The 130,262-nt window shown below is 32.8% G+C and overlaps 10 protein-coding genes, 1 long non-coding RNA gene and 2 pseudogenes across 16 annotated transcripts in view; 6 read left to right on the top strand and 7 right to left on the bottom strand.

The window, feature by feature from the left end:
- The first annotated feature begins 14,807 nt into the window (after positions 1-14,807).
- Positions 14,808-15,791, top strand: LOC105162967 (1-aminocyclopropane-1-carboxylate oxidase 5 pseudogene; annotated as a pseudogene).
- Positions 15,792-20,850: 5,059 nt separating this feature from the next.
- LOC105162916 (1-aminocyclopropane-1-carboxylate oxidase 5-like) lies at positions 20,851-22,414 on the bottom strand. The gene is made up of 3 exons (XM_020693975.2): positions 22,208-22,414; positions 21,901-22,133; positions 20,851-21,671 (listed from the first exon to the last, which is right to left on the bottom strand). The coding sequence occupies exons 1-3, from the start codon at positions 22,307-22,309 to the stop codon at positions 21,065-21,067; spliced, it is 942 nt and encodes a 313-aa protein (XP_020549634.1). The 5' UTR covers positions 22,310-22,414; the 3' UTR covers positions 20,851-21,064.
- A 12,718-nt stretch (positions 22,415-35,132) lies between these two features.
- On the bottom strand, positions 35,133-36,673 carry LOC105162918 (1-aminocyclopropane-1-carboxylate oxidase 5-like). The gene is made up of 3 exons (XM_020694004.2): positions 36,493-36,673; positions 36,186-36,418; positions 35,133-35,955 (listed from the first exon to the last, which is right to left on the bottom strand). Exons 1-3 carry the CDS (start codon positions 36,592-36,594, stop codon positions 35,349-35,351), a joined length of 942 nt encoding a protein of 313 aa, XP_020549663.2. The 5' UTR covers positions 36,595-36,673; the 3' UTR covers positions 35,133-35,348.
- Positions 36,674-41,478: 4,805 nt separating this feature from the next.
- LOC105162919 (1-aminocyclopropane-1-carboxylate oxidase 5-like) lies at positions 41,479-43,023 on the bottom strand (annotated as a pseudogene). The gene is made up of 3 exons (XR_016065642.1): positions 42,829-43,023; positions 42,520-42,752; positions 41,479-42,290 (listed from the first exon to the last, which is right to left on the bottom strand). The product of XR_016065642.1 is annotated as a 1-aminocyclopropane-1-carboxylate oxidase 5-like (transcript).
- Positions 43,024-54,331: 11,308 nt separating this feature from the next.
- LOC105162920 (1-aminocyclopropane-1-carboxylate oxidase 5) lies at positions 54,332-55,876 on the top strand. The gene is made up of 3 exons (XM_011081093.3): positions 54,332-54,519; positions 54,596-54,828; positions 55,059-55,876. The coding sequence occupies exons 1-3, from the start codon at positions 54,418-54,420 to the stop codon at positions 55,663-55,665; spliced, it is 942 nt and encodes a 313-aa protein (XP_011079395.1). The 5' UTR covers positions 54,332-54,417; the 3' UTR covers positions 55,666-55,876.
- A 7,708-nt stretch (positions 55,877-63,584) lies between these two features.
- LOC148787979 (1-aminocyclopropane-1-carboxylate oxidase 5-like) lies at positions 63,585-65,132 on the top strand. The gene is made up of 3 exons (XM_088880207.1): positions 63,585-63,775; positions 63,852-64,084; positions 64,315-65,132. The coding sequence occupies exons 1-3, from the start codon at positions 63,674-63,676 to the stop codon at positions 64,919-64,921; spliced, it is 942 nt and encodes a 313-aa protein (XP_088736333.1). The 5' UTR covers positions 63,585-63,673; the 3' UTR covers positions 64,922-65,132.
- Positions 65,133-72,841: 7,709 nt separating this feature from the next.
- On the top strand, positions 72,842-74,386 carry LOC105162921 (1-aminocyclopropane-1-carboxylate oxidase 5-like). The gene is made up of 3 exons (XM_011081095.3): positions 72,842-73,029; positions 73,106-73,338; positions 73,569-74,386. Exons 1-3 carry the CDS (start codon positions 72,928-72,930, stop codon positions 74,173-74,175), a joined length of 942 nt encoding a protein of 313 aa, XP_011079397.2. The 5' UTR covers positions 72,842-72,927; the 3' UTR covers positions 74,176-74,386.
- Positions 74,387-77,832: 3,446 nt separating this feature from the next.
- LOC105162922 (1-aminocyclopropane-1-carboxylate oxidase 5-like) lies at positions 77,833-79,387 on the bottom strand. Its single transcript, XM_088880604.1, has 3 exons — positions 79,195-79,387; positions 78,886-79,118; positions 77,833-78,655 (listed from the first exon to the last, which is right to left on the bottom strand). Exons 1-3 carry the CDS (start codon positions 79,294-79,296, stop codon positions 78,049-78,051), a joined length of 942 nt encoding a protein of 313 aa, XP_088736730.1. The 5' UTR covers positions 79,297-79,387; the 3' UTR covers positions 77,833-78,048.
- A 1,117-nt stretch (positions 79,388-80,504) lies between these two features.
- Positions 80,505-85,227, bottom strand: LOC105162923 (uncharacterized). Its single transcript, XM_011081096.3, has 4 exons — positions 84,330-85,227; positions 81,916-81,986; positions 80,979-81,465; positions 80,505-80,895 (listed from the first exon to the last, which is right to left on the bottom strand). The coding sequence occupies exons 1-4, from the start codon at positions 84,453-84,455 to the stop codon at positions 80,701-80,703; spliced, it is 879 nt and encodes a 292-aa protein (XP_011079398.1). The 5' UTR covers positions 84,456-85,227; the 3' UTR covers positions 80,505-80,700.
- A 3,500-nt stretch (positions 85,228-88,727) lies between these two features.
- LOC105162925 (nucleoid-associated protein At4g30620, chloroplastic) lies at positions 88,728-98,410 on the top strand. 5 transcript variants are annotated; one of them, XR_016065469.1, is made up of 8 exons: positions 88,728-88,948; positions 90,679-90,837; positions 91,295-91,391; positions 91,488-91,527; positions 94,321-94,392; positions 94,826-94,882; positions 94,985-95,124; positions 98,166-98,410. XR_016065469.1 is itself a non-coding variant. In XM_088880455.1 (7 exons), the coding sequence occupies exons 1-7, from the start codon at positions 88,894-88,896 to the stop codon at positions 95,060-95,062; spliced, it is 558 nt and encodes a 185-aa protein (XP_088736581.1). In that variant the 5' UTR covers positions 88,729-88,893; the 3' UTR covers positions 95,063-95,289. The 5 variants fall into 5 exon arrangements, 1 of the variants encoding a protein (XP_088736581.1); XR_016065470.1 differs by having other exon boundaries at positions 98,122-98,410; XR_016065472.1 differs by lacking the exon at positions 98,166-98,410 and adding an exon at positions 97,716-97,927.
- BRS1 (alpha/beta-Hydrolases superfamily protein) lies at positions 95,868-103,431 on the bottom strand. The gene is made up of 9 exons (XM_011081097.3): positions 102,923-103,431; positions 98,406-98,513; positions 98,148-98,243; positions 97,935-98,027; positions 97,753-97,838; positions 97,258-97,658; positions 97,032-97,127; positions 96,280-96,385; positions 95,868-96,192 (listed from the first exon to the last, which is right to left on the bottom strand). The coding sequence occupies exons 1-9, from the start codon at positions 103,179-103,181 to the stop codon at positions 96,049-96,051; spliced, it is 1,389 nt and encodes a 462-aa protein (XP_011079399.1). The 5' UTR covers positions 103,182-103,431; the 3' UTR covers positions 95,868-96,048.
- Positions 103,432-126,555: 23,124 nt separating this feature from the next.
- LOC110011982 (uncharacterized) lies at positions 126,556-127,726 on the top strand. Its single transcript, XR_002287072.2, has 2 exons — positions 126,556-127,346; positions 127,442-127,726. It is a non-coding gene; the product is annotated as an uncharacterized LOC110011982 (long non-coding RNA).
- A 230-nt stretch (positions 127,727-127,956) lies between these two features.
- LOC105162926 (uncharacterized) overlaps positions 127,957-130,262 on the bottom strand; it is a 3,551-nt gene continuing 1,245 nt past the window's right edge. Inside the window, exon 4 of the mRNA XM_011081100.3 lies at positions 127,957-128,551. Within this exon, the coding sequence (XP_011079402.2) occupies positions 128,161-128,551 (391 nt within the window). The 3' untranslated portion in view covers positions 127,957-128,160. The remainder of the gene's footprint in view (positions 128,552-130,262) is intronic.

The raw sequence follows: 130,262 nt of genomic DNA, 5'->3' as shown, positions 1-130,262 counted from the left end.
TTTTAGTCCAACCATGCCATGAGATCACGTATAGGTGAAATTAGCTTCCTTACTACATTATTGCAGATGGAAGGCATGGAATAATAAGCCTTTATTTATTTTCATTTTTACTGTCTAATATTTAACTTGGTTTAATCAAGTGAGAGTTATTTATTTATATGATCGAGACCTCATCCAATTTTAGTATTTTGCATGCATAATATTCTAAATACTAAAAGCATTAATAGAAATGCATCCCACGCAAAAATAAAAACGTAGCACATCCCTGTTGGATGATCACAAATCCAAATACCTGTGCGACCCACTAAGCCCGCAGTGGATCTATGGTTAGTCTAAGTGTGAGCATACACTATTACAAGCTTTTTAACCCATTAACATGCAATGATCCTTGTAACACCTTTTTATTTTTTCGTCTCCATCGTGGGCTCCATCCTTTAGACCTCTTCTCCGAAGATCTCATTGGCCAAACCATGGCCCTCTCCATATGCCTTCACGTTTGAATTTGCTCTTTATCATTATTATAAAAAATAAGAAAATCTCTCTATAACCTATTACACTCATTACAATTTAAAAAAAAATTCGAATCAGCAGTTTAGGGGAGTACATAAATAGGGATAAATCAAGCCTTAAAAATTTTAGGCTGAAAACAAAGAGATAAGAAATAAGAGGCGCACATGCTCCAACCCAACAGAAAATAAACCATCAAAAAAGTCCAATGGACTTCATGATCATCCATGTTAATCCAATTAACATATAAGCATGAAATATTTCAAATAATCACACCAACATATAACGCAAACCATACAGTACATAATAATTAAGCATGAAATATTTCAAATAATCACACCAACATATAACGCAAACCATACAGTACATAATAATATCTAATATCTTATATTAATTACACATCCAATCTAAGAAATATATAAAATAATGCAACTTAATTATGGACATACGTGCAACCTATGCAAATACTAATCTTATTTGAAAAATCAATTCAAATTAATTTTAGTAATTTAATTTTGAAAAATACCAAATCTCAACCAAAATTAACTATTTTAAAAAAATAAGCAAAATATCAAAAAAAATAAAAATTTTGAAAAAATAGAGAAAATCGGTCAAGGCCGGCCGATAGCCAGGCATGAGTGTGCATAGGTGGATGAGCATGCATGATTCTTGCCATGCCCACGCTCTAGCCACTGCCCGCGTGCCAGCCACCCGGCAGGTAGCGACTGTTTTATGTGTTTTTCGAGTTTTTTTTTTCCTGCAAATTCTGAAACAACAAAAAACAATAAAATTTCAAAAATTTCAAATTTTAAAAAATTTCTCATGCCCCGAATTAAATGAAAAATTAAAACATATAAACCCTAGATTTAAATATGAAATTAAGCACACGAATCATGCTTCCAGAGTTGATAAAAACATCTAAAAATGCCGATTCATGCAATACATGTTAAGTTTTAGGCCTAGACACCAAACCAGGCTCTGATACAACTTGAAGGGAGCAGGTCGACCCAGGAACTGCTGAAAAAGAGCGAAAAATTAAAAATTAAGGATTTATCCATATAAAATCTTAATCAAGGGTTGTACCCTTGATCTTTCCTCGCATCCAGTGTACAATATAAAATAAAACACGACGTTAGAACCCTAAGAAAAAAAGAGATGCAAAAATATAAATAGAAATTTACCCTCATCATTTTTCTTGTACGGCTGCAAGAGTTGACTCCTCTCCTTCTCTGAACCCGTTCACTTAGAGGGTTGAAGTGTAGAGCCCTTCAAAAGATAGTCCACATCAGATCGTGAGAAGATGGATCTAACCCTCTTGCTAGAAAGTATTAGATCCGGCGGAAGAAATCAAAACCATTTTGCATAATAGATTAGTGTAAACGATTTCTTCTTGTTCCCAACTTGAATCTAATTCAAGGAGAACTCAAAGTCCATAGAAATGGGGAAAATTTGCATAAGCTTATGTTGCAAAAAGAGAGAGAGAAAGAGCCTTTGTTGACATGGTGTTATGGTGTGCTTAAAAGACCAAGTCTTTAATACTCCCACACACCTAATATTTGGATTGGGCTTGTTTTAAATTGTCCAACAAATTACATCATGCCTAATAATAATCTATTGGGTTTATTATTTAATCTAATTAAATAAAATACCAAATAAAAAACCCAAGTGAAAATTTAATTAGTCCAACTAATTTAATTAAGCTATCTCCATTATTTAATGAGTTCAATTGGTTAATTAAACAAGCCCATCTAGCAATTAATTAATGAGTCCAATCCAAAAATTAATAGCTCAAGCATATTTTAAATTAATCCTAATTTAAAAAGTTGAGCCCAAAAATTTAATTAATCCAATCAATTAATTTGTTGGGTTATCCATTCAATGGATTATCCCAAATAGATGATCCAATCATTTATTTTCTCCATAAATTAATTTAATTAATTTCCTCCTTCCCACCTCACAAAGCCCTTTTCACTTAGTTTTCGACTTTTCGGTAATATCTTAGTGGATGAATTAGTAGTTGTTGTTCTTTTTTCATTAGTACCTTCAGTAGTTCCTATCCATGTCATGTTTCTTGGGTTATTTACAATTATCAGTACCCAACCAAAGAGCGACTGCGGTTATCCCTATCCCATAGGTACAGAATCAATAGAAAATATTTTGTTCTATATGAATCAATCTTATAACATTCGTTTCCGATACCTCCCAAGGAAAATGTCGAATTGGATCCCAAATTGATGGGTTAGTGTGAGCTTATCCATGCAGTTATGCACTCTTCGAGTAGGAATCCATTTTCTGAAAGTTGATATCTATCTACTGTGATGTATGTAAAATATGACAAATGTGGAGTGTTTCTATTGATCGGTCATATAGGCCAAGTTGGACATCCAATTGCTTCGATTTGAATTATTTGGAGAATGCCTTATACATATATCAAAAAGATGGCCAGTCAAACATATTTTATTTCTCAATTCAATAGAAGCAAATAGCAACAAATAAAAAACAGCGAAATGAAGAAGAAAAGGAACCCACAATTGGAAGAAATCTTGGCCGTGTGCCAGCATATTTTGAAAACTCCGGCATTTTTCACTTTTTTGGGATCACCACATCCAAGCCACATGGCTGCTGCGCCCGGAGTAGAACATTTGCTGATTCTAGGGCTTTAAGCCTGGTTTCCAAAATTACATCGAGCCTCACGTTTTCCATTAAGCGTGCATCAGTTTAGCGGCGGGGGATTACTAAGTTTTCTCCAAAGTATTGTAATTTCCTCGATCTTCCAAAAGACGACTTTCTAAGTTTCAGTATGAGTAATCAAACGGGATCTAAATAGAACACCTTTCAGGAGTATCAATACCGTGACATGAATCGTAAATGCATGGATTTGATGTACCAAAAAATCAATGGTTCCTAACGGAATAGGTAATAAAGCCACTTTGTCGCCCGTTGCTACAAAATCACCACCCACAGGTAAAGCACTGTTTTGGTGTGGGCCGCGAGAGCAGTACCAAATCAAGGCAAACTCTGAATACTAGATATGACCTCAAAATAATAAGGGTCAAAGTCGGTCAGTGAGACGATGGGGGATAAGCTTTATCGTCGAGAGGGAAAGAACCCGGGCTAGAACAGAACTCGGGTGAAAAGAAACTTTTTACAAATAGTTGGAGTCCGGACACGAGGTCAAATATTAAGAATGAATCATAGTTCAAATATTTCTTAATCTAGTTCATATAGTTTGTGTTCCGGCAAAGTAGAACCATCTCTATCGTGGTGACAGACCTATTCTCTATACTATCAATAGAATCAATTATAACACACCCTTCATGGGCGAAATTATAGAAGATATCCTTTAAGATCAAACAATTCCATTGAATTGAGTATGATTGTATGTGTGATAGTGTTTTCAAGGATAGAGGCTAAGTCATAAAGCTATAAGTAATACAAGGGGCGTAGCATGTAAGTTTCAGTAAGAAATAAGAAATTACTAGATTCGAGCATCCCCGTTTTGGTCAGAACAAATGTACTAATTCTTTGATTCCAGTTAATAAGAGGAATCTTGAACTAAAAGATAGACCTTAGAAGCTAAAAAAGGGTATCCTGAGCAATTGCAATAATTGAGTTCATTGATATTCCTGGTAAGCCCGTCAGCAACTTCCTTTAGTGGAACTGGTGGCTATCTAGGTCAATTGAATCTTAACCAGTTTCTTATTTGTTCAAAGCTAGTCCCACTCGACTATCAAGCAAAGTGCTAAAGCTTTTTTTCTCTGCCTTTGGACACGAATGGATCTAACTTTTACTCAAGAGTGACTCGCTATAAATAATGATGGAATTTTCCAACTCTTGTCTTTAAACATCAGCATAAAAGAATGACATTCATAATAAATTCTCCTCATGCTAATAAAACTGAGTATCCGTGCTTTCCTATTTTACACTTGTGAAGATTATTTGCTTTTCCTCATTGTCCTTTGATCATAAATCGGTACGTACTTTCTCCATTTTAACTTTCAGTGATGCCACAAGACTTTACTCATACATGTTTGTGGGCTTATTCATGAGAGTAGTCTCTTACTTTTTGTCACATAACACGTTCTCATGCACATGCATAGGTACACATTCTCTTGACTTCTAGCTTTTTTGTGCTTTGTTTAATTCTTTTTCCTCAAAGATGGACTTCGAGGATCGTACCGAACCGTTCCAAGCGTTGTTATCCGAAATGGCGAGGACAATATCAAGGTAAAAGGCACCACCTAATGCATTCATGAGCTGGCCAGCGCCATCCATCTTTCCATGTCTCAATATTTCTCCAAATCTTTGCACATCCACGAGTGGTCTGAAGAGGTGAGAGAGACACGCTTCACCCTTGTTCAACGCTTCTTCTCAAACTAATGTATTGTTGTTGAAAGTCTTCCCTACACGGCATCAAGGCCGATACCGAATTATCTCTTTCAAATTGTCACATTGCTACTACCGAGACTTCATGGAGGACTCTGCAATCCAACTATAGCGAAGTATCCTTTTACACTAATTATTAGGAGTGGCCGAAGACATGCTAGGCCACCATGCAAACATCCTTCATGCCACTAAGATCCATGCAGTTGCGCATGCATCTCTTTTAACATACGTCTGCAACAAACATGCTTGAAACCTTCTTTTAGGACTTTGCGGGACATCCGTAGACTTTGCGGCCTGCTTGTACGTAAGGAGTTTTACGATGAGGCCATCCCTTCCTCCAAGGACTTGCTAGGCGGCGAAACATGTAAGCCTTACGTTCTATGAAGCTGCAAATATTTGCTCTTCGCTTACCACTATCTTCCCAAAGACTCAGGTGAAGCCCTCATTTCTTATTAGGTCGCCTTTTGGTTCAAGGGACCTCTCCACTATGCAACACCTCTCTAATTCTAGTGGTGATGTTGATACTTCCAATCTACCTCGCTGCAAGGACCGTGACGAGCTTTTTACTATACTGTAAATCCCCAACAGCATACTAGACGAGATCTATGTGGCAACTTTTCTCTTGTGTTGGTTATGTAGTTTGTCCTTCGACACAACAAAGCTGCCAAGGTACTTGCTTCGACTTTCAAAGTTGCAACTAGAATGGCTTATGGTGAATGTTTTTCTTTGGCTATCCCATTTTGGCGAATATTTACAAGGCTTTAGGAACATGTATACTTCATCCGACTTGTTCGAGTCTTTAGCCGTCTTCCCTATCCACTATGTGTATGGCTAGATTAAACAGTATTTCGAAACTCACTTTTCCCTCAAACTTGAACCTATCAGAGCTCAAATGGTGATGCAGGGGAGAACGTGGCCAGACATTTTGAACCAACCGAGGTGCGTGATCCATTTCAATGCATCAACCCTTCAAGACTTTTGAATGTTCATTTTCATCATCTAGGCACGAGTTTGGTGGTAGACAACACAAACATATCTTGAGGTAACTTTTCATAGTTTTGCACTCCAGCTACCTAACGCTTCGGATCGGAGTGGAATCCATTATTAAAGCTTACAATCTCCACCACTTTAGTCTTTAGTTTTGTTTCTGCCAAGACGTCCTTGGGAGTTTGAAGAAGGAGATTTTGACTTGCAGCTTGGAGGAATTTGGACGACTTAGGCAATCCTGCATTTTATCAAGTACCTCATCTAAATTCTTAATACCGAACAACGTTTCTTCATTTCCCCAAGTCATGAAGGAGTATGTGGATTGGTGGGCCAAGTGCAATAGGACTCCTTTAGAGAACAATAAAGGAGTCTTTTTTAAACTCAATCATCCTCCGGATTTGGAGAATGGATCTAAAGATAATCGAGCGGTATCGATTTTTTAGGCTGGTACGACAAAACCTATTGGACCCACTTCCAAAAGGAGATATAATGTGGTTGTAGACACTCTTGTTACCACTTTGTCAAAAATAATGGAGTAAATTAATACTTGATTTTCTCGTGCAATGAAGACAACACCTGCTCCCGCTCTGGCGGATCTTGCCGCCCCGTCAAAGAACATTGTCCATGTCAGAAGGATTTCAACAGAAAACACTTCATCGTCTAGAAAGTCATCGGATATCTCCTATTCAGCTGGCATAGGGTGGTCAACTAAGAAGTTGGATTGAACGCAATGAACCACTTTGCCAATATTCTTCCAAAGAGCACAAGTCTTGACATCACAAACTTGACTAGATCAACCTAAGATATAAGTCCTATGACGTAACCCATGAAATAATGCCTCAACTTCTTGATGATATAGAACATAGCCAAGCAAACACTCCAAATGGATGAGTACTTCAACTCATTTTCAGTCAAAGTTCTTATGACGTCCATAGAATTTTCTATATAATTGAGAGACTAACTGTTAATTATTAAAATAATTTAAATTTAGGTATAAATAAATCATAGGTTCAAATTTTAATATACTAAAACTTGAACGGAGAAAATTTGAGCTCACTATAATATTTGAGAGCAAACTATATTAATTAAGAAATTAGATGGGATGTAATTAAAACTTTTATAAAAGTTTAAATTTAAAAAAATAATAATAATCAAAAAGGGGGAAATTGGCAAGTGGGTTGCCAACCCACCGCTCACACCACCTTTCAATATAAATATATATATATATATATATATATTACTGATAGGGCTGGCCCAATGAATTACGGTCCAAGAACAAGTTAAAGAGCCCAATGCGCCACCCCCTGTGCATGGCCATGATAATAGAAAAAGCCCATTGCATACAGCCCAGCGCGTTCATCCCAAACACGCATAGCTGGCCCAGTCCTCATACACACTTCACTGCTTGAGGCTTGCATGGCACACACATGGGCCCTCTATGTAGGCTCTCCTGGCTGTCAAACAGTACACGTGGCAGGAAGGCCTGGCATTCAGCAAACTCCTTGCGCACTAGGTGTCCGTCCCCGCCTTGGACACACCTTCTCACGCAAATAATCCTATCCATTTGCCACAGGAATATGGAGCATTATTAGTTCCATGGTAGAGAAGGATACTCTTCTATAAATAGGGGATTCATCCCTAGGCGGAGGGATACCTTCACCCAACAGAAATTTGCTTGCTACTCTACCACGCTTCTACTGCATTCATATACATGATTTATTTTTATTGCTCTATCATTACATCTTATTCTTTTAATGCTTATCATTATTTTGAATTATTATTCTTCAAACTCAGTACTAATTTGGGCGTCACAGTGCTAACGTTTTATTTTGTAGGTCTCGTTCTTTCGAATTCTGCTTTAAGCAATCCAGGCCCCACGCTTAAGTCGGAGTTTGCTGGACTCGTGTTGAAATGGCACGCATCAACTGGCGCTCCATGAAGACCCCCAACAATCCTACTAACAAGCAGAAGACCGTGGAGACACACGGCAGCAATCAACCTTTGCAGGTTGTTCGGACACCTCTTTGACACCAGTAGGAGGGTCCATCCCATCCTTTCCAGCTCTGATACTGCCTCCCAAGGCGACGAAACCGTTGGTCGACCTTCCAAGGCAAAGTACCTCATCGGATATTACATCAGGCGAGCTTTCTCCATCCTTGTTGGGTTCAATCCATCAAGTAGTCGCAGCGATTGTTCGGGAACAAATGGCGATAATGGTACCTGCTCACTTAGCCCCTGCGCTGGGAGTTGGTACCATACAAGGAGGATTAGAAGGACGCCCCCTAAAAGAAGGAGTCGTTGTAACGAGGGCCCCACCTACTAAGGTATAAGGGCTCCCTCCAGCAATTCCCCCAGATGTTCCCCAACAGTGGTTGGCTCGATTGGTGTCCTTCAAAAGGGCCTCCAGGATGTGCAGCATCAGATAGTAGGAATTCCAGGAGAAGAACAATAGGGTGTCCCATTCACAGACACCGTGATAGCGGACGAGTTTCCTGCAAATTGTCGTACCGCCACTATCGTTGAGTATCATGGGTCGACTGACCCCTAAGAACATCTTTTGTGTTTTGAGAACTCAACTCTAGTGCACAGGTATATGGACGGGATCAAATGTCGAGTTTTCGCAACTACCTTCGCCCGAGCCATTTAGCAATGGTTTTACCAGCAATAGGGAGCTTCCAGGAGTTTAGATCTCTATTCCTGCACCAGTTCGCTAGTAGTTAGAAACTTAGGAAAACGGAGCTTAGCCTCTTCGCCTTGCGCCAAAGGGATAACGAGCCATTGAGGGAGTACCTTCGAAGGTTCAACTCTGCGATATTGGAAGTACCCTCAGCCACACAAGAAGTGAAGGCCAGCGCTTTCTCGCAAGGCCTCTTGGATGGGGACTTTTTCAAATTCTTGGCCAAGAAACCTGTTTCAAAATTTGATATCCTCTTGGTTTGAGAAGCCAAGTATATTAACATGGAAAAGAAAGAAAGCCGGGGAGAAAAGAGGAAGGAGGCTAGGAAGGAGACCCTCTTCAAGAAATAATTCACTGAATTTAAGGACAAGAAGACACCCATCCACAGGATCCATGCTGTTTACACTCGTCTCACAGTGCCTATTACTCAAGGCCTCATGGAAATTGAAGGAAAAAGCCTGCTCTCCCGCCCCCGATTGTGAAGTGAGAAACCTCAACGTCCTAAATCCGACAAGTTTTGTCGATTTCACAATGATTACGGTCATACTACTGAAGAATGCGGGTACTTAAAAAGGAAGGCTCATCCAAACGGGTACCTCTTGGAGTACGTCTATTGGGAAAAAGCCTGGAAAACAGGACCCTATATAAAACAAGAGGCGAACCAAGGAAAAGAAGTGAAGATCTTACCTTCGGAGTCTTCACTCAATAAAGAGCTTACAAATATCTTTGCAGGAAAACCTTAAGCCAACGACCCTCTCACGAAGGGGGTCATACAAATGATCGTAGGACGACTGCATGGAGACGATTCCCAATATGCTAGAAAAAACACAAGTCAGAGAAGTGCATAGCACAACCACAAAGGAAGTTTGGGATATCGGTGCTATGGAGGATGCCCCCCTCATTCAGTTTGAAAGGGCGGAACGTTAGGTTCCTAAAACCCCACAACGATGCTCTAGTCATCACCGCGTTATTAGCCAATTACGAAGTGGGACACATCTTCATATATTTGGGAAGTTCTGTGGACATATTATTTGGAGGGACATACAACCAAATGCAGCTAGAAGACACCCCTCTACAAATATTGAACACCTCCCTTCACGGATTTGCAGGGGAGGTAGTCCACCCAAGAATCATAGACTCACTCCCTCTGACTTTAGGCACTAGTGCTACTAGGAGAACGTGTCTGTTAAAATTCCTGGTGGTGGATACCCCTTCGGCCAATAATGTCATTCTAGGAAGGCTCACCTCAACACCTTCCAAGCCGTGATATCCACCTACCACACGAAAATCAAATTCCCTACGTCAAGACGAGTGGGAGAAGTATAAGGGGACCCTCTCCAATCTCGTAAATGCTATGCGGAAGCTGTACGCAGGGGACAAAAGAGGAGTATGGATGAAGATCCTAAGGAGGCACCCTCCACCCAACGCGATAAAGGGGTACCTCCCAGCAAACGTGAAAAAAGAGACAGTGAAATGAGTGAAAATGAGAAGAAACCCTCCAAGGTCCAGCCAATCAAAGAACTGATGAATATCAAGATTATACTTAAAGCTCCAGAAAAAGTCACACCTATTGGTTCTCAATTAAAAAAAGCAACACGCAAAGAGATAATCAAATGCCTACATCGTAACACAGACATTTTCTCATGGTCTCCTCAAGACTTAGTAGGGATCGACCATAATGTCATAGCCCACCATCTTAACATTGATGCTCGTATGAAGCCAGTAAAACAAAAGAAGAGGCATTTGGACCTAAGAAAGACAAGGTTATCCAGCCAGAAGTAGACAAACAACTGGCAGTTCACCATATCGAGGAAATACAATTCCCGAACCTATTCAACATGGTGTTAGTACCTAAGCCTAGAGGGAAATGGCGAATGTGCATCGACTTCAAAGACCTCAACAAGGTCTGCCCTAAACATTTTTATCGTCTTCCTCGAATTGACCATTTCGTGGACTCCACGTCTGGATGTGGACTCTTAAGCATGATAGACGCCTCACAATGGTACATCAAATAATGTTGGCTCATGAAGACCTAAAAAGAGTAGTTTCATTACATCCGCTGGGACCTTTTGCTACGTGGCCATGCCATTTGGCCTAAAGAATGCCGGAGCCACTTACCAACACTTGGTGGACAAAATATTCCTTCCTCAACTCAAAAGAAACATGAAAGTGTATGTAGATGACATACTTGTAAAAAATAAAGAAACCTAGGATCACGCGGCAGACCTGGAGAGACGTTTACCGTCTTAAGAAATACTGGTGAAGCTCAACCCCAGTAAATGCGCATTTGTAGCGAAAGGAGGGTGCTTCTTGGGATTCTTACCCAGAAGGGATTGAAGCCAATCCCCTTAAAATCAAAGTTATTTTGACATGAAGGCTCCTTCCAACATCAACGAGATACAAAGACTAAGAGGGAGGGTGGCTGCATTAAGCTCTTTTATCTCTAAATCGGCAGAAAAAAGCCTGTCTTTCGTCAAAGTTTTCTGAAAGGCGAAAGATTTCAACTGGGATGACTCCTGCGAACAATCCTTTGAGGGTTTCAAGCAATACCTATCAGAGAGCTCCTCCTATTGGTGAAGCCTTCCCTAGAAGACACTCTTTATGTATACCTGTCAACCACTCCTTAAGCAATCAGTTCTGTACTGATTCGAGAAGAGGAAGGAAAATAAATGTTGATCTATTACAGCTTAAGAAACCGGTCAACAATTTCCATTGAGGTTCGCTTCTTCGAGTAAAGTGGGCTTCTCACAGCGAATAATTGATTGTGAGAAGACTACTCTCTTCGAACAATGGAGATGGCTTCTTCTAGTATAGGCAAGTATGAAATTTAGGACTTAGGGTTAATTTGTCTCAAAAAACTAAGATAGTTTTTTGAGTTTTTTTTCATTTCTATTTGGGGGGAAGAAATTTTAATTTTGGAGTCTATTTTATCCTTTTACTACAATTAAAAAATATTATTAGAAAAATCTCAGAAAACAATATAGTTTGATTCACCTTCTTTTTTATTATACAAAATGATTTTTTTAGTATCAAAATACAATCATAGCAAAGAATTGAAACGACAATTGTTTTAATTAAAATTATTGTTGTGTATCGAAATCCATAGTAAAAAGCAAAATTTTTGTTACGGGATATTTCTCCATGGTTGATGGAGAGGAGACGGTTGATGGTTTGGCCCAAATTGATCGTTGTTGTGAAGAGTGGGGTTTCTTTCAAGTATTTGTAGTAATAACAACGACTTCTTATTATACTGAAAAATTATTTTAAAAGAATGGTGTAGGTTTGATATTAGGATTTGAGAGACAAAAATCACTGTTTATTGTCAAATTATATCTAGTTTATACATAACTATGAATATATATATATAAATATCGTATGTTTAATGTTATATTTTTAAAAGATAAAAAACACTGTTCATTATCAAATAATGTCTCTTTTATATTATATTTATATATATAAGTGCGTGTATATATATCATATATAGAAAGTTGAAAAATAAAAAATGCACAGTTAAGGTATAAAAAATAAAAAAATAAAAATATTGGGTATATTTTGTCTTGTCTGTGGAAATGCTCAAAAACGAAGCCAAACATGAGGAGGGTATTTATATTTTTATGCTATTTGTATTATTCTATTTGTTAAACCCTCAACAAATCAGAGTGGCGCAGCGGAAGCGTGGTGGGCCCATAACCCACAGGTCCCAGGATCGAAACCTGGCTCTGATACGGAGCGGCTTCCTTACTAATTCTTCTTTTCATTTTGGCATATTTCCAGAAAAGTTTTCAGCAACCCTTTGTGGCAACTGGGGAAGTAGCTCAAATGGTAGAGTTTCAATTTTAAGTTGTGTGATTGAGAATCTCCGAGGAGTAGTGTACTAAAATTGCAAAATTTTGAAAATACGATGGAGTATATATCTTTGCCATCTTGATCTTTGGATGTCCTGAAAATGCCATTCTTGCTAAATTGTAGGACCAAAAGTTCAATTTGACCAATTCAATGATCTATTTAGAGCATTTTTTAACCAAATAAATATGTACATATATTCAACTCTTGAATAATATTACACGAACAAGAACCAACATTTGACCATCACTCCAACATCCAATAAGGGATTTAAATTATTTTTGTTAAATAAATCAATCACGACTATATTAGAGATATCAATCATTAACAATTAGTATAAATTGCGGTGACATCCTCTAAGGGGTGTTAGCATAATATTTTTTAGGGTGTGTTTCTGTATAATCTTAGAGAAATGGGCACATGGCCTTGTTAACCAAGGCACTTGCTAACCTCATTAACCCCCAAACAAGAGGTTTCGGATGGGTACATGGTCTTGTTCCCAAATATAACACCAATTGATGTGGTTTGCGAGATATTGTCCGCTCTGATATCTTGAAAAATCATAGTTTTGTATAGAAAAGATGCCTTGCTAACGAAAAGACACTTTTGGGACATATAAATCACTCAAATTTCTCGTCTACAACTGATGTGGGATGCATGCCTACATAATCAACCCCAAGACAAAGGCCCCAAATGATGTGGCTTGCATCTTAATCGAGTGTTTTTGTATTTCTATTTTTGAAACTTCTTAAATTAAGTGGATTTAAGCGAAAAGTTGTAAACAACTCCCTACCAACTTGTGCAATTTATAGGTAAAATTGTGAATGTTAAGTTGTTTTTCCAACCTCAACTTTTTTTGACTTTTAATCTTTATTTTCAAATTAACACTCCCAACTTTTATTACTACTTGACTTATAAATTCTTTTATAACTTATTTTCATTACAAAAATAAAAGCAATTGCAAATACCCTTGACATTATTTCTACTTAAACTTTAAATATTGTGGATTATGAGAACAACGTCCATTGGTGCAAAGTAATGCAATTTACTTTGGACCTTTTGCAATGGGCGAATGGCAATACCCCGTAATATTGAAAATGAGCACATTATCCCCTTATAAAAAAAATATTATAATTTACCCCCCTATACTTCTTAAAATGAAGCAATTTACCTCTTTATATAAGGAGGTAAATTGCTTCATTTTAAAAATTATAGGGGGATAAATTATTGTATTTTAAAAAATATAGGGAAGTAAATCGCTATTTATTTTTTTATAAGAGAGTAATTTGCTCATTTGCGATATCGTAAGGGGATTGATTGCATTTTTTTCCCTTTTGCAATCATTGAAAGTCCACATTAATTCAAAATTTACTGCAACATTTGAGTGTAATAGAACAGAACTCAAATCCATGTTCAGCCATCCTGGACATTATCTCTTGTATTATATTTCTCAAGTAAATTAATGCATTGAGAGTACGTAGAGTATCTGTGTCAGCATTAAGCACTTGTGTTGGATAGGAATTGAATCATATTTTTTAAGGCAAGATGCATGAATATCAACCAAATTTGCACAACTTTATTGAAAATCAAATTCGATTGTCAAAAGTATCTTAATTTAAACTTACGAACTCGAGTTTAAAGAAATTAAAAATGAATATATATATGAGATTATAATATGTATTTGTCATAAATAATTATTATAAATTATTTATAAATAATTCAATAGCCATTGTAATTAATCTTCAAATACAACAACGTATTTCATCTGTTCGCTCAAAAACATAAAATAAAATAAAAACTCATCAAACGAATAACGAATTCAGTGGCTTCTACAAATCATCACTATTTATGATTTTTCTTGTTTATTATGGTAGGCCAAATAGGTACACAGGAGTGGCACCCCACAGACCTATTAGGAAGGAATGCAGCCCTGTAGCTGACTTCCTATCACTATGAGTCAAGATTTAAATTTATGAAATTAATACACAAGTCAGGACGTATGTTTAATTCTATCTTCAATTATAACTATGATAATGCTCGACCCTAACCGTTAAATCATAATGATGGGTCGTTATTAAATTTACGGATAGGGCCAAGGAAAGTGATAATAATAATAGTAATAATGACCCATTTTACTAGCACCAAGGAGAAAAAGATTTTTGGTCTCAATCATGCAAGATGACATAATATATGACAGTAAGATGTATTTATTACCTTAATTAAGGTTTTGTGTCACAGTCCATTTCCTTGAGGTTTAAAATTTATAATTTTGAAGGAAAAATATATAAGTATATATAAAATTTAATGAATTTACTTCCAAGATGACGGAAAATATACTATATTGCTTCTATATAAATAGGCCTCGAGACGAGCTATTGAGCACCATATCAGCACACTAGCAATAAGTGGAAAGGGTTTAATAGTGTACTTAAAATTGGTTAATTTTCTTTGATTTATAATTAATGGAGATTCCAGTTGTTGATTTCTCAAAGATTGATGGAAAAGAGAGGGCCGACACTCTGGCTTTGATTGACCATTACAGTAAAGAGTGGGGATTCTTTCACGTATTCATTGTGATTAAATGGCTTATTATTTTACTGAACGTCATATTTTTTAATTGATTTTTTATAATGGCAGCTAATCAACCACGACATCTCTGAGGAGCTCCTGGACAAAGTGAAGAAGGTGGCGACTGAATGCTACAAGCGGGAAAGGGAGGCTGGTTTCAAGAACTCAAAACCAGTACAATTGTTGAATGAACTGGCGGACAAGAAGAGTGATGAGAAAATAGAGAATGTGGATTGAGAGGATGTGTTCCTACTTTCAGATGAAAATGATGATGAGTGGCCGTCAAAAACTGTTTGTTTCAAGTTATAAAAAAATTTGTTCTAATTATTTTCTATGAGTTTTACTTTCATAATAACTTTTGTTTAACAAATGAATGTTTCTATATATTTTAGTCACTTACAGATGGAAACTTCTGGAAAAAATTTAATTAGTCCATTGTAGTCCACATAAATGTTTGACAACCGGAATGAAGCATTGTAGAAACTTGTATTCAAATATTCTATTTTGGATGCAACCAAATATCCATAAAATAAATTTATTTTTTAAAAAACGTGAACATCTTCATGCAAACATGAAATTGAAGCATAAGTTAAGTACTTAACTAATTATATTTGTTTACGACAAGGAAACTATGAAAGAATACAGAGGTGAACTAAAAAAACTAGGGCACAAAGTTATGGAAGTAATGGACGAGAATTTAGGCTTGCCAAAACGCTACATTAAGAATGCTTTTGATGATTGAGTAGACAATGCAGCCTTTTTTGGCACTAAGGTCAGCCATTATCCACCATATACTTGGTTGCTCGAACCAAGAGGGCATTAGATTTTGAAACGGGGCCTTGTGAGAAGGTGTTGGCCTTCACTTTTTGTGTGGCGAAGGGTTACTCCAGGGCCGCAGAGTGGAACCTTTGAAGGTACTCCCTTTATGGCTTATTATCCCTTTGGCACATGACGAAGAGGCTGAGCTTCGTTTTCCTATTTTTCCAGCTACTAGTGAACTGGTGCAGGAACAAAGATCTAAACTCCTGGAAGCTTCCTATTGCTCCCGGGGCAGCTGGCTAAACCACTACTGCGAGGCTCGAGGGAAGGTAGTTATGAAAACTCGACATTTGATCCCATCTGTATACCTGTGCAGCAAAGCTGCATTTTTAGAACTCGAAAGATGTTTTTGGGTGTCAGTAGACCCATCATACTCAACGATACCAAGGGTACGACAATTCGTAGGAAGCTCATCCTCCATCACAGCGTCTCTGAAGGGGACACCCTATTGTTCTTCTCCTGGAATTCCTGCTATCTGATGTTGCACATCCTAGAGGCCCTTTGAAGACGTTGCAATCAAGCCAGCCAATGTTGGGGAACCTCTGTACTGCAGTAGGCCGACCCCCTGTTACAGTAACTCCTTTTGGGGGACTTCCTTCTAATCCTCCTTGTAGGGTACCTGCTTCCAGCGCAGGGGCTGAGCGAGCAGGTACCATTATCGCCATTTGTGCCTAAATGGTCGCTGCAATTGCTTGTTGGATTGCACCCAGCAAGGTTGGGAAAAGTTCACCTAATGTAGTATCCAAGGAGGTGTTTCGCCTTTGAGGGTCGAACATGGTTCAGTCACCCTGGGAGGCAGTATCGGAGCTGGAAAGGATGGGGCGGACCCTCCTATTGGTGTCAGAGAGGCTCCCATAACAACCTGCAAAGGCTGATTGCTGTCGGATGTCTCCACGGTATTCTACTTGTTAGCAGGATTGTTGGGGTTCTCCATGGTATCTCACGCCTTTAATTAATGTCGGCTCTTTAACTTGTTCTTGGGCTGTAATTCGTTGGGCCACCCACATTAGTAATATATATATTAAAAGTTGTGGTGAGGCTGTGGGTTGGGTACCTGCTTGCCAATTTCCCCCTTTCTATATTATTATTATTATTTTTTTAAATTCAAACTTTTTTAAAAATTTTCATTATAATGAGCTCCAATTTACTCCTTTCAAGTTTTAATATATTATAATTTGAACCTATGATTTATTTATAATTAAATCTAAATTTTTTTAATAATTAACAATTAGTCTCTCAATTATATATAAAATTCTATGGACGTTACAAGAACTTAACTGAAAATGAGTTGCAATACTCACCAGTTGAAAGAGTCTGCTTGGCGATGTTTTATGTCATCTAGAAGTTGAGGCATTATTTCAAAGGGTGGACATATATCTTGGGCTGATCTAGTCAAGTTTATGATCTCAAGACTAGTGCTCTTATTGGCAAAGTGTTCCATCGTGTTTGATATAGGGTCCATTGTGTTCAAACAATATGAGATAGAATATATACCCCAAAAGATGGTCAAATAACAAGCTCGCACCAACTTCTTAGTTGACCACCCTATGCTAGTTGAATGGGAGATATCCCACGAATTTTTAGATGATGACGTGTTTTCTGTTGAAATCTTTCTGACATGGACAATGTTCTTTGACGGGGTGGCGTGATCTAACGGAGCGGGAACAGGTGTTGTCGTCATTGCATGAGAAAAGCAAGTATTAACTTACTCCATCATTTTCGTAGGACAAAGTAGTAACAAGAGTATCTACAACCACATTATGTTTCCTTTTGGAAGTGGTTGCAACAGAGTTTGTTGCACCAGTCTCAACAGCCTGCATCACTCGATTATCTTTAAATCCATTCTCCAAATCCAGAGGATAATTGAGTTTAAAAAAGACTCTTGTATTGTTCTATAAAGGAGTGCTATTGCTCTTGGCCCACCAATCCACATACTCCTTCATAACTAGGGGAAATGAAGAAACGTTGTTGGGTATGAAGAGTTTACATGAGGAACCTGATAAAATGCAGGATTGCCTAAGCGTTAGGTAGTTGAAGTGCAAAACTACGATAAGGTACTTGAAGATATGTTTGTGTCGTTTACCACCAAACTCTTGCCTTGATGATAAAAATGAACATTTAGAAGTCTCGAAAAGTTAATGCATTGAAATGGATCATGCAGCTTGGTTGGTTCAAAATGTCTGGCCATGTTCTCGAAGCATGATTCATGTGCTTAATTTCATATCTAGATTTAAGGTTTATATGTTTTAATTTTTGTATTTAATTATGTGCATGAGAATTTTTTTAAAATTTGAAATTTTTGAAATTTAATTGTTTTTTATTGTTCTAGAATTTGCAAAAAAACAAAACAAAACAAAAAGTCGAAAAACACATTAGACAGTCACTACCTATCGGGTGGCTGGCACGCGGCGGCAGCTAGAGCGTGGGTGTGGCAAGCATCACGTGCGCATCCACCTAAGCGCACTCACACCTGGCTGTCGGTCGACCCTGACCGATGTTTCCTATTTTTTCAAATTTTTTATTTTTGTCTGAATATTCTGCTTATTTTTCCAAAATAATTAATTTTGGTCGAGATTTGGTATTTTTCAAAATTAAATTACTAAAATTAATTTGAATTGATTTTTCAAGTAAGAATTAATTTTTGAATAGGTCGCATATGTCCATAATTAAGTTGCATTATTTTACATATTTCTTGGATTGGATGTGTAATTAATTTAATATATTAGATATTATTATCTAACGTATGGTTTGCGTTATATGTTGGTGCATGATTATTTGAAATATTTTATGTTTATATGTTAATTGGATTAACATGGATGATCACAAAGCCTTTTAGACTTTTTGGATGGTTTATTTTTTGTTGGGTTCGGGCATGCGTGCCTGTTATTTCTTATCTTTTCATTTTTAGCCTAAAATATTTAAGGCTTGATTCATCCCTATTTATGTACTCCCCTCAACTGTTGATTGGGATTTCTTTTTACGTTGTAATGAGTGTAACATATTAGAGGTAGGTTTTCTTTTATTTTTTGTAATAATGGTAAAGAGCAAACCCAGAAGATGAAGGCGCATGGAGCAGGCCATGGGTTGGCCAACAGAGATCCATGAAGAACAGGTGTGAAGGATGGAGCCCACGAAGAAAATGAAAAAATAAAGAGGTGTTACTAATGACAAGATATAGAAATATTAAATGAAGGATAAAATTGAAAGTTATATATTTTCTTTTATTAACATCAATATTTTCTATCCAAACTCTGATGTAAAAATGAATTCGTATTTTTAGAGAAAGTTTACGTGTAATTGACCCTTTAATGTAAATAGTAGTGATTAGTCATGTTCTACTTTCTTAATTAATAATAATGATCTCCTTGTCTCGATTTGTGGCTTTTTTTTTTTCTTTTTCCTATAGTGAAAATAAGGATCAAATATATTATTAATGTATCTTAATGTTAATAGATCATGAATTAATAATTATCTATATATAATTTATAATATTCAACTGTTAATAATTAATCACTACAATAAATCAGTGTACTGATGACAAGATATCAAATGAAATTAAAATTTTAAATTGTTACTAAAATTATATATTATATCTATTGATAATAATTTTGATCTTGTCATAATATAATCATTATGGTGAAGAATTTTGCATTAAATTATTGCCATTGACAATTTATAGTAACGACTTAGTGAAAACAACAAGGGTATCGATATTCCTAAACTCATTCAAAATACATATTTGATACAATTTAGAATTACGAATACCAATTCAGTCACAATTTAATATTCATGTACATATGTAGCTATAACTCCTGACTCAAAATGACACTGCTGACCCGCCTACAAGTCTTACAACTGCATACGATCTAACATCAATATAATAAATGAGTCGCTGCGATCAATCCCTTGAAAAAAAAAACGTGGCAAAGAATGAGCTGTCAACTCAGTAAGTATAGCTAACTAACTTCTATATATATTTATATACACATATGCCACGTACAATAAAAGACCAATTACATGCAATGATTCTAATCAACCAATATTTGTTATGTAATTACAAAGCACTCAATGCCCATAGTCATGCAAAACCAATACGAGAATTGAACATCAACCACAACATAATATTTGATGTTATCGTTATTTTCTTAGGGCCCTACTTAACCAAATTAGAGTGTATCACTCAATGGCATTTGCCGGCAATCACACAGCACATAGCTTGTGACCATATCACCACTGATACCACACAACACACAGCTCGTATGGTATCTCACCATTTGATATCTCATCATCAATCATACCACACAGCTCGTATTATAATACATACCATATATCGTTGTATTATTTATTGTCGATATTATGCTAAAGTATGTGAATAATAAATTAAGAAAAATAAATATATAAAAATATTCAACAACATATATTATAGAATTATAACTAATTTAACATTTTAAAATCATAAATTATAGAACTAAAATTGTCAGTGCGTTACTTACAGAATCACGGGTTATTTGCTACATTAATAGCCATTATAAAAATATTTCGTGGCTTTTAGCCTCAACAAATGGTTTAAACATCCTGGCAAAACCTACAACAATTCACGAGTTGATAATTTTTGCAGCCTATTGGAATCTTATTATTATTTATATTACTTTTCTTTAGTGTTACTTATTGTTTAATACAGAGTATTTTAGTCATATATAATTAAATTAAAATGATGAAAATTTTCTAATTATATGCCCTTTTACAAGATATAAATATAGATTGATACATAGGAAAACATAATAATGTTAATGATGGTAATAGAACAAATAATATAATAGATATTATGAAAATAACATAAATAACTTTATGTGTATGACATATTAATGTTCGAAGAGAAAATATTAATACTCAATAATTAGTTAGCTATAAGAATTTTTCGAATTGGTTGATATAAATATAAATAGATCTTTTAGAAGCTAATTAATAATAATTTTAATTTACTTTTTTCTTAAAACAATTAATGAATTCTACGAATTATGTCATTCAAGAAAATATAGCAATAATTCAAATTACATCCAAGAAAAAAAAAAGATTAGGCACTTTATTTATTTCGATATCATTCATAGACGTACAACCGAAGAAGCATACGCTCAAATAAAGCATTTTGCTACAAGGACAAACCCAAACACATCTCATAACACAAACACACACAAGTGCGCACACACACACATTGCATCATTTCTCAACACACATGCCTAAAGTCTCATGCAACATCCCATCAATTGTTTTAGACTCTTACACAGCTTTTACAGCTTGGAACCTTGGTTCTTTAGGTTGGAATTTTTGTTTAAGATAAACGGACATGTAGTCCCCAAATACAAACTTTGGATACTTGGCAGCGTCGCTCGTCTTGTTGTCCACTTTGGGACCGAGCAGTTGTGGAGCAGGTGCTATGGTTGCCTTGAGTGATGGATTGTAGAATGAAGCAATTGACCTTCTTTGTCCATCCGTTTGGGGCACAACCCGATGTAAAATACTCTTGTACCTCCCATTGCTCAAAACTTCAATCTGATCACCTGTATTAATGACTATAGAATTTTTCAAAGGTTGCACATCAGTCCAAACCCCATCTTTCAACATTTGAAGGCCTTTCACCTCATCATCTTGGAAGAGCAAGACGACGCCCCCAGCATCAGTGTGGGCTCGGAGAGCATTTACTTTCTCTGGGTGGGGGCACGGTGGATAGTGGCTCACCTTGGTGCCAAAAAATGCAGTATTGTTTACTCCACCATCAAAAGCATTCTTGATGTAGCCTTTTGGCAAGCCTAAATTCTCATCCATTATTTCCATGACTTTATGTCCTAATTTCTTCAGCTCAGTTCTGTATTCCTTCATGGTTTCTCTATTGTAAGAAACATAATTAGTTAAACAATTAGCAAAAAATTTCATTTGATGAATGCATGGACTTGTTCCTACTCTGAAAACATTCAGTTTATTGTTTGCATATGTTATCTTGGTTCCATATATTTTCATATCAACCAAAACTAAGTTATTCAAAATTATTCATATGTAAACAAAAACTATTATTAAAGTAATCTCATGGAGCATAATTAAAATAAAGTTGTGCTTACATGAAACCAGGGGTTTTTGATGGCCACTCAGCATCATTCTCATCCGAGAGCAGAAAAACATCCTCCCAATCCACATTCTCTATTTTCTCATCACTATTCTTTCCTAGCAGTTCATTTAGCAACTGGACTGGTTTTGAGTTCTTGAAACCTGCCTCCCTTTCTAGCTTATAGCATTCAGTGGCCACCTTCTTCACCCTGTCCAGGAGGTCCTCAGAGATCCCGTGATTGATTAACTGTGAAAATCAAGAAACAATTTAGTCAGCATACCATATAGTAAAATAGCAAGCTACTATTGTCATTTGAGTACCTGAAAGAATCCCCACTCTTGACAATAATGATCAATTAGAGCCAGAGTATCGGCTCTCTCCTTTCCATCAACCTTTGAAAAATCAACAACTGGAATCCCCATTATTTATAATTCAAAGAAAATTACTAACTTAAGTACACAATTAAGGACTTTCTCTTATTGCCAGTGTACTGATGTGGTGCTCAATAGCAAATCTCTGGACCTATTTATATATGAGCGATTTCGAATTACAAATGTTTTTATTTGTTTCTTCCTCAAAATTATGAAAATTTTAATCCTTAAATACGGATATGGAAAGTGACACCAAACGTTAATTAAGCTAATGCATCTTATCATCATTAAACCAATTGTTTAATCCATACTAATTACGCATTTTAAAGGATTCTTATTGGGTTCATATTCATGCATCATGTCTTAAATAATGATTCAATTCCCATCCAACAGAATTTCGTAATGCTGACACAGATGATGTATACATACTCTCAATGAGAATTAAAGACAAACATGTCCAGAGTGGCTGAACATAGATTTGATATTATGCTCTTCTTCTTTCTCTTTTTGGATTGTCTTTGCACTAAAATAAAATTGCTTTAGTTTGGACCAATGGATTTGATTCTTACACCCAATTTTATGTTTTATTTAGAAAAAGAATGGTCCCAATTTATTGGACCGTACAATCAATCATAGAAGGGAAGAAAGATCATTTCGGTCCTTTAAGTTTTTATGCGATTAATTTTAGTTCTTTAAGTATACGCATTTTCAATTTAATCCTATAACTTTTAAAATGGCTTAAATCGGGACCACAGATGGATGTTTGGACATTTTTACCCTTGAGCAGATTTTAAAGTGCTATTTTAGTCCATTTACGTTAAAATTTTAATTTTCACACATGCTCACCTACAATGGTATCAAAGCCTAGATTTATTTAAAAAATATATGATTATATTATATTTTAATATTATTTATCCACTAATGGAGGAGACTCTTTGAGAGAAAATGGAACCGAACGAAAGTTCGAGTTACTCTGAAAACAGGGAATATTTCCAAATTTTGGAAATACAAAGAAGAGAATTTCTCATGGAAATTCTTGACAAGTGTTACCACGGTCCCAAGAGGATTGATCCAAGACTTCTCATGCCAGAAGATGAACAAGAATGGCTAAGAAATTTTAAAGTTCGACAAATACTATAAGGGAACGCAGTGAGGTGTTTACTCTCCACTGAACACCATGGTAGAATCCCAGCCAGGAGAAACGGAACGGGTAAATTCCTACATAATTTCAGTTCTAAAAATTATGATTAAAGGAACTAACTGAAAAGAACTTGGACGGGGTACATCAAAGATCTCCCAAGATTTGAGGGAGATACAAAAGACAGTTCAAAACTATGGACATAGGTTAATTCACATACTTATGAAAATATAATCTTTGAACGAGAAGGTGGACGAAGTTTTTAAGATCCTTACCGATCTAAAGAAGAACCTTACAGATCTGAAGGCAGAAACTGCAGATCTAAAGAAGAACCAAAGAGAGAACCCTGAGACATCAAAATCCACAAAAGAGCGAATTAGGGGCGCCCTTGGAACAATACCTCTTCTACACCAGAAGGGGAAGGCCACAGAGATTTCAAAGCCAAAGTCCAAAGAAGATCTGATTATTGCATCTATCAGATCTATAAAATAATGGAGGTAAAGAGAGAAGATCTATCATATCTACAAGAATTGGCGGAATCCTTCTCCCAACTCGGGATTGTGTAATTAGTCAATATCCAAATAAATGAAATCACTCCAGCACTACCACCACCGGAGGGAAGAAAATGTTCTAATGATCCTCCACAGGATCAACCGATGAGATAAAGTGCGGATTTTCACACTAATGTCACTCCAACATGTGTGGGAACCAGGCTAAAGGAAAATCCAAAGAGAGTGCCTGAAAATACACCTTGGGCAAGGACCATGCTCCAGCCCTTACATCCATATGGCGCTATACTGAACCTGGATATTATCAATTTTCGAAATACCGAGAAATTGATAGACGAATGAGTTGTAGACATCAAGATAGCAGCAACTACCCAAGAGCTCGACAAGGAAAACTTCATAAAGTTTGTGGAATTGAGCATGGAGGGATTTGTGAAGATCGGAAGGGATAATACCCCAAAAGATACCAAAGCCAGCACCCTTGCCATTAAATATATCTTATTTTTTATATTTTAAAAAAGATAAAAATATCTCTTGAAAAGAGTCCCAAAAATATTAAATACGTGCACCATTAGTTAATTTCTTGCATATTTAATTTTTGTAGAATACAATTTATATAATAGATTGGAAAAAAGAATGAAATACTGACATAAATCTTATTTTATACAAAATCTATTTTACATATAATGAAAAATAAAAAATTTCGTGCCACGCACCACACACGTGTATTTTACTAGTGTCAAGAAACAAGAAACTCAGAGCTTTTATTCAAAAAAATAATATTTCATTATTATTTATGTCTTCTAAGCCTAATACTACAGTGGACTACATGTTTCTTGCAATTATGTATTCCTAATCCTAATACTCCTCGGACGGAGGAGACTGCAATTCAAATAGGACAACTCCAGCAGAGTCAGAATCTGAGTCAACATGAAATTCTCCTCTCCGCTGGTGTCCATATATGTATCTATATATATATACACCAATACCATCTACAGACAGAAAACATATCTATCCTTTACTTTCAGCAAGTATTTTGACTACGTAGGAAAATTCGAAATGGAGAAATCGGTGAAGAGCGCTGCCGCAGCACCTGTGAATATGCGTATTCCGTTTGAGCTTTGCTGCAACGAGTGTGGGCGGCAAACGTACAAAGGTGACAGATTTTGGGGTTTGAAAGAGAAAGCTGGAAAGGACTCGTGTTTTGGCGTAGAGATTTACAGGTTTCAGTTCCAATGTCCTTCCTGTCGTGCTGACTTCTTCATTAAATCGGATCCCGGGCGTTACGATTACATTGTGGAGTCGGGAGCAACTTTGGTTCCGAGGAAATTTTAGTATAAATAGATAGAGTAAGGTAGATTGGTTTTAGAGAAAAGATGCCATTTTTCTTTTGAGAATCACTGAAATCTTTGTTCGATCTATTTTTTTTTTACTTGTTCATAGACTGATTTTCTGGGATTTAATGAATTTTTATAGCTTTAATTTTAGTTGCAATTTTGCTTCGTAAACATGACGATAAGGAATTTGTGGTGACTTCTATGGTTTTAGTTGAAGAACTCTCCCTCTCTCTGGTTTGAGGTGTCTTCCTGCAAAAGACTATCACCCCTAAAGAACTACTGCAAAAGATTTTGCTGGAATTACGACTTCAATTTGACAACAACTAAAGTGATAAAATTGGGTTCTTAAATAATGATTCAATTCCCATCCAACAGAATTTCGTAATGGTGACACAGATGATGTATACATACTCTCAATGCATTAATATTAATGAGAATTAAAGAGAAACATGTCCAGAGCTAAAATAAAATTGCTTTAGTTTGGACCAATGCATTTATAAGAGCCCTGGACGAACAACTGAATCAAGAGTCTGCTCCTGTCAAGTAAATAAAGCTCTGCTTGGTCCACCTTCTGGGGGGATTCTAGCGGGCCTCTCAGTATGGAGCTAAGCTGTTTCCCCCGAGTCTGAAAGCTAGACGGGAATGTCCAGCCGTTGGGGTTATTGTTAAAGGCAGATTTATTTAGACTAATGGTTCCAATTTATATTGGACTGTACAATAAGAAGGTTGAAATTAAGACCTTTTACAAGTTATAGGACTATTTTCGACTTTTGAGAATTTCATGAGTAATTAACTGAAACTATACGAGGTCTAAATTATGGAATAAAAGTATAATTTTTCCAAAAATCAAGCTAACAGTTTTCTATTTTATGCTTGACTAGTCGATAAATCAAAACAAAACATAAATACGGAATGAGTTTTTAATTCAACCATTCGTTTTATTCCATAAAAAATTGTGTTTCATGTGGGATAACTATTTAACGAGGGAAGCCATGTGGTATGCTAACTTTTGGAGCTGGAGGGTACACTACAAAAAAAAGTGAGATTTGGAGTGGGTTTATGAATGATTTTTTGTGTGTTTGGAACAGTTTGCAGGACAATGGACTTATTTGGAGCGGTTGAAAATCCGTCCTTACAAATGGCGTTACAAAATTTTAGGAACAATTCAGGCCAAACCATTTTTATTTGGGACAGGAACTGTAACACTTTACGAAAATCGTTCCTAATATTAAATTTGTCAAAACAATTTACTTTTTTTAATTGGAACTGTATTAGGAATGATCAGTCTTACTTAGGAACACTTGTATAAAACTGTTCTAGTAATGGTATTAGAAATGATTTTTTTGAGTTTGGAACGCATACTTAAAACTGAAATAGCAATGGTATAGGTACGGTCAGCAACTATTTACAAATATATTTTTAATTAATTATGTTTATGAATTTAATTAATTAAATAAATATGAAATAATGGAATGTAATAAACAATATGAAACATGAATAATTAAGAAAAAATATTATATTAATATGAAAAATTATCTAATTACAAAAATAAAAAAAAATTAGAACCTAATCTAACCCCTCCTCGTCAGTGACATCCATATCGTCTTGGTTCGAGGCCTAGGCATATGTCGGAGGCGGTTCTGGAATGTCCCCTGCAAAACAAATAAAACTATTAGTACTTTTAATCAAGAATTATTTTTTTCTAAAACAAATAATATAAATAGTCTACTTACCTCCACCTCAGCCGCCCTGGGCCCACTTCAGCCGCCGTCCTTTTTCTTGTAGCATTTTTCAAATAACTCCATATACTAGGGCGCTCGACTGAGCTTTGTCTCCTATAGAAGAAAAAAACAATTGTCATCTTATTTATCAATATTGTCTTTTGTTGATAGATGAAGATGGATAAACCTAACTAGTTCTACTGAAAAATTCACTTGATGGTCTAAACAAGCTTAAAGGTATGCATCATCTGTTTGTATGTAGTTATAAAAGAGCTATACATTTTTAAACAATTATTAATTATTGAAAATATTGTCCTCAATTTGTTTTCTATTTTTGATGATTATGTAATTGTATTTTAATATGAAATATTACCTTAATATTGTTATTGTTGATATTATTTTATATTATTAGGAGTATTGATCTAATTTTGTGATTATTGACATTATTATATAAAAATATTATTACTGAGAATATTTTTTAATTTTGTGATTATAGACATTGTTATGTAAATCATGTTATTATTGGGAATATTTGCCTATTTTTTGTGATTATTGACATTGTAACGTAAATAATATTATTATTGGGAATATTAGCCTAATTTTTGCGATTATTAACATTATTATCTAAGAATATTATTATTTGAAATATTGGCCTTAATGGGTATAGCCGAACACATTTCGGCCCAAGAACAAGTTAAAAAGCCCAAACACTCCACCCCTTGTGCATGGCCACGACAATGGAGGAAGCTCACTACGCACGGCCCAAACGCGCTCAACCCAAATACTCGTAGTTGGCTCACTCCTCATACACACGTCAGTCCTTGAGGTTTGCGTGGCACACACAAGTGGTTGGACTTTTAATTTCAACTGCACCATGAGGAAAAATATGAGTCACAACAAAAGGTCCAATCCAACGAGAACATAGTTTACCCGGAAAAAGTTTAAGTTTGGAATGAAAAAGCAACACTTTTTTTCCAATAACAATGACTTTTCTTGAGAAGACTTGATCATGGAAAACTTTAGTCTTGTCTTTATAGATCCTTGAGTTTTCATAAGCATCATTTCAAATTTCCTCAAGCTCTTGGAGTTGCAATTTTCATTGACACCCCATCTCATCCATCGTCATGTTAAGTTGTTTGATTGCCCAAAAAGCCCTATTTTCAAGCTGAACAGGAAGATGACAAGGCTTACAAAATATCAAACGGTATGGGGACATACCTATTGGGGTCTTGTATGCCATGTGGAAGGCCCATAACGCATCATCCAAGTGAATGCTCCAATCCTTGTGATTGGGATTAACTGTCTTTTCAAGTATGGCCTTGATCTTACAATTGGAGACTTCGGCTTGACCATTTGTTTGAATGTGGTAGGCAGTGGAGACTCGATGAGTTAAATTATACTTTTTGAACAAAGCACTTACCATCTTATTGCAAAAGTAGGTCCCTCGTTCACTAATGATAGCTCTAGGCATTCCATACAGAAAAGATGTTAGTCTTCATAAAATCTATGACAGTTTTAGCATCATCTGTACGTGTGGCTTTTGCTTCAATCCACTTAGATACATAATCTACCCCAAGAATGATGTAAGATTTACCAAAAGATGAAGGAAATGGTCCCATGAAATCAATTCCCCATACATAAAAAAATTCACACAAAAGTATAGAGGTTAGGGGCAGTTGACCACGGGGATCGAGATTTCCCGTCATTTGACAATTCTTTCAAGATTTGCAGAATAGACAAGAATCCTTAAACGAACTTGGCCAAAATAAACCATATTCCAATACTTTCAATGCTGTTCGTTTAGGCCGAAAATGCCACCCACAAGCATGAGAGTGACAAAATTCAAGAATAGATGTAACTTCGGATTTGGATACGCACCTCTTTATGATTTGATCTGAGCAATACTTCCAGAAATATGGATCATCCCACACAGAGTATTTTGCATCACTTCTAATTTTTTCTCTCTTTGCTCTAGACAAATCATTAGACAAAGTGTTAGTAGCGAGAAAATTTACTATATCAGCGTGCCATGGGATTGCCCCTTGTGTGGCGAGGAGATGTTCGTACGGGAATTCATCTTTCAAGGGGAGTGAATCTCCTTCAACTATCAATCGGCTGAGATGGTTGGCAACGAGATTTTCCAACCCCTTTTTGTCCCTTGATGGTTAAGTCAAACTCTTGAAGAGTATCCACCATGCCTTGGCTTTGCGTCCTTTTTTTACAAGAGATACTTCAGTCCTGCATGATCAGAATAAATAATCACTTTTGTACCAAGCTAATAAGAACGAAATATTTCTAATGCAAAATAGCCAATAGTTCTTTTTCCGTGGTGGTGTAATTGCTTTGAGTGTTGTCTAATATCCTTGAGGCGTAGTAGATTACATGAGGGTCCTTTCCAACTCGTTGGCCTAGAATGGCGCCAATAGCATGTTAGTTGCATCACACATGACCTCAAATGATAGTTCCCAATTTGGAGGATGAATTATTGGTGCGTAGGTCAAAGAATCTTTCAACTTACCGAATGCTAGTTTGCACTAATCTATAGTGCAAAACTGTTTTGATTTCTTCCACCAGATCTAATACTTTCTAGCAAGATGGTTAGATCCATCTCTCCACGATCTGATGTGGACTATATTTAGAGGGGTTCCACACATGAACCCTCTAAGTGAATGGGTTCCAAGAAGGAAAGCCATACAAAAAAAATGATGAGGGTAAATTTCTATTTATATTTCTACATCTTTGTTTTTCTTATGGTTCTAAGGTCGTGCTTTATTTTATATTGTACACCGGACGCGAGGAAAGAATCAAGGATACAACCTTTGATTGAGATTTTATATGCCTTAATCCTTAATTTTCAATTTTTCGTGCTTTCGCCGCAGTTCCTGGGCCAATCCTCTCCGTTCAAGTGGTTTCAAAGCCCGATTCACTATCTAGGCCTAGAATCTAGCATGTATTGCATGAATTAGCATGTTTAGATATTTTTATCAGCTCTGGAAGCATGATTCGTTAGCTTAATTTCATATCAAAAACTAGGATTTATACGTTTCAATTTTGCATTTAATTTTGAGCATGAGAATTTTTTTAAAAATTTGAAATTTTTGAAATTCTTTTTTTTTGATGTTTCAGAATATGTAGAAAAAAAATTAAAAATTTGAAAAACACAATAGACAGTTGCTGTGGCTAGCACGGGCGCGGCAAGCATCATGAGTGTTCATCCACCTACGTGTACTCATGCTTGGCTGCTGGCCGGCACTGATAGACTTTTTCTATTTTTTCAAAATTTTTATTTTTCTGAATATTCTGCTTATTTTTCCAAAGCAGTTAATTTTGATTGAGATTTAGTATTTTTTAAAATTAAACTACTAAAATTAATTTGAAATGATTACTTAAATAAGAAATAATTTTTGCATAGGTTGCACATATGTCCAAAATTAAGTTGCATTATTTTACATATTTTAGATAGTTAGTGTAATTAATTTAAGATATTAGATATTACTATATAATGCATGATTTACTTTATATGTTAGTGCATGATTATTTGAAATATTTCATGCTTATATGTTAATTGGATTAACATGGATGATCACGAAGACCATTGAACTTTTTGGATGGTTTATTTTATGTTGGGTTGGGGCATGCATGCCTCTTATTTCTTATCTCTTCGTTTTTAGACTAAAATATTTAAGACTTGATTTATCCCTATTTATGTACTGCCCTCAACTGCTGATTGGGATTTCTTTTTAAGTTGTAATGAGTGTAATAGGTTGGAGAGGTTTATTTTTATTTTCTGTAATAATTGTAAAGAGCATACCTAGATGATGAAGGCCCATGGAGGAGGCCATGGGCTGGCTCGCAGAGATCCATGGAGAAGAGGTATGAAGGATGAGCCCTCAAAGGAGATGAAAAAATAAAGAGGTGTTATAATGCCCATATCATGTTAATGGGTTAAAAAGCTTGTAATAGTGTAGGCTCACCCTTAGACCAATCATAGATCATTGTAGGATCAGTGGGTCGCACAGGTATTTGAGTTTGTGATCATCCAACAGGGGTGTGCTAGGCTTTTATTTTTGTGCACGATGCATTTTTATTAATGATTTTTGTATTTAGAATATTATGCATGCAAAATACGAAAATGTGATACGGTCTCGATCATATAAATAAATAACTCTCACTTGGTTGGACCAAGTTAAATATTAGACCCTAAAAATAACATAAATAAAGGCTTGTTATTCGATGCCTTCCATCCGTAGTAATGTAGTAAGGAAGCTAATTTCACCTATACGTGGTCTCATAGGTCGAGAATATCTTGGGAGGCAAAATATCTTGGGATCTCATAGGTCGAGAATGATAATGGATACCTCCCACAAGGCTTTTTCTATGTAAATTATAAAAGTGGAGTATGGAGAATTTCGCTTGTGGACTTCAAGCACACTAGAAAAAGATTTTTCGCCATTTGATAGTAATGGACTTTTTTAGAAATAGTGCAAGAGTTAATGACTAAAATCCAAGTCCTTAACTAGAACACAATATTATGATAATCTACTATGATTTTTCTGTTTATTGTAGATGTCTAAGAGTCCACTTAATTTCATACTTCAGGCAAATAATTTTGATAGAACAAACTATTCTTATTGCCTGAGAAATTTGAGGATAGTTATCAATTTTGAGAACCAAACTTATGTTCTGAATAAGTCTCTACCTTGAATATTTCTGGAAGGGTCCATGCCTGGAGAACTTTTGATATACGAGAAGTGGCATGAGGACAACCGGAAAGTACACAGTATTGTACTGGGCTTGATGAGTAATGAGATCTAAAAACAGTACGAAGTGTACGAAGACTTTTGAACGATAATGCACAGCATGAAAGAACTTTATGAGGTAGCAAACCGACATATCAAACATATCGTGAGGAAGGCATTCTTCAGTGCTAGAATGATTACATCCATCCATTTATATTACAAACAATGCCTTTCATTATGATCCATCCGTTTTTACATAGTATATATTGTATCTATTGATAATAATATTGATCTTGTCACACTATAACCATTATGGTAAAAGAATTCTGCATAAAGTTATTGTCGTCGGCAATTAATGCCATTTATAGTAAAGACTTAGTCAAACAATAAGGTATAGGTTTCCTAACTCATTCCAATTACATATTTGATACAATTTAGGATTACGAAAATCAATTCAGTTACAGTTTAATATTCTTGTAAATATGTAACTACAACTCCTAACTCAAAAAGACATTGTTGACCCATCTACAAGTCTTACGATTGGCATACGATCGAGGTAGATGAGTCATTCCGATCTATCTGTTGAAAAAATACATGGCAAAGAGTGAGTTGCCAATTATACATATATATATACACATATGGCACGTACAATAGAAGACCAATTACATGCAATGACACCAATGAACCAATATTTGTTATGTAATCACAAAGTACTCAATGCCCATAGTCATGCAAAACACGAAATAATATTTGACGTTATCTTTTATTTTCTTAGGGTCCTACTTAACTAAACTGGAGTGCATCACTGAATATCCTTTCCCAGCTATCATCATCATTATCTCAATCATAATACTCCTTTTATTTTTTTCCCTTCAAGATCACACAACACATAGTTTTGTATGACCCCATACCTCTGATAGCACACAACACATAGCTCGTGTGGTATCCCACCATCTAATATCTCATCATCTATCATATCACACAGCTCGTATGATAATACATACCATATATTGTTGTATTATCTATTTTTGATATAAATGCTAAAGAAGGTATAATAAATTAAAAAATAAATATATAAAAATATTCAACAATATATATTACTATTTAAAATTGACCATATAATTAAAATTATTTAATCAATATTATATATTTTATTTGGATAATAATAAATTATGGTACTTTTATTTATACATTTAATCTTTATACAAAAATAAATTTAATAAACAACTTAGTAAATATAATATTTTTGTAATTAAAATTATTATTTAATATGACATATATAAACTTTATGTTATATTATAATATATAATTGTATTATGTTATACTTTTTTTAAATTGACAAGTAATTCACTTATAATTTTTTATGTATTTTTGAGTTTTATATTTATATTAGGATACATACTATGCATTATGCAATCTATTTTATTATTTATATGTCAAAATTTAGTGATTCCTATGAATTAATCTAGAAATAATGATATGATAATAATAGTGATGGTTGAATATTTTTAATTATTTTAATTATTATTTTATTATATATAATGAGATAAAAAAATTTAATCTACAATTACGATTTCTTAGAATCTGGCATTCGATTCACACCAAATTTAAATATATATAAGACCGTGTCCATAAGATTATATCGGACTGTTTGATTTAAAATCACGTGGCCTGATTCTACGATACACCGACTTGAATGATTATTCTTATGTTCCGAGTACGATATCTTGACATCCGTATATCCAATAAGTCTAAAACTTTACCAAGTGTATTTTTCTGTAAGTTTGATCATTTCTAATGGTTTGATGTGAATTTTAATCGTACGATTAACCCATGTTGTTCAACAATGTAAAATGATAGTTACATCAATGTAATACTAACATTTATAAATATATAAATTTACTGCAGATTGTGAACATATATTAATCTCAACTATCAAATATTTCTATGTATTTCAATTGTATTATTTCAGATAATTAATACTTTTCTATAACTTTAAACTGTTCATTATGATTTTTTTTTGTATATTTTACTAATTATATTACTACTAAACTAATCGGTAGTTTATATTTATAACAATAAATTAGAATTTTATACTATATTTTCGTATATTTATTATATAGTATACATTATACAATCTATTTCATTACTTATGAATTATGTAAAAAATTGGTGCTTCCCATTATTTAATCTAATAATAATAATAATAATATAGTATGCATCATACAATCTATTTTATTACTTATAAATTTATGTAAAAATTTGGTGATTCCCATAAGTGCAAAAAGAGAATTTGTGAAATGGGTGTAAGAAAATGAATTCGCATTTAGAGGAGGTTTACTTGTAATTAATGTTTTAATGTAAATAGTAGTGATCAGTCATGTTCTACTTTCTTAATTAAAAATAATGATCTCCTTGTCTCCATTTGTGGCTTCTTTTTTTCTTTTTCCCATAAAATTTTAAATTGTTATTTAAACTATATATTATATCTACAAGAAGGTTAATGCCATTTATAGTATTTTGTGGTGAAGAATTTTGCATAAAATTATTGCCGCAGACAATTAATGCCATTTATAGTAACGACTTAATGACAACAAGAAGGTTATAGGTATTCGTAAACTCATTCCAATCATATTTGATAAAATTCTTATATAATTTTTTCGTTCGTATCACACAGCACACAGCTTGTATGACCCCATCACCACTGATACCACACAACACATAGCTCGTATGATAATACATACCATATATTGTTGTATTATCTATTTTTGATATATATGCTAAAGTATGTAAATAATAAATTAAAAAATTAAATATATAAGAATATTCAACAATATATATTATAGAATTATAATTAATTTCACATTTCAAAATCGTAAATTATAGAACTAAAATTGTCAGTCCATTACTTACAGAATGACGGATTATTTGCCACAGTTATAATAGCTCTTAGCCATAACAAATGGTTTGGACATCCTGGAAAAACTACAACAATCATTGCATACTCGTGGTCTATGATGATTTGTTACTATTATTTATTATTAATTATAGCATTTAGCCATAATTATATGTTATATTTCTTGTACTAAAATTATTGCATTTATTTTCACGAGTTGCTAATTTTTGCAGGCTATTGGAATCTTATTATTATTTATATTACTTTTTTTTTACTGTTATTTGAGGTTTAATACGGAGTATTTCAATCATATATAATTAAATTAAAATAATGAAAACTTTCTAATTATATGCCCTTTTACAAGAGTTTTAGCTAGTACAGATATAAATATAGATTGATACATATATAATAAATAATAATAATGTTAATGATAGTAATAGAACATATAATCTAATATATATTATTGAGAAAATATAGCAACAATTCAAATTGCATTCAAAAAAAGAAAAAAAAAAAGAACAATTGAACTATTCCAGATAGAAGACAAGATGGACACTTTATTTATTTCCATACCATTCATAGACGTACAAGGGAAGAAGCATATGCTCAAATAAAGCATTTTGCTACAAGGACAAACCCGAACCCATCTTCATAACACAAACACACAAGCGCAAACACACACACACATTGCATAATTTCTCAACACACATCCCTAAAGTCTCATGCAACATCCCCAGCAATTGTTTTAGATTCTTACACGGCTTTTACAGCCTGAAATCTTGGTTCTTTAGGTTGGAATTTTTGTTCGAGATAAACGGACATGTAGTCCCCAAATACAAACTTGGGGTACTTGGCTGGGTCGCTCGCCTTGTTCTCCACTTCGGGACCGAGCAGTGGTGGAGCGGGTGCTATGGTTGCCTTGAGTGATGGATTATAGAATGAAGCAATTGACCTCCTTTGTCCATCTGTTTGTGGCACAACTCGATGTAAAATACTCTTGTACCTCCCATTGCTCAAAACTTCAATCTGATCACCTGTATTGATGACTATAGAATTTTTCAAAGGTTGCACATCAGTCCAAACCCCATCTTTCAACATTTGAAGGCCTTTCACCTCATCATCTTGGAAGAGCAAGACGACGCCCCCAGCATCGGTGTGGGCTCGAAGAGCATTTACCTTCTCTGGGTGGGGGCACGGTGGATAGTGGCTCACCTTGGTGCCAAAAAATGCAGTATTGTCTACTCCACCATCAAAAGCATTCTTGATGTAGCCTTTTGGCAAGCCTAAATTCTCATCCATTATTTCCATGACTTTATGTCCTAATTTCTTCAGCTCAGTTCTGTATTCCTTCATGGTTTCTCTATTGTAAGGAACATAATTAGTTAAACAATTAGCAAAAAATTCCATTTGATGTATGCATGGACTTGTTCCTTCTCTCAAAAAAATCAGTTTATTGTTTGCATATGTTATCTTGGTTTCATATATTTTCATATCAACCAAAACTAAGTTATTCCAAATTATTCATATGTAAACGAAAACTATTATTAAAGTAAATATGATGGAATATAACTAAAACAAAGTTCTGCTTACATGAAACCAGGTGTTTTTGATGGCCACTCAACATCATTCTCATCCGAGAGTAGAAAAACATCCTCCCAATCCACATTCTCTATTTTCGCATTGCTATTATTTTCTAGCAGTTGATTTAGCAACTGGACTGGTTTTGAGTTCTTGAAACCTGCCTCCCTTTCTAGCTTATAGCATTCAGTGGCCACCTTCTTCACCCTGTCCAGGAGGTCCTCAGAGATGCCATGATTGATTAACTGTGAAAATCAAGAAACAATTTAGTCAGCATACCATATAGTAAAATAGAAAGCTACTATTGCCATTTGAGTACCTGAAAGAATCCCCACTCTTGACAATAATGATCAATCAGAGCCAGAGTATCGGCTCTCTCCTTTCCATCAACCTTTGAAAAATCAACAACTGGAATCCCCATTATTTATAAGTTGAAGGAAATTACCAACTTAAGTACACAATTAAGGACTTTCTCTTATTGCTAGTCAACTGATGTGGTGCTCAATAGCTCATCTCTGGACTTATTTATATAGGAGCGGTGTCGTATTACATATGTTTTTATTTGTTTCTTTCTCAAAATTATTAAAATTTTAATCCTTAATTATGGAAATGGAGAGTGACACCAAAGCTTAATTAAGCTAATGGATTATATCATCATTAAACCAATTGTTTAATCCATACTAATTACGCATTTTCGCTTGGCAGCTTGTATATCACAATACAAATAATTATCCTGCTTGAATTTAAACTCAAGTAATGTTGTTACTACTTAGCTTAATGTTACAATTATTACATGCATGTTATGAATTTATGAATATTTTGATTTCGGCAAAATAATATTTTTGGTCATGTAACTTAGAATTTTTCTACTTTTGATCTTATCAGGGTTAACTTTTAGTTTCGTAATTTTAAAATAAAAAAAGCAATTTTGGTTCAATGACACATTTTCGTTAGATATCTAACAGAGAAGACCACGTAGCCATTAAGTGTTTGGGACCAAAACTGTTACTTTTTTAAGTAAAGACTCTAATAGAAACGTGTTAAGCATGTAGCATTTTTTATTAAAATTTTAACGAAAATTTATCATGGGACCTAGAGTCATTATTGCTGGAATTAGTTACGACTTCAATACTTGGATTTTTTACATTAAAATTTGACAACAACTAAAGTGCTAAAATTGGGTTCATATTCATGCATCATGTCTTTAAATAATGATTCAATTCCCATCCAACAGAATTTCGTAATGCTGACACAGATGATGTATACATACTCTCAATGCATTAATATTAATGAGAGTTAAAGAGAAACATGTCCAGAGTGGCTGTACATAGATTTGATATTTTGCTCTTTTTGGATTGTCTTTGCACTAAAATAAAATTGCTTTAGTTTGGACCAATGGATTTGATTCTTACAATCCACTTTTATGTTTTATTTATAAAAACAATGGTCACAATTTTATGGGACCGTACAATCAATCATAGAAGATCTTTCCTTTGCGGCAAACATTTCATATAATATTTTTGCGGGAGAAAGATCATTTTGATCTTTTAAGTTTCCATACATTTAATTTTAGTCCTTTAAGTATGTGTATTTTTAATTTAATCATGTAACTTTCAAAATGGCTCAAATCGGGACCATAGACGGATTTTCGGTCATTTTCATCCTTGAGCAGATTTTAAAGAGCTATTTTAGTCCATTTACACTAAAATTTTATTTTTCACACATGCTCACCTAGAATGGTATCAGAATTTAGGTTTAATGAAAAAATATATGATTATATTACATTTTGATATTATTTATCCACTAATGGAGGAGACTCTTTGAGAGAAAATGGAACCGAATAAAAGTTCGAGTTACTATGAAAATAGGGAATATTTCTAAATTCTGGAAATACAAAGAAGAGATTTTCTCATGAAAATTCTTGACAAGTGTTACAACGTCCCAAGAGGGTGGGTTCCGAACAACTATAGTAGTTGAACCTAATAAGATAGCAATTACAACCCAAGAAGTAATAAATACTTGGCCATGGACTTGGAAACCCCCTATTTGCCAATAGAAATGTTGGCCTACTTCCACACCGGATATATCGTATAACCCTTTTAGTGTGTTAATGGAACATGATAGCACATTCATATTGCCCTATGAAAAAAAATAGAACTTTAACCAAGACTTCTCACACCAGAAGAAGAACAAGAATGGCTGAGAAATTTTGAAGTTCGACAAATACTACCAGGGAATGTAGTGAGGCGTCTACACTTCACTGAAGTCCATGGTAGAATCCCAGCCAGGAGAAGCGGAATAGGTAAATTCCTACATAATTTAGTTCTAAAAATTATGATTAAAGAAACTGACTAGAAAGAACTCGAGCCGGATACATCGAAGATCTTCTAAGATCTGAGGGAGATACAAAAGACAGTTCAAGACTATGGACATAGGTTAATTCACATACCTATGAAAATAGAATCTTTTAATTAGAAGTTGGAAGAGGTTTTTAAGATCCTACCCGATCTACACAAGGACCTTACAGATCTGAATGTAGAAATTGCAGATCTAAAGAGGAATCAAAGAGAGAACCCTAAGACATCAAAATCCAGATAAGAGTGAATCAGGGACGCCCTTGGAACAGTACCTCGTCTACACCAAAAGGGGAAGGCCACGGAAATTCCAAAGCCAAAGTCCAGAGAAAATCTAATTATCGCATCTATCAGATATATAAACTAATGGAGGTAACGAGAGTAGATCTATAAGATCTACAAGAATTGGCTGAATCCTTCTCCCAACTCGGGATTGTGGATTTAGTCAATATCCAAACAAATGAAATCACTCGAGCACTACCACTGCTGGAGGGAAGTACATGTTCTAATGATCCTCCACAGGATCAACCGATGATAGAAAGTGCGAATTTCCACACTAATGCTACTCCAACGTTTGTGGGAATCAGGCTAAAGGAAAATGCAGGAAGTACACCTTGGGCAAGGACCATGCTCCAGCCCTTACATTCATATGGCGTATTATTGAACCTGGATATTATCGATTTCTGAAATACCGAGAAATTGATAGACGGATGGGTTGCAGTCATCAAGATAGCAGCAACTACCCTAGAGCTCGACAAGGAAAGCTTCATAAAGCTTGTGCAGTTGAGCTTGAAGGGATATGTGAAGATCGGATGGGATAATACCCCAGAAGATACCAAAGCCAACATCCTTACCGGAGATTCGAAAGGCGCGATAGTAGACCGGCTAGGAAGGCTTATCAAGATACACTTCATCGGAGATGGATACTTCGAAGGAAGTAGAGCAGAAAAGGCTAGAAAATATGCACAGGCTCTCTTCAGCCTTGAATTAAGAAGTATTTAAGTAGTAGATGAATATATCTATTGGTTCCGCAAGTATTTCTTCCAAAGTGGAGTAGCAATGAAAGTAGCAGCACCAATGTTCTTTGCAAAAATATGCAGCCCATGGAGGGAAATGTTGATCCAGTCATATAAAGTACCTTAAGGGCAGCTAGATTCAGTTGCAAGAAAAATATCTTTCCTTAAAGACAAATTAAAGGATTGGTGTTATCAAGCATCCATCCAAAAAAACATGGAAAGACTGAGAGGTCAAATTAAACGAACTCTTCTCTGTTGTGATAATAATGATTTTTCAACTATTATAAAAGAATTAAACTAATGCATCTTATCATCATTTAACCAATCGTTTAATCCAATACCAATAATTATCCTTCTCGAATCTTAAACTCAAGTAATGTTGTTACTACTTAGCTTAATTTTACAATTATTACATGCATGTTATGAATTTATGAATATTTGGATTTAAGGCAAATAGTATATTTCGTCAAGCAACTTAGGATTTTTCTACTTTTGATCTTATTGATTACAAAATTAACTTTTAATCTCGTAATTTAAAAAAAAAATAGCAAGTTTGGTTTCATGACACCTTTTCGTTAGATGTTTAACAGAAAAGGCCACGTGGCCGTCAAGTGCATGGGACAATGTTACTTTTTTAAGTAAAGGCTCTAATATGCACGTATTAAGCACGTAGCATTTTTCATTAAAATTTATCATGGTACCAAAAGTGTTTGTTTTAAAACTTATGGTACAAAAAAATATGATTTCTCCTTTGGATACAATAGGAGATTTTAATAAAGCATGTTGCACTATCCATGTTTTCATCACGCAGATATATTCCCCAAGTTTGCTTCACCTTACGAAGTATAACTTTTACCTTTAAGAGTAAAGAGGAAGAGAAATTGAAGGATAAATTTCACTTTTCATCTTAATAGTTTATGCCCTACACACTTTGAGTTCTATTATTCTCACGATTTTAAAGGATTCTTACTTTCAATATTTCTATCAACTATCATTAGAAAATTGACTGAAAAAATCGCGTAAGTCTTGTGGCCATTTCCTTTTGTTCTGAAAATGTGGTTGTTCCCATCCACTTTAAAAGATAACAACCACCTAACTTACACATGATTTTTCCGTTAATTTTCTAGTGAAGTTGGTAGAAAGGTCCAAAAAAAGACTTTTTTTACAAGTTATAGGACTTATTTTTGACTTTCAAGAATTTCATGAGTAATTAAAAGTTGTCCAAAAATCAGGCTAACCGTTTTCTATTTTATCTTGACTAGTCTATAAATCAAAACAAAACATAAATACGGAATGGGTTTTTAATTCAATCATTAGTATTATTCCATAAAAAAAATGTTGTTTGTTCGTAAAGAAACATTCATGTGGGATAACTATTTAACAAGAGAAGCCATAAGTTAATTTCTTGCATATTTAATTTTTGTAGAATACAATTTATATAACAGATTGGAAAAAAGAATGAAATACTCATATTATAACGACTTCATTTTGACAATAACAAAAGTGATAAAATTGGGTTCAGATTGTGGAGTAAAATTGAGTTTAAACTAGTACAGATATAAATACAGATTGATACATAGGGAATAATAATAATGTTAATGATAGTAATATAACATATAATATAAATATATTATGAAAATAACATAAATAACTTTATGTGTATGACATATTAATGTTCGAAGGGAAAATATTAATGCACAATAATTAGTTAGCTATATGAATTTTTTGAATTGGTTGATGTAAATATAAATAGATCTTTTAGAAGCTAATTAATAATAATTTTAATTTACCTTTTCCTTAAAACAATTAACGATTTCTACGAATTATGTAATAAAAAAAGGACAGCTAGGTTTTATTCAGAAAATATAGCAACAATTCAAATTGCATCAAAAAAAAAAAAAAAAGAAAACAAGAACAATTGAACTATTCCAGATAGAAGACAAGAAAGGCACTTTATTTATTTCCATATCATTCATAAACGTAGAAGCACATGCTCAAGTAAAGCATTTTGCTATAAGGACAAACCCGGCACCCATCTTCATAACACAAACACACACGTGCACACACACACAGATTGCATCATTTCTCAACACACACATCCCTAAAGTCTCATGCAACATTTTATCAATTGTTAGAGACTCTTACACGGCTTTTACAGCTTGAAATCTTGGTTCTTTAGGTTGAAATTTTTGTTCAAGATAAACGGACATGTAGTCTCCAAATACAAATTTAGGGTACTTGGCAATGTCGCTCGCCTTATTCTCCACTTTGGGACCGAGCAGTTGCGGAGCAGGTGCTATGGTTGCCTTGAGTGATGGGTTGTAGAATGAAGCAATTGACCTCCTTTGTCCATCTGTTTGGGCACAACTCGATGTAAAATACTCTTGTACCTCCCATTGCTCAAAACTTCAATCTGATCACCTGTATTGATGACTATAGAATTTTTTAAAGGTTGCACATCAGTCCAAACCCCATCTTTCAACATTTGAAGGCCTTTCACTTCATCATCTTGGAAGAGCAAGACGACGCCCCCAGCATCGGTGTGGGCTCGGAGAGCATTTACCTTATCTGGGTGGGGGCACGGTGGATAGTGGCTCACCTTGGTACCAAAAAATGCAGTATTGTCTACTCCACCGTCAAAAGCATTCTTGATGTAGCCTTTTGGCAAGCCTAAATTTTCATCCATTATTTCCATGACTTTGTGTCCTAATTTCTTCAGCTCAGTTCTGTATTCCTTCATGGTTTCTCTTTTGTAAGGAACATAATTAGTTAAACAATTAGAAAAAAATTCCATTTGAGTATGCATGAACTTGTTCCTACTCTAAAAAAAATCAGTTTATTTTATGCATATGTTAACTTGGTTCCATATATTTTCATATTAACCAAAACTAAGCTATTCAAAATTATTCATATGTAAAGGAAAACTATTATTAAAGTAAATTTCATCGAACATAATTAAAATAAAGTTGTGCTAACATGAAACCAGGGGTTTTTGATGGCCACTCAGCATCATTGTCATCCGAGAGCAAAAAAACATCCTCCCAATCCACATTCTCTATTTTCTCATCACTATTCTTTCCTAGCAGTTCATTCAACAATAGGACTGGTTTTGAGTTCTTGAAACCTGCCTCCCTTTCTAGCTTATAGCATTCAGTGGCCACCTTCTTCACCCTGTCCAGGAGGTCCTCAGAGATGCCATGATTGATTAACTGTGGAAATCAAGAAATAAATCAGTTAACATACCATACAGTAAAATAGTAAGTCATACTATCATCATTTGTGTACCTGAAAGAATCCCCACTCTTGACAATAATGATCAATTAGAGCCAGAGTATCGGCGCTCTCCTTTCCATCAACCTTTGAAAAATCAACAATTGGAATCCCCATTATTTATAAGTCGAAGGAAATTACCAACTTAAGTACACAATTAAGGACTTTCTCTTATTGCAAGTGTACTGATGTGGTGCTCAGTAGCTAATCTCTGGACCTATTTATATAGGAGTGATATCGGATTATATATGTTTTTATTTGTTTCTTTCTCAAAATTATTAAAATTTTAATCTTTAATTATGGAAATGGAAAGTGACACCAAAGGTTAATTAAGCTAATGCATCTTATCATCATTAAACCAATTGTTTAATCCACACTAATTACGCATTTTAAAGGATTCTAATTCGGTTCATATTCATGCATCATGTCTTAAATAATGATTCAATTCCCATCCAACAGAATTTCCTAATGCTGCCACAGACTATGAATACATACTCTCAATGCATTAATATTAATGAGAGCTAAAGAGAAACATGTCCAGAGTGTCTGTACATAGATTTGATATTTTGCTCTTTTTGGATTGTCTTTGCACTAAAATAAAATTGCTTTAGTTTGGACCAATGGATTTGATTCTTACACTCCACTTTTATGTTTTATTTAGAAAAATAATGGTCCCAATTTTATTGGACCGTACAATCAATCATAGAAGATCTTTCCTTTGCGGCAAACATTTCATGTAATATTTTTGCATACCGAAATTTCAGCTCGATTTGGTTCATCTCTTCAATTTTATCAAACTAACACCTCCAAAATTAAGCATGCAAATATGCCTAATAAAAATGGTGGGATTTGACAAGGATCAGAGGATCAAAAAAACTATTAGTGGGATAATGAAAGATCAAAAAAATCCGAGAGTGATTGAGGAAATAGAGATAAAATAAGAAAAATGGAAGAAGATAGTGAGATTAAATGGAAAGACAGGAACATATATATAGAAAAATTTGAAATGGTCTTTCGAACGGGTATTGGAACGCATAATTAGTCGTTAAGTAGTCGTTATTTTATATTTTGAAACCATCATTGGACTAGATTTAGGAACGATTATTCTGACTATTGAATTATAGCCGTTGTACTTTATTTGGAATGGTCATAGTAATACAATATTAATTAAACAACACAACCATTCCAACTTTTACCGAATTTTGAAACAGTAATTGTAACACATTACATCTTAAGTAAAACTCATAATTAGCAACGATTTTCCCTATAATTGCTTATGTGCCTACTTAAACCGTTTCAAATTGCACCTCATTTTAGAATACATTTACTAACTGTCATCTTTTGGACATCCATTGTTGCACATACAGGACCGGTCATTGCAAGAACGTCCCTAATTCTAATAATGCTTTCCAAACAGAGTCCAACTATTTACCGTTACCATGTTGGAACGACATTTGGAACAGATTTTATAACTGTTTATTTGGAACGGTTTGGCCATTCAAAAAATATAATTCATAAAAAATGGGGATCTACCAAGTTCCGTTTCTAATGTGTTCCTTGAAAGAAATTTTGAAACGATTGTTTGAGCGGTGCCAAATTTCACCTTTTCTGTAATGATGATTTAATTGAATTGTTAGACATATTTGCATGCTTAATGTTAGAGGTGTGTGTTCTATAAAATTGAACAGATGAACCAAATCGAGCTGAAATTTCGATATGCAAAAATATTATATGAAATATTTGCCGCAAAGGAAAGATCTTCTATGATTGATTGTACGGTCCAATAAAATTGGGACCATTGTTTTTCTAAATAAAACATAAAAGTGGAGTATGTATACATCATCTGTGTGCAGCCACTCTGGACATGTTTCTCTTTAATTCTCATCTCAATTAATATTAATGCATTGAGAGTATGTATACATCAGCTGTGTCAGCATTACGAAACTCTGTTGGATTGGAATATGAACCCAATTTTATCACTTTTGTTATTGTCAAATTTTTATATAAAAAATCCAAGTATTGAAGTCGTAATTCCAGCAAAATCTTTTGCAGTAGTTCTTTAGGGGTGATAGTCTTTTGCAGGAAGACACCTCAAACCAGAGAGAGGGAGAGTTCTTCAACTAAAACCATAGAAGTCACCACAAATTCCTTATCGTCATGTTTACGAAGCAAAATTGCAACTAAAATTAAAGCTATAAAAATTCATTAAATCCCAGAAAATCAGTCTATGAACAAGTAAAAAAAAAATAGATCGAACAAAGATTTCAGTGATTCTCAAAAGAAAAATGGCATCTTTTCTCTAAAACCAATCTACCTTACTCTATCTATTTATACTAAAATTTCCTCGGAACCAAAGTTGCTCCCGACTCCACAATGTAATCGTAACGCCCGGGATCCGATTTAATGAAGAAGTCAGCACGACAGGAAGGACATTGGAACTGAAACCTGTAAATCTCTACGCCAAAACACGAGTCCTTTCCAGCTTTCTCTTTCAAACCCCAAAATCTGTCACCTTTGTACGTTTGCCGCCCACACTCGTTGCAGCAAAGCTCAAACGGAATACGCATATTCACAGGTGCTGCGGCAGCGCTCTTCACCGATTTCTCCATTTCGAATTTTCCTACGTAGTCAAAATACTTGCTGAAAGTAAAGGATAGATATGTTTTCTGTCTGTAGATGGTATTGGTGTATATATATATAGATACATATATGGACACCAGCGGAGAGGAGAATTTCATGTTGACTCAGATTCTGACTCTGCTGGAGTTGTCCTATTTGAATTGCAGTCTCCTCCGTCCGAGGAGTATTAGGATTAGGAATACATAATTGCAAGAAACATGTAGTCCACTGTAGTATTAGGCTTAGAAGACATAAATAATAATGAAATATTATTTTTTTGAATAAAAGCTCTGAGTTTCTTGTTTCTTGACACTAGTAAAATACACGTGTGTGGTGCGTGGCACGAAATTTTTTATTTTTCATTATATGTAAAATAGATTTTGTATAAAATAAGATTTATGTCAGTATTTCATTCTTTTTTCCAATCTATTATATAAATTGTATTCTACAAAAATTAAATATGCAAGAAATTAACTAATGGCTTCTCTTGTTAAATAGTTATCCCACATGAATGTTTCTTTACGAACAAACAACATTTTTTTATGGAATAACACTAATGATTGAATTAAAAACCCATTCCGTATTTATGTTTTGTTTTGATTTATTGACTAGTCAAGATAAAATAGAAAACGGTTAGCCTGATTTTTGGACAACTTTTAATTGCTCGTGAAATTCTTGAAAGTCAAAAATAATCCTATAACTTGTAAAAAAAGTCTTTTTTTGGACCTTTCTAGCGACTTCACTAGAAAATTAACGGAAAAATCATGTGTAAGTTAGGTGGTAGTTATCTTTTAAAGTGGATGGGAACAACCACATTTTCAGAACGAAAGGAAATGACCACAAGACTTACGCGGTTTTCTCAGTCAATTTTCTAATGATAGTTGATAGAAATACTGAAAGTTATAAGATGAATAATATAACTCAAACTGTGTAGAGCCTAAGATATAAGATGAAAAGTAAAATTTATCCTTTGATTTCTCTTCCTCTTTACTCATAAAGGTAAAAGTTATACTTTTAAGGTGAAGCAAACTTAGGGAATATATCTGCATGACGAAAACATGGATAGTGCAGCATGCTTTATTAAAATCTCCTATTGTATCAAAAGGAGAAATCATATTTTTTGTACCATAATTTTTAAAAGAAACACTTTTGGTCCCATGGTAAATTATTGTAAAAGTTTTAATGAAAAATGTTACGTGCTTATCACGTGCATATTAGAGCCTTTACTTAAAAAAGTAACATTGTCTCATGCACTTAACGGCCACGTGGCCTTTTCTGTTAAACATCTAATGAAAAGGTGTCATGGAACCAAACTTTTGCTATTTTTTTTAAAAATTACAGGATTAAAAGTTAATCATGTAATCAATAAGATCAAACTAGAAAAATCCTAAGTTGCATGACGAAAAATACTATTTTCCTGAAATCCAAATATTCAGAAATTCATAACATGCATGTAATAATTGTAACATTAAGCTAAATAGTAACAACATTACTTGACTTTAAGATTCGAGCAGGATAATTATTGGTATTGGATTAAACAATTGGTTAAATGATGATAAGATGCATTAGCTTAATTCTTGTATAATAGTAGAAAAATCATTGTTATCACAACAGAGAAGAGTTCATTTAATTTTACCTCTCAGTCTTTTCATGTTTTTCTGGATAGACGCTTGATAACACCAATCCTTTAATCTGTCTTTAAGGAAAGACATTCTCCTTGCAACTGAATCTAGCTGGCCTTCAGGTACTTTGTATGACTGGATCAACATTTCCCTCCATGGGCTGCATATATTTGCAAAGAACATTGGAGCTGCTACTTCTGTTGCTACTCCACTTTGAAAAAAATACTTGCGAAATCAATAGATATATTCATTTACTGCTCAAATGCTTCTTAATTCAATGCTGAAGAGAGCCTGTACATATTCTCTATCCTTTTCTGCTCTACTTTCTTCGAACTATCCATCTCCATTGAAGTGTATCTTGATAAGCCTTCTTAGTCGGTCTGCTATCACGCCTTTCGAATCTCCGACAAGGATGCTGGCTTTGGTATCTTTTGGGTTATTATCCCATCCGATCTTCACAGATCCCTCCAAGTTCAACTCCACAAGCTTTATGAAGTTTTGCTTGTCGAGCTTTAGGGTAGTTGCTGCTATCTTGATGGCTGCTACCTTGATGGCTGCAACCCATCCATCTATCAATTTCTCGGTATTTCGAAAATCGATAATATCCAGGTTTAGTATAACGCCATATGGATGTAATGGCTGGAGCATGGTCCTTTCCCAGGGTGTAATTTCATGCACTCTCTTTGAATTTCTTCCTGAATTTTCTTTTAGCCTGATTCCCACAAACGTTGGAGTAGCATTAGTGTGAAAATCCGCACTTTCTCTCATCGGTTGATCCTATGGAGGATCATTAGAACATGTACTTCCCTCCGGCAGTGGTAGGGCTGGAATGATTTCATTTGTTTGGATATTGACTAAATCCACAATCCCGAGTTGGGAGAAGGATTCTGTTATTTCCTGTAGATCTGATAGATCTGCTCTCGTTACCTCTATTATTTTATATATCTGATAGATGCGATAATTAGACCTTCTCTGGACTTTGGCATTGGAATCTCCGTGGCCTTCCCCTTCTGGTGTAGAAGAGGTATTGTTCCAAGGGCATCCCTGATTCTCTCTTATTTGGATTTTGATATCTCAGGGTTCTCCCTTTGGTTCCTCTTTAGATCTGCAATTTTTGCCTTCAGATCTGTAAAGTCCTTGTGTAGATTGGAAAGGATCTTAAGAACCTCATCCACCTTCTGGTGAAAAGATTCTATTCTCATAGGTATGTGAATTAATCTATGTCCATAGTCTTGAACTGCCTTTTGTCCGACTCGAATTCTTTCCAATCAGTTCATTTAATCATAATTTTTAGAATTGAAATTATGTAGAATTTATCCGTTTCGCTTCTCCTGGCTAGGATTCTACCATGGACTTCAGTGGAGTGTAGACGCATTACTGAATTCCCTGGTAGTATTTGTGGAACTTCAAAATTTCTCAGCCATTCTTATTCTTCTTCTGTCGTGAGAAGTCTTGGATAAATCCTCTTGGGACGTTGTAACACTTGTCAAGAATTTTCATGAGAAATTCTCTTCTTTGTATTTTCAAAATTTGAAAATATTTCCTGTTTTTAGAGTAACTAAAACTTTCGTTCAGTTGGGATAAATAATATCAAAATGTAATATAATTATATATTTTTTTCAATAAACCTAGGTTCTAATACCATTCTAGGAGAGTATGTATGAAAAATAAAATTTTAATGTAAATGGACTAGAATAACTCTTTAAAATCTGCACAAGGATAAAAATGTTCGAAAATCCGTCTATAGTCCCGATTTAAGCCATTTTGAAAGTTACACGATTAAATTGAAAAAGCGCAAACTTAAAGGACTGAAATTAATCGTATAGAAACTTAAAAGATCAAAATGTTCTTTCTCCCGAAAATATATTATATGAAATATTTGCCGCAAATATATTATATTGATTGCACGGTCCAATAAAATTGGGACCATTGTTATTCTAAATAAAACATAAAAGTTGAGTGTAAGAATCAAATCCATTGGTCCAAACTAAAGCAATTATATTTTAGTGCAAAGACAATCCAAAAAGAGACATAAGAAGAGCAAAATATCAAATCTATGTACAGCCACTCTGGACATGTTTCTCTTTAACTCTCATTAATATTAATGCATTGAGAGTATGTTGGATGGGAATTGAATCATTATTTAAATACATGATGCATGAATATGAACCCAATTTTATCACTTTAAATTTTATTCAAGTCCTAATTCCAGCAATACAAACCATTACCCTCTGGCTGGGAAATGATCACATAACTTATATGTTGTTTTTTTAATCAATTTTTTAATAAAAGTTGATAGAAATACTGATAGTGAGAGTTTTTAAAAACTTTTGGAGATTATTTTCAGATTTTCCATAAATAATAGAACTCAAAGTCTGAAGAACCTAAGTTATGAAATAAAAGATAGTCTTAAAGGTAAAAGTTATACTTTGTAAGGTGAAGCAAAGTTAGGGAGTATATCTGCATTATGAAAACATGGATAGTGCAACATGCTTTATTAATGTTCTGTAATTTTTAAAAAAAAGTACTTTTGGTCCCACGATAAATTTTCGTTAAAATTTTAATGAAAAATGCTACATGCTTAACACGCGCCTAACTTTCTAATATATGTACATAATATATATATATGTGTAGATATATCATTTACTAATATATATATCTGTATATATTACTTTCTAATATATATCATTTACTAATATATATATCTGTATATATTACTTTCTAATATATATATATATATATATATATTATGTACATATATATATTATTATATATTTTGTTATTAAATTAGAATTTTCTCAAAATACCCATTACGTCCTTCCTAATTTTTTTAATTAATATAAATTGTCCCAAAATATTATAACGAACTACAATTTAATTCGTTCAAGTTCTATTATATCCCAAATTCAATCTATAATTTATTTATTAACTAAATTTAAATTTTTAATAATTACCAATTAGTCTCCCAATTATATATTATAATTTTTGGGGCGTTACATAGAAGCATATTTTCTTCGTTTACAATAATAATGCAGCTTTATTTTAGTCCAAACGTGCCACGACTTGTGAGATCACATATAGGTAAAATTAGCTTCCTTACTACATTACTGTGGATGGAAGGTATGAAATAATAAGACTTTATTTATTTCCTTTTTTACGATCTAATATTTAGCTGGTCGAATCAAGTGAGAGTTATTTATTTAACCTCATCATATTTTAGTATTTTTCATGCATAATATTCAAAATACTAAAAGCATTAATAAAAATGCATCGCATGCAAAAATAAAAGCCTAGCACACTCATGTTGGATGATCACAAACCCAAATACCTGTGCAACCCACTAAGCCCGCAGTGGATCTATGGTCAGCCTAAGGGTGAGGCTACACTATTACAAGCTTTTTAACCAATTAACATGATATGGGACTTATAACACCTCTTTATTTTTTCATGTCCTTCGTGGGCTCCATCCTTCAGACCTCTTCTCCATGGATCTCCGTGGACCAACCCATAGCCTGCTCCATGCGCCTTCATTCTGGGTTTGCTCTTTACCATTATTACAAAAAGTAAAAGTAATCCTCCCTCTAACCTATTACACTCATTACAACTTAAAAAGAAATCCCAATCAAGCATACTAAGCGGAACCCGAATATTCTAGCTAGCTTAATTGTGGAGGAGGTTAGACGGCGTATACTTGGCATTACCTTAGCTAGCTCTGTTAGTACACATGCACTTTATATATTGTAACATATCCCTTGGCCTGTCGAAGGAAACACTACTTGATTCATGATTGTTGTATTATATCTTTTTCTATTTATGAAAATTACATTTACCGAAAAAAAAAAAAAAAAAGAAATCCCAATCAACAGTTGAGGAGAGTACATAATAGGGATGAAGCAAGCCTTCAATATTTTAGGCTAAAAATGAGATAAGAAATAAGATGCACGTAGGCGCCAACCCAATAAAAAATAAACCATCCAAAAAGTCCAAAGGGCTTTGTGATCATCCGTGTTAATCCAATTAACATATAAGCATGAAATATTTCAAATAATCATGCACCAATATATAACGCAAACCATGCATTATATAATAATATCCAATATCTTAAATTAATTATACATCCAACCTATGCAAAAATTAATTCTTGTTTGAAAAATCAATTCAAATTAATTTTAGTAATTTAATTTTGAAAAATATCATATCTCGACCAAAATTAACTATTTTTTAGAAAAATTAGTAGAATATTAAGAAAAAATAAATTTTTGAAAAAACATGAAAAATCGATCGGGGTCGGCCGGCAGCCAGGCACGAGTGCGCATAGGCAGATGCCCGTGCACAATTTTTGGAAAAATTGTACTTTTATTCCATAATTTAGGAATAACAACTTTTAATTACTCATGAAATTCTCGAAAGCCGAAAATAATCCTATAACTTGTAAAAAGTCTTATTTTGAACCTTTCTACCAACATCACTAGGAAATTAACAGAAGAAAACATGTGTAAGTTAGGTGGTTGTTAACTTTTAAAGTGGACGGGAACAACCACATTTTCAGAACGAAAGGAAAATACCACAAGACTTACGCGATTTTTTCAGTCAATTTTGTACATAATTTTTGAAAGAAACACTTTTGGTCCCATGATAAATATTTGTAAAAATTTTAATGAAAAACGCTACGTGCTTAACATGTGCATATTAGAGAACATTGGAGCTGCTACTTTTGTTGCTACTCCATTTTGGAATAAATAGTTACGGAACCAATAGATATATTCATCTACTGCTCAAATACTTCTTAATTCAAGGCTGAAGAGAGCCTATGCATATTTTCTAGCCTTTTCTGCTCTACTTCCTTCGAAGAATCCATCTCCGATGAAGTGTATCTTGATAAGCCTTAGTAGCCGGTTTGCTATCGCGCCTTTTTTATTTTCCGACAAGGATGCTAGCTTTGGTATCTTCTGGGGTATTATTCCATCCGATCTTCACAGATCCCTCCAAGTTCAACTCCACAAGTTTTATGAAGTTTTTCTTGTCGAGCTCTAGGGTAGTTGTTGCTATCTTGATGGCTACAACCCATCCGTCTATTAATTTCTCGATATTTCGAAAATCGATAATATCCAGGTTCAGTATAGCGCCATATGGATGTAATGGCTAGAGCATGGTCCCTTCCCAAGGTATAATTTCATGCACTCTCTTTGGATTTCTTCCTGAATTTTCTTTTAGCCTGGTTCCCACAAACGTTGGAGTAGCACTAGTGTGAAAATCCGCACTTTCTCTCATCGGTTGATCCTGTGGAGGATCATTAGAACATGTACTTCCCTCCGGCAGTGGTAGTGCTGGAGTGATTTCATTTGTTTGGATATTGACTAAATCCACAATCCCGAGTTGGGAAAAGGATTCCGCCAATTCTTGTAGATCTGATAGATCTGCTCTCGTTACCTCTATTATTATATATATTTGATAGATGCGATAATTAGATCTTCTCTGGACTTTGGCTTTGGAATCTCCGTGGCCTTCCCCATCTGGTGTAGAAGAGGTATTGTTCCAAGGGCGTCTCTGATTCGCTCTTATCCGTTCCGCTTTTCCTGACTAGGATTCTACCATGGACTTTAGTGGAGTGTAGACGCCTTACTGCATTTCCTGGTAGTATTTGTCGAACTTCAAAATTTCTCAGCCATTCTTATTCTTCTTCTGTCGTGAGAAGTCTTGGATCAATCCTCTTGGGACGTTGTAACACTTGTCAAGAATTTTCATGAGAAATTCTCTTCTTTGTATTTCCAGAATTTGAAAATATTCCCTATTTTCAGAGTAACTAAAACTTTCGTTTCGGTTCCATTTTCTCTCAAAGTGTCTCCTCCACTTAGTAGATAAATAATATCAAAATGTAATATAATCATATATTTTTTTCAATAAACCTAGGTTTCGATACCATTCTAGGTGAGTATGTGTGAAAAATAAAATTTTAGTGTAAATGGACTAGAATAACTCTTTAAAATCTGCTCAAGGATAAAAATGTTCGAAAATCCGTCTATGGTCCCAAGTTAAGCCATTTTGAAAATCACATGATTAAATTGAAAATGCGCAAACTTAAAGGACTAAAATTAATCGTATGAAAACTTAAAAGATCAAAATGATGTTTCTCCAGCAAATATATTATATGAAATATTTGCCGCAAAGAAAAGATCTTCTATGATTGATTGCACGGTCCAATAAAATTGGGACCATTGTTTTTCCAAATAAAACATAAAAGTGGAGTGTAAGAATCAAAGCCATTCGTCCAAACTAAAGCAATTATATTTCAGTGCAAAGACAATCCAAAAAGAGACATAAGAAGAGCAAAAGATCAAATCTATGTACAGCCACTCTGGACATGTTTCTCTTTAACTCTCATGTCAATTAATATTAATGCATTGAGAGTATGTATACATCATCTGTGTCAGCATTACGAAATTCTGTTGGATGGGAATTGAATCATTATTTAAGACATGATGCATGAATATGAACCCAATTTTATCACTTCAGTTATTGTCAAATTTTAATGTAAAAAAACCAAGTATTGAAGTCGTAATTCCAGCAAAATCTATGTATTATTTTTACAGTAGTTATTTAGGGGTGATAGTATTTTCAGATTTTCCATGAATAAAAATCCTCAAAGTGTGTGGACCCTTTAATTTCTTTTCCTCTTTACTTTTAAAATCTCCTAGTGTTCAAAATGAGAAATGACATTTTTTGTACTGTAATTTTTAAAAAGAAGCACTTTTGGTTCTGTGATAAATTTTCGTTAAGATTTGAATAAAAAATGCTACATGCTTAACACGTACCTATTAGAGTCTTTATTTAAAAAAGTAACAGTTTTGGTCCCATACACTTAACGGCCACATGGTCTCTGTTAAATATCTAACGAAAACGTGCCATGGAACCAAAATTACTTTTTTTATTTTAAAATTACGGAACTAAAAGTTAATCTGTAATCAATAAGATCAAAAGTAGAAAAATTCTAAGTTATGTGCTGCAAAATATTATTTTGCCGAAATCAAAACATTCATAAATTCATAACATGCATGTAATAGTTGTAACAACATTTCTTGAGTTTGAATTATTGGTATTGGGATATACAAGCTGCCAAGCGAAAACACGTGTAATTAGTATGGATTAAACTATTGGCTTAATTAACGTTTGGTGTCACTTTCAATTTCCGTATTTAAGGATTAAAATTTTCATAACTTTGAGGAAGAAACAAATAAAAACATGATATCGCTCCTGTATAAATAGGTCTAGAGATGAGCTATTGAGCACCACATCAGTACACTGGCAATAAGAGAAAGTCCTTAATTGTGTACTTAAGTTGGTAATTTTCTTTGACTTATAAATAATGGGGATTCCAGTTGTTGATTTTTCAAAGGTTGATGGAAAGGAGAGAGCTGATACTCTGGCTCTGATCGATCATTACTGTCAAGAGTGGGGATTCTTTCAGGTACTCAAATGGCAATAGCATGGCTTGCTATTTTACTATATGGTATGTTGACTAAATTGTTTCTTGATTTCCGCAGTTAATCAATCACGGCATCTCTGAGGACCTCCTAGACAGGGTGAAGAAGGTGGCCACTGAATGCTATAAGCTAGAAAGGGAGGCAGGTTTCAAGAACTCAAAACCAGTCCAGTTGCTAAATGAACTGCTAGAAAATAATAGTGATGAGAAAATAGAGAATGTGGATTGGGAGGATGTTTTTCTACTCTCGGATGAGAATGATGTTGAGTGGCCATCAAAAACACCTGGTTTCATGTAAGCACAACTTTGTTTTAGTTATATTCCATCATATTTACTTTAATAATAGTTTTCGTTTACATATGGATAATTTTGAATAACTTAGTTTTGGTTGATATAAAAATATACGAAACCAAGATAACATATGCAAACAACAAACTGATTTTTTTGAGAGTAGGAACAAGTCCATGCATACATCAAATGGAATTTTTTGCTAATTGTTTAACTAATTATGTTTCTTACAACAGCGAAACCATGAAGGAATACAGAACCGAGCTGAAGAAATTAGGACATAAAGTCATGGAAATAATGGATGAGAATTTAGGCTTGCCAAAAGGCTACATCAAGAATGCTTTTGATGGTGGAGTAGACAATACTGCATTTTTTGGCACCAAGGTGAGCCACTATCCACCGTGCCCCCACCCAGAGAAGGTAAATGCTCTCCGAGCCCACACCGATGCTGGGGGCGTCGTCTTGCTCTTCCAAGATGATGAGGTGAAAGGCCTTCAAATGTTGAAAGATGGGGTTTGGACTGATGTGCAACCTTTGAAAAATTCTATAGTCATCAATACAGGTGATCAGATTGAAGTTTTGAGCAATGGGAGGTACAAGAGTATTTTACATCGGGTTGTGCCCCAAACAGATGGACAAAGGAGGTCAATTGCTTCATTCTACAATCCATCACTCAAAGCAACCATAGCACCCGCTCCACAACTGCTCGATCCCAAAGTTGAGAACAAGGCGAGCGACCCAGCCAAGTACCCCAAGTTCGTATTTGGGGACTACATGTCCGTTTATCTCGAACAAAAATTCCAACCTAAAGGACCAAGATTCCAGGCTGTAAAAGCCGTGTAAGAATCTAAAACAATCGATGGGATGTTGCATGAGACTTTACGGATGTTTGTTGAGAAATTACGCAATGTGTGCGTGTGTGCGCGCGTTTGTTTGTGTTATGAAGAAGGGTTCGGGTTTGTCCTTATAGCAAAATGCTTTATTTGAGCATATGCTTCTTCCGTTGTACGTCTATGAATGATATGGAAATAAGTAAAGTGTCTATCTTGTCTTCTATCTGGAATAGTTCAATTGTTCCTTTTTTTTTTTTTTTTTTTTTGAATGCAATTTTAATTGTTGCTATTTTTTCTCAATAATAAACCTAACAGTCCTTTTTTAATTACATAATTTGTAGAATTCGTTAAATATTTTAAGAAAAAAGTTATAAAAATTATTATTAATTAGCTTCTAGAAGATCTACTTATATTTATATCAACCAATTCGAAAAATTCATACAGCTAACTAATTATTGAGCATTAATATTTTCTCTTCGAACATTAATATGCCATACACATGAAGTTATTTATGTTATTTTCATAATATATATTAGATTATATGTTCTATTACTATCATTAACATTATTATTATTTCTTATATATGTATCAATCTATATTTATATATGTACTAGCTAAAACTCTTGTAAAAGGGCATATAATTAGAAAATTTTCATCATTCTAATTTAATTATATATGACTAAAATACTCTATATTAAACCTCAAGTAACACTAAGAAAAGTAATATAAATAATAATAAGATTCCAATAGGCTGTAAAAATTAGCAACTCGTGAATGGTTGTTGTAGTCTAAAGCATTTCTTGAGGCTAAAAGCCACGATAAATATTTTTAATGGCTATTAACTCTAATAAATAACCCGTGATTCTGTAAGTAACGCGCTGACAATTTTAGTTTTAAAATTTATGATTTTAAAATATTAAGTTAATTATAATTCTATAATATATGTTGTTGAATATTTTTATATATTTAAGTTTCTTAATTTATTATTCACATACTTTAGTATATATCGCGACAATAAATAATACAACGATATATGATATGTATTATAATACAAGCTGTTGGATATGATTGATGATGAGATATCAAATGGTGAAATACCATACGACCTGTGCGTTGTGTGGTATCAGTGGTGATATGGTCACAAGCTATGTGTTGTGTGATTGCCGGCAAAAGCCATTGAGTGATACACTCCAGTTTGGTTAAGTAGGGCCCTAAGAAAATAACGATAACGTCAAATTTTATATCGTGGTGATGTTCAATTCTCCTATTGGTTTTGCATGACTATGGGCATTGAGTGCTTTGTGATTACACAACAAATATTGGTTGATTGGGGTCATTGCATGCAACTGGTCTTTTATTCTACGTGTCATATGTGTATACATATATATATAAGCTAGTTAGATATACTTACTGAGTTGACAACTCATTCTTTGTCACGTTTTTTTTCAAGGGATTGATTGCAGTGACTCATTTAGCTAGATCTTATGCAGTTGTAAGACTTCTAGTGGGTCAACAGTGTCATTTTGAGTCAGGAATTATAGCTATATATTACAGGAATATTATACTGTGGCTGAATTGGTATTCGTAATCCTAAATTGTATCAAATATGTATTTGGAATGAGTTTAGGAATACGGATATCCTTGTTGTTTTCTCTAAGTCGTTACTACAAATGGCATTAATTGTCTACGGCAATAACTTAATGCAAAATTCTTCACCATAATGATTATATTATGACAAGATCAAAATTATTATCAATAAATATAATATATACTTTTAGTAACAATTTAAAATTTTAATTTCATTTGATATCTTGTCATTAGTACACTAATTTGTGGTAGTGATTAATTATTGACATGTGATTATTATAAATTATATATAGATAATTATTAATTCATGATCTATTAACATTAAGATACATTAATAATATATTTGATCCTTAATTATTTTCACTATAGGAGAAAGAAAAAAAAAAGCCACAAATCGAGACAAGGAGATCATTATTTTTAATTAAAAAAGTAGAACATGACTGATCACTACTATTTACATTAAAGGCTCAATTACATGTAAACCTCCTCTAAAAATGCAAATTCATTTTTACATCTGGTATCTTTTAATTAGAGTTTGGATAGAAAATATTAATGTTAGCAAAAGAAAATATATAACTTTCAATTTTGCCCTTCATTTAATATTTCTATATATATATTTTGTACTTATAATGGGATAAATATCTATATATGGAATGAGTTTAACGTTATTACATCTTTTCCATTATAAGTACAAAGTTATTATACGGGAGGTGCTAAACGAGGGGTAAAATTAAAATTTATGTGATTATTTTGGTAATGTCAGCAATTTTCATCCGAATTCTAAGCATATAAGGTCAAATATAAATAATGAATTTTCATAGGAGGTGTAAGTGAAATTTTGAAACATTTTTAGAAAAAAAAAAAAAAGAAGAAGAATATCTTATTTTTAAAGCGATTCTAACTATAATTAGCCCTACATTAAATTTATGAAAGCAACTTAGGAAAATAAGAGTTGTATTTCTATATTTAACAAAAGAAGTCGGGAAGAAATATATCTGGATTTGATTAATTACACAAGAAGAAATTTAACATTTAAGAATTGTTAACTATCGTAGATAAAAATAAATAATTGTTGACCACAATCACGCAAAGCATGTTGGCCATGATTCTTGTAAGAACCAATCACAAAAAAACTATGCATAAAATTTTCATCTTGGCAAAAAATTGCAAAAACCTACAACTTACAAATTAACATTAAGTTTTCTGTAAAGAAAATGATTGACAAAAAAAAAATACAATTTGAAAAAAATTATCATATTGAAGGAAGCGAAATCCTCCTAGGAAGCGCAATGAAATTGTGAAAAATAAAAAATTTACGATTAAGCTATATAAAATCCCTATCAAGAGATGTATGACAAGAAATTTACCCTCGAAATCGATGAATATCCTCAAATTTCTTAACCAATAAGAATAGTTTGTTCCATCAAACTTATTTGTCTCAAGTATGGAATTAACTGGATTCTTAGACATTTACAATAAACAGAAAAATCATAGTAGATTATCATGATATATGTTCTAGTTAAGGACTTAAACTTCAGTCATTAATTCTCCCACTATTTCTATAAAAGCCCATTATTATCAAATGGGTTTTCAAAAAATCTTTTCCTATTTGGCTTGAAGTCCACAAGCGAAATTCTCAATGCGCCGCTTTTACGATTTACATAGAAATAGTCTCGTGTGAGGTATCCATTACTATTCTCAATCGACATATGAGATCCCCAAGATATTTTGCCTCACCTTTTTCACGTGACTCTGAAGACTCCAAGCTAATCAAGTTACCTAGTGTTAAACCCGATCCATCAATCGAATCATAGCACAAACTATTGCCTCCACGACTTATGAGATAGAGAAATAGAAGTGTATTTGCTTCGTTCACAATAATAGTGTAGCTTAATTTAAGCGCAAACGTGCCACGACTTGTGAGAACACGTATGAGTGAAATCAGCTTCCTCACTACGTTACTATGGATAGAAGGCATGGATATTACATTACTTGGTGCTTGATCTAATCCATGAACCTAATGATAGCGTAAACTATCGGCCCTCACAACTCGTGAGACACGGAAATAGAAGCATATTTTCTTTGTTTACAATAATAATGCAGCTTTATTTTAGTCCAAACGTGCCACGACTCGTGAGATCACATATAGGTAAAATTAGCTTCCTTACTACATTACTGTGGATGGAAGGCATGGAATAATTAGACTTTATTTATTTCCTTTTTTAGGATCTAATATTTAGCTGGTCGAACCAAGTGAGAGTTATTTATTTAACCTCATCATATTTTAGTATTATTCATGCATAATATTCAAAATACTAAAAGCATTAATAAAAATGTATCGCATGCAAAAATAAAAACCTAGCACACTCATGTTGGATGATCACAAACCCAAATACCTGTGCGACTCACTAAGCCCGCAGTGGATCTATGGTCAGTCTAAGGGTGAGGCTACACTATTACAAGCTTTTTAACCAATCAACATGATATGGGACTTATAACACCTCTTTATTTTTTCATGTCCTTCGTGGGCTCCATCCTTCAGACCTCTTCTCCATGGATCTCCGTGGGCCAACTCATGGCCTGCTCCATGCGCCTTCATTCTGGGTTTGCTCTTTACCATTATTACAAAAAGTAAAAGTAATCCTCCCTCTAACCTATTACACTCATTACAACTTAAAAAGAAATCCCAATCAAGCATACTAAGCGAAACTCGAATATTGTAGCTAGCTTAATTGTGGAGGAGGTTAGACGGCGTATACTTGTCATTACCTTAGCTAGCTCTGTTAGTACACATGCACTTTATAGATTGTAGCATATCCCTTGGCCTGTCGAAGGAAACACTACTTGATTCATGATTGTTGTATTATATCTTTTTCTATTTATGAAAATTACATTTACTGAAAAAAAAAAAAAAAAAGAAATACCAATCAACAGTTGAGGAGAGTACATAATAGGAATGAAGCAAGCCTTCAATATTTTAGGCTAAAAATGAAATAAGAAATTAAGATGCACGTAGGCGCCAACCCAATAAAAAATAAACCATCCAAAAAGTCCAAAGGGCTTTGTGATCATCCGTGTTAATCCAATTAACATATAAGCATGAAATATTTCAAATAATCATGCACCAATATATAACGCAAACCATGCATTATATAATAATATCCAATATCTTAAATTAATTATACATCCAACCTATGCAAAAATTAATTCTTGTTTGAAAAATCAATTCAAATTAATTTTAGTAATTTAATTTTGAAAAATATCATATCTCGACCAAAATTAACTATTTTTTAGAAAAATTAGTAGAATATTAAGAAAAAATAAATTTTTGAAAAAACATGAAAAATCGATCGGGGTCGGCCGGCAGCCAGGCACGAGTGCGCATAGGCAGATGCCCGCGCGCAATTTTTGGAAAAATTGTACTTTTATTCCATAATTTAGGAATAACAACTTTTAATTACTCATGAAATTCTCGAAAGCCGAAAATAATCCTATAACTTGTAAAAAGTCTTTTTTTGAACCTTTCTACCAACATCACTAGGAAATTAACAGAAAAAAACATGTGTAAGTTAGGTGGTTGTTAACTTTTAAAGTGGACGGGAACAACCACATTTTCAGAACGAAAGGAAAATACCACAAGACTTACGCGATTTTTTCAGTCAATTTTGTACATAATTTTTGAAAGAAACACTTTTGGTCCCATGATAAATATTTGTAAAAATTTTAATGAAAAACGCTACGTGCTTAACATGTGCATATTAGAGAACATTGGAGCTGCTACTTTTGTTGCTACTCCATTTTGGAATAAATAGTTACGGAACCAATAGAATATTCATCTACTGCTCAAATACTTCTTAATTCAAGGCTGAAGAGAGCCTATGCATATTTTCTAGCCTTTTCTGCTCTACTTCCTTCGAAGAATCCATCTCCGATGAAGTGTATCTTGATAAGCCTTAGTAGCCGGTTTGCTATCGCGCCTTTTTTATTTTCCGACAAGGATGCTAGCTTTGGTATCTTCTGGGGTATTATTCCATCCGATCTTCACAGATCCCTCCAAGTTCAACTCCACAAGTTTTATGAAGTTTTTCTTGTCGAGCTCTAGGGTAGTTGTTGCTATCTTGATGGCTACAACCCATCCGTCTATTAATTTCTCGATATTTCGAAAATCGATAATATCCAGGTTCAGTATAGCGCCATATGGATGTAATGGCTAGAGCATGGTCCCTTCCCAAGGTATAATTTCATGCACTCTCTTTGGATTTCTTCCTGAATTTTCTTTTAGCCTGGTTCCCACAAACGTTGGAGTAGCACTAGTGTGAAAATCCGCACTTTCTCTCATCGGTTGATCCTGTGGAGGATCATTAGAACATGTACTTCCCTCCGGCAGTGGTAGTGCTGGAGTGATTTCATTTGTTTGGATATTGACTAAATCCACAATCCCGAGTTGGGAAAAGGATTCCGCCAATTCTTGTAGATCTGATAGATCTGCTCTCGTTACCTCTATTATTATATATATTTGATAGATGCGATAATTAGATCTTCTCTGGACTTTGGCTTTGGAATCTCCGTGGCCTTCCCCATCTGGTGTAGAAGAGGTATTGTTCCAAGGGCGTCTCTGATTCGCTCTTATCCGTTCCGCTTTTCCTGACTAGGATTCTACCATGGACTTTAGTGGAGTGTAGACGCCTTACTGCATTTCCTGGTAGTATTTGTCGAACTTCAAAATTTCTCAGCCATTCTTATTCTTCTTCTGTCGTGAGAAGTCTTGGATCAATCCTCTTGGGACGTTGTAACACTTGTCAAGAATTTTCATGAGAAATTCTCTTCTTTGTATTTCCAGAATTTGAAAATATTCCCTATTTTCAGAGTAACTAAAACTTTCGTTTCGGTTCCATTTTCTCTCAAAGTGTCTCCTCCACTTAGTAGATAAATAATATCAAAATGTAATATAATCATATATTTTTTTCAATAAACCTAGGTTTCGATACCATTCTAGGTGAGTATGTGTGAAAAATAAAATTTTAGTGTAAATGGACTAGAATAACTCTTTAAAATCTGCTCAAGGATAAAAATGTTCGAAAATCCGTCTATGGTCCCAAGTTAAGCCATTTTGAAAATCACATGATTAAATTGAAAATGCGCAAACTTAAAGGACTAAAATTAATCGTATGAAAACTTAAAAGATCAAAATGATGTTTCTCCAGCAAATATATTATATGAAATATTTGCCGCAAAGAAAAGATCTTCTATGATTGATTGCACGGTCCAATAAAATTGGGACCATTGTTTTTCCAAATAAAACATAAAAGTGGAGTGTAAGAATCAAAGCCATTCGTCCAAACTAAAGCAATTATATTTCAGTGCAAAGACAATCCAAAAAGAGACATAAGAAGAGCAAAAGATCAAATCTATGTACAGCCACTCTGGACATGTTTCTCTTTAACTCTCATGTCAATTAATATTAATGCATTGAGAGTATGTATACATCATCTGTGTCAGCATTACGAAATTCTGTTGGATGGGAATTGAATCATTATTTAAGACATGATGCATGAATATGAACCCAATTTTATCACTTCAGTTATTGTCAAATTTTAATGTAAAAAAACCAAGTATTGAAGTCGTAATTCCAGCAAAATCTATGTATTATTTTTACAGTAGTTATTTAGGGGTGATAGTATTTTCAGATTTTCCATGAATAAAAATCCTCAAAGTGTGTGGACCCTTTAATTTCTTTTCCTCTTTACTTTTAAAATCTCCTAGTGTTCAAAATGAGAAATGACATTTTTTGTACTGTAATTTTTAAAAAGAAGCACTTTTGGTTCTGTGATAAATTTTCGTTAAGATTTGAATAAAAAATGCTACATGCTTAACACGTACCTATTAGAGTCTTTATTTAAAAAAGTAACAGTTTTGGTCCCATACACTTAACGGCCACATGGTCTCTGTTAAATATCTAACGAAAACGTGCCATGGAACCAAAATTACTTTTTTTATTTTAAAATTACGGAACTAAAAGTTAATCTGTAATCAATAAGATCAAAAGTAGAAAAATTCTAAGTTATGTGCTGCAAAATATTATTTTGCCGAAATCAAAACATTCATAAATTCATAACATGCATGTAATAGTTGTAACAACATTTCTTGAGTTTGAATTATTGGTATTGGGATATACAAGCTGCCAAGCGAAAACACGTGTAATTAGTATGGATTAAACTATTGGCTTAATTAACGTTTGGTGTCACTTTCAATTTCCGTATTTAAGGATTAAAATTTTCATAACTTTGAGGAAGAAACAAATAAAAACATGATATCGCTCCTGTATAAATAGGTCTAGAGATGAGCTATTGAGCACCACATCAGTACACTGGCAATAAGAGAAAGTCCTTAATTGTGTACTTAAGTTGGTAATTTTCTTTGACTTATAAATAATGGGGATTCCAGTTGTTGATTTTTCAAAGGTTGATGGAAAGGAGAGAGCTGATACTCTGGCTCTGATCGATCATTACTGTCAAGAGTGGGGATTCTTTCAGGTACTCAAATGGCAATAGCATGGCTTGCTATTTTACTATATGGTATGTTGACTAAATTGTTTCTTGATTTCCGCAGTTAATCAATCACGGCATCTCTGAGGACCTCCTAGACAGGGTGAAGAAGGTGGCCACTGAATGCTATAAGCTAGAAAGGGAGGCAGGTTTCAAGAACTCAAAACCAGTCCAGTTGCTAAATGAACTGCTAGAAAATAATAGTGATGAGAAAATAGAGAATGTGGATTGGGAGGATGTTTTTCTACTCTCGGATGAGAATGATGTTGAGTGGCCATCAAAAATACCTGGTTTCATGTAAGCACAACTTTGTTTTAGTTATATTCCATCATATTTACTTTAATAATAGTTTTCGTTTACATATGGATAATTTTGAATAACTTAGTTTTGGTTGATATAAAAATATACGAAACCAAGATAACATATGCAAACAACAAACTGATTTTTTTGAGAGTAGGAACAAGTCCATGCATACATCAAATGGAATTTTTTGCTAATTGTTTAACTAATTATGTTTCTTACAACAGCGAAACCATGAAGGAATACAGAACCGAGCTGAAGAAATTAGGACATAAAGTCATGGAAATAATGGATGAGAATTTAGGCTTGCCAAAAGGCTACATCAAGAATGCTTTTGATGGTGGAGTAGACAATACTGCATTTTTTGGCACCAAGGTGAGCCACTATCCACCGTGCCCCCACCCAGAGAAGGTAAATGCTCTCCGAGCCCACACCGATGCTGGGGGCGTCGTCTTGCTCTTCCAAGATGATGAGGTGAAAGGCCTTCAAATGTTGAAAGATGGGGTTTGGACTGATGTGCAACCTTTGAAAAATTCTATAGTCATCAATACAGGTGATCAGATTGAAGTTTTGAGCAATGGGAGGTACAAGAGTATTTTACATCGGGTTGTGCCCCAAACAGATGGACAAAGGAGGTCAATTGCTTCATTCTACAATCCATCACTCAAAGCAACCATAGCACCCGCTCCACAACTGCTCGATCCCAAAGTTGAGAACAAGGCGAGCGACCCAGCCAAGTACCCCAAGTTCGTATTTGGGGACTACATGTCCGTTTATCTCGAACAAAAATTCCAACCTAAAGGACCAAGATTCCAGGCTGTAAAAGCCGTGTAAGAATCTAAAACAATCGATGGGATGTTGCATGAGACTTTACGGATGTTTGTTGAGAAATTACGCAATGTGTGCGTGTGTGCGCGCGTTTGTTTGTGTTATGAAGAAGGGTTCGGGTTTGTCCTTATAGCAAAATGCTTTATTTGAGCATATGCTTCTTCCGTTGTACGTCTATGAATGATATGGAAATAAGTAAAGTGTCTATCTTGTCTTCTATCTGGAATAGTTCAATTGTTCCTTTTTTTTTTTTTTTTTTTGAATGCAATTTTAATTGTTGCTATTTTTTCTCAATAATAAACCTAACAGTCCTTTTTTAATTACATAATTTGTAGAATTCGTTAAATATTTTAAGAAAAAAGTTATAAAAATTATTATTAATTAGCTTCTAGAAGATCTACTTATATTTATATCAACCAATTCGAAAAATTCATACAGCTAACTAATTATTGAGCATTAATATTTTCTCTTCGAACATTAATATGCCATACACATGAAGTTATTTATGTTATTTTCATAATATATATTAGATTATATGTTCTATTACTATCATTAACATTATTATTATTTCTTATATATGTATCAATCTATATTTATATATGTACTAGCTAAAACTCTTGTAAAAGGGCATATAATTAGAAAATTTTCATCATTCTAATTTAATTATATATGACTAAAATACTCTATATTAAACCTCAAGTAACACTAAGAAAAGTAATATAAATAATAATAAGATTCCAATAGGCTGTAAAAATTAGCAACTCGTGAATGGTTGTTGTAGTCTAAAGCATTTCTTGAGGCTAAAAGCCACGATAAATATTTTTAATGGCTATTAACTCTAATAAATAACCCGTGATTCTGTAAGTAACGCGCTGACAATTTTAGTTTTAAAATTTATGATTTTAAAATATTAAGTTAATTATAATTCTATAATATATGTTGTTGAATATTTTTATATATTTAAGTTTCTTAATTTATTATTCACATACTTTAGTATATATCGCGACAATAAATAATACAACGATATATGATATGTATTATAATACAAGCTGTTGGATATGATTGATGATGAGATATCAAATGGTGAAATACCATACGACCTGTGCGTTGTGTGGTATCAGTGGTGATATGGTCACAAGCTATGTGTTGTGTGATTGCCGGCAAAAGCCATTGAGTGATACACTCCAGTTTGGTTAAGTAGGGCCCTAAGAAAATAACGATAACGTCAAATTTTATATCGTGGTGATGTTCAATTCTCCTATTGGTTTTGCATGACTATGGGCATTGAGTGCTTTGTGATTACACAACAAATATTGGTTGATTGGGGTCATTGCATGCAACTGGTCTTTTATTCTACGTGTCATATGTGTATACATATATATATAAGCTAGTTAGATATACTTACTGAGTTGACAACTCATTCTTTGTCACGTTTTTTTTCAAGGGATTGATTGCAGTGACTCATTTAGCTAGATCTTATGCAGTTGTAAGACTTCTAGTGGGTCAACAGTGTCATTTTGAGTCAGGAATTATAGCTATATATTACAGGAATATTATACTGTGGCTGAATTGGTATTCGTAATCCTAAATTGTATCAAATATGTATTTGGAATGAGTTTAGGAATACGGATATCCTTGTTGTTTTCTCTAAGTCGTTACTACAAATGGCATTAATTGTCTACGGCAATAACTTAATGCAAAATTCTTCACCATAATGATTATATTATGACAAGATCAAAATTATTATCAATAAATATAATATATACTTTTAGTAACAATTTAAAATTTTAATTTCATTTGATATCTTGTCATTAGTACACTAATTTGTGGTAGTGATTAATTATTGACATGTGATTATTATAAATTATATATAGATAATTATTAATTCATGATCTATTAACATTAAGATACATTAATAATATATTTGATCCTTAATTATTTTCACTATAGGAGAAAGAAAAAAAAAAGCCACAAATCGAGACAAGGAGATCATTATTTTTAATTAAAAAAGTAGAACATGACTGATCACTACTATTTACATTAAAGGCTCAATTACATGTAAACCTCCTCTAAAAATGCAAATTCATTTTTACATCTGGTATCTTTTAATTAGAGTTTGGATAGAAAATATTAATGTTAGCAAAAGAAAATATATAACTTTCAATTTTGCCCTTCATTTAATATTTCTATATATATATTTTGTACTTATAATGGGATAAATATCTATATATGGAATGAGTTTAACGTTATTACATCTTTTCCATTATAAGTACAAAGTTATTATACGGGAGGTGCTAAACGAGGGGTAAAATTAAAATTTATGTGATTATTTTGGTAATGTCAGCAATTTTCATCCGAATTCTAAGCATATAAGGTCAAATATAAATAATGAATTTTCATAGGAGGTGTAAGTGAAATTTTGAAACATTTTTAGAAAAAAAAAAAAAAGAAGAAGAATTTCTTATTTTTAAAGCGATTCTAACTATAATTAGCCCTACATTAAATTTATGAAAGCAACTTAGGAAAATAAGAGTTGTATTTCTATATTTAACAAAAGAAGTCGGGAAGAAATATATCTGGATTTGATTAATTACACAAGAAGAAATTTAACATTTAAGAATTGTTAACTATCGTAGATAAAAATAAATAATTGTTGACCACAATCACGCAAAGCATGTTGGCCATGATTCTTGTAAGAACCAATCACAAAAAAACTATGCATAAAATTTTCATCTTGGCAAAAAATTGCAAAAACCTACAACTTACAAATTAACATTAAGTTTTCTGTAAAGAAAATGATTGACAAAAAAAAAATACAATTTGAAAAAAATTATCATATTGAAGGAAGCGAAATCCTCCTAGGAAGCGCAATGAAATTGTGAAAAATAAAAAATTTACGATTAAGCTATATAAAATCCCTATCAAGAGATGTATGACAAGAAATTTACCCTCGAAATCGATGAATATCCTCAAATTTCTTAACCAATAAGAATAGTTTGTTCCATCAAACTTATTTGTCTCAAGTATGGAATTAACTGGATTCTTAGACATTTACAATAAACAGAAAAATCATAGTAGATTATCATGATATATGTTCTAGTTAAGGACTTAAACTTCAGTCATTAATTCTCCCACTATTTCTATAAAAGCCCATTATTATCAAATGGGTTTTAGAAAAATCTTTTCCTATTTGGCTTGAAGTCCACAAGCGAAATTCTCAATGCGCCGCTTTTACGATTTACATAGAAATAGTCTCGTGGGAGGTATCCATTACTATTCTCAATCGACATATGAGATCCCCAAGATATTTTGCCTCACCTTTTTCACGTGACTCTGAAGACTCCAAGCTAATCAAGTTACCTAGTGTTAAACCCGATCCATCAATCGAATCATAGCACAAACTATTGCCTCCACGACTTATGAGATAGAGAAATAGAAGTGTATTTGCTTCGTTCACAATAATAGTGTAGCTTAATTTAAGCGCAAACGTGCCACGACTTGTGAGAACACGTATGAGTGAAATCAGCTTCCTCACTACGTTACTATGGATAGAAGGCATGGATATTACATTACTTGGTGCTTGATCTAATCCATGAACCTAATGATAGCGTAAACTATCGGCCCTCACAACTCGTGAGACACGGAAATAGAAGCATATTTTCTTTGTTTACAATAATAATGCAGCTTTATTTTAGTCCAAACGTGCCACGACTCGTGAGATCACATATAGGTAAAATTAGCTTCCTTACTACATTACTGTGGATGGAAGGCATGGAATAATTAGACTTTATTTATTTCCTTTTTTAGGATCTAATATTTAGCTGGTCGAACCAAGTGAGAGTTATTTATTTAACCTCATCATATTTTAGTATTATTCATGCATAATATTCAAAATACTAAAAGCATTAATAAAAATGTATCGCATGCAAAAATAAAAACCTAGCACACTCATGTTGGATGATCACAAACCCAAATACCTGTGCGACTCACTAAGCCCGCAGTGGATCTATGGTCAGTCTAAGGGTGAGGCTACACTATTACAAGCTTTTTAACCAATCAACATGATATGGGACTTATAACACCTCTTTATTTTTTCATGTCCTTCGTGGGCTCCATCCTTCAGACCTCTTCTCCATGGATCTCCGTGGGCCAACTCATGGCCTGCTCCATGCGCCTTCATTCTGGGTTTGCTCTTTACCATTATTACAAAAAGTAAAAGTAATCCTCCCTCTAACCTATTACACTCATTACAACTTAAAAAGAAATCCCAATCAAGCATACTAAGCGAAACTCGAATATTGTAGCTAGCTTAATTGTGGAGGAGGTTAGACGGCGTATACTTGTCATTACCTTAGCTAGCTCTGTTAGTACACATGCACTTTATAGATTGTAGCATATCCCTTGGCCTGTCGAAGGAAACACTACTTGATTCATGATTGTTGTATTATATCTTTTTCTATTTATGAAAATTACATTTACTGAAAAAAAAAAAAAAAAAGAAATACCAATCAACAGTTGAGGAGAGTACATAATAGGAATGAAGCAAGCCTTCAATATTTTAGGCTAAAAATGAAATAAGAAATTAAGATGCACGTAGGCGCCAACCCAATAAAAAATAAACCATCCAAAAAGTCCAAAGGGCTTTGTGATCATCCGTGTTAATCCAATTAACATATAAGCATGAAATATTTCAAATAATCATGCACCAATATATAACGCAAACCATGCATTATATAATAATATCCAATATCTTAAATTAATTATACATCCAACCTATGCAAAAATTAATTCTTGTTTGAAAAATCAATTCAAATTAATTTTAGTAATTTAATTTTGAAAAATATCATATCTCGACCAAAATTAACTATTTTTTAGAAAAATTAGTAGAATATTAAGAAAAAATAAATTTTTGAAAAAACATGAAAAATCGATCGGGGTCGGCCGGCAGCCAGGCACGAGTGCGCATAGGCAGATGCCCGCGCGCAATTTTTGGAAAAATTGTACTTTTATTCCATAATTTAGGAATAACAACTTTTAATTACTCATGAAATTCTCGAAAGCCGAAAATAATCCTATAACTTGTAAAAAGTCTTTTTTTGAACCTTTCTACCAACATCACTAGGAAATTAACAGAAAAAAACATGTGTAAGTTAGGTGGTTGTTAACTTTTAAAGTGGACGGGAACAACCACATTTTCAGAACGAAAGGAAAATACCACAAGACTTACGCGATTTTTTCAGTCAATTTTGTACATAATTTTTGAAAGAAACACTTTTGGTCCCATGATAAATATTTGTAAAAATTTTAATGAAAAACGCTACGTGCTTAACATGTGCATATTAGAGAACATTGGAGCTGCTACTTTTGTTGCTACTCCATTTTGGAATAAATAGTTACGGAACCAATAGAATATTCATCTACTGCTCAAATACTTCTTAATTCAAGGCTGAAGAGAGCCTATGCATATTTTCTAGCCTTTTCTGCTCTACTTCCTTCGAAAAATCCATCTCCGATGAAGTGTATCTTGATAAGCCTTAGTAGCCGGTTTGCTATCGCGCCTTTTTTATTTTCCGACAAGGATGCTAGCTTTGGTATCTTCTGGGGTATTATTCCATCCGATCTTCACAGATCCCTCCAAGTTCAACTCCACAAGTTTTATGAAGTTTTTCTTGTCGAGCTCTAGGGTAGTTGTTGCTATCTTGATGGCTACAACCCATCCGTCTATTAATTTCTCGATATTTCGAAAATCGATAATATCCAGGTTCAGTATAGCGCCATATGGATGTAATGGCTAGAGCATGGTCCCTTCCCAAGGTATAATTTCATGCACTCTCTTTGGATTTCTTCCTGAATTTTCTTTTAGCCTGGTTCCCACAAACGTTGGAGTAGCACTAGTGTGAAAATCCGCACTTTCTCTCATCGGTTGATCCTGTGGAGGATCATTAGAACATGTACTTCCCTCCGGCAGTGGTAGTGCTGGAGTGATTTCATTTGTTTGGATATTGACTAAATCCACAATCCCGAGTTGGGAAAAGGATTCCGCCAATTCTTGTAGATCTGATAGATCTGCTCTCGTTACCTCTATTATTATATATATTTGATAGATGCGATAATTAGATCTTCTCTGGACTTTGGCTTTGGAATCTCCGTGGCCTTCCCCATCTGGTGTAGAAGAGGTATTGTTCCAAGGGCGTCTCTGATTCGCTCTTATCCGTTCCGCTTTTCCTGACTAGGATTCTACCATGGACTTTAGTGGAGTGTAGACGCCTTACTGCATTTCCTGGTAGTATTTGTCGAACTTCAAAATTTCTCAGCCATTCTTATTCTTCTTCTGTCGTGAGAAGTCTTGGATCAATCCTCTTGGGACGTTGTAACACTTGTCAAGAATTTTCATGAGAAATTCTCTTCTTTGTATTTCCAGAATTTGAAAATATTCCCTATTTTCAGAGTAACTAAAACTTTCGTTTCGGTTCCATTTTCTCTCAAAGTGTCTCCTCCACTTAGTAGATAAATAATATCAAAATGTAATATAATCATATATTTTTTTCAATAAACCTAGGTTTCGATACCATTCTAGGTGAGTATGTGTGAAAAATAAAATTTTAGTGTAAATGGACTAGAATAACTCTTTAAAATCTGCTCAAGGATAAAAATGTTCGAAAATCCGTCTATGGTCCCAAGTTAAGCCATTTTGAAAATCACATGATTAAATTGAAAATGCGCAAACTTAAAGGACTAAAATTAATCGTATGAAAACTTAAAAGATCAAAATGATGTTTCTCCAGCAAATATATTATATGAAATATTTGCCGCAAAGAAAAGATCTTCTATGATTGATTGCACGGTCCAATAAAATTGGGACCATTGTTTTTCCAAATAAAACATAAAAGTGGAGTGTAAGAATCAAAGCCATTCGTCCAAACTAAAGCAATTATATTTCAGTGCAAAGACAATCCAAAAAGAGACATAAGAAGAGCAAAAGATCAAATCTATGTACAGCCACTCTGGACATGTTTCTCTTTAACTCTCATGTCAATTAATATTAATGCATTGAGAGTATGTATACATCATCTGTGTCAGCATTACGAAATTCTGTTGGATGGGAATTGAATCATTATTTAAGACATGATGCATGAATATGAACCCAATTTTATCACTTCAGTTATTGTCAAATTTTAATGTAAAAAAACCAAGTATTGAAGTCGTAATTCCAGCAAAATCTATGTATTATTTTTACAGTAGTTATTTAGGGGTGATAGTATTTTCAGATTTTCCATGAATAAAAATCCTCAAAGTGTGTGGACCCTTTAATTTCTTTTCCTCTTTACTTTTAAAATCTCCTAGTGTTCAAAATGAGAAATGACATTTTTTGTACTGTAATTTTTAAAAAGAAGCACTTTTGGTTCTGTGATAAATTTTCGTTAAGATTTGAATAAAAAATGCTACATGCTTAACACGTACCTATTAGAGTCTTTATTTAAAAAAGTAACAGTTTTGGTCCCATACACTTAACGGCCACATGGTCTCTGTTAAATATCTAACGAAAACGTGCCATGGAACCAAAATTACTTTTTTTATTTTAAAATTACGGAACTAAAAGTTAATCTGTAATCAATAAGATCAAAAGTAGAAAAATTCTAAGTTATGTGCTGCAAAATATTATTTTGCCGAAATCAAAACATTCATAAATTCATAACATGCATGTAATAGTTGTAACAACATTTCTTGAGTTTGAATTATTGGTATTGGGATATACAAGCTGCCAAGCGAAAACACGTGTAATTAGTATGGATTAAACTATTGGCTTAATTAACGTTTGGTGTCACTTTCAATTTCCGTATTTAAGGATTAAAATTTTCATAACTTTGAGGAAGAAACAAATAAAAACATGATATCGCTCCTGTATAAATAGGTCTAGAGATGAGCTATTGAGCACCACATCAGTACACTGGCAATAAGAGAAAGTCCTTAATTGTGTACTTAAGTTGGTAATTTTCTTTGACTTATAAATAATGGGGATTCCAGTTGTTGATTTTTCAAAGGTTGATGGAAAGGAGAGAGCTGATACTCTGGCTCTGATCGATCATTACTGTCAAGAGTGGGGATTCTTTCAGGTACTCAAATGGCAATAGCATGGCTTGCTATTTTACTATATGGTATGTTGACTAAATTGTTTCTTGATTTCCGCAGTTAATCAATCACGGCATCTCTGAGGACCTCCTAGACAGGGTGAAGAAGGTGGCCACTGAATGCTATAAGCTAGAAAGGGAGGCAGGTTTCAAGAACTCAAAACCAGTCCAGTTGCTAAATGAACTGCTAGAAAATAATAGTGATGAGAAAATAGAGAATGTGGATTGGGAGGATGTTTTTCTACTCTCGGATGAGAATGATGTTGAGTGGCCATCAAAAACACCTGGTTTCATGTAAGCACAACTTTGTTTTAGTTATATTCCATCATATTTACTTTAATAATAGTTTTCGTTTACATATGGATAATTTTGAATAACTTAGTTTTGGTTGATATAAAAATATACGAAACCAAGATAACATATGCAAACAACAAACTGATTTTTTTGAGAGTAGGAACAAGTCCATGCATACATCAAATGGAATTTTTTGCTAATTGTTTAACTAATTATGTTTCTTACAACAGCGAAACCATGAAGGAATACAGAACCGAGCTGAAGAAATTAGGACATAAAGTCATGGAAATAATGGATGAGAATTTAGGCTTGCCAAAAGGCTACATCAAGAATGCTTTTGATGGTGGAGTAGACAATACTGCATTTTTTGGCACCAAGGTGAGCCACTATCCACCGTGCCCCCACCCAGAGAAGGTAAATGCTCTCCGAGCCCACACCGATGCTGGGGGCGTCGTCTTGCTCTTCCAAGATGATGAGGTGAAAGGCCTTCAAATGTTGAAAGATGGGGTTTGGACTGATGTGCAACCTTTGAAAAATTCTATAGTCATCAATACAGGTGATCAGATTGAAGTTTTGAGCAATGGGAGGTACAAGAGTATTTTACATCGGGTTGTGCCCCAAACAGATGGACAAAGGAGGTCAATTGCTTCATTCTACAATCCATCACTCAAAGCAACCATAGCACCCGCTCCACAACTGCTCGATCCCAAAGTTGAGAACAAGGCGAGCGACCCAGCCAAGTACCCCAAGTTCGTATTTGGGGACTACATGTCCGTTTATCTCGAACAAAAATTCCAACCTAAAGGACCAAGATTCCAGGCTGTAAAAGCCGTGTAAGAATCTAAAACAATCGATGGGATGTTGCATGAGACTTTACGGATGTTTGTTGAGAAATTACGCAATGTGTGCGTGTGTGCGCGCGTTTGTTTGTGTTATGAAGAAGGGTTCGGGTTTGTCCTTATAGCAAAATGCTTTATTTGAGCATATGCTTCTTCCGTTGTACGTCTATGAATGATATGGAAATAAGTAAAGTGTCTATCTTGTCTTCTATCTGGAATAGTTCAATTGTTCCTTTTTTTTTTTTTTTTTTTTTGAATGCAATTTTAATTGTTGCTATTTTTTCTCAATAATAAACCTAACAGTCCTTTTTTAATTACATAATTTGTAAAATTCGTTAAATATTTTAAGAAAAAAGTTATAAAAATTATTATTAATTAGCTTCTAGAAGATCTACTTATATTTATATCAACCAATTCGAAAAATTCATACAGCTAACTAATTATTGAGCATTAATATTTTCTCTTCGAACATTAATATGCCATACACATGAAGTTATTTATGTTATTTTCATAATATATATTAGATTATATGTTCTATTACTATCATTAACATTATTATTATTTCTTATATATGTATCAATCTATATTTATATATGTACTAGCTAAAACTCTTGTAAAAGGGCATATAATTAGAAAATTTTCATCATTCTAATTTAATTATATATGACTAAAATACTCTATATTAAACCTCAAGTAACACTAAGAAAAGTAATATAAATAATAATAAGATTCCAATAGGCTGTAAAAATTAGCAACTCGTGAATGGTTGTTGTAGTCTAAAGCATTTCTTGAGGCTAAAAGCCACGATAAATATTTTTAATGGCTATTAACTCTAATAAATAACCCGTGATTCTGTAAGTAACGCGCTGACAATTTTAGTTTTAAAATTTATGATTTTAAAATATTAAGTTAATTATAATTCTATAATATATGTTGTTGAATATTTTTATATATTTAAGTTTCTTAATTTATTATTCACATACTTTAGTATATATCGCGACAATAAATAATACAACGATATATGATATGTATTATAATACAAGCTGTTGGATATGATTGATGATGAGATATCAAATGGTGAAATACCATACGACCTGTGCGTTGTGTGGTATCAGTGGTGATATGGTCACAAGCTATGTGTTGTGTGATTGCCGGCAAAAGCCATTGAGTGATACACTCCAGTTTGGTTAAGTAGGGCCCTAAGAAAATAACGATAACGTCAAATTTTATATCGTGGTGATGTTCAATTCTCCTATTGGTTTTGCATGACTATGGGCATTGAGTGCTTTGTGATTACACAACAAATATTGGTTGATTGGGGTCATTGCATGCAACTGGTCTTTTATTCTACGTGTCATATGTGTATACATATATATATAAGCTAGTTAGATATACTTACTGAGTTGACAACTCATTCTTTGTCACGTTTTTTTTCAAGGGATTGATTGCAGTGACTCATTTAGCTAGATCTTATGCAGTTGTAAGACTTCTAGTGGGTCAACAGTGTCATTTTGAGTCAGGAATTATAACTATATATTACAGGAATATTATACTGTGGCTGAATTGGTATTCGTAATCCTAAATTGTATCAAATATGTATTTGGAATGAGTTTAGGAATACGGATATCCTTGTTGTTTTCTCTAAGTCGTTACTACTATTTACATTAATACATTAATTACAAGTAAACCTCCTCTTCATTTTTTGCCAATAGTAGTGATCAGTCATGTTCTACTTTCTTAATTAAAAATAATGATCTCCTTGTCTCCATTTGTGGCTTCTTTTTTTTCTTTTTCCCATAGTGAAAACAAGGATCAAACATATTATTAATGTATCTTAATGGTAGTAGATCATGAATTAATAATTATTATATATAATTTGTAATAATCAACTGTCAATAATTAATCACTACAACAAAATAGTGTACTAATCACAAGATGATGAAATTAAAATTTTAAATTGTTATTAAAACTATATATTATATCTATTAATAATAATTTTCATCTTGTCAAAATATAATCATTATGGTGAAGAATTTTGCATAAAATTATTGCAGTAGACAATTAATGCCATTTATAGTAACGACTTAGTGATAACAACAAGGGTATAGGTATTCCTAAACTCATTTCAAATATATATTTGATACAATTTAGGATTGCGAATACCAATTCAGTCACAGTTTAATATTCTTGTAAATATATAGCTAGAACTCCTAACTCAAAATGACACTATTGACCCACCTACAAGTCTTACAACTTTGCATATGTTCTAGCTAGATGAGTCACTGCGATCTATCTCATAAAATACATGGCAAAGAATGAGTTGCCAATGCAGTAAGTATAGCTAACTAGCCTATATACATATATATATATACACATATGGCACATACAACAGAAGACCAATTACATGCAATGACACAAACCAACCAATATTTGTTATGTAATTACAGAGTACTCAATGCCCATTGTCATGCAAAACCACGACATAATATTTGATGTTGTCGTCTATTTTTTTAGGGCCCTGCTTAACTAAACTGGAGTGCGTCACTCGATAGCCTTTGTCGGCTATCATCATCATCATCATCATCCCAATCACAATACTTCTTTTTTTTTTTTTTCCTTCGTATCACACAGCACACAGCTTGTATGACCCCATTACCACTGATATCACACAACACATAGCTCTTACTATATCATACCATCTGATATCTCATCACCAATCATATCATATAGCTTGTATGATAATAGATAGCATATATTATTGTATTATCTATTTTCGATATATAAGTATGTAAATAATAAATTAAAAAATTAAATATATAAAAATATGCAACAATATATATTATAGAATTATAATTAATTTTTTAAACATTTCAAAATCATAAATTATAGAACTAAAATTGTCAATCCGTTACTTACAGAATGACGGGTTATTTGCCACAGTTATCATGGCTCTTAGCCACAACAAATGGTTTAGACATTTTGAAAAAACTGCAACAATCATTGTATAGTCGTGGTCTATAACGATTTGTTACTATTATTTATTATTAATTATAACATTTAGCCATAATTAAATCTTATATTTCTTGTACTAAAATCACATGCATTTATTTTCACGAGTTACTAATTTCTGCAGCCTATTGGAATCTTATTATTATTTATATTACTTTTGTAGTGTTATTTGAGGTTTAACATAGAGTATTTTAGTCATATATAATTAAATTAAAATAATGAAAATTTTCTAATTATATGCCCTTTTACAAGAGTTTTACCTAGTACAGATATAAATATAGATTGATACATATATAGGAATAATAATAACGTTAATGATAGTAATAGAACATATAACCTAATATATATTATGAAAAGAAATAAATAACTTTATGTGTATGACATAATCATGTCCAAGAGAAAATATTAATGCTCAATAATTAGTTAGCTATATGAATTTTTCGAATTGGTTGATATAAATATAAATAGATTTTTTAGAAGCTAATTAATAATAATTTTAATAACTTTTTTCTTAAAATAATTAACGAATTCTACGAATTATGTAATTAAAAAAAAGGACTATTAGGTTTATTATTGAGAAAATATAGCAACAACTCAAATTGCATTCAAAAAAAAAAAATTAGGAACAATAGAACTATTCCAGATAGAAAACAAGATAGGCACTTTATTTATTTCCATATCATTCATAGACGTAGCATATGCTCAAATAAAGCATTTTGCTACAAGGACAAACCCGAACCCATCTTCATAACACAAACACACACGCGCAAACACACACGCGCAAACACACACACACATTGCATCATTTCTTAACACATATCCCTAAAGTCTCAAGCAACATCCCATCAATTGTTTTAGACTCTTACACGGCTTTTACAGCTTCGAATCTTGGTTTTTTAGGTTGGAATTTTTGTTCAAGATAAACGGACATGTAGTCCCCAAATACAAACTTGGGGTACTTGGCTGCGTCGCTCGCCTTGTTCCCCACTTTGGGACCGAGCAGTTGTGGAGCAGGTGCTATGGTTGCCTTGAGTGATGGATTGTAGAATGAAGCAATTGACCTCCTTTGTCCATCTGTTTGTGGCACAACTCGATGTAAAATACTCTTGTACCTCCCATTGCTCAAAACTTCAATCTGATCACCTGTATTGATGACTATAGAATTTTTCAAAGGTTGCACATCAGTCCAAACCCCATCTTTCAACATTTGAAGGCCTTTCACCTCATCATCCTGGAAGAGCAAGACGACACCCCCAGCATCGGTGTGGGCTCGGAGAGCATTTACCTTCTCTGGGTGGGGGCACGGTGGATAGTGGCTCACCTTGGTGCCAAAAAATGCAGTATTGTCTACTCCACCATCAAAAGCATTCTTGATGTAGCCTTTTGGCAAGCCTAAATTCTCATCCATTATTTCCATGACTTTATGTCCTAATTTCTTCAGCTCGGTTCTGTATTCCTTCATGGTTTCGCTGTTGTAAGAAACATAATTAGTTAAACAATTAGCAAAAAATTCCATTTGATGTATGCATGGACTTGTTCCTACTCTCAAAAAAATCAGTTTGTTGTTTGCATATGTTATCTTGGTTTCGTATATTTTTATATCAACCAAAACTAAGTTATTCAAAATTATCCATATGTAAACGAAAACTATTATTAAAGTAAATATGATGGAATATAACTAAAACAAAGTTGTGCTTACATGAAACCAGGTGTTTTTGATGGCCACTCAACATCATTCTCATCCGAGAGTAGAAAAACATCCTCCCAATCCACATTCTCTATTTTCTCATCACTATTATTTTCTAGCAGTTCATTTAGCAACTGGACTGGTTTTGAGTTCTTGAAACCTGCCTCCCTTTCTAGCTTATAGCATTCAGTGGCCACCTTCTTCACCCTGTCTAGGAGGTCCTCAGAGATGCCGTGATTGATTAACTGCGGAAATCAAGAAACAATTTAGTCAACATACCATATAGTAAAATAGCAAGCCATGCTATTGCCATTTGAGTACCTGAAAGAATCCCCACTCTTGACAGTAATGATCGATCAGAGCCAGAGTATCAGCTCTCTCCTTTCCATCAACCTTTGAAAAATCAACAACTGGAATCCCCATTATTTATAAGTCAAAGAAAATTACCAACTTAAGTACACAATTAAGGACTTTCTCTTATTGCCAGTGTACTGATGTGGTGCTCAATAGCTCATCTGTGGACCTATTTATATAGGAGCGATATCATGTTTTTATTTGTTTCTTCCTCAAAGTTATGAAAATTTTAATCCTTAAATACGGATATGGAAAGTGACACCAAACGTTAATTAAGCTAATGCATCTTATCATCATTAAACCAATTGTTTAATCCATACTAATTACGCATTTTAAAGGATTCTTATTGGGTTCATATTCATGCATCATGTCTTAAATAATGATTCAATTCCCATCCAACAGAATTTCCTAATGCTGCCACAGACTATGAATACATACTCACAATGCATTAATATTAATTGAGATGAGAATTAAAGAGAAACATGTCCAGAGTGGCTGAACATAGATTTGATATTATGCTCTTCTTCTTTCTCTTTTTGGATTGTCTTTCCACTAAAATAAAATTGCTTTAGTTTGGACCAATGGATTTATGGATTATATTTTTTGAACGGCCAAATCGTTACAATATGTATTTCAAATAAACTGTTATAAAATTCGTTCCAAATGTCGTTCCAATATGGTAACGGTAAATGGTTGGAACTCTGTTTAATAAATAAACCGCCATTATGAACATGGACTCAATACCCATTTTGTCAAAATTGTCAACCGAAAATGTTCATGTGGCAAATGGAACATTCCTTACTCTCACGCTCAAAAAATATGCGCTGTATACATGATTAATATTGCATTAAGGGTTAAGGATTATTATAATCTAATAGCTTATAGAAATACATATTCTAAGTATTTTGAACCTTTGATGTCAGAATATTATTGAGATGTCTCGGAATTTAAGTTGGTCAACAATACTACTTTTCGTATCTCTACACGTCCTGGTCGAGATCAAGCATCACATATTTAAAACAAGATACATTGATCGCAAACAAGTGAAAGACAACAAACCCAATAAAGAAGACACTTAGTAAATTACTAAAATTAATAATTATAAGAAATAATAATAAATATAATAATTATTTATTATAATAAGTAAATTATTTTAACTTTTAATTGTTTAATTATTTTGTTAGTTATTATGGAATAAATTAAAATTATTATTAATTATAATTTATAAATTTCAAAACATTGCTTTACCTGCATATCTTAGCATATATGAAAGCATCTTTCGCAAAATTGCTTCATCTTTCCATCATACTGAGTTAAAGAAGCGACTAATCCTCAGAGGGAAGTCCAGTTTACTATAGGGTGCAATTCTCTACTTCCAATAGACAATTTGTGTGCTACAGTCCTACCTTACAAGACTAGAGTTAGGCACGGCCTGGCGAGTTCTTGGGTCCCCTCAACTCGGCACAAAGGACTTCAAACTCTCAATGCAACTGGATCCTGCCACGAAATTCTCCTCTTCCCCACACGAGACGGCCCTTCACCAGCATTTCGACATATGGACAACTTCAGATCATTTTGCACCTCATCACTCGGACGGCTGATTAAACCTTTCTTTACTTGGTCGGAAATTATTGCTTCGTGATTGCTCTGGATATCCTCCTCCCCTGTCTGTAAATGTAGAACTAATTAAAATAAAGAGAATCGATAGATAAAATCTGAAGTCAGAACTTCTTATAAATGCAACTCCCTACCGAGATTTCATTCAAGTCGAAGACTGGAGCTCGGCTTGGTAAAGAAGCTTCTTTCCGACATAGACTATTGTCCCAGTTCAAATCCAACGGTACAATTGTATTCTTCAAAGCTGTTGCATTTGCACCATGCATCCTTTCCTTCTGGTTCAGATCAAGAACTGGAGTTATGTTCCGGGCCAAAGATTTCCTGATATCTGCCCTTCCTTTGTCGCTACAATCGGGAACCAATGGAAAACTGAGTTGGACAGCTTTTTTTTCTGTTTTCCTGCGAAGCTGACTGACTGGGGATGCGCTACTTGGAGCAACTTCTTTACCAATACAATGTTTCTTTTTGGATTTAGATTTGGGAGCCAGAGGTAATCTACAATGATCGGCTTCCTTTCTGCTTTTAGACTGTGTCAGATCTGGTGGCTGCACAAGATTTTCTTTTTGTATTGAATTCATAGTCTTCGTTTTCACAAAGCATTCATATCTTCTACGCAAGAACCTGCATTATGATGAGAGTCGTGAGACGACAATTACTGTAACAAGAATCAGTGGGATGAACAATGTGAAGAAACTGGCACATGCTGACCAAACTCCACCATGTGTGCAAAAAGTTTTAGTTTTATATATGAAATATCATATACTAAAGAAGTGAGGGTTCAATCAGAAACAATAACCATGATCGTGACCATTCTCAGTACCCTATATAAATTCAAAGAAAGGATCAGAAAAAACACTGAATCACCTAAGAATCGCAATATGCCGACTGAGTTATCACAATTCTTTACAATTTTCATTATGATACCATCCAAGAGTAAGAGCAAACGACCTAACATTTCAAGGATAAAAAACAATTAACGATTACACACTGTGTTCCCAAGAAATTGAAGGTAAATCAATTGAACCAGGGAATCTTCATAATCTCCAGAACAAGGCATAAAGAATTGCATACCAAACTTCAGCAGTTAGCACCCTCTTCCTCTGTTTTCCTGCCTGTAGTTTGCTTCTCATAAAATCAACTTCCTGCAATGGTACAATCATGTGTTAATTCCCAGATACTAACAAGGCAACTGGGAATATCTTTTAGCTTAACAGGGAGGTGTACATATAGCAATGTAATGTCTTAATTATGTAGATATATCATAAACAAAAATTGCGAAAACAGTGGTGGTCTTGAAAAACTTGCAAAACTTAGACAAGCCGTCATCTAAATCACGACTTGCCAATTTTTGTCTTTCAAATAAAACACAAAGTCGATACTCCCAATATGACTACCAATCATTACTTGAAAATAGAACTCCACTTCAAGGAGTCCTTACTCCAAGGATTCATTATCTTAAATAACGACTAAAGAATTTTTTTTATTTTTTACTTATTTATATACTTTGTAACTTTTTTTAAAATCAAAGGTAATGACTCAAAGTCATTAAATTACTAAAAATAACTACTCGGAGTCAATAATTGGACAAATAAATGAAAAAAGTAAAAAATTCCTGAGTTGCAATCTGGAATAGACTTCTCAGAAAAGTGATTACCCCAGATAACAACTCAAGAGTTTTTGTTTATTTATTTTTATTTATTCACCACTCCAAGTCATTATCTGGAATAATAAATAAATAAGTAAAAAAATTCATGAGTCGTTACCTAGAGTAATGACCCCTTTGAGGAGTCGTTAACCCTAGTAATGACTCAAGAATTTTTTCTATTATTTACTTATTTTTACTTTGTAACTTTTTCTAAAACTGAAAGTAACAACTCTAAGTCATTACCTGGAATAACTCCAAATAACAACTAGGAGTCGTTACCCGAATAAATAAATAAATAAACCAAAAAAAATCATGAGTGGTTACTTAGAGTAATGACTTCGGTCATTACCCGAAGTATCGACTCAGGAATTTTTGTGTATCTTTTTAGTTATTTATTTTTGCTTTGTAAGATTTTTTTAAGACTGAAGGTAATCCCTCCAATGACCTGGGGTAACTCCAAATAATGACTCGGAGGCGTTACTTGGATTAAGGATTCCAAGTTTTTTATTTAGAAAAAAGAATTGGCAAGTCGTCAATTCTTGCAAGTTTTTCAAAACCAACATTATTTTTCAATTCTTTTAAGAATATTTGAATAATTAAGCCCAATGTAATGCATTATAAAGGTGTCTGCACTTATTTAAAAGTAGTGATCATCAACTTACTGCTGAAAATAAGCTAAAATGAGGGAGGGGGGTCTTTACAACTGCTTTTAGACTGGTTATTTAAGCTAAAAGCTGAGAAGGCATCCTGCCAACTTTTGCATCTCATTGCTATCCCCAATACTCCATGATGCGAGCAAAAGAAAATGGTGCTCGGTGTCTAGTTCATGTAGAAAATAATTAAACAAAGTGCTAGGAAATAGAAGAGCGAAAACTAGTGAAATTGAGAATGTTATTCTTCTTTTTGAGTACATGGGAAAGATTTATATTAGAGTTCAACGTGTAAAACTCTAACTACAAAATTAGAGCGGTCCTTTCAGCTAAAATTATAGCATGAAGATGAAAGTTGTTGTATGAAGGTAAAACTTGTATTATAAAAATATTTAGAATTATATATTTATAATATTTTTTTATCATAAAATAAAAAGGAAAAAGTGCTGATGACTTCGAGCTTGGGCTCGAGCTCGACTCGATGGGAAATAAGCTCATTACCTCGGGCTCGAGCTCGAGCCTCTTCCATGTAAATTCTCCGAGGTCTAGCTCAATATAAAATTTTCGAGCTAGCCCGAGCTCCACTCTTTTACACCCCTAATAGCAAGTCCATCCCATTTATAATATTATTATTATGATAAATAAGCATACAACGGTCCACACAGAAACCATATAGATCTAACAAAAGAACACCAACAGAGTAGGAATAACAATTGAAGAAAAGATCAAAGAACCAAAAATTAGCATCTTGATTTTAGCAGAAACTGACATTTCACTCGTGATTACCTATTGAGGATAAAGAAAGAGTAGGGTGAAGAACTAACACAGAAATGAAAGGGAGAAAAAACCATGAAAACAATTTGAAAACCAGGTAAATATCAGGCGATTTTTTCAATGACTTCATGAAGAACATCAACTACTATATAGAATAGAAAACCAGATCAAAAAGCTAATGAACATAGCAGAAAGTTGTTACCCCAAATCTCAGGGAAGGGTAAAGAAAGACCAATCAAGTCTATTAAACAGATCAAATCCATCAACACAAAAACTTGGAAAGAACAGAAACCCAAAAGGTTTCCAGGAAATTCACACGGTCGAGGCCAAACCCAGAAAACAAATGGTCAAAACAAAGCCTCAGATCCCCCAAATAACAAAAGAAACACAAATCCTACAAACGAAAACAGGCATACCCTTTGTAATTCCTGATACTCTTGCATAAGAGCCCGATGCTTCATCCTGGCCTTAGCATCGTCATACCCACGAACACCAAACGGTGGCGTCGATTCCAAAACGACCCCTTGACTCTTCCTCGGCATCAGATCACCACATAAAAGAAGGCCTTTTTCACAAAGGTGTGATCTTGAAGAAGATCACACAATAGATATAGTTATAACTAGATGCGGTTAGCTGTTAAGAACAGGGAAAGAGAGGAAAACAAGAAAATGAATATATGGTGATAGATATGAACACGGTAGAGGGATGGACAAAGCAATAAAGAAAGGAGCTTTGTATCTAGAGAAAGAAAAAGATATAATAGAGAGGACAAGAAAAGAGAGAAAATAGATAGGGTGGGGTGGGGGCGGGGGGGGGAGGGGGGAAGGTTCTCTCTTTGCCTTTCCTGTTTTTCTCTGTGGAAAATTTCTGACCAAGGCAAAGGCCGAAAGAGCCCACATAATTCGGGCACAAATATAAAATACAAACATAGTTGTTTGGAGAGACAGTGAAGGTTGATGATGAAGACGGGGACTTTTGCTCTGGGGGAATTGCAGAAGGGCATTTCTCTCTCTCTCTCTCTAGAATTCACCCTCCCTTCTTTATTTCTTTCTTTTCCGGTCTCTTTTGCATAAATTTTGGTCCAGCTGGGGCCTTTGGGGAGAGAGTAGGCTGGTGTGGACTCTCCTGGTCTTCTGAGATCATGGGAGGCGTGGAATATAGGTAAACAATGTGTATGCATGTAGGAGGAGAGAGAAAGACCGAGGCTATATAAGTTTTACTTCTAGAGAGAGATGGCACGAGAGTGATGATGGCTGAAGGGCTGGAGAAAGAAAAAAAGGAGAGAGAAAGAGAGAGAGAGAGAGTGCTGTTTCCTCATGAATTTTGCAGCAGTTGGTAGCAGTACCTTGTTTTTGGGCTTTGTTTTTCTGACCCCACTTGCAAATTACTCTTATACCCTCATAGATCTTGAGGTTAACTCCTCCCAAGTTTTTATTAAACTAGATTGAAATCCCATAAATAACTTATTTGGTATTTTTATAAACAATAATTTTAATTTTCTTTAAATAATTATATTGATCAATTAAAAAAAGGGTTAAATAAATTTTACTCCCGAATTATTCCTGACATAAAATTATCCCCTTAAATTAATAAATATAATATCTATCCCCTGGTTGAATAAAATTACCCCTTATATCTTAAATAATTATAGTATTATCAATATATTTTAGTATTTTGTACATTAAAATTTTTACGTGTATTTATTTTATAATTTGAATTATTTTGTAAAGTCAAAGTTAAGATAAATGAGTATAATAATTACACAAAACAATATGTATAGATTTTATTAATTTGGTAATAAAATTAAGTTATTAAATATTTATTTTTTTAGATTAAAAATATCCATTTTTTAAGTATATTTACTTTAAAAAAAACTTGACAAAATATATTTATTAATAATTTTTCTAAAAGTATTTACTTTGGTTAAGCATATATGTATATTGTCAAATTTTTTTCAAAATTATATATAAGTTGTTGGGATATCATATTTACTATGTATCTATTATATATATATATTAATTTATTACTCCACTTTTAATTTAAATTTTTTACTTTTTAAATATTTCTAATTTAAATATGATCTAATATGCGAAATACTAAAATATATAAAGAATAACATAATTATTCAAAAAATGAGGGGCAATTTTATCCAATCAAGATGTATGCATCACATTTATAAGTTTAAAAGGATAAATGCTACATCAAAAATAATTTAGGGGGCAATGTGTATTTAACTCTTGAAAAAATAAACACTATGTTTGTTTTCATTTCCAAATTATTTGAGACAAGTCAAAAACATACCCAATGTGTTGTCATCATTCAAAGACACCTTATTTAGGTGTTTTTAACTATTTTAGCATAAATACATACATATATATACACACACATATACATAAATATATATAAAAAAGACATGATTTGACAATGAATAGTAATTTTTGTCTCTCAAAACACAACACTAAATATATAATATTTATTTTAAATTATCTCCAGAAACAAATTCAAACATACCTACTATCTCTAACACACACTTATTTATCTTTATTTTTCTCTCTCCATCTCCACAAAACACAACAAAACATTCAGAAAACGAATCCAAACATTATGAAAAACTTTCAACAGATTTTGCAAGTTAGATTGGCCGGATTCAAAGTCAAGTCAAGGTCGAAGTCGGGCATTTCAAGCTGAACTAGAGGTGGGCTGGACGAGTTTTCGATCTTGTAAAATTAAGTGGGCAGATTTTGAATCCGGCAAAATCTTTCTTCAACCTGCTCCAGTACTATTCTTATTCGTAATCCATCAAATATGTAAGTATTTGTTTATCGGCTATGTAGATTTATTATATTTTATTTTTATTATTATTTATAATTTATAAGCCAATAAGAAATATATTAAATTATCTATTTTATATTTTAAAATCATTATTTGAGGGGCAATTTTGTAAACTTTCTTATTTGAATGTGAGGAGCCCATTCATACCTAACTTGTGGGATTATGTTCCCACCAGCAGCTGGAACTGCTGTCCAGGTCTCATAGGCTAAAGATTTATGAGAGCTTAGAGGTAGGAAAATTCTTCAAGGCTTTGCCAGATTTCATATTATTTTTGTATTATTTTAAGGGTAAAGTAAAATGATATTTGTTATCTTTTTGTTATTTGAAAAATTATTAATAGTATCTTGTATTTAATTATCGTTTAATAATTAACCCAATTCGTTAGATTTTCATATATTTGTAGTGAACTGACCAAAATGTCTTTATAGATTATGATTATAATTTTTTTTATTTTTTATGTGGATTAAGTGGATAATTTTTTAAAATATTTTCATCCATCCCGTCCGATGTCTTTACAAATTTTTTATTTTTTTAAAAAAATACAATAAGGACAAAATTGATAATTTCATATGTTCATCCAAAGATTACAAAATTTTATCAAATATGAGGGGGGTATTTATAATTTTTTAAACAACAAAGAGGTACTCATAATTATGTAAAACCTCATAAAAGGTAGTTAATTGACCCTTATTTTAATTCTAATTATAGTATATAACGATTGAAAACTATTACATTTTTATGGATTATTTGTGCTTATTTCGTTTTATCAACAATAAAAAAAAAAAAGATCATTTTAGGTACATTATCTTCATCTCTTTATTTTTACTATTTTGGTTTATTATCGACATATATTTCACGAGAAAACAAGAAAATACCCTTATGACCTTACCGTTTAACCAAATTCTTATTGGCATGTTCTCGACGTTTCTATAATATTAAAATACACCAGATCATCAATTCATGGGAAGTTGGCATGAGGACGCTCGTGTCTTTCTGTGCATCGGTGCCTGGTTTTCATGATTCTTGGTCTGCTCAATTCATTGATCTACAGCAGCAAGTAGGGGTGGGCGTTGGGTCGGGTTTATCGGGTTCGGGTTTATCAGGTCGGGTACCCGACTCGTCGGGTAGTGCATAACACTACCCGAACCCAAACCCGAGTAAGGCGGTTACCCGACGAGTCGGGTACCCATCGGGTTCGGGTACCCGACAGTCGGGTTTCGGGTAATTTTATGCAATTTTTTTTCATCTACCGCAAGGACAAGCCATGTTTTTCATCTAACTGGAGGAATAGTTAATTAGGTGCACAATATCTAAAAGACTAAAACTCACCAAGCACACCAACTGCAATCAAATAAAAACCTCAAAGTATGAACAAGAACAAGAATCAAACAAAACATTCCTCCTCTTATTGACAAGAATCAACAAGAATCAACTGCAATCTTGACACCTAAAGAAACATACTGCAGCATAAACCTCAAACAAAACACTCTCTACAAAAATCCATCAACAAGAACAAGAATCATACTCCTCTTATTGTATAACATCAAGACCGTAGAAGAAAAACGAAACACCACAATCCTATGACATGAATGTTACAAAAACTGTAAATTATGTTCAAACAATATCGTACAACATTATACAGGAGAAACAGTTCAGTCCCACAGGGATCTAAAGAAAACGTCAACACATATATCACAAACAAACCCACAAACTATTAACTCGCCGATCATCAATTTTACATCCCAAGATCAAAACTTTTACCCATGAACCCCCAAAGCAATCAATTCCAATACACGAGTATCAAAAGAAATCAACAGAGGACTACCTACATCAACCATCAAGTCTGCATGATATTTTTTATAGGCGTTGATGTAATTATAAAAAAAAGAAAAATATTAATGATTAGTATAATTTCACTATAGTAAATGGATTTTTGGGTAATTATCTTTAATGAATTCTGATCACGCCAACTCAAGTATGAAATATCAGTTCTATTTGCGCCTATCCAACTCACAACAAACGTAGCTCTAAGATCTTGACAAGAATCCGCCACGGGTTAATAACTGTATGATATTTCGATATCACCTTGCTTAACCACTCTATCCACAGTCCACTCTCTGCTCTCCGTCACCTCCACTGTGGGTAAAAATGGCGTCGACCAGTGCCCTTACTTCTCAGTTCCCAAAATCTATGCCGACCTCAGGTTCAAGCTCTCTGCCTTTCTTCGTAGATTTGCTTTCTTGAAAATATGTTGTTGTCTTAAATTTTAATGAATCTACGCGCACCATCGCAGTTACTTATTGCTGAAAATTAAGGGTTTTTTGCTTTCTTCTTTTTCTTGATTATTTAGTGTAAATGCTGTTATGGGTTTTTATTGTTATCTCTTGAAGGGTTGGAAGCATAGTTTTTAGATGGTAGAGTAGTTGATTTAGCATCCTGTTTACTGAGCTGAATTGTTGGTAGACCCGGCTCGTTCTTGCGGGCGGCATCATTATGCTTGTTGGGAGAACTTAGAAGTGTGTATTTTTGGAATGTGTGATCTCCCTTTTTAATTTATTGGTTTGGAGTAGAAACAACTTGGCAACTCATAGTTTGGAAAACCGAAAGAGAAGAGAATGAAATCAGGCTCCCCTTTTTGATGGACAAGAATGAAAAGCGGAGGAAAAAATGATGCAATACAAAACAAGAAAAAACTCTTCTTTTTCGTTGCACAATTTTTGTCCAATGTATTGATTTTCACCCGTGCTGATTGTCGTTATAATAATCTTTGGCTGGAGTATTTGTCATTTATAGGTTGGTTATTAACTTAAAAATATAATTCTGAATAAATTTTGCATATGAAAATCTTGAATTTTAAAGTTGAGAGAATGTCCTGATACAATCTAGTAGATATGAAATGTTTCATTTGGTTGAAGCAAACCTAAGTTTGCCACCCGATTATTGGCCTTGTAGTTGGTTTCATGAAACAGAAATTGTCTGGTATGAGATAGATGATAACTAAATAGTCCAAGTATGAACATTTACCTAAGTATAGGTTTCATAAGCATGCTACTTAAAATAATGAGGGCGACCTACTTTGGGCCAAAGGAAGAAAGAGAAAGAAAATATAACATGATTCAGAAAAATATTGAAAATTTTGGCCTATTTTAGGACCAGTGACACCAGCAACCCTGACAAGTTTTATAGTTTTAGAGGGATAGGTTTCCAGTAACACTTGTATAGTACTTTCTATGACGGTTATAATGTTGGTAACCACTGTGCCTAGTTTAGGACCACTGTCCCTAAAAACATTGGGACAATGGTGCATTGAAGTTAAGTAGAATCCTATTAGTTACATTACACAGTCTGAATTTCTTTCAGTTTCCTAATTTTGCTCACTCCACTGCATGCATTAAAATGTGTAAATTGGTTATTATAATTTGGTGTTGTAATTTGCAACTGAACATCTCCTTGTCCTTCTGAAACATTAGTTTTCTCTAAATTAGTCTTGTCTGGGTTGGAACTAAAAGATGTTGCGTCCTTGGCTGGTTACATGAGGAGATTTTCTATTTTTATCTCCTCTCCCGCGTATTTCTAATCCAAAATTCATTTGACATGAAACCTTTAAGCTTATATCCCTTCACATTTCTTCACCCATGCCTAGCCATTTTCACGTGTGTGGTTAGCAAGTTCATGCATCATTGCAAATAAAGAGTGGGCCACAGGAAATTGCTTTGCCTGTCAAATCTCACTGCACTGACCATAGTAAACTCCTTCTCGTTGTACCGAAATAGAGGTCTGATTTAAACGACCAGGTACAGCATCACATTTGACACCTAAGGAAGGCTCTGTTGATAGTGATGGTTCCTATTTTCTGCTGTCATATTTGCTTATGTCCTAAGTTGACATGTAGTAGCATATCCTGTGGTTACTTATTTACGTTTCTCTGTTCAGACAGATTAAAGACCAACTCATCTCCAGTTGGCATATGCATTTTATCTCGATCTTGTCATCAGAAGCTCATCGAAAAACGACAACCTATTCAAATTTGCTGTCTATTCGGTGGAAAGAAAGATAACAGCGAAAAGAGCGAAGATGCACCTTCAAAGGCATGTGATACGCATTATTCTTGCCATAATAACAAATTAGTGATAATTATCATAATCTTTTGATTGTGGAAACATGTCTTACAATCATTATGTCTTAAACATCATTTCTTCTGATCCTGTTCCACAGAGGTAAATTATGAGCCTACCATGTTTTCTGTTAACGAGCAGTCAATAAGTAGAGCATGATTTTGATCTGTGGTAACTCAGACAGATTGTGCATTCTTATTGAGGTTGCTACAGAAATAAGGGAAATATTCTGCTATGAGATTTAATATCATCTTTTTCATTGAACTCGCTCCTGACCTCTTCAAAGTAGTGCACTGACAAGGATCAGAAAATGTGCAAATTGAACCTTCATTTGACATGATGCATTTTCCTAACCCAGCATTCTTTCACTAAAATGAACTTCTATTCCTCCTATGAAACTAGTTTGACTTTGGTTGATTGTCAAGCTTAGGCAGGTATTCTGGGAGGAATGCAGAATTTGTATGAGACTGTTAAGAAGGCACAAATGGTTGTTCAGGTTGAGGCAGTAAGAGTGCAAAAAGAACTTGCAGTGTATGCTTCATTAGACCAAAGCCTTTTATCTTGTAATTTACCTTCTGAATTCCTGGCATCAACATTCACCTTTTCCTTTTTGGGTTCTTTATACAGAGCAGAGTTCGATGGTTACTGTGAAGGAGAGCTCATTAAGGTACTGGGTTATTCATTTATTTAGTATTGTTTCTGGCAGCACACACACTTTAATCACATTAGGTGACTTACTAAAAGGGGGCATGAGAGTATAATTACCATTTCTGAAAATTTGTGTTCTTTTTGGTTTACTAGTAAAGTGTACATGAGTTGTGCATATTGGAAGTTTTTCTAAATTTAGATAACAATAAAATTTAGTAGTACTCTACCAGAAATACTTTCAGTTTTTATTAGATTAATATATTCCTTTATGAATATTCTGTAGGAATGTTTTCATTCCTAAGGTTTACTAGCCTGCGCATTGTGCGCCTTGCGCCATCGCGCACGCCATGGCTTACCATTAATAACTATGCATTCCTTTGATGCATGAATAAATTTTGTAATCAAGAAATAGCTATGATAAAAAAAGTTTAATAAAGAATAATTTCTTTTAATTTTTCAGTGTTAAATATGTACTTTTGGTTCTTATCAAGTCGTACTGCATGTATTTATATATACAAGTATATTACATAGATATCAAAGTATTGAATATATAAATTTGTTTGAAGTTTATACTTATTTGTTTTTTGGAATAATTCTTTCTTGACTATAAGTTTTCTTCAGTAGTTATTTTCTTCATTAATAATTTTCGTATATGTTCTTTGGGTGTATTCATTGTATTTTGGCTCTCTCTTATAGAAAAAGATTGAGAATATTACATATTTTGTTTTAGTTTGAAGAGAATTATATGCATGTTAACATGTTATATAAGTTTTGAGTTTTTGAAGATAATACATAGTTCCTAAGAATTTTTCTTAAAAATCGCTAGATGGATACTCAGTTCTTTTATGATTAATTTTGAATTCATGCATAGTCAATCTCTATATCTTATTACTTCTAAGTACAGTTAATATGTTTTGATCTAATTATTCAAGTTATTCATATCAAATAGGCTTATATTGGAAGTTTGTGTTGGCGTGTGGAGCCCCAACATTATAAGAAGCAAAATAATATTTTTACAGACTCCCTAATATAGATAATTAATGGGAGGTTTTTATTTTAATTCACACAAAACTATTCTACAAAAAAATCTTGAGCAATTGTGGACATTGGAGAATTTTCTAAACCACTTAAATATTGCTCTTTTTTTCTTTTCATATTTGGTGCACACATTCACAATCTATCCAAATGATTTCCTAATAGTTTCTGTTGTTGTATTATATTTTATTAATATATAAAAAACATTTCTATTAAAACTTTGATGGGCTCATGCCTGTAATCTAATTAGACGTTATAATCGTGACATTGGCTTCCAGGACTTGAATGTGAAATCACCACTTGAATTTCCTTGAGAGTTGAATTTAACATTGATTCGAGAGCTCGCATACGTAATTTTAAATTGAACGCTATAATTTGTTGCGCTTTTGACAAACAATTTGATCTCCGTCTCGCGCCTTAAATATTCTTGAGTTCAATGAACTTTGTACAGAGAATTCTTTTGGTCTTCTTCTCTGATTTTGTTATTCAATCTTTGCTTTTGTGTGTTTTAAATGAGTTTCAAGGACCTCTTTATATAAGACCATTTATATACGTGTTAAAGAGGAAGAGTTATGATATACTGGAACACCTTTGGATCTCTTTGTAATTTAATTTAAAGAGATAAATATCACATAGTTGGCATGACATGATTGGGTAATTTGACATTATCACTATAATATTTGTTTTTTCTAAAGAGATAAACATCAAATTATTTGTGTTGATTTGATTGGAAGTTTGGAACGTACATGTAGTTATTCTAGGCGCCGTTTGATTGGCTCAAATCTTGATTGCGAATCATGATTTGATCGCCTGAAACATTTTAATTTTGACACTTATTGCCATTGGTTTGATGGCAAAATATATATTAAAATATCAATTAACTTAACTATTTACACTTGAAATTAATTTAAATAAGTTCCAATGTATAAATAGAAAAAAAAATAATTGATAATTAATATATTATTTTACACTGTCATCATTCAATTGGCTATGAAATTTTACTTATGTACAAACTATTTGAGGCTTTTGGTTTATCTTTGACTAAAGTAACATATTTTTGTAGGATTTAATAATAATAATATGAATATACTTACTGTCCTCAACAATTACTTTAAATCTGGATATTTTAGGTACAACAAAATTCCCTAGAAACTTTCATCTTTTTTTAAATGAATAGAATAGATTTTAGGTTGAGTTTGTAAGTGTTGCTGGCTTGGATTGAAGTTATTGAACAAATCACATTAACAGTTTCTACCATTCCAAACTTAGTTCCAAACTTAATGCAGTCCTTGATGTTAGACTTTGACCCTGTATGGTTTGTTGTCTAATCTTAATAGTGAAAAAAAGAGTTGCCCACAAGTAGTACAAGTCTGCATTGAAATATTTAATGGCAAGTAATTAAGTCCATCCAAGATAAATGAAGTCCTTTGTGTAGAAGATATAAATATGTTTTGCATTAGACTTTGCAGCTGAAAATTGCAAGTCTCTCTATTTTCTTATTCTAAGATTTTGATTCTATGGCTTTTAGTTTTTCCTTGATGCTTTTGCATTCATGCTCATGATGATCACTTATGGCCATTTGCTTCCACAAATTAGAAGTGTGTAATATGCGCTTTATTGGCAAATCAAACCATGGATGAATTTGTTGGAACATAAGAGTGACATGGTAAATAAAGAATGCTTGGACACTTTAAAGACCAGATAAAATTGACCCTTACTTTCGTTCTTTACGTTCAATTTGTGTATCTACGGTAATCCTAATTGAAAGTTTCTTCAGGTAACTCTATCTGGTAACCAACAACCTATACGCACTGAAATTACAGAGGCTGCAATGGAGTTAGGACCTGAAGTGAGTATCTGTTCACCTGCTTAGTTTTGTGTTACTAATGTTTTCACATGCTGACTTCTCAGTTCAGATTTCATTTTTCATGATCAATCTTTATTAACTATCCAATGATTTACTTATTTAGATTAATCTTGAGAAGACAGAAGTTGTTCCTGCAAAAAATAAAAGTTAACCGTACAAAACTGATAGTAAATGTTTACCCTGCCTAATGCAACCCTTAACTACCTTGTAAGAGATTGGGCGTTCCTTGTTTTCTACACTTCAGGGACCATAGCTTTGATCTTGTCCTCAGTACCTTTGTTCTATGGACTCATATATCTGTTGATCTTACTGAAGAATGGGAAAAGTATTGGTTGGAACTTGACTTCTCTTTCCATTTGTTCCACAATGGCGATTTTGCTTTTGTAAATATTAAGAAATTATTCTTCTCTCGCAGAAACTTTCGCTTTTGATCAACGAGGCGTACAAAGATGCACATCAGAAGAGTGTCCTTGTAAGAATATTCTGTTTCTTATTCAAGACACATATAAGCCACACAACCCCCCTCCTCCCCTAATATTTCCATTGCTAAAATCTTGTATCCTTGATCCTTCAGGCCATGAAGGAAAGAATGAGTGATCTTGCTCAGAGCTTAGGAATGCCTCCCGGCCTGGGCGAGGGGCTTAAGCAATGACTTCTTTCAGAGGCATACAATGAGGAGAGCTTCAGTTTGTGCACTAGCGAAAGAAAGAAAATGTATGTACATTAAGTTATGTCTACACTCTCATCTTCATTCATGGCTCAATTGTGTACATGCAAAGCCTTCAAATGGTTCTTTTCACTATCATTTTGCCTCTTGACCCTTGAGCACTGGAGAAGATAAGGAATGAGAAGAAACTGCACTTATGTCTAATTTAACAACTTTCTGCTCATGATGTTCAAATAATGTACTTGTCACTGCCCAATTATTATACGCTTAAGCGTCCCATAGTTCGGGATGAATTTCAGCAACTAAGATGCAAAAGAACTTGTTTTGTTGCATGCTAGCGACCAAGGCACAAGATAACACAGCTAAAATGAATAATGCAGCAGGAATATAAGGTTCTGGTAAAATGGACGTATTTTTATTTGAGGTAAGTACTTGAGAAATTCTAAGGAACTCTAAGATAGTTAACTTTGGAATTCAACATGATACTTGAAAAAAGAATTGACAATCACCTCTTACAAACTTGATATGCATAATAGTTAAAAGTTAGAAGAAACATGTCCAATAAATTCTGTATTATGAATTGAAGTGATAGCTCCCAAATTGTCAATAGAAAGATAAATTTAGATAGTTGCCTCCCAAGAACTATTTGAAAGAAAATTCCCTTGAATTGGTAAGCATAGCTCTGTCACTTGCTCTGTGCTTTGGACTTATCTAAGTACTTGTATTAACTACATGTTTTTATTAACATAATTTCTGTAGATAGCAACAAAAGATTGATACCAGGTTGATGTAACTGAATCATAACTTAGCTTGATATCAATCAAGAATTATAATATGTAACTTAAATACAATTGGGATAGAATGATCCTATACATCTCTCTATTTTCCTTATGAAGCCATAACCAATTGTCTATGACAATAAGTTTCTCGATATTAGATTATTAGGTTCTACATTTGTGACACAAAGCCCTTCAAGAGTTTGGTAAGTCTTTCCCAGACAAGAATGTCCGAAAAAGTTCAAAAGCTCTCCTAGGCTGAAACAAAGGAACCTCATGGCCAGCTCCTCTGACTGTTGCAAATGTTAGTCCATCATAGACCTCAGTCCATCCCCCAACCTGTAAAATAAATATATAATCAGTTCTAGTTCTTGCATTCTATGTGTTTCAGAGAAAGAATGTTTTAATTTGCATAAATATCTCTACCTGGCCGCCAGAATACCAAGGGTACCATGGGGTTTTGATCTTGAGATTGAAATGACTTAAGGAAAACCTAGTTGCAGTCACCGGAACAACTGAATCTGTGTCCCCACTGCATTATTGACAAGCAATCCCCACTTTTAGAATATTATGGTCGTAAAAGGTCAGAAGAATAAAATAAAATAAGACAGTGCCAAAAACAGTTCTAGTTGCAGTGCCTTATGTTATGCACTACCGAGGCATATACATTAGGTTGAAATGCGAATTAATATACTAAATACCAATTTGAAATGGACTCGTAAAGTTTCATTTAAGCTTGGTTCATTAACAGAAGAAACCAAAATTGAATATGATTTTCCATTTGATAAGCCTTGAAGGTTACCTCGATTGGTTCTAGAATGATAAAATATGTATAAAAGAATAAAACTTCTTGAGCATGATGCACATTTGGCGCGAATTAAAGCTCGTTTGGACTTGATTCGATTAATTATCAAATTAGGATCAAAGATAATTGTCGAAGCTCAAGAAATTGGAACATGCTTCAACAATAATGTATTTGGCCCAAATAGTTTTGTTCATACCCCAATATATATTTTGACCTAAAGAGTGAAACGGACAGTGTAAGACGTAATCTACATGCAAAGTATTTGCAGTTTAACACTTGGTCAAAATCTTTACTGAGTATTATCTTCTTCTAAAACAATCTCACTTTGTGTAAATTTTCTGAGAAAATATATTCAGGGGGCTTATGGTAGTACCTGAATACCCATATTCTAAGCCCTCCAGCTATCAACTTTTTGTAGGTGGGGAGCATTGAAGCCTCAGAGTCTTTCCAGTTCCTTATAAGCACATCACTGTCATGTAGATAGTTAAACAGATTATCATCCAATGATAATTCTCTGTTCTTGGCCTCTTGAGCTTAAGATTTGATGAATTTTTCTTGTTTAACTTGCCTCTATGCACAAATCATATTTAACCAAGTACCTGCAAGCTGTCCATTTGTATGGAATCCCTGTAGAATTGGCATGCAACGCCTTCTGTACATCCTGCCTGTTGTAGTATTTCTCAGCATAGTTCTCAGTACACGGGTCGTATCCAGAAAATCTTGGGCTTATAAGAGTGTTCTTTAGGCGTGGAGAACGGTTAGTTTTTTCCCCTGATGAGTTGCATGTTGGAGTGTAGATACTGTACTGATCAATCTTACCAAATTCATGGTTCATAGCATAATTGATAGCATCATCACATTTCTGAGAAGTGTTTGTCGATCTGAAATTGCATGAAGTCATTATTGATTTATATGTTTGATCTGATATGATAGAGTGGCTCCACCAATATGTTACGGTTCCAATGTTATCATAGTAGTTGTCTGTAACTGCATTTCCAACCTGTATATACGTTTCACATATAATTGATTCTACGACAGTTTATGATTATGCCACCAGGAAAATATGGAAATTGTTGACATAGAAGTGAGCTTACGATGAATCCTTTCAGATTGATGATTGGATGAGAAGATCTGTTATTATAGTCGTATATTTTCTTTGCTAACTGGGGGACGTAATGCCCTGTAGAAGCATGATATTTCATGCAATTACACAACTGAGGAATATATGATTACTCCAAGGAAAAATATTCTTGCAAGTATGTTGATGTATATCTACCTGCATAACTCTCTCCAGAAATATAGAAATCTCTGTATCTGTACTGTGGAAATCTATGCATCCATCGTATGAGGAAAACGAGAGCATCCTGAGCTGGTGTCAATAAAAAAGATTCACAACTAGATCACTTGCTTCACACACAAATACCTGTTTGTATATTTCTAAATAAATGTTGAAACACTCACAGAAGGGGGTGTTTCCAGACATGAATACCTGTCCTTTTGTCCCCAGAATCCTTGAGATTGGAGCTTGTGTTTGTGTAAGAAAAACCAACGCCAGCCGGTGATTCAAGAAAAAGAATATTTGCCACTGTAAGTACGCAATGTTCAGACAGGTAAATGTGTGTTCCTCTGCTGTAACTATTACCGGGATTGGTTTAAATTAATTGTCGCTTTATTGGTTTAAATAACACGTTAGATCTACATAGCAAATGATTTCAATTTACTATTATCTGTTGACTGTTCTCATTACCTCTATTCCACGAGTATTTGTTCAAATACAACGACGAGCCGGTCTTGTTTATTCTGAATGGTCCTATTTCTTCTGATGCTCCATATGCCACCGACGAACATCCAGGTCCTGAAACAAAGACAATTTCTACAATCAAAACAACGATAACATTTATGAAAAACCAAACTCCTGAATCAACTTCCTTCAGGTACTTCTGCATGGGTCCTTCCCTGTGCACTGATTGTGATGTTGTGAATTGATCGAACTTCATGTTGTACATCTTCTTTGTACAGTATCACATGCAGGTTTTTCATGACATACATATATGTGATGTAGAAAAGTACAGCAGCTGCGGCTGGAGTTAAGACATACATATATGGTTATAGCCCCAATCGTTGCTCTCGTCCAAAGCTCGTCTACTTTTAGAATGTCCAAAAACAAGGTTCATTTTTGTTATAACAAATGTTTTTCTGACATATAATCTCTCAGCGCGACAACGATTGTTCGTTGGTTTTCAGGAACCGTTTTGAGGGCGTTGATGCGAAGATATATAATATGGGGGTCAGCAAGTAGCAAATCAACCAAACCAGAAAAAGATGTAGAAAACCCCAAACAAGAAAACCTGTTATTTTATCTGAAAGCAAAGCAGTTCTGCTGGAAATTCAGACAACCCGTTGTGTATCTGGAAGCAAAGTGGTTTTGCAAAGACCATATTTCTTGCAATATCAAAGTGTTGCAGACAATATGATATAGCATATAACTGAAAAATTCGATTTTGTCTATACGAGTTTGTACCCGCATGAGCTGTGAGCCGTTGGATCAATATGATGCCGTCAACCCACATGGGCAGCGAGCAACTGCACTAATACGTGTCGATCTCATTGCATGTGATTAAGCGACTGAGTTCACATATGTAACGAATCTATACGGGAGACATCACCAGGTCCAGTATAGCAACAAACACGAACTAGTTATTCTATAATGGACTGAGAATATTGCATCCGATCATGGGGGCAAATATGTCTTTTCACCTCCCATCATCACCTTTATGCTAAATGGACTGAGAGCAACAGATATTGACTAATTTGCAATTAAACCCTTTTGAGATAAGTAGTCTATCATTTTTTACCAACATTGTAATTTTCAAAATTTGATGGAAAAACTATACATGTAATGCAGCTTGCACCAAATAATGCTCAACAGGAACGAAGAGCTGTTCACAAATCTCTGTACGTAATAATTAACATTATATGAAGTCAACTGGTTTGCTTTCCCTCTTTACTTCACTATCAAAACAGATACATATAATAATAATAATAATAATAAGGGTAAATCATTCACACCTTTTGAAATTGGTTTAAATGGACACATACTCTCAATTTTTTTGCGAAATTACAGATACATCAGATTAGAGGTATTCGTATAACATATTTTATGGAATGTTTGTATAAAGTTTTGTTGTTGAATAGAGGGTATTTATAATCATACTAACTACAATCTTAAGTGGTATAATTGTAATTTTATAAAAATCGGAGTGATATAATTATAAAATACCACTTATTATAAATCGGAGTGGTATCATACTCCGAATTTTATAATTTTTCATCGATAAATACGTTTTCCAGCTTATTTTGTGCAATAAGTACTAAAGAATAAATTTTTTTTTATAATTTTAGTCTCATAAGTATAAGAACGACAATTTTGGTCATGTATCCCTTTTGACAAATTTGTCCTTTAATTTTATTAATTTCGCACATTGCGCGGACAAAAAAGGCTGGAAGTCGCTAATATAGCAAAAAAAAATAAAAATAAAAAATGCACGTAACCAATTTAATTGGGTAAACTTTTCTAGCCATTTTAGAAAACTCGATTATACTCAATATTTAAAGTTTTTAATATTATAGGATAAAATTATTAAAATAAATTCATAAATAATTAAAATTGCCACGATGTGCACGGGACTAAAATTACAATTTTTCCTAAAAAATAATTGCAGAGAATTCAGTAGCTGCCAAAAGGGCTTCTGCTTTTCTGGAAAAAAAGAAACCATAAATCCTTCACTGTTCATGAAAAAGAAATAACAAATCAATCCTTAATGTCGACTCTGAAAGTGACAAGCAGTGCATTTTTATGAAAGAAAGCAGGGGTTTCGCTAACATGCGCTGGTGGTAGATGGGGGTGGTTTCGTAGTTAAAAGAGAGGTAGGTCGAGCATGGAGAGCGACTTGCAAGGGACGATCATACGCGCAATGCAACACTGCCAAGAGTGTGGGGTTTTGTTTAGATGGGATTATTAATTACTAATTGAGCCACGGAGCATACTCGATTTATGTGCATACTTTAATTTTTTATTATATTTATTTAATTAAATAAATAAGAAAAAAATGAGACAAATCGTTTATTAAAACTGCTAAAAATATTTCAATTTTAAGTGTACGTTAATAGAACAAATCAGGGTAAAGAGGTCGTTATCGATACTAATATATATTAAAAAAGGGGAAAAGTATTATTTTAGTCCGCTAAGTATGTTTAATGTTAATTTTAGTCCGATAACTATGTCCATTTTTGTTTAGATCCAGTAACTTACGAAATTGCTTACTTTTAGTCATCTGACAGATTTTCAGACAATTTTACCCCTATGAGTGCATATAGACTAAAACTGCCTTTCAAAAGTTGCATATGAGTAAAATTGTCCGAAAATCTGCCAGAGGACTAAAAGTAAGCAATTTCATAAGTTACTGGATCTAAATAAAAATGGACATAGTCATCGGATCAAAATTAAAATTAAGCATATTTAACAGACTAAAATAATATTTTTTCCTTAAAAAAGAGGAACGTTTCATAATTTGTGACACCACCATCAATTTTTTACTCTATTGATAATACCCGTAACTTAGTCTTTTGTTCTTTTATTTCTTTATTGAAAATGTATTATATTGATATGTATTTTATTCTTATTTATTTTATATTTTAAAATATGAAAATTTATTTTTTACATGCATGTAAGGATTACGTATAATGATGGTTATTTTATATATGAAAAAGACAAATTACAAAGGCTTCCCCTAAAATTTATTATAATTATAAATACTCATTTATTGTTTGAAAATTATAAATACTTCCTAGAATTAACAGTTGTCTAACAAGCGATAACCCATTATAGAGATATTAATTTATTAGACGACTGTTAATTCTAAGGATTATTTATAATTTTTTAAATAAAAATATATTTTGTAATTATGACAAATCTCATTGGACACTCTGCTAATTTACCCTAAAAAAAATGTACTAAGTTAGTCAAAACACATATTTCCACCAAATTAGTTGCTCTAAAGTCTCTATTACTTAATAAATAGTATAAATGTTTTTGTTTACAATTGTGGAATATTGAATTAATTTGTTACTGCAGAAAAACTTACATTGATGAACTCCATTATTAAGAAACTATTTTTTATTTTGATTTTCACTAAAAACTCCAAATACTATGAGAATACTATGATGGTGTTTTTTTTTTTTTAAATTGGGGCTTGCATTGTGATTGACTGAAAAAGATGATGTGGTGAAAACATAGTCTGAAGTTATGGAACTAAAACGAAAATGGTCTGAAGTTAGGGGACAAAAATTGCCTTTAAGCCTTTTATTTTTAGCCAATCACAATGCAAGCCCCAATTTAAAAACTCAAATGCCTGGCATGTGACTTTTTTCCGGCGAGTGACTCAACTTTTCGATCAAATTTGTACCGAAATTGAGATTTTTTTAGTTTTACGGGACCAAAATGAAACCCTAGTAACTTAGGGGACTAAAATGAGAATGACCTGAAATTAAGTGACGAAAATAGCCTGAAATTAAGGGACGAAAATAGCCTTTAATCCAAGTTTGAATGTGTTAAATGAAATAACCAATCTAATCTTATAACATGATAAAAAAGCAATTTTAGTTGATATATATATATATATATATATATATGTAGAAGTGGAGCAATTAAAATCACACTCAAATACTCAATTTAAAATCACATATATACAAGAAAATTCAAGATGCAATTATGATCAGGACGTAATAAGGGTAAATTACAATGACTTTTTCTAAAGGTAAATTAAAATGACCTCATCTAAGGTAATTATGAATGCCCAATTGTTATTTGAAAAATCATAAATACTATGTGATCCTTAGATGGATGTATGAAATTGTCAATTTTGCCCTTAATGTATTTTAATTTTTTTTTAAAACCTTACAAAAAAAAATCAAATGAGATGGATGAAAAAATTTTTAAAATTATAAAAAATTATCCACTTACTCCATAATTTTTTTTAAAAAAATAAAATAAAGTTATAATTTTTAATCTACACGAGTATTTTGATCAATTCAACATAAAACATGGATGAAAACTTAACGGACTGAGCTAATTGTTAGATAGTCGTTAAAGTATATCTATTTCGTTAACCTTAATTAACCATAGTATTAATTTTCCTTTTTTTTTTCCCGAGAAAAATCAAAAGAACAACAAAAAAATTAAAAAAAAGAGGGGGAAAAACTGACCTCCATTGAGCCAAAGAACAAGAGGCTTTGTGTGAGCATTACTGGTAGCCTCCGTCAGCCAATAGAACAGCGCGCGCCCTTGTTGTTCATTGACAGTGACGTAGCCGGAAAACTGCGAGAAATTCACGGGCGGCTGGCCGGGAAGCGCCGATATCCGGTCGAGTTCTTGGTCTGCCGGCAGTGCGGCGAGAAGAGCAGTGAGTACAGAAGAGGAAAGGAAGCATAGCAGAAGAACATGAGGTCTAAGCAATACTTCCATTGGCAGTGCCAGCTAACAACGTTGAATATGTATGTCTCTTTCTGTGTGTATATATAATTGAAGAAACAGTGGTTCAGAGAAGTCGTAATAATGATGCAGCAATGATAGATAGGGTAGAGTTAAACTCTCTCCACACTTGCCACATTAATACCATTTCCTTGCAGTCTGGTAATCAGTAATGTGGGGAGAGAGAGAGAGAGAGAGAGAGAGAGAGAGAGAGAGAGAGGTGTTTGTGAAGGCATTTATGGGCTGTTAACCAAGAATTGATAGAGGTTCATACACATGCATGCTGCCTTATATAGGACAATTCCACCTATCTACCTCCACCCCCCCCCCCCTCTCTCTCATTCTCTCTCTCTCTCTCTCTCTCTCTCTCTCTTTACGTATATAGGTGGTCCAAATCCAATGCATGTGTGAAGAGGAGAAAGTGGAAACGTTAATAGAATTAGATATTTTTTTTTATTGAATCAATTGTAATTAGATTACGAATTTTAATTATCAACAATTAATATATATCAATTATTAATATAAAATATGTATAATCAATGAATATGGAACTCTCAATCCATATTACAAAAAATTTGGTTGTCCCTTAAATTATATTATAAATTACTGACATAAAATTCATAGTAAATTAATATTATAAACCACGGTTAGATAACATAAGATGTAAAAAATTAATTTTTCATCATGATTAAATAATATTCACTATGATACTATTTATGATCAAAATATTTGCTACTATTTTTAGCTGTAGCAAATATTTTGATTAATTTGACTTATAAAACAAAATTAATAATTGTTACGCAGCAATAATTAATTAATATTAATTTTTTAACTTTTAATTATGATTATTTATAATAATAAAAAGTCATATTTATCCGAGTGTCATTAATGGCAACTAAACTAAATTAATGGCAACTAAACTAAACTTCATTGTACGAGAATTAAAATTTGTGTTTAGTAGATTTCTATAGTTTAGCATATAGATAGGTTAGATATATATATATATATATATATCTGCTACAAGAAAATAAATTTTTTAGATTGCCATTATTATATAATGAGGGGAAAAATTTAAAATAATTAGGGGTTGGTTGATCATGCGTAGAGTGCATTTATTTATTTTTTTTATAATTTTTTTTACAATTTTAAAGTGAACCCCAAATCTTGAAATAATAACTGTGTGGAAAAGGGGAATTATTTGTTTATATTTGCTTTAGTGATAATTCAATTGATTTGTAAAAATTATTTGGTAAGATTCGGAAGATGTTTGACTCATTCGGCCGGAGCCTATCCCAATAATGGATCTTTGGATTTGATTATATATATATATATAGGAAAAAGTATTATTTTAGTCCGCTAAGTATGCCTAATTTTTATTTTAGTCAGATAATTATATCCATTTTTTTGTTTAGGTTCAATAACTTACGAAATTGCTTATTTTTAGTCCTTTGGCAGATTTTCGAACAATTTTAGCCCTATGAATGCATATGGACTAAAACTGCCTTTCAAAAGTTGCATAGGGGTAAAACTGTTCGAAAATCTGCCAGAGGACTAAAAATAAGCAATTTTGTAAGTTAATGGACCTAAACAAAAATGGACATAATTATCGGACTAAAATAATACTTTTTTCCTAATATATATATATATATAATATTATTGTCTTAATTACGATAACATAATGTTATTATTTATTCATAATTGTTGAATAATTAATTAACTGAATTATGATTAATAACATCTAGATATTGTGATTATGACTTGTACAAAAAATAGATTTATTTGATTGAACATGATTGACAATATATTTTAAACAAGTCAAAATTGAAACATTCTATATACATACATATACAAGAAGAAATATAAGTTTTTATTATAATATATTATTATAATTAAAAGAAAAAAGATTATGGTGGATCTAACAAATTATGGCTGCGCAACGAATATTATCCATTGTTTCTGCAAGTAAATTTAAAAAATTTACTACAGTTAAAACATAGTAAATATTTTGGCCATAGAAAAGATTATAGCAAACGTTGATTAACCATTGTCAAAACTTAAATTTTCGCACAAATATTTGTTTTAATGTTGTCGTAAATAGTAATGATTTACTATGGTTTTTAAGTCGTGGTAATTTATAATATATGTAGAGAATAATTAATTTAATTTTTTTTATAGTGGTATATGATTAGTTTTATTAATTATATTTATTAAATTAAAATCTATCAATTACATATTATTTTATACTAATATAGAAAAGAAAGGTCATTTTGACTCATAAAAGACGGTAATTAATGACACAACCGTACCAATTTTTTATAATTTTCAACAATGCATCAACTGATAAGATAAGTGACTTAATCCACTTCTCAAGTTTTAATAAGTTAATTTCTTTTCTTTCTTCTTTCGATGTGGGATATATTAATTTATATATTTATTTTTATTTATAGTATAATATTTTAAAGTGTAAAATATTTATTATATGCATTTAAGAATAACATGCTATGGCTGCTAGTTCATTATTAAAAAAAAACTATGTATCAATGGTTGGATTCAAACTAATTATGACTACAAAAGCTAGTTTATTTAAAACAAGCTATATATCAATAGTTGGATTCAAACTAATTATGGCTACAAATTTGAGATCCTAAAAATACTTTTTGAGTTCCATAAGGATAGAATTTGTTTTAGTATCATGACTATAGTATGTGTCGCTTTTAGTCACATAAAACTCATAATCACGTATTTTTAGTCCCAAAAAGTCACATGCGTTCTGGTTTTGAAATTAAAAAGATGGTGTTTGAAACTAAAAAAGTGTTGTAATTTTGGGATTAAGAAAGCCCAAAATTATATTTTTTAGGACTAAAAAGACGTGACGTTGAATTTTATGAGATTAAAAGCTTTACTTGCCACAATTACGATACCAGAAAAAAAATTCTACCTTTATTTTATGAAATTAAAAAAATATTTTACCCCCTAACCCTATGTCACTCAAATTGGGCTTAATGCCCACAATTTTTTTTTTTTTAAGCATTTAAGTCCAACTTATATAATTGAGATAGATTTTCAATTGGTTGACAATAATGTCATTCTCAACTTTTGGAGTGGTTACCATTTTGGAATAAGATACAAAGATTTTGTTACTTACTCTTTCTGTACAATATTTTTGTTTGGTTCTTCCCCACAAAAACAAAAAAGGTGTGTTAATTAAATCCAAAAATACTATTCACAGTACAGAACAAATGCGATGTTTATTATCAATAGCAATAAATCACAATAAACATAAATTAGTCATGGCTGTATAATTATTATTGACCATTGTACATGCAAAAGAGACCAAAATATTAATCCCAGTTCAAAATCATAAAAAATATTTTGATTTTGCTTGACTGTGATTTTTCATATACTACAAAAAAGAAAAAAAATAAAATTCGTAATGGCTTTTTTAGAACGGTCAAATATGGACGGTCTTTGTATAAATATGGATCGGATAACATTTGCTGACGTCATAGTTTTATCCGGCTGAATTTCATATATTTGGAACGGTCACAGGAGTTATAAAGACCATTACAAAATTGTCGTATGGGTAAAGCCGTTACAAAATCCAGACCGCTACTAGTTGGAATGACTTTTGGAATAATTGAAAATTATGTAACGGCTTTTTTTGAATCGAAAGATAGTCGTCTTAAAATTAGTAGAAGAAGCCGTTCCAAATATTTATTACGTATTGAAAGTTACAAACACCGCTACAAGTTTTGACCGTTGCAAAATTACAATGGTTTTTGGAATGGTCTTGTTAGACTTATAACGGCTAACTAAATAATTAAGAAGAAATTCCAAATGGCATAAATAAAATTATTTTAAAACGTAATATGTAAAGAGACTTATAAATTTGGAATGATCATCAATTTAAAATGGGAGATACAAAAATCTTTCCAAATTCGGGTAGTTTGATTTGGGCACTAGCTCAAAATGTAGAGGAAAATTAAAATTTTGGAACGGTCATTTTACAAGGTCGTTCGAAAAATTGGCCCGATAAATTCATTTTGTGGAAAAATAAAAAAATATTTGGAGGGTGTCGAAATTTTAAACGACTGTTTCAAGATTAGTGACAAACACCGTTCCAAATACATTTAATCAAATTTGGGATCTTATGTTGTAAGGTACGATATATTAAAATTCGTGAGCTGAATTCTTACCAAAATTAAAGACAAATAAGATTGTGTCCATTTGATCATATCTAATGGCCTGACTTAAAATCATATGATCTGATTAAATGATACACCAAATTGAAAGACTACGTTTATATTCTGAATATGATATCTCGAGATTCATGTACAAAATTAGTCCAAAACTTTCATTACAAAAAAATACGGGATTTGAGGCAGTAATGGGCACGAGTTTTTCAAAATTTGGAACATTATAAATAAAGAAATAATTTAAACCGGGGTTAGGAGCGGTTCATTATCCGTTGTTATGGATGACGTTTCTAAAATTTAGGAACGGTTGGTGAAGGACCATTCTACTTGTTGTAATATATTGATGGTAACTATTCCTAATATTGTATTTGAATAGGAAAAAAGTTGTTTCTTCTATTAAAACGCATTGGATAACATTTGGAACTGTTATGTATTTCATTTCAGGTTATTTTTTGAACGATCTTTGTAATGTTTATGCATAAATTTTGAAACTGTATTTATTTGTATTGGTGATATATTTAGGCATGGTTATTGCAATGGTATAGTGGTCTACTTTTGAAATTGTATTAGGCACCGTATATATTTTGTTTGGAATAGTATTTTGTAACTGTTTTAGGAATAATTTTTGGAACACAATGTGGTAATGAATTAGTATGAGTTGCAACATATTTAGAAACGGTCATTCTTATTTAGAAACATTTTTTTTTGGAGTTGTTATAGCCATTGTTTTAGGCACGGTCTTTTTTTTAGATTTTTAGCATTATCTTTACAATTTCTAAAACTGTAATTTATATAATTTAATAAATAATTAGATTAAAATTTAATTAATTGAATAAATATGAAATAATGTAATGAAAATATTATGAAACATGAATAATTAAAGAAACTAATATTATATTAATATAAAATATCATCCAATTACAAAATTGAAAAAAATAAAACCTATCTAAACCTTTCTCGTTAGTGACGTCCGTATCGTCCTTGTTCGAGGCCGAGGGGTCTATCAAAGGCGATCGGCTGTGATGGTCCCGCAGTCGAGGAGCTGGCCCGCATCTCTCTTATCATGACCATCATAGTTTCCAACCGGCCGATGCTATCCTCCATGGCCATGTCTGGTTGTGCCACTGTCGGTGTCAGTGGGGATGGCGATGGTAATGTGTAGGTCCTGGTGAAGAATTCCATCTACTTGAGCAGCTGATCGAGCTCTGCCTCCATTGTTCTATTAGTTACATTTGGATTTTAGATTAAAATTAAGATTCAATCATTTTTAAATAAATACATAAATATTATTTTAAATTTTAAATTAAAAAATAAAATAAAATAAAAACACATGTAATTCACAAAACATATTGGGGAACATTTTCCTCTATTTTTTACTACATACAAAGGTAATTATTGCTTTATTTTTAGGGTATAATATATTTCGCCATTCGAACTATACTCATTTTTACACTTGGCATTCAAATTTTTTTTGTGTTAACTTACCATCTCAACTTTGCGAAATTTACACTTTACCATATAATATCCTTTTTTTGCTGATTTTTTTGCTAGAAAAATATTACATGCTGTGCATATGTGAAAAATATCAAATCACATAATCCTTAAATATCACATTCGCATTGCCCGTGACTTTTTTGACAAAAAATTTGATGGAAAAAAAACAGTATAAATGGCAACGTGCAAAATTTTATAAATTTGAAATGATAAATTAATAGAAAAAAAATTTAAATATCAAAATATAAAAACGATAATAATTCAAATATCAAAATATAATTAACCCTTATTTTTATAAAGGATAAATTACTCATTTCCCTTAGGACACGCTAAATTGCATTTAACAGCCGAAGATTGGTTTGTAATTGGGATTTCTGGCATATACCATTCAAACACTGAAATACAGGTGGATTGGATATCCATTCATTCCTCTGCACGCATAAACATGTGCATCATCAATCTTGATTTTGTAGCATAAATTAAATAATAATTATATCTAACACTTGCATTTCCAACTCTCTGCTGCTTTTATGAGAATGTTGAATGTTAACTCATCTCCATCCGTTGACTTTGAACATGAGTTTCCCCATTTTTATATTGAAGAACTAGCTGTTCATAAATTTAAACCAAAAATTGCACTTTTAATCTCATTTGATAGAGTATTTCTCACTTTTGGTCCTTTATTTTATGGGATCGACACTTTTAATTTCAAAATTATAAAATTTTGATATTATTAGTCCTTTATCGTTAAATTTAATGGCAAAGAGTCATATGCCGTTAGTCAACAACCGTTGACTTGATAAATAAATGCCCAAAATTAACTCCGTATCCTCCATTCTCACAACCAAGCCTCCTTCCTCACCTCGAAACGCCTAAGTCGCGGTAGAGGGAGGTAGGGTGTGGGAGGGGGTTTAATGGAACGGTGGGTCAGTACAGATTAATTTAGTACAAAAAAATAATAGTAATAATTTTATTTTTATAATGTATAATTTTATAAAGTTTTTAAAAAGTTAAAAATTAATTTAATATTTTAAAATAATTAAAAGAAAGTAATAAATTTTTATTTTAAATAGTGATAATTTAGTTTTAAATGCTATTTGTAATAGATAATACAATTTATTTAAGTATATGTTTTCTTTTAGGAGGGGGAAAAGTACAAAAAAATCATAAAATAAAAGAAATATGAAGGAAGGTGATTTTTATAAAATAAAAAAAAGGGCCTTTAGTCAAATTAAGTTCAAAAACGAGTTTTCCAAAATACGAGAGATTTTTAATATATTTTTAAATACGTAAGGGGTTTAAGCCCTTTTTGAAAAATATACGGGTACAATAAAATTTGGGCATTTATTTGTCAAGTCAACATCTATTGACCAATGACACATGACCTTTTATCATTACATTTAATTGCTCGAGAACAATAATATTGAAATTTTGAGCCCGTTTGGTTGTATTTTCATTTTTATTTTCAGTTTCCAACAATTGAAAATATGTAGAAATACTTTATTAGTTTTTGTACGAAAACTGAGAATATGTTTGGATTAGTTGTTTCCAAATATAGGTATATAGGTGTGAGAATATTGAATATAGGTATATGTATTTTTTATGTGACAGACAAACAAGTATGACAAGCCCATATGACCTATATAAATTTGAAATTGAGAATTAAAATGGGAATGCATTCTCACTAAAAATGGCTTGACCAAACAAATTCCCACCTACCCAAATAGTGAAAAGTGGAAAAAATCTCATTGAAAACACAACCAAATAAATTTTGGGACTAAAAGTGTCAAATCAGTAAAGCGAAGGACCAAAAATGCGAACAACCCTATCCAGTGGAACCAAAAGTGCAATTTTACCTAAATTTAAATTAGGCCGTATTCGAAAAAATTTAATTGAGACCTATACTTCAAAAGAAAAAAGGCTTATTTAGTCTAGATATCATTGAGAAATACTAAAATTCGTCGAAAATTAACACATGCTTAGCACGTGACTTCTTTTATTTTGTGGATTTTTAATTTTCGAGAAGTTTTGCTGGTGTGACATTTTTATCCTAACGATATTTGGACTAAATGTGCTGCTTTCTTTATGGTTATAAAAGCTGTATTTTTTCCTTAAATTCCTCATATCACATCACCAAAAGTGGTTGAAAAATAAAAAGAGCCCGAAATTAAATAGGGCACATCCAAAATAGCTTTTTCAAGCAAAATTTGAACTAAATATATTAAATGAATCAAAAATTGTATGGTTTTTTTTTTTTTCCTATCGTAGTACATTTTATTTTGGGAAAAAATGCAAATAACTCCTTGTGATATTATAAATGAGCAAATTACCACTTTATGAAAAAATAAATAGCGATTTACCTTTCTATATTTTTTAAAATACAACAATTTACCTCCCTATATTTTTTTAAAATGAAGTAATTTACCAGCTCCCTTTCACAGGGGGATAATATGCTAATTTTCAATATCACGTGGGGACAAATTGCTATTCACCATTTTATATTTGAATTTTAAATTTTAAATAGATGCAAGTAAAATAGTCGTTACTTAATGTGTGTTTGACTTGCAGCAGGACAAATCTCGGCTAGAACATGGACTGTTTCTTGTTCGAATCGTTGAATGATGAAGTAAAATATTAATGTATATCAGTCAAACTATAAATATTCTTGTAATTTCACCCTATGGTATTATTCTAATTTGCCAGAGTAAAAATCCAACTGCATTCAAGGGATTTTTATAAAATTTATCATAATTATAAAGGGTGAATAACAATTTATCCCCCGTGATATTAAAAATGAGCACATTACCCCATATGTAGAAAATATAGTAATTTACCCCCTATACTTTTTAAAATGAAGCAATTTACCTCTTTATACAGGGAGGTACATTTCTTTATTTTGAAAATTACAGGAGGGTACATTGCTGTATTTTAAAAAATATAGGGAGGTAAATTGCTATTTGTTTTTTCATAAGGGGGTAATTTACTCATTTGTAATATCACAAGGGGTTGCTTGTATTTTTTCCTAATTATAAATAATTTTTAATTATTTAAAAAATAATAAATATCCCTTAAAATTAATAACCATATAATATAATACATTGACAATTGGCTGTCATGAGTGGGTATTTTATAGAATAATATTTGTAATTTTTTAAACAATGACGAGATATTAGTAATTTTTACAAATTAATTTAAAAAAAAATGATGAGATAGAGTAATTTTACAAGAAAATTAATTTTGTAATTTACATATAAAAATTAAAGCAAATTTAAAATGAAAAAAAGCTAAAAGTGGGCAAGTAATTGGAATGGGTGTAGACATTAATTAGTTAGGTTGCTTGGGTAGGAAGTGTATATTGGAAAAGTCTTTCCAAGATTTGCGAGATACTGTTTCCATCTTCACCTACTGCATGCTTTTATTTTAGTAATGTACATGGAAATAAGTCCACACGTGCATGCAAGCTTGCAATATTACATTATCACATTAATTAATTATTCAAGAAACATATATATACTCCTCTTAATAATTAATTTATACCAAATTTCCAACAAAATCAAATAATAACACAAACAAGTTAATGAAGAACAAATTTCAAATTTATCCCGTAATTGAGATACGCTCAAAACCTTCTTTCTGGATTTATTTTGATCGAAGACATCTTCAATAAAAATTCAATTTCACCCCCATAGTATATTTTTTCGACGCAAACATTCTCGCTAAACAAAACCCGTACGCGAATTTCAGAAGGCTGAAAATTGATTTTTTATTAATGAAATTCCACCTTTTTTTCGCTTCAAATTGAGGCTGATCGTTAGTTTTCGCAACCAAACTGACGTGGGTAGCAACAATGATGAAAAATGAAAATGTTAGACGTCAAGACTGATGAGTTGAGAACATCGGGTATTAAAACTGAATTAGCGATAATAATTAGAATACCAAAAATAAAATTATTGCTAATAATTAATTATACTAATATCGAACAAAATCGATTCACTCATTCGTATTTATTATGACTATATATATTTAATTGATAATTAACATCTATTAATTATTAATTGTTAAAATTTATATATAATATAATTGTATTTCATCCTTTAAGAAACAAAACTAGCGAAATATTATTCAATAAACTCTTATATTTGAATCAAAATTTCTGGGGAATTTGGTATACAGTTAGGTTTCATTTTATTTTAATTTGAATCGTGATATGAGCCGTAAATGATGGACAATTCCAACGACAATTAATTAATAATTTGACTGTACAATTTGCTACTCTGTCCAAATTTCACAGACAAAAAGATAGAGCAGCTAAGCTGCCTTCAATGCTTGCAGTTTAGCAGTTGGAAAATTCGTAAGTCCCAGCACATGATAGACATGATTTCTTTTAAGATGAAGTCGTATTGGTATTAATGAATATTTGAAGGAAAATTGCATTTTTTGTCCCATATGATTGAAGGTATTATATTTTTTGTCCTATAGTTTGCGTATTTGGTCTCATAGTATAATTGCAGCATTTTTTAAGCCCAAATACTACAAATTTTTTTAACCTATGGGACCAAATATGATAAATTATAAACTGTGGGTTAAAAGTACGATATCCTCTGTCAAATGGGACCAAAAGTTAGTTGTCCCAACATTTGAACATAGTTTTATGATACTTTTATATGTTTTCTTGAGTATTGTTTCACGATACTTTATGGGCTCCTTTGATTCGTGTGATAAGACATTGTAAGATTATTTATCATGCATAATTATACATTTGGTTTACAACAAATAGTGGGGTATTAATATCGGGCCTGATATGAGGATCATAAATTTCAGGACATTGTATCCCACCTATTAGATTAGTCCAAGTTGGGATTAAAAAAGTTCTTTCTTATATGCCGTTACTTGTGAATACATCTAAGTTTAAAAGAATGGACTTTAAATTATAATTTAATAATAAAATATAATAAAAAATATTATTTTTTTTTTGAAACTTTTGAAATATATTTGAGCTTTGATTAGTTATTAAATTTCAAAAAGTAGAATTTTTTTTCATACTTTTATAATATTTTTAAAAAACTTAAACCTCTATTATCTCTCTTTCCTTGTCAAATGCCTATTTTGAACTTTTACTTCATATGAATGTTAAAAAAAATAAAGAAAAGGGTAAATAATGTATTTGGTCTTTTAAGTTTTCGTTTAAAATCACTTTGGACCTTCAAGTTTATTTCTTGATTGTAGCATCCTCAAATTTTAGTTTTTGTATCAATTTGATCCCTCTGATTATTTTTCGATGAAAATGTGGTCGAATTTTAACTTTTTGGGGGGTAAAATGGTTAATAAGTTTAATTTTATCACTTTAGTCCCTTAAGTTTGTAAAATTATGAACTTTTTTATATTATTTTATGATGATATGTTGTAATTATCTTATATGAATAATGAAAACTCTTGTAAATATAATAATAATATATTGTTTAATTTAAAATAAACAGTCTCTTTTTTAATAGTTAGAAAAAATCAAAATTATGAATAAATGTTATAAAACTTATATAATATGAAAATATAGTAAAAAAAACCTAAGTTAGTAATTTTTTATTTCAAAAGTTAAAGATAAATCTAGAAAAGTTAAACCTTAACAATATTTATTAAATGTTTGGATTTTTGAAGAAAAAGTTGATAGATTATGCTTTTTTTAACTAGATTTTTTTGGTGGATTTCTTATATATAAATTTCATTTTAAGAGATTTTTTTAGGACCTTTTTCTATAAAATGGTACTCCTTTTTCTATAAAATGGTACTATATATTCAGAAACCTCTTAAAATGGACTTTATATATATTTAAAATCCACCAAATAATCTAATTAAAAGTACATTCCATCAATTTTTTCTTCAAACTTGTAGCTATTGTTAAGATTTAATTTTATCTTTAACTCCTACGATTAAAAAACCGACTTAGATTTTTTTATTATATTTTTAGGTTAGATAATTTTTATAAAATTTATTATAATTTTAATTTTTTTGTCACTTTTGAAAATCATAAAAAAAGACATTATTTTTATTCCAAATTAAGCAATACGTTAATATTATGTTCACAATAGTTAAAAAATTTTATTTTTTATATAAGATAATTACATCATATTCACCATATAAAAATATACAAAAAATAGTTTCCTTTCTAAAAAATGACTAATTTGATAATTTCACAAATTTAAGGTACTAAAGTGATAAAATTAAATTTAAATTGACCATTTTACTCTCCAAAGAGTCAAACATCGGCCATATTTTCGTCGAGAAATGGTCAGAGGAACCAAATTGAAACAAAAATTAAAGTTTAGGGATGCTAAAGTTAATAAATGAACTTAAGAGACTAAAACGATTTTAAAAGAAAACTTAAGAGAGCAAATATAGCATTACCCTAAAGAAAATATTCCAAAAGAATTATCATTTTATAAATTGAATTTGGTTATAAACTTAGAGAAATTCTAAGTTTATTAGCTTATCCCATGTAAAAAAATAAAGAAAATATTCCAAAAGAAACAAGATATGTACTCTCTCTAATTCTCTTTTCTTATTCTTCCAAAAGCTTATTTACAAATAAATTACATAGTGGTAATTATAGACCACCAAAATTATAGTTACAAACTATACTGTTAGAGATTATAATTACAAAATATCATGGGGATACAAACTGTTATAAGCATTATAAGGGAATACAAAGAGGTGCATGTATTCATATGTTATAATTACATGTATTTACAATACCCCCTTGAATGCACACCTTTTATCATATACATCCTGTCTCATTAAAAATCTTGCCTAGGAAAGCCTAATGGGACAAAAACTAAGGGTAACAAAAAGAGTATTGTTGTATAATCTCTCCTTCAATTTAGGCATATATCTTTTAGATGTTGCATGCCAATATTCTTTACGAGTTGCTTGAACACTTTTATTAATAATGACTTCGTAAATAAATCTACTGAGTTCTGACTTGATGGAATCTATTTAATATCAACTTTGCTTTTCACTTGAAGCTCATGAGTGGAGAAAAATTTTGGTGATATGTGCTTGGTTTTGTCGCCTGTAATATAGCCATTCTTGATTTACGTGATGCATGCTACATTATCTTCATATATTATTGTGGGACTTTTTTCAATTGATTCTAGTCCTCATGATTCACAGATATAATGTATCAGTGATCTAAGCCATACAAATTCACATTTAGCCTCGTACAATCCAATTAATCTGCATGATTTGATGGGGTGGCTACCAAAGTTTGTTTTGTTGAACGTCATGAAATAGCAGTTCCACCATACATGAACAAATATCCATATTGAGACTTAGCTTTATATGAATCAAACAAATACCCTACATCTGAATAGCTAACTAAATTGGTTTCTTTGGCATCATCATACCATTCAAAATATAGTCCTATGTCACTTATTTTATGTAAATAATATAGAATGTATTTGACACCATTTTAGTGTCTATTTATTGGTGTTGAACTATATCTTGCTAGTATATTAACATAAAAGACTATATCTGGTTGGATATTATGGCAAAATAAATAAATGCACCAATTTTATTGTGACATGATACTTCTGAACCCAAAGCCTCATTATTTATGTGCTCGAGGACGAAATGGATCCTTGTGAACATCCAACTCATAGGTGTATTTAATGGATGAGAGTTGTTCGTACGAAAATGCTTTAGGACCTTTTCTATATAGTTCAATTGATAAATGAAAATTTCATCCTTAGTATGTTTGAACTGCAAGTCGAGACAATACTTTGTAGTACCTAAATATTTCATCTCAAACTCACTTTTTAAGTAATCAGCTGCTTGTCGAATCTCTTCAGGAGGTCGGTGACATTCAAAACATCAATATACACAATTATGATTACAAATCCCAACTCCATCCTCTTTATGAATAAACAAGGACTTATTTCACTATGACATGAAAGAAGTTTGAAATAAAAAAGATAATTAAAACAGTTTAAAGGGGTGTTCTGTTTGAAGTTTTCGGGCTTCGGTGTTTGTCAAAAGCATAATAATAATTACACAAGTATGTTCGACATGTGGCTAGAGGATGAAGCAGAAGGCACAGAATTGTAACATGAAATGTTACCTTTTGTTTCTTTAGATGAGAAGAAATGTGTGTTGTTTCCCTTTTCGTTCCTCTTCCGTTCAAATTAGGATCCATATTAGGACCCCTCTGATTTGTCCACACCACACTAAGGAATAGATATAGTTCTTTTTCTATTGCTAGATAGAACAAAGAACAAGAAGAAAAACAACTCCAAAACTAACACTATTGTTTAGTGCTTTTGAATTATTTTATGTATTGACTTGAATCCAATTCAATATAAAACAAAAGGAGAATAGGCAGAGCTCGGTCGCCTACCTAAGCAGCTGGAGCGGCCGGAGGGGAACTAAGGTGGCGGTAAGTACCTTAGTAATTTTATTTTTAAATAATTTTATTTATTTTGTGGGAGACTTTTTCAAAAGCTGATGGAGGAACATCCGCCTCAGCCTAATGCCGAGGACCATGATACTCCTCCAAATCAGAGACTTCGGTGGCGATTACCAAGCAGCAACTATGTCTGGCTATAGTCGGGGGCAAGAACAAGGCCGTGTAGTTGGTCTTAGTTTTGAGGCCCATATCTCTACCCGGATCTACACATCACCATCGCCACCCCTACGACAGCACCACAACCAAACCCGGTCATGGAGGACCACATCGGCCGACTGGACACGATGATGGTCGATATGATCGCCATGATGAGGGAAATGCGAGCCAACTCCTCGACTGTGGGACCGTGACAGCCGACCGCCTCCACTAATGCCCCAGCACAGCCTCTGATTAAACCATCACCCCCCGACCTCAAACGAGGACGATATGGACATCGCTGATGAGGAGAGTTTAGATTAGATTTTAATTTATTTTCAATTTTATAATTGGATAATATTTTATTAATTAATATTTTCTAATTATTCATGTTTAATAATATTTATTACATTTCATTATTTCATATTTATTCAATTAATTAAATTCATAAATATAATTAATTAAAATTTTATTAAATCAATTTAATTATTTATTAAAATTTATTAAATTAATTAAATTATTCATTAAATTTTAATAAATATATAAATTAAATTATTTAGAAACTTGTATTCATTAAATAAAAAACTAGGAACGCTTTTAATAATTGGAAATAAAATACTACAAATCTAAGAAAAAGACCGTTCCCAAAATCATTGTTAAAACAATTCTAAAAAAAACATGTTCCTAAATAGGATTGATTGTTCCTAAATGTATAGCAACTCAAACTAATTCATGCACCACATTGTACTCCCAAAACAATTCTTAAAACAGTTACAAAAGACTGTTACAAACGAAAAATAAACCGTCCCTAATACTGTTTCAAAAAATGACTACTATGCAATTCCAATACTTGTTCCTAAATACATCACTAAGACAAATAAACACAGTTTCAAAGATTAGACATGAGTATTACAAATACTGTTCCAAAATTAACCTGAATTAAATTACATAATCGTTCCAAATATTATCCCATGCATTCCAATAATTTTTTTTTTCATATTCGAATATCATCAATGTGTTACAATAAACGTTCCAATTGGGAACGACCCTTCACCAACCGTTCCGAAATTTTAGAAACACTCTCTATAACGATAAATCATAAACCATTTTAAATTCTGATTTAAAATAATTTCTTTAATCTCAAACCGTGGAAAATGCTAAAAATCCCATATTTTTTTAGAGCCAAGTCCTACAATTGTACACATCAACAAATTCTAGCCATTTTTTAGAGTTCGATGTCTGGAGTACTGCAATTTCAAAAAAAAAAAATTTAAATTATTATTTATAATTTTTGAATTGTTATTTGCCACCTTTGTATTAACAACAATAATTACAATTAACCATATACATATATATATATATATATATTTATATCCATGTATGCATTCGACAGTATCTTTGACTAGATCAGGACCTATATAATATATTGGTTTTGCACTTATCAATTTTACACCACGACATGTATATAGTAGAAAATTCATGATAAATTAATTAATAAAAAATTATTAACTATTGTTTCAGTAGGTCAAACAAAAAATTTAACTATAATTAATTAAAAAATATGAAAAATATTTAGTAATGCATAACTAAAATTATTATGAAAACTTAAATTTTTATATCTATTTTGTTTTATCGATCCAAATAGATTAAGCATAATTTTTATATACCCACATTTACTAAACTAAAACCAACCAAGTTTACAACTCTAGCAAGACTCCATTTATTTATTTTCATATGGTAATCACAATTGTAAAAATTAATACTTATATTTAATTAATTATCGTTATATTTTTCAATTCGTAAAGTGGTGATGTCCCACGATTTTACGAAAATGGAGCCTCAATAGAAAAAATATTGCTTTTAACTATGACGAATTATTAAGATTAAACATAAAAAATTATGATATATTAGTTAATCATAACTGTGCAACTCTATGTATTAATCGTTCTTTATACAAATAATACTAAAATATTTGTTACATCTAAAAATTATGTAAAATATTTTGTCCACAAGTAAAATTATAGCAAATGAATATTAATGGTGAAAACCTAAATTTTTATACCGATTCTATTCAATAATTAGGAAAAAGTATTATTTTAGTCCGTTAAGTATGTCTAATTTTAATTTTAGACCGATAACTATGTCTATTTTTATTTAGGTCCAGTAACTTACGAAATTACTTACTTTTAGTCCTCTGACAGATTTTCGAACAATTTTACCCCTATGAGTGCATATGGACTTTTGTCTTTCAAAAGTTGCATAGGGGTAAAATTGTCCAAAAAAAATGTGCTAGAGGACTAAAAGTAAGCAATTTCGTAAGTTACAGGACCTAAACAAAAATAGACATAGTTATCAGACTAAAATTAAATTAGACATATTTAGCGGACTGAAATAATACTTTTTCCTAATAATTGTGTATAGTATTGATTTACTATAATTTTTAAATTATAGTGATTATAATGTAAAAAATAATTATTCTTTTTTTGTAATTTCAGTATAAAAAATCAAACTCAATGCATGTCACTAGATGTGGGCATGACAGCCCTCCGGGAAGCTGGGATGAAGCCATCATGTCAGCCGGCCACAACATTTGACCAAGGACCACAATGCAAAATATTATATTTGTATTTTTTGTTTTAAATAAATATGGACTCACCATCCCCCATTTAATGAAATCTAGCTGTATTTAGCACATTAATGCATGTAAATATAAAAAATGAAAAATGTAAATAATTAAATATCACTAAGAAAGTTTTGTATTAATATGATAATATGATAAAAAAATAAATATTTTTGAAGAGAGGATTTGGAGGATAAAGAGAAAATAAATAACTATTTAGAAGAATAGTTTTTACTAATTGTAAATAATGGGGAAATTATAGATAATATGGGTGGAAAAAAGAAGTAGACGAATAAAAAAAAGACATCGAAAAATGTACTGTCTCTTAATATATAGTATAAATAAATAGTAATTAATTTTACCAATATAATTTAAATATATTTGCTCTATTTCTTAATAAAGCAAATAGGACATATGAAAATATAAAGAGAAATTGTTACCTAATCAGCTTTTGATCTAGTTAAAGAAAAATAAAATTTAATCGCAGAGTCCAAATGTCGCTGAAAAATGCTCAAGTCGTTAAAAATTATTATATATTTATTACTTGACCTTTTAATTTACAAAATTTTTAACATTTTTACCCGTTTTGTTGATGTGAGCATTTTTGTTCTAACTCTGCTGTGAAAAATTTAATAGTAAAAAAAAAAAAAGAAATTAGGTCCAAGCATTACAGGGGAATGACACTTTTGGTATTCTTTAATTTTGAATTCATAATTGAGCATTATAATTAAAAAAAATTAACACATTTAATGTAAATGTCGTTAAGACAAAAATGGCACATAGCAAAACTGGCCGAAAAATTAACATAATGTTTGGATTCGTTTTCTGAGTGTTTTGTTGTGTTCTGTGGAGATAGAGAGAGAAAAACAAAGATAAATAAGTATGTGTTAGAGATAGTATGTATGTTTGGATTTGTTTATTGAGATAATTTAAAATAAGTATTATATGTTTAATGTTGTATTTTGCGAGATAAAAATTACTATTCATTGTCAAATCATGTCTTTTTTCATATATATTTATGTATATGTTTGTGTATATATATGTATGTATTATGCCAAAACAGTTAAAAATACCTAGATAAGGTGTTTTTGTATGATAGCAAACATTGAGTATGTTTTGACTTAATCCAGAGATAACTTGAAAATGAAAACAAACATAGTGTAAAATTCCTCAATATTAAAAGAGTCATGTCAAGCATCTACTAAAGTCTGTGAGTTTAGTAATTTATGAATATTTGGACTAAAACCTACTATTTTTTATTTATTTTAATTATATTCATCAGTTGTAAATTTAAAATCGAAGAGAATAAAAAATATTACCCCTATAATTATAGGAACAAAATTGCATTCTAATGTGCACTCCTGGCTTATCGTGCACTCCTGACTACTTGCATTTACCACATTTGGAGGGAACAAAATTTGAGACACTTTAAGCATAGTGGAAGATACTAGACAGAGGATTATCAGTGTTAATTTATCTCGTTCTGTTAGTTCATGTGCGTTATATAGATTATGGCGTATCCCTTGGCTTGTTGAGGGAGAAACCACCAGTTGAGCACTGTTGTACTGTACGATCTTGTTTTATTAATGAAACTTACATTGACCCAAAAAAAAAAATTGCATTCTTTCCTCTAGTTTTAATTACTTAAATGAAAATATTGACACCTTATTTTAACAAAATTGGTATTTTAAGTTTGAAAGTAGTAATTAATTACAGGCATAAAAATAATATAAACGGTATTTTTCGTTGACGATTGAAAAAAAGAATATTTTTTTAAACATAGAAAATAAAATTTTTAATAAAGATTAAAATGAAATTCAATAGGCCTAAATATGCTCTCTCACTTTTGATATTTAAATAAGAATTAAATAAAGTTAGAACACAAGAGATTGTATCTAATTTTAATTTAAATATTACATTGATGACTTTCTTTTCTTATTATTTAATAAATTGTTATGAGAAAGATATTAATTAAAAACAAACAAATGCTTTAAATTTTTTACAACTCATTATAAAAAAATTGATTATTCTCTAAGTTAAAAATCATTATTAATTAAAAATCGTAATAAATCAATACTTTATATCACAATCAAATAAAATTGGTGCAGAAACTTAAATTTTGATTATGATCTATCGACATTTATCATGGGTTTATCTATGGCAAAAATATTTATCACAATTCTTAATTATAGTAAATATTCTGACATTATTGCATGCTCAAGCAATACTAACAGTTGTTGCCCAATTATAATTAATTAATATTTATAATAATTTCTAATAAATATTAATTGCAAAAAATTATTATTTTAGTCCAGAAAAGATGGGATTAGCAGTTTTGGAATCGTTCAAATCAAAATTTATAATTTGATCATATAATTTGAAAAATTATAACGATTTTAGTTATTTTTTACTAATTTGACACAAAATATTTTACGTTATCATCCTTGTCAGCACCTAAATTAGCGCATCGAGTGAATGTGATAACATGACAGTCTAGTATTTTTATTTTTCCTAGAAAATGACTTGGCTAAAAAAATATTACAACTTGAGATAACTTGTCATATCATTAAATGGTAATTTTCTTTTTATCGTCAAGTCACTTCTTAAAAAAAAAAATATTGGACTGTCAAGTCATCAAATCCATCGGAAGTCCCAACTTCGGTATTGACATAGCTAATAATATGAAATTTTCCAGCCAAATTGGTCGAGAAGGACTAAAGTTACCACAATTTTTAAAATTACAAGTCAAATAATGAATTTTAACTTGAATAGGATCAAAATTGCGACTCCTAACTTAGGTAACCAAATTGTAATTTTCCCAAAGTATTGATGTATTCTAAACTCTAGAGTTTTACATTTTCAATACAATAAAAGATTAGGTGAATTACTACAACTTATTTTATTTTTGATTTGTTGAAGTTTCTGACTTATGTAACCTAATACTTTGAAACAATTCGTGTGCTCCTTCTGGAAGGAGTGAGTGCAAGTGATGGCTAAAATCACGCAGTGGAAAGGATTTGTTAGGTGATATATTCGAGTCCCACATCGAAAATTTTCCACATAAAGATTATCACATAATTCACATGTATAGAATTTTCTATAACATATTTATATCAACAATAGCTGTTATTTTGTTCATATTTAAAAAAAAACATTTATTAATAATTCATTAATGTGAGATAAAAATGGGGTCAATAGCAATTTACCCCCTATGATATTAAAAATGAGCCTACTATCCCCTTATGAAAAAAATATAGTAATTTACCTCTCTTTACTTTTTAAAATGAAATAATTTACCTCCTTATATAGGGAGGTAAATTACTTCATTTTGCAAAATATAGGGAGGTAAATTATTGTATTTTAAAAAGTCACAGGGAGGTAAATCGTTATTTATTTTTTTTACAATGGGGTAATTTGCTCATTTGCGATATTACAAGGGAGTTGGTCGCATTTTTCCCGATCAAAATGTATAGGAGATTTGCATTGCGGTTAATATGTAATTTATAGGATGGTATTGTCATGACATTTAAGCATTGGAGTGATAGATTTACTCCATTATATTTTCAGTGTTAGCAGTTTCAATATACAACTCACTGGAAATTCTCAGTTTGACCGAAGTTCAATCACACGATGTTGTGGGGACTGAAAATTGAGGATTTTTCAATTTTGGAAGAAAAAATTATATGTTTTTTCGATGTGAGAACTGAAATTACTACTCATCAAATTTAAGACTAAAATAATTGGCACTTGGCCCCACCGTGATTGGACTACTGACGTTCTGTGGGCAGCAAAAAGGTGGCGAGGAAAACATTGTATTTCGACTTCTTATCGTGCAATATTGGGCTCTCTTGTATACCACATATGGTGCGAGTGCAATCTTCAACGATTTGATGGAGGAATATGCGGGGCACCTTCCGTAGGAAAACTTATTATTGAAAATGTTCGACAAGGGATAATTAGTGTTGATTTACCTCCTATTAGTACTTGTGCACTTTTTCATTTATGGCGGATCCCTTGACCTGTCGAGGTGACTGCCTAGCCTTTAATGTTGTATTGTACCGATATATTATCATTTATGTAATGAAATCTACATTCATTGAAAAAAATAATTGGCACCATTTATTAATTTGTAGAACTTAATTTGAAACTTCATGAACCAAATATTCCCATGTTTCTGAATTTATCCTATAAAAATTAAAGATGGCAATAATATTAGTTCTATAGTTATGATGAGAAGCAATTTTAGAACGTATGTGTAAAGTCGATGCTAATTTTCCGTCCATTATGGCATAATCCCAAGCTTCTAGTAACCGCGTGAGCCTCACGTGGTCAAGTTCCAAAGATATTAAGGTTTTTTATGATGGGCAATGAAGTAAAATGGAACAAATTTTAATATATGAGGAAGCAGATTTGCCACTTAATATATTTGAATATTTTGAAAATGACATCCTTTTAAATTTATAGGAACGATATTATACTTTTGCCATATTAAAACTCATACTTTTTGGTAATGTACATCAACTTCATTTGTTACTTTTTTTTTTTTTAATATTTTGATGGGGAAAAATATAAAATTACAAATGTGCAAATTACCTTATATGAAAAAATTTAGCAATTTCATCCCTTTTGTTTTTTAACATGCAGTAATTTACTGGCCTATGTTTTTTTAAAATGAATCAATTTACCCCGTAAACAGGGTAATACATTGCTATATTTTTCATAGGGGTAATTTGTGCATTTATAATATCACGGGGGATAAATTGAATTGAACCCTATGTTGATTTGAGCAAAAAATGCTTGTCTCAAACGATTCAACTTGAGGTACTTGAACCTTAGTTTGCAAGCTCATACTCCTGGGAGTTTGAGTTCCATCGTACTTGGGACAGATTTGGAAACCTGAAACTAGGATCCACTACCACAGTGAGAAGTTTGTTTGCAAAGGGCAAGTTCCTGTTCTGTACTACCAATTCTCCCTGCCTCTTGAGTTCATTGATCTGTTTGCCCAGCCTCTCTATCTATCTTCCAACATCTTCCCCTCTACTCGTGAAATCGCTGGCTCCCTCCATCTTCCTCTTATACTGGAGCCAATATCTGACAATTCCTTCTCTTGCCCTTTCTTGTACTCTACTTTACTCGTCACCTCCTTTGGCTCATCTGCAATCTCCTTTTGTTTACGTTTGAATAATTATTTCCTTATAGATTCTGGGAAAGCTGGTGTAATTGTTTTTCTTTCATACTCCACTATGGAATTTATGTTAGCAGCTTCAATCATGCGTTGTAATTAGGGGTGGCAGATGAGTCGAGCCGGCTCGCGAGCTCGACGAGCCGGCTCGACTTTGAGCTCGACTCGAGCTCGAAAAATTCGAGCTCGAGTCGAGCCGGCTCGAGCTCGAGCTCCTATCGAGCTCGAGCTCGAGCTGGGTTTGAAGTGTTCACCAGCTCGCGAGCCAGCTCGCGAGCTGGTGAATATTTTTTATTTTTTTATATATATATTTATTTTTGAATTCTTTATATATTTAATTTTATATTTAATATTTAATCAGTTTTATAATATAAATTGATCATATATTATAATTATTAATCAACATCATATATTTTATTTTGGATAATAATAAATTATGGTACTTTTATTTATACATTTGATCTTTATATTAAAATAAATTCAATCAACAACTTAGTAAAGTATAATATTTTTTATAATTAAAATTATTATAATATCTTTATGTTATATTTTAATATATATTTGTATTACGTTATACATTTTTTAAATTGGCAAGTAATTCACTTATGATTTTTTATTATTTATAAATTTATGTCAAAATTTAGTAATTCTATGAATTAATCTAATAATAATAATAATAATAATAATAATGATGATGATGATGATGATGATTGAACAATTCTAATTATTATTTTATTATATATATAATGAGATTAAAAAATTTAATCAATAATTACCGTGTCTTAAAATTCGGGCATCCGATTCATACGAAATTTAAATATATACAAGACTGTGTCCATTAGATTATATCTGACGGTATGATTTAAAATCACATGGCCTGATTTAACGATACACCGTATTGAATGATTACTCTTATGTTTTGAGTACGATATCTCGACATCCGTATATCAAATAAGTTTAGAACTTTACCAAACGTATTTTTATGTAAGTTTGATCATATCTAACGGTCTGATCTGAATTTTGATGGTTCGATTAACCCATGTTGTTCAACAATGTGAGATGATAGTTGGATCAATGTTATACTAATATTTATCAATATATAAATTTTGCAAATTGTGAATATATATTAATTTCAACTATATCTATGTAATAATTTGATGATTCAATCTCATAATTTAAAATAATAATAATAATAATAATACATTAATACTAATACTAATAATAAAATAATAATAATAATAATAATAATAATAATAATAATACAACAAAAGTCAACACCCATCTCTTTCTCTCTCTTTTTCTCGTTTCTTCTTTCTTTTTCTTTCTATCTTTCTCTTTCTAATCTCCATTCTTTCTCCAATCTTTTTTCTTCCCCAAATCCTTAGAACCCTAGCCCCAAATCCATCTCTCCCTCCGCCACCGCCACCGCCAGCCACCACCCACCACTTCTCCTCCCCCTCTCCCCCCCCCCCCCCACAAGGAGAGAATTGCAAACTCTCTACAAGAAGAAAAAGATCCCTGCCAATATCACAAATGTCGCCGTGGCCGCGCTCTAAAAACTCTTCACATTGTTGAAGAGATTGAGGAATTTTTGCAGTCATGGGCTCAATCATGTCAATCTGAAACTGCAGAATCATCTATTGAGTCGCCGGTGACGTCGGAGGTAACATCTCCATTTGTGTATTTTTGGATGTGATTCGGGCAAATGCGGCTCGACTCGTCCGCCTAAGGCACCCTGGAGTGGTTCGCGTGGTCCAGGCGCTATAGAGCTGACGAGCTCGAGCTCGAGCTCGGGCTCAATTTCTCGAGCTCGAGCTCGAGTTCGAGCTTGGGAATGCAGTGTCGAGCTCGAGCTCGAGCTCAACCTGGGCGAGCTCGGCGAGCTCGAGCTCGAGCTCGAGCTTGAAGTTGCAGAGTCGAGCTCGAGCTCGAGCTCAACAAAAATGGCCGAGCTCGACTCGAGCTCGACTCGTTGCCACCCCTAGTTGTAATTCATCATGGACCAAGCGTACCATTTGCTCTTCTTGTATCACAAGGGTTTACTCCCCTCGTTCCAATGGTGGTGTTTCTTCTATAGGTGTGTGTTCTCCTCCAGAATTTCCTTCCAATTCGAATTTTAGGTATTTTCTTTCTCAATTTCTTACAGACAGCGGCAACTGATCTGGGTCGCAGGTCTTCAGCTACCTCGCGTCCTTGGAACTAATCCGGGTTGCAGGTCATCAACTACTTCACTTCCTTGGAATGGTTTTGGGACATGACAAAAAAACAAATCGTTAGGCTTGTTAGAGATCCACAGCTAAGACTCTCTGATGCCTAAGTCAGTAAAGAGGTTCGAGATAGAACAGAGCGATCTCAAAGTATTTAGTGTGGGTTCAGGTGTAATAAAATGTCTTCCCATAAATGAACTATTCATGAGGTATTTATAATATTTGAATGGGTCCACTTCCTTGTATATAAGGGGTCTAATTGTATTGTGCCACATGTCAGGATCCTACCTGATAGATTAGGAAAATCAATAGTCTCCGATGGGTGTTCTGAGTCGGATCACGAGTCCGGGTACGGTCCTGCAACCCGATCCGAAGCGAGAGGGCACGGATCTTTTGGTCCGACCCTATAAAAAGGGCCTATCTTAAGGGCATTTGCGTCATTTTAGTGATAATTTCCTCAATTATGACATACCCCTACGATCGTTGTAATCAACACTAAAATATATCGAATTTTGTAATCGCAATTTATTCTCATTACGTACACAAATTTGCGCAAACATGAATCATTTCAAATGACTACATCGACTAATTCCCTTATAAGAACCTGAATTATTTGTACATGTGGCCTTCAACCGTAAACATACTAATCAAGAACCACAGCATAACATTGTAATAAACCAAAGCTCAGCGAGTTTCAACACTGACGCTTCCAAGCCAAAATAACAACGGAATCTGAGCAGCAGCCGTGAACAGCAAAATGTAGTTACGTTTGGTCGAATTTTTCTCAAAACTTTGTACTTCCGAAATCAGTATCCTCTTCATAGTCTTCACCAGCAGCACTCCCATGCACAAGCTTTCCCACAAAGTTGCCACACAAAATAAGAAGTCAGCCAGCAGCCTAACAGCCACGATCACAGCTGCCCCGACGAACGTGTAGCCTGCATAAGCAACCATATCGAGCAATGGTACTTCTCCGCCTCCTAAAGAGTGGAGTGTGGCCTCCAGCAGCAGGACTTGTAGCAGCCAGCAGAGCAGTCCTGTGCTAAACTGTACCCCCAGGGATTCCGGGCTAAACCTGTGAAATGTTAATCACTAACCGATTCATATGATAGTCGATCGAGAGATGCTATGTATTTACTGCTCTTATATAAAAGTTTGGCAAAACAATAAGTCCAAATATATAAGTTACAAATAGTAACCTACAATGAATAATCTTTTGACAATTACAAGACCCTGGCTACTATAATTTTAAAAGTGGCCGGAATTTCTTGAGGTGAACAAAATGATTGTTTTTTTAGTTGAGATTTTTGCTGACTTCGCATTTTTTTTTTATCTTTTATCCTTCATATGTTTTTTTTTAAGTTTATATTTTTTAATTAATTAATTAAAGTTATATTTTATTATATAAATAATTAAATAATTAAATATAAAATAATATTTTATTATTAATAAATATATAATATTATATATATTAGATGTGAGAGAAGGGCAAAAATATAAAAAAAAAAGTATTTTTATAGCAAATTCGCAGTCAAGAGCGAGTGTGGCTCAATTTTTGTACGGAGAGGTTTTTTTGAACTTTATTTTATATCACAAGGAGGCTATTCGATACCTTAATTTTGATAGGATTTTTTTTAAACATTCCTATTATCACAAGGGGAGTCTCTGAATTTTTCCCAAAGAAAATATCGAGTTAGTAAAAAAGCCAAAATAAACGTGTTTCATTGTTTTTTTCTACGTCATTGCTTGTATGGCAAGGGATTTTCCACATAAGCACTTATGTGGTGAAAAGAATAAAAAAATGTGCCTAGTCAGCAAAAGCCCAAATATAAATGCCCCAATTTTATCCGTCTCAGCATTTTGCTACCCCTTTGAAAATTCAAGTGATCGGAGTCCTACAATTGTCAAATATTAATTAATTATAGGTTATTATTGATTATATCCCTGTATCTGGCGTTCTCGTTTTGCCACCCCCTTGTATAAAGGGCAATAAACGCAATTAAATCCATTTTAAACATATGTGTAATTTTTTTTAATAACTTAATCGAGTTCAAGCCAAGTTTGAACTTCATCAAAAGATAAGTTAAGTTCAAGTTTGATTTAATAACTAACAAATTAAGCTCAAATGAATTTTAACAATCAATTTCTAATAAAATATAGAACAATTTGATTATATTTTTTCAACTCTTAGTAGGTACTTCTGTTGGTCCCTTAAGTTGGTCATCAAGAGAGTAGTCTTTAAATAAGCACCAACAACCAATATTTTGAACGGACAGTACTTTCCCTATCCAAAATAAAGACTAATTAATACGATATATTTTAAAATTTAAGGTACTAAAGTGAAAAGAGAAAAATGAATTGTCCATTTTACCGTCAAAAAGTTCAAATTCTGCCTGATTTTCATCGAAAAGTTGTCAGAAAAACTATTTTGAAATAGTATATAAAATTTAGGAATGTTAGTATCAGAAAATGAAATTGAATGACTAAAGTGATTCTGAAAACAAATTTAAGAAAGTGAATTGCACTTGCAGAGTACTAAAAACAAGGGTGAATTGCAATTTATCCCCCTGTGACATTGAAAATGAGCACATTACCTCTCTATAAAAAAAATATAGCAATTTACCCTCCTATACTTTTTAAAATGAAGCAATTTACCTCCTTATACAGGGAGGTAAATTGCTTCATTTTAAAAATTATAGACGGGTAAATTATTGTGTTTTAAAAAATATAGGAAGGTAAATCACTATTTATTTTTTCATAAGCGGATAATTTACTCATTTGCAATA

Source organism: Sesamum indicum, linkage group LG5 (assembly GCF_026168435.1).
Source record: "Sesamum indicum cultivar Baizhima isolate 11 linkage group LG5, ASM2616843v1, whole genome shotgun sequence".
NCBI classification, from domain to species: Eukaryota; Viridiplantae; Streptophyta; class Magnoliopsida; order Lamiales; family Pedaliaceae; genus Sesamum; species Sesamum indicum.
This window is presented reverse-complemented; position numbering and strand designations above follow the sequence as displayed.

What these genes read in the sequence shown, in the direction of transcription:
- LOC105162923 (XM_011081096.3), bottom strand. Translation starts at nt 84,455, where the DNA reads ATGCCGAGGAAGAGTCAAGGGGTCGTTTTGGAATCGACGCCACCGTTT. An exon ending in AGTATCAGGAATTACAAAGG is followed by an intron (nt 81,987 to 84,329) that starts GTATGCCTGTTT and finishes GTACCATTGCAG; the next exon opens with GAAGTTGATTTTATGAGAAG. An exon ending in TCGACTTGAATGAAATCTCG is followed by an intron (nt 80,896 to 80,978) that starts GTAGGGAGTTGC and finishes CTACATTTACAG; the next exon opens with ACAGGGGAGGAGGATATCCA.
- LOC105162925 (XM_088880455.1), top strand. Translation starts at nt 88,894, where the DNA reads ATGGCGTCGACCAGTGCCCTTACTTCTCAGTTCCCAAAATCTATGCCG. An exon ending in AGATGCACCTTCAAAGGCAT is followed by an intron (nt 90,838 to 91,294) that starts GTGATACGCATT and finishes AAGCTTAGGCAG; the next exon opens with GTATTCTGGGAGGAATGCAG. An exon ending in CACATCAGAAGAGTGTCCTT is followed by an intron (nt 94,883 to 94,984) that starts GTAAGAATATTC and finishes TTGATCCTTCAG; the next exon opens with GCCATGAAGGAAAGAATGAG.
- LOC105162921 (XM_011081095.3), top strand. Translation starts at nt 72,928, where the DNA reads ATGGGGATTCCAGTTGTTGATTTTTCAAAGGTTGATGGAAAGGAGAGA. An exon ending in AAGAGTGGGGATTCTTTCAG is followed by an intron (nt 73,030 to 73,105) that starts GTACTCAAATGG and finishes TGATTTCCGCAG; the next exon opens with TTAATCAATCACGGCATCTC. An exon ending in TCAAAAACACCTGGTTTCAT is followed by an intron (nt 73,339 to 73,568) that starts GTAAGCACAACT and finishes TTCTTACAACAG; the next exon opens with CGAAACCATGAAGGAATACA.
- LOC105162920 (XM_011081093.3), top strand. Translation starts at nt 54,418, where the DNA reads ATGGGGATTCCAGTTGTTGATTTTTCAAAGGTTGATGGAAAGGAGAGA. An exon ending in AAGAGTGGGGATTCTTTCAG is followed by an intron (nt 54,520 to 54,595) that starts GTACTCAAATGG and finishes TGATTTCCGCAG; the next exon opens with TTAATCAATCACGGCATCTC. An exon ending in TCAAAAACACCTGGTTTCAT is followed by an intron (nt 54,829 to 55,058) that starts GTAAGCACAACT and finishes TTCTTACAACAG; the next exon opens with CGAAACCATGAAGGAATACA.
- LOC105162922 (XM_088880604.1), bottom strand. Translation starts at nt 79,296, where the DNA reads ATGGGGATTCCAGTTGTTGATTTTTCAAAGGTTGATGGAAAGGAGAGA. An exon ending in AAGAGTGGGGATTCTTTCAG is followed by an intron (nt 79,119 to 79,194) that starts GTACTCAAATGG and finishes TGATTTCCGCAG; the next exon opens with TTAATCAATCACGGCATCTC. An exon ending in TCAAAAACACCTGGTTTCAT is followed by an intron (nt 78,656 to 78,885) that starts GTAAGCACAACT and finishes TTCTTACAACAG; the next exon opens with CGAAACCATGAAGGAATACA.
- LOC148787979 (XM_088880207.1), top strand. Translation starts at nt 63,674, where the DNA reads ATGGGGATTCCAGTTGTTGATTTTTCAAAGGTTGATGGAAAGGAGAGA. An exon ending in AAGAGTGGGGATTCTTTCAG is followed by an intron (nt 63,776 to 63,851) that starts GTACTCAAATGG and finishes TGATTTCCGCAG; the next exon opens with TTAATCAATCACGGCATCTC. An exon ending in TCAAAAATACCTGGTTTCAT is followed by an intron (nt 64,085 to 64,314) that starts GTAAGCACAACT and finishes TTCTTACAACAG; the next exon opens with CGAAACCATGAAGGAATACA.
- BRS1 (XM_011081097.3), bottom strand. Translation starts at nt 103,181, where the DNA reads ATGGAAGTATTGCTTAGACCTCATGTTCTTCTGCTATGCTTCCTTTCC. An exon ending in TGTTCTTTGGCTCAATGGAG is followed by an intron (nt 98,514 to 102,922) that starts GTCAGTTTTTCC and finishes TCTTTGTTTCAG; the next exon opens with GACCTGGATGTTCGTCGGTG. An exon ending in CAAATACTCGTGGAATAGAG is followed by an intron (nt 98,244 to 98,405) that starts GTAATGAGAACA and finishes GCGTACTTACAG; the next exon opens with TGGCAAATATTCTTTTTCTT.
- LOC105162918 (XM_020694004.2), bottom strand. Translation starts at nt 36,594, where the DNA reads ATGGGGATTCCAGTTGTTGATTTTTCAAAGGTTGATGGAAAGGAGAGA. An exon ending in AAGAGTGGGGATTCTTTCAG is followed by an intron (nt 36,419 to 36,492) that starts GTACTCAAATGG and finishes TGATTTTCACAG; the next exon opens with TTAATCAATCATGGCATCTC. An exon ending in TCAAAAACACCTGGTTTCAT is followed by an intron (nt 35,956 to 36,185) that starts GTAAGCAGAACT and finishes TCCTTACAATAG; the next exon opens with AGAAACCATGAAGGAATACA.
- LOC105162916 (XM_020693975.2), bottom strand. Translation starts at nt 22,309, where the DNA reads ATGGGGATTCCAGTTGTTGATTTTTCAAAGGTTGATGGAAAGGAGAGA. An exon ending in AAGAGTGGGGATTCTTTCAG is followed by an intron (nt 22,134 to 22,207) that starts GTACTCAAATGA and finishes TGATTTTCACAG; the next exon opens with TTAATCAATCACGGGATCTC. An exon ending in TCAAAAACCCCTGGTTTCAT is followed by an intron (nt 21,672 to 21,900) that starts GTAAGCACAACT and finishes TTCTTACAATAG; the next exon opens with AGAAACCATGAAGGAATACA.